The sequence below is a fragment of the Mustelus asterias genome, chromosome 1, assembly GCF_964213995.1.
Source record: "Mustelus asterias chromosome 1, sMusAst1.hap1.1, whole genome shotgun sequence".
Lineage (NCBI taxonomy): Eukaryota > Metazoa > Chordata > Chondrichthyes > Carcharhiniformes > Triakidae > Mustelus > Mustelus asterias.
Window position 1 is genome coordinate 88,028,280 of NC_135801.1, and position 144,179 is coordinate 88,172,458.

The 144,179-nt window shown below is 44.4% G+C and overlaps 1 protein-coding gene across 5 annotated transcripts; it reads right to left on the reverse strand.

The window, feature by feature from the left end:
* Window positions 1–14,045: 14,045 nt before the first annotated feature.
* On the reverse strand, window positions 14,046–85,460 carry bod1l1 (biorientation of chromosomes in cell division 1-like 1). Of its 5 annotated transcripts, none has more exons than XM_078214946.1 (15): window positions 85,265–85,460; window positions 71,672–71,796; window positions 67,614–67,801; window positions 63,748–64,290; window positions 57,453–57,617; window positions 47,400–47,551; window positions 45,642–45,786; window positions 43,138–43,285; window positions 38,272–38,362; window positions 33,333–37,710; window positions 32,151–32,224; window positions 21,710–21,815; window positions 20,947–21,070; window positions 19,731–19,910; window positions 14,046–14,632 (listed from the first exon to the last, which is right to left on the reverse strand). In XM_078214946.1, the coding sequence occupies exons 1-15, from the start codon at window positions 85,379–85,381 to the stop codon at window positions 14,515–14,517; spliced, it is 6,654 nt and encodes a 2,217-aa protein (XP_078071072.1). In that variant the 5' UTR covers window positions 85,382–85,460; the 3' UTR covers window positions 14,046–14,514. The 5 variants fall into 5 exon arrangements, 3 of the variants coding, with proteins under 3 accessions (XP_078071072.1, XP_078071099.1, XP_078071082.1); XM_078214973.1 differs by having other exon boundaries at window positions 66,787–67,801; window positions 85,265–85,449; XR_013498212.1 differs by lacking the exon at window positions 32,151–32,224.
* Window positions 85,461–144,179: the final 58,719 nt, after the last annotated feature.

Below are 144,179 nucleotides of genomic sequence, written 5' to 3' on the forward strand. Positions count from 1 at the left end.
TCCTCCTGTTTCTTCACTCCCTTTCTCTCCAGTTGTGGCCCAAAAGGTAATTGAGAAACCAGTTTCCAGTGTATGCTCTGAAACAGCTACTGCTGTCAAGGGAACCATTGGGATAAATTCTCCTCCATTTTATCCTCCCTTTTACAGGGAAGAAAAAACAAAGATTTGATCAATGTGTGCCTCCAGAGCACATTTTATCAAATATTGTCCTATCAGAATCGTGCATGAATTATCTAAATGATTATTGTGTTTACTTGACCTCAAGAACTTTTGAGTAATAACTCTGATAACACTGTGGGGAATAATTTGAGAGGTCCTTCTCCTGGAATGCACACTTTGCGAGTTACCCTTGTGAATATTAGTTCAATCAATATTTAAAAAATTCTTTCATTACCACTAATCTCCATTTTATAAACGGAGAGACTTAAAATTCTTTATTCAGTTTTCTTTCTTGAGAATTTTAAGAACAAGGAAAAGGTCAGAGTCTTAGCTTCAGTTGTTTTAGCTAAACTAGCTCTTTTAATCAAACAGAAAATACTGGAAATTCTCAGCATGTCTGGTGGATGTGTGAAAAGAGAAACAGAGGTTGTAATTTTCAGGATAGCGAGTGCTCGGTACCTGTCATTCGGAGAGTTGGCAGGGAACCCATTCCCTCCAACTCTGACAGACCCACTGCCGTTTCCCACTCGAATGAGCATTTATTGGCAGGAGGCGGGACTTCCATCTGCACATGGAAGGAAATCCTGTCTTGGAGAGCTGTCAGCCAATCAGATTGGCGGATACCTCTCCAGCTCATCCATGCACAGTGCTGCAGTGGTTGGAAGAGGTACTGCAGTGCCATGCCTGAGACTAAGCACATAGTCCTGGGCTTTGGAATGTGCCAGTCTGCAACACTCGGTCGGAGACAACTCTTTGTACTGGAAGACCAACAAGTTTGGGCAGACCAAAAAGTGTCTTTCACCTAGTAGATGGTCCCCCAACAACAGCGGATGTTTGTCTCGGTGTGCATCCCTGGGAACAGCCCGTAGAGCTCAGAATCCTGCATCACAGAACTGCTCGGAATGAACCTTGACAAAAACCACCTCATCTCTCTCCAGGCCTTCTTTGCAAGGACACATTCCACAAGGAGGTGAACAAAGATCTCTTCCGCACCACAGTCACCTTGAGGGGTGGACTCCAAGCATGTAGGAAGGATCTGATGGGGAGGGCCTTTCTCACCACCAGCCATGCTAGGTCTTGGTGCTTGTTTGAAAGTTCTGGTGATGAGGCATTCTGCCAAATTACTCTGACAGTCTGCTCAGGGAACCATTCGACAGGATCCACCATCTCCTTTTCCAATAGGGCCTCTAGGATGTTATGTGCAGACCACTGCCTTTTGGACGTGTGGTCAAAGGTGTATCTTTGCATAATTTCTTCCATGAGGGACACGTCCAACTACTTGCAGCAGCTTGGCCAGACCCATCCTTCACAACACCGAGGATAGATAAAATCTCAGCACGTAGTGCACTTGGTGTTTGCGTTATGAGGACCTAAGCATAACTTGATACAGCCACACACAAAGGTGGCCATCAGGATTATGTCGGACATGTTTTTCCCTCTTTTTCAAAAGACTTGTACATCGCGTCCCTGTGAACATGTTCCATTTTTGATCTCCAAATGAAGCCAAAAATGGCTTGGGTGATTGCTCAGGAAGGAATGGAAGGAACCTGCACCATGTACATCAAGATTGCCTCACACCTGATGACTAGACTCTTACCTGCAGTGGAGAGGGACCGTCGTTCCCATATACCCGGTGTTTGTTCCATTATAGCTACTTGCTCCTTTCGGTTTCTAATGCGTGTCCTGTTCCCTCTGAACCATATCCACAGCTCCATCAGGTGCCTCCGAGCTATGTGAGAAATGGTGACAACTGACAGGATAACAAAAGACAGGAGATGACTATTGGGCATGAAAGATTAGTGCTGGAGGATGCAGGTTTGTTGTAGGTGACAAAATGATCTGGACATCTATTGCTCGGATCTTCCCCATTCAGGAAATAGGCTGAATAATATAAAGTTTTTCCTTTAGATCCTCAATACTTAACATGTGCTAGTGGCATCTTTGATCTCGTATAAAGGGATACATTCATGTTTGCATATGACTGAGTTGCATGATATCATTACAGGAACCAAAGAATCAATTCTAATCTCAGATCTGATGATGTTTCCTTTGGTTTTACAAACATTGTTCTTTATTTCAACTAATTTGCCAACAGCATCTTCAATTTTTTTAACACTTTATGAAATATGTTAAGTATTGCTTCTGACAAATGTCCACAGTTTCTAACTACACTGGAGATATTCATATACAGTACTCAAGGTTTCAGGTGGTAGCTAAGATGTTCTCTGACCTTAAGATCACATTAATCATTCATCACATTCATCAAAAAGATGAAATGACAAAATCGGAAACCTCGTGGGAGTGTATATACTACAAGTCCTAAGATGTTTTATGATGTCTAACTTATTATAGAAAGACAACAGCCAAGTTCAATTCTCCTACTCAGAGACCAAAGAGATATTGCTGTACAAACCAATGAAGAGGTAAATCCCCACTTTACGCCTTTCAAAAAAATTGTAATGTATTTTATTGAATTGGGTTAAGTAGTGTTGCTATTTGTGTTGCTTTTTTAATCATTTTCCTGCTTTCCTCTTTCCATTCCCTTTCCAAAGGTCGATGATGTAGTCAGCAGCTGTCCAACACCTTGTCCTGTAGACTATTCTTCATGTTCAACTGCTTATGCCTTAAGTTCTAGAGTTTCCTCCCCAAAGGTCTTTGCCTTCCTCTGCTTCTTTAAGATACTCCTTAAAATTTATTCTCACCTATCGTAATACCACTTTTTGTGACTTAGCATAAAATGTTTCTGATAATGCTTCTATGAAGTGCTGTGGGTTTTTTCCCACAATAAAGATAGAACCAGTGAAGAAGGCTATTCAGTCCATCATGCCTATGCTGTGCTATGAAAGAGTAACCATGCTTAGTCCCAGATCCCCACCTTTTCTATAATGAGTAACTGGAGATATTCATATCCTGGACCACAAAGTACCATTACAAAATTCAGAACAAAATAATACTTATCTGGATCTTTCTAGCCTGATTCTGCTCTTTCAACTTCAAGGCTAAAATTGCATCAGCACCCAAATTATGTCTTTGAATCCTGACATTTGTAAAAATTCAGAAGTTAAAATCTGGTTGGGGAGAGGTAAACAGGAAGGGGCTAGCATTGAGAAAACATAGCAGGTTCTGCCTGACCACCATCTTAGTACCTTTCCCAGACCTCGAGTATCTGGCAGATCATTTAATTGTACTGCATCAGTGTCAAGCAAAACCCTGCCCTGACCTGACATCTGAATAATATATACATCTCATCAAGGATAGAAACCAAGAGTGGCAATCCTGGCTGAATTTTCTCCTTATATAGGATTGCATAGGATATATTGCATGGAAACAGGCCATTTGCTGCACTCAAATCTGCTCCCATCTTTCTTCATCTAAATCTGTCATTATAACCCTCTATTCCCTCATATGGGCGACACGGTGGCACAGTGGTTAGCACTGCTGCCTCACAGCACCAGGGACCCATGTTTGATTCCCGGCTTGGGTCACTGTCTGTGTGGAGTTTGCACATTCTGTGTGGGTTTCCTCCGGGTGCTCCGGTTTCCTCCCACATTCTGAAAGACGTGCTGGTTAGGTGCATTGACCCGAACCGGTGCTGGACTGTGGCGACTAGGGGAATTTCACGGTAACTTCATTGCAGTGTTAATGTAAGCCTCACCTGTGACTAAGAAATAAACTTTAACTTTAAAAATACTTTATTCCCTTCTCCCTCATATGCTTGTCTAATATGCACTTCTGCTGTTAACTCCCTGTGGTAACCATAGAATCCCTACAGTGCAGAAAGAGGCCATCCAGTCCATCGAGTCTGCACCGACTCTTGAAAAGAGGATCCCACCCAGCCCCTCCCCTCCACCCTATGCCTGTAACCCTGTGCATTTATCATGGCTAATTCAGCTAACCTACACGTCTTTGGACACTAAAGGGCAATTTAGCATGGTCAATCCACCTAGCCTGCACATCTTTGGACTGTGGGAGGAAATCACAACACCCAGAAGAAACCCACGCAGACATGGGGGGGGGGGGGAGGAGGGGGGGGGGGGGGGGAATGTAACAAGTTCCACGTTATCACCACTCTTTGGGTGAAGAAGTTTCTCCCGAACTCCCTGTTAGTTTTCTTGGTAACTATTTATATTTTAAGATTGTAATACTGTGGTTATGCTCCTGCTTACAAGAGGAAATATTCTCTATCCGCTTATGGGGAGGTAGTGGTATTGTCACTAATCTAGTATTCCAGAGACTCAGGGTAATGGACCCAGGGACCACAGCAGATGGTGAAATTTGAATTCATTAAAAATCTGGAATTAAAAGTCTAATGGTGGCCATGAATCGATTAGGTTCACCAATGTCCTTTAGGGAAGGAAATCTGCCATTCTTACCTGATCTGACTTACACATGACTCCAGATCCACAGCAATGTGGTTGACTCTTAAATACCCTCAGAATTAAATGCTGACCCAACCAGTGATGCCCACATCACATGAATGAATAAAAAAACTATAAAACTCAAAAAAAAACTCTTATTAGGTTAACCCTAAGCCTTCTTTTTCAAGAGGAAAGCAACACATTTCTGGTAGCATCCTTGTAAATCTCTGGGGGATAGGACAGATGAGCTGGCTAGATGGCTAGAGCATGATGCAATATGACACCAAAAATATAATTCAATTTCCATACTGGCTATGGTGGTTCACAGAGAGCTGCCGCCTGCCTTGCCCCATGCTTGCAGAGTGATGCCTCTCGAGAGGGATATTGATGCTTTTTGTAAATGATGGATAATGAGCTAATTACCTTGTAAATCTTTCCTGCAACTTCTTCAGCACCTCCATATCCTTTTTATAAGACCAGAACTACATGCAATACTCCTCCGTGTGTTCTAACCAAGATCTGATACAGGCTTGGTACAGGTTTAGCATAACTTCATTACTTTATAGTTTCATCCCTCTGGAAATAAAGTTTACTGCTTGGCTTTAATTTTGTGGCCTCGCTAGCCTGTGATGTAATTTTTAGTGATTGGTACATTAGTACTCTAAGATCCCTTTGTTTCTCCAGCCCACCTAGATTTGCACCATGTAATAAGTGACCTTCCTGTTCTTCCAACCAAAATGTTACTATTTCATATTGTTAACCTTCATTTACCAATTATTTGTCTATTCTGCTAGTTTATTAATGTTTTCCTGTAATCTGTTGCAGTTCTTCTCAGTATTGACTATCTTCCCCTCTTCCCCAATTTGATGTCATCCACAAATTTAGAAATTGTACTTTGATTCCATATCCAATTCATTAATGTAAATTGTGAATAGCAGTGGTCTCAGCACAGATCCTTGTGGAACACCACCTCCCACTTTGAATAACTACCCTTTATTTCTTTATGCCCACTCTGCTTTCTGTTTGGAAGTCATGATGTGGAGATGCCGGCGTTGGACTGGGGTAAGCACAGTAAGAAGTCTCACAACACCAGGTTAAAGTCCAACAGGTTTATTTGGTAGCAAATACCATAAGCTTTCGGAGCGATGCCCCTTCGTCAGATGGAGTAGTTATCTGTTCTCCAACAGTACACAGACACAGAAATCAAGTTACAGAATACTAATTAGAATGCAAATCTCTACAGCCAGCCAGGTCTTAAAAGGTACAGATAATGTGGGTGGAGGGAACATTAAACACAGGTTAAAGAGATGTGTATTGTCTCCAGACAGAACAGCTAGTGATATTATGCAAGATCAGGGGGAAAGCTGTGGCGAGCTGTGGGGGTTACTGATAATATGACATAAATCCAACATCCCGGTTCAGGCCATCCTCATGTGTGCGGAACTTGGCTATCAGTTTCTGCTCAGCGACTCTGTGATGTCGTGTGTTGTGAAGGCCGCCTTGGAGAACGCTTACCTGAAGATCCAAGGCTGAATGCCCGTGACTGCTGAAGTGCTCCCCCACAGGAAGAGAACAGTCTTGCCTGGTGATTGTCGAGCGGTGTTCATTCATCCGTTGTCGTAGCGTCTGCATGGTTTCCCCAATGTACCATGCTTCGGGACATCCTTTCCTGCAGCGTATCAGGTAGACAACGTTGGCCGAGTTGCAAGAGTATGTACCGTGTACCTGGTAGATGGTGTTCTCATGTGAGATGATGGCATCCGTGTCGATGATCCGGCACGTCTTGCAGAGGTTGCTGTGGTAGGGTTGTGTGGTGTCATGGTCACTGTTCTCCTGAAGGCTGGGTAGTTTGCTGCGGACAATGGTCTGTTTGAGGTTGTGTGGTTGTTTGAAGGCAAGAAGTGGGAGTGTAGGGATGGCCTTGGCGAGATGTTCGTCTTCATCAATGACATGTTGAAGGCTCCGGAGGAGATGCCGTAGCTTCTCCGCTCCGGGGAAGTACTGGACGACAAAGGGTACTCTGTCCACCGTGTCCCGTGTTTGTCTTCTGAGGAGGTCGGTGCGGTTTTTCGCTGTGGCGCGTCGGAACTGTTGATCGATGAGTCGAGCACCATATCCTGTTCTTATGAGGGCATCTTTCAGCGTCTGGAGGTGTCTGTTGCGATCCACCTCATCCGAGCAGATCCTGTGTATTCGGAGGGCTTGTCCGTAGGGGATGGCTTCTTTTACGTGTTTCGGGTGGAAGCTGGAGAAGTGGAGCATCATGAGGTTATCCGTGGGCTTGCGGTACAGTGAGGTGCTGAGGCGACCGCCCTTAATGGAGATGCGTATGTCCAAGAATGCAACCGATTCCGGAGAGTAGTCCATGGTGAGTCTGATGGTGGGATGGAACTTGTTGATGTCATCATATAGTTGTTTCAGTGATTGCTCACCATGACTCCAAAGGAAGAAAATGTCATTAAGGAAGGTCGCCTCAGCACCTCACTGTACCGCAAGCCCACGGATAACCTCATGATGCTCCACTTCTCCAGCTTCCACCCTAAACACGTTAAAGAAGCCATCCCCTACGGACAAGCCCTCCGAATATACAGGATCTGCTCGGATGAGGAGGATCGCAACAGACACCTCCAGACGCTGAAAGATGCCCTCATAAGAACAGGATATGGTGCTCGACTCATCGATCAACAGTTCCGACGCGCCACAGCGAAAAACCGCACCGACCTCCTCAGAAGACAAACACGAGACACGGTGGACAGAGTACCCTTTGTCGTCCAGTACTTCCCCGGAGCGGAGAAGCTACGGCATCTCCTCCGGAGCCTTCAACATGTCATTGATGAAGACGAACATCTCGCCAAGGCCATCCCCACACCCCCACTTCTTGCCTTCAAACAACCACACAACCTCAAACAGACCATTGTCCGCAGCAAACTACCCAGCCTTCAGGAGAACAGTGACCATGACACCACACAACCCTGCCACAGCAACCTCTGCAAGACGTGCCGGATCATCGACACGGATGCCATCATCTCACGTGAGAACACCATCTACCAGGTACACGGTACATACTCTTGCAACTCGGCCAACGTTGTCTACCTGATACGCTGCAGGAAAGGATGTCCTGAGGCATGGTACATTGGGGAAACCATGCAGACGCTACGACAACGGATGAATGAACACCGCTCGACAATCACCAGGCAAGACTGTTCTCTTCCTGTGGGGGAGCACTTCAGCAGTCACGGGCATTCAGCCTTGGATCTTCAGGTAAGCGTTCTCCAAGGCGGCCTTCACAACACACGACAGCGCAGAGTCGCTGAGCAGAAACTGATAGCCAAGTTCCGCACACATGAGGATGGCCTAAACCGGGATGTTGGATTTATGTCACATTATCAGTAACCCCCACAGCTTGCCACAGCTTTCCCCCTGATCTTGCATATCACTAGCTGTTCTGTCTGGAGACAATACACATCTCTTTAACCTGTGTTTAATGTTCCCTCCACCCACATTATCTGTACCTTTTAAGACCTGGCTGGCTGTAGAGATTTGCATTCTAATTAGTATTCTGTAACTTGATTTCTGTGTCTGTGTACTGTTGGAGAACAGATAACTACTCCATCTGACGAAGGGGCATCGCTCCGAAAGCTTATGGTATTTGCTACCAAATAAACCTGTTGGACTTTAACCTGGTGTTGTGAGACTTCTTAGTGTTTGGAAGCCAGCTAGTAATCCATTCAGCCATTTGTCCCCTAACTCCATATTCTCTGATGTGGAGATGCCGGCGTTGGACTGAGATGGGCACAGTAAGAAGTCTCACAACACCAAGTTAAAGTCCAACAGGTTTATTTGGAATCATGAGCTTTCGGAGTGCTACTCCTTCACCACTCACCTGATGAAGGAGCAGTGCTCTGAAAGCTCATGATTCCAAATAATCCTGTTTGAGTTTAACCTGATGTTATGAGACTTCTTACTGGTCCATATTCTCTGACCTTATTCATTTGTCTTTTATGGGGCAGCTTATTAAAGGCTTTTCGAAAATCCAGGTAAATTACATTTACCATTGCCATTGTCTACTCTGTTAACTCCTCAAAAAAGCTGGTCATTATTAAATATTTCATTTCTATGTGTTCCTCTATTCTCTTTTAGAAGGGATTCCATTTTTCTTACTCCGCACATTAAAATAACTGGTGTATAAACTTCTGAGTGTGATTTGTCCCCCTTCATAATATAGGAATTATATTAGCTATTCTCCAGCCTTCTGGCACTATACCCTTTTCAAACAGATTATTCAATTTGTGTAATATCTGACATCCTGATATCATTTTAAAATACATGACTGCAATTCATCTGGACCAGGGTTTTTACTCTCCTTTTATTTATTCAATACAGCCCTCTTTTTTATTTTAAATGCAATTATTTCATTGCTTAACTCACCTTTCAATTGAAAGTCTACCTGTTCCATCTTCATGAAACACTGAAGATAACTATTTATTTTGAAACAAAATAATCATTTAACATGTCTGTCATTTATACCTGTGGTATTAACCTGACTATCCCTTAATGGTCCCTTTCCAATCACCATCATTTTAAATTAATGTGCCTATATCTTATTATATGTTCTTTGATAATTCAATGCTATTGTTCCTTTCTGCCTTCCTTCTCGACAAAGGGATGCAAAGCAGAAGCCAGTTGTTGAGCCCCAGTTGCAATCAGCAGGGAGCAGAATAAAAGCTAAACCTGGGACAGAATTTTCTGTGCAACTTATTACACCATGCAATATAGTGACTCAGTAAGCCATCAAAGGAGTTGTTGGTGACAGGGTGAGGTTTACCAGATATCTTTATCTCCATTTTTATTTATCAGTTGCTTTTTCCCCAATCACAAGCCTGTTTCCTGTAAAGAATGTAGCTGTCAACATGTCATAACTTTTTTGGGGGATTTGAGCTTTTTTTTCTTTTTGCTTCTTTCCAGGTTCTTGACATTGTCAACTTCCGATCTCTGATGGTGTCTGTCTTGGTTGGAGTTAGGAATCATGCCCATCCAATTTTCATTTGAAATCAGATAGTTCCAAGAAATTGTCACTTGTTCTTTCATTATATAGAATGTACACTACAGAAGCAGATCACTAAGCCCACCAGTCCACGTCAGCTCTAATTGAACCTCCACTCATCCTTCCCCTAACGTTCAGCATAACTCTCTGAAATTAATGTATATATTCTCAACTACTCTGTCAGTACGTTCCACTCTCTGGATAAAGACATTTCCTCTAAATCACTATTTGACTTCTTGGTGACTTTCCTCAATTGAGGGCTTCTAGCCACAGGTGGAAGCACATTGGGTGGTATTTAATGGAGGTGATGCGGGGCTCAACTCCACGTTGACTTTGTTCAGGACGCCTGCTGAATTAAGTATCCATCAGACACTAAACTCTACAGTGACGGGCCTGTAGAGTCCACACCTCTTGAGTGTTGCTGGTCAATCAGAAGCCAGCAACTGTGGCTTGCATAACAGCACCACCAGGGGGAAGCAATGGCTGCTGCTGGAAATGCATGCACCCAAGGCCTAGGATCACTGAGATCCAGGCCACAGGTGAGTGATGGTGGGATGGCTTGTCCAGTAGCAAGATCCCCACCCCACCCCAAAATCATCCGATGATTTTGGCAGCAGGCCATTGACCAACAGACACTTTTACCCTCCCAGAAATTTGCAAAAAACCTCAACAGGGTTTGTTTTTGGGTTTCCACATGGCAAGGCCCTTACCTGTATTGGTTGAATATCAGCATTGGCAAGGTATCAGGATAAGACCTTTACCTGGGCATTAATTGCCTTCTTGAGGACCTCAATTGGTATCAGGGTAGAAAGGTTGTCCATAAACTTTCTGGCTCTGAACTTAATCCAGACAATGCAGGGTCCCCTTGCACCTGCTTAAATGCATCCACTCTGTCTATGGTCAAATTTTAAAAATGAATTCAAAGACCTCTATTAGGTCATTCCCCCATTTCAAGAAAAAGGAGACCCTGCCTGATTATGCTTTCCTGATAAGACAGACCTCAGTTCTGCTATCACCCTTGTATATCTGTTTTGCATCCTTCAGTGCCTCTACATCTTGTTTTCTCTTTAACATGGCAGCCAGAATGGCACAGTACTGTAAGCAGGATCTAACCAAAGTTTCATACAAGTTCAACAAAACTTCTCAATTTTATCCCTCTGGAGTCAAATCTGAGTGCTTAGTTTGCATTTGTTAGTTTTATTGACCATGGTCACAACTGTTAAGTAATTTACATATTTGTACTCGCCGCTCCCTTTGCTTCTCTAGTCCATTTAAATTCCTATTTTTCAATATGTGACTTGAACCTTTCCTTACCAAAATGTAATACAGGTTGAAATACATTTGCCAATTACATGTCCATTTTTCAAGTTTATTAATGTAATAAATGATATTTTCACATGTTTTATGCAGTCAATTGGCATGTGACTTGCAAAATACATATATTCATAACATTCTTTTAAATAATTTCCCATTAAATTGCCCCTTTGCTCCTTGTGTAGGATTTGGAATCTAGAGATTTTTGGAAAGAAAATAATGACGTCACTTATGCTACCATTGACCATACTAGACGACTGCCTAGACCACCTGTCAATCCAAGAAACACATCAATACAGTTTACTGAAACTGCCTCAACGATGCATCAACCATATACCAATTTCCATGTAATGTACTGAAGTACAAACTGTGTACTGTGAAGAGCATCAACTACATGGTGCTCAACATCTAAAAACTGTGAAATGAAATGTATTTTAGTGCATTTACTTATCAGACTAAAGATCAAATACTTAACTCAATTGTTCTTCAGTTATCAAAAAACAATATTTGTTCACTTTTATATTACTAACAAAAGCCAAATAAAATGCTTCAAAAACTGACCTAATAAAGTCCTCTCAGTACCAACACCCTTTTCTGGACAAATCACAAGTGTCTTTCAGAAATTTAAGATTTACGAGAGAAAAGATTTACAACTTTTACAGGAAATTCTCAATTTTTTAAAGGTTAAATGGGACCTCAAATAGAACATGGTAGGGTGTTCAGGCTGTGATCTTATGAAGCAACAGTTCTGGTAGAGGAATTTGTTGTGATGGAAACAGTGCAAAGATCCAAGCTATTTAATCATGAATGAAATCTTGCTAATTTTCTGCACAGAAAGACAGGCATCACTAAGCTAAAAATTCCTCACATAGGAGCAGGAGTACCCTATCAAACCTGCTGTCATTCTGGAAACCCGGTCACCCTTACTGTCAAACAGTTTTATGGTGGGGCAGGTAGGGCCAGGGGGCAAACTCACCCTTGCCCCAGTTAAGCCCCTTATGTGGCCACTTTAGGGCCTTTTCCTGCCCAGCCTCATTTTCTAGGTTGTAGGCAGATGACACATTGGGTGGGGAGAATATTAAAAACTTACATCTTGGGCCAGAAATGGCACCTCCATCAGAAACCCTCTTCTGACGGTGACACCCTCCCATGATGGTCCAGAGCCTCTGGGCCTCCCCCGCCCCCTGGCCTATCTTCTGGGATCAAACCGGCCCCAATGCTGTCCACTACGCTCCTCTTATCTGGACCCCCTACCACTTACCTGTCCTTCATGTCCAAGCATGTCACTGCCTGGAGAGCTGCTAGCCAAACTGATTGGGCGGCAGCTCTCCAAGGTATGACATCCTCCCCACAAAGGATGGAAGCCCAGCCTGCTGCCAAACCATGTGTGTTAGAACATAAAGTGACAGGCCTATTGGGAGAGAGCTGGGATGTGTTACCTGCCAACTCTCCTGGTGATGGGGGTTTGGTCCCTGCCATCCAAAAAGGTCAGGCCCTCGTCTCAGTTCTAAGTGGCTTCCCCCTTATTTTGAAAGTGTTCCCTAGTTCTCGACTCCTTAACTGGGGAACAGCTTATCTGCATGTTCCCTGTCTGTCCCTTTAAGTATTTTGTAGGCTTCAATCAGTTTGCCCCTCATTCTTCGAAACTCTAGAAAATACAGGCCCAGTTTCCCCAATCTCTCTTTAAGGGACAGCCCTGCCATCCCAAGATGAGAGAATCTGGTGAACCTTTGTTACACTCCATCTATGACAGTATCCTTCCCAAAGGTAAGGGGACCAAAATTGCACACACTACTTCAGGTACAGTCTACTCAAGGTTCCATGCATTTGAAACAAGACTTGACTATTCCTGTACTCAAGCCCTCATGAAAAGAACTGTTGCTAATTTTCTGCACAGAAGGACATGTTAAACTCCTTGCTAGAAATACCTCATACTGGTATTAACATAGAATAGACCATTCAAGGCCAACATACCATTAGCCTTCCTAATTCCCTGCTGCACTTGCATGTTAACTTTGTGACTTATTGACAAAGGCACCTAGGTCCTCTTGTATATCTACACTTTCTGAATCTCTCTCAATTTAAGAAATCCTCTGCGCATCTGTTCCTACCAAAGTGGATAACCTCACATTCTTCCACTTTATATTCCATCCGCTGTTCCGCCCACTCACTAAGTCTGCCCAAATCCTCTTGAAGCTGCTTTGCATCTTCCTCATAACACATTCCCATCTAACCGTGTCACCCGTGAACACGTAAATATTACATTTGGTCCCCATATCCAAATCATGGATATATATTGTGAACATCTGGTACATAATCAGCTTCCTTTTAAATGCTGACACTGTCAATAAATAAATGATCTTTGTGTTCTTTATACATAAAGGGAATTTCTTAAAACATTTCAAATATATTACAAGCATCAAAGTTCTATTTTGAAATTTGATAGTGTAAAATTCCACTTATTCATGTATTATGTTGTAAATGCAGAATACTATAATCTAAAAAGTGCTATTTCAAGAAGAAATTGAACTTCATGTTTTCCCGCGAGTTCCATCCCTGAGCATTCATTGTCAGTAATTCTATACTGGGCTGACCCTATAACCAACAAATTTTGAATACCATGATGTTCACCCTAACATTTTTGACACTTTCATAACAAGCATGATTAGATGCATGCATTTCGATTTTAATGTTTGGAAAGCACAGAGCTTAATTGCTGTGAACAAGTTTAATTTTGTTTGGCGAGAGAACTGTGGAATTCTGGAAGACTGGTCAGCTGAGACTCTTAGAAGTATTAAGACTGCCCTTTTCTCTTTTAAATGACTATTGCATTCACATCAAAGCCAGAACTTAGTTATCTGATGAGAGAACTATGGAGATTGGAAAATACACATCAGAACTAGACTCTAGATAAGAAGCTCCCAACATTGATGGCTATCTTACTGTCTTTTTATGAAAAAGTTCACATATTTAACAAAGTATGATGTCAGGAACATGATGGACAAAGTGTTCATACAGTACCACATATTACAGAAGTTTTCCAAACATTATACGATGCATTAAAATTAAACTTCAATACAGAGTCTTTGCCTAATTAGCAGTCAATGCACCTTGAAATTATTTCATGGTGTGAAGTGTTTCCAGGTGTCTCTGCATGATAAGGCACGATATAAACAAGTTTTGTTTTATTATAAACCATTTGTACATGCTCAATGAGTTTTACTTGAATACAAAATATTTTGGTCACCCATTCCAAGGATGTAACATATGGAACATTACCAAGAGATGCCTGTTAAATGTACAGTATTATATTGTGAATAGTTGCATCCCTCAGTTGCTTAGTCTCAGCAAACAACTTTGTCAATTAAATAGGATTTGGTAAAAATAAAATACATTCATAGAATGAAAACTTCGTACTTAAAATTGCAAGTTACAACAGGTAAAAGCACGTTAACATTTTCGTTACCATTTCCCATATACAACACAAAATTTTAAGTACAGTAAAGAGACAGATTTAACCTATCAATACTGACTTCACGTTTCCCTTACGTTACTACAACAAATATAACTTAATTTATAATATACAATGTACATGATAGCTTAACAATTTTGAGTCAGAACAACATCTAGCATTCTTAGTTATCGCCTTGTTCTTTTTGGTGGCACTTCAATTTTATGTTGTCCCCTTCTTCGTTCTCCTGGACTTGCTTCACGTTTGCGTCCTTGTTTAGTCACAGGAGATGGCTGACTCCTTGATCTGTGAAACAACAAAATTGTGACACACAGTATAGATATTGTATTTGGATTTAAATGTTCAGTTTAGAATTCCATTCCTGATCGCCATTTCCTCAAAGGGTCATATGGACTCGAAATTTGTTTGTCTCTCCACAGATGCTGCCCAGCCTGCTGGATTTAGAGCATTTTCTGTTTTTATTTCAGATTTTCAGTACCCATAGCATTTTTCTTTTATCACAATTTTCTTTACTCCATTATCACGTGATCCAGATTTTCCTCAGTGGTTTTATAGCCAAATCTTTGATGGGGCACAATTTCATCCTCACTTAATCAAGTTAGCATTCATCCTTTAAATTTCCTAGTGTCAGTCTGATTTACATTTTTCAAGTGAGTACCCACAGAGATTATTACCTTTAGAAAGATGTTACTTACACCAACAAAGTGGGGTCGGCCAGCTATTAAGCTGCGCAAGCTAAGGTGTGGTTTACTCCTTAAATTTCTAAATTGTAGCCAAAAGAAATGAATTGATCAACAAGTTGCTAAAATTCTGAAGGGCTTTCCACTGATGTTAGTAACATGCTTCCAATGCCATAATCCTTAATTGGATGACCACCATCCAATGATGGTGTGAAAATGGGAGGTTGACCATGAGTGTGTATGCTTCAGCAGCAAAGTACATTTCTCCTTGTACATTAATTACATGCAAATTGCATTTTTTGACTGATGCAGGTAATTTAATTCATAACAGATAATCTCAGGAAATCACAGAAATGATCCTGCTGAGCTAAATCCTAATCAGTTTTCAATTCTAAAATTAGGTGATCTGTATCAGTCAAAAATGCAATTAACACCAAGTAATTAATGAACAAAGAGAAATGTACTTGCCACTGAAGCATATACACTCACGGTCAACCTCCCATTTTCTCACACTGTAAAATGGTGGTCATCCAAAATTCTGCTGCTCATGTCTTAACAATTACTTTGTTATAGGTCACCCGGGTACTAGTTAATAGCACTAGCAAAGCACACTACTGATGAAGTCAGTAATCATATCAGCAAGTGGTACAGGAGAAATTAGTTCAAATCCCACCATGGCAGCTGGGGAAAGTTCAATTCATAAAAACATCCCATCACCAATGGTGACCATGAAACTACTGGACCATCATAAAAATCCATCTGGTTCACCTATGTTCTTCAGGGAAGGAAATCTGCCGCTTTACCCAGTCAGGCTGTCGAGCAACTCCAGACCCACAGCAATGTGGTTAACCCTTAACTGTCTTCTGAAATATTCCAGCAAGCCATTCACTTGTATTCAAGGTGATGGCTCATCACTAACTTCTCAAAGTCAATTAGCGATGGCCAATAAATGGCAGCAATGCTCACATCCCATGAATGAAACAAAAAAAAAATCAGGGAACAGGTAGGTCATCTGGCCCAAAAGTATATTATTCCATTTAGTTATCCATCTCAAGTATGTCCATCCGCAGCCATGATTTCTATAGCCTTGCAAATTTGTATAAATAAATATTTTTCCTGAATTTGTTTTCAACAATTACAAGCTAATGCCTCTTTTCTGGATTACTTTACTAGAGAGAACATTAGAACAATAGAAATGCAAGCAGCATTAGATCATACGGCCCCTCAAACCTGCTCCACCATTCAATACAATCATCGATGACCTTTGGCTCAATTCCACTTTCCTGACCTCTCCCCATTTCTCTTCATTCCTTGGGAGATCAAAATCTATTTCAACCTAAAATACACTTGATAATGGAGCGTTAGGTGGGGGGCACTCTTGAGCAACGTGATGGGAAGTCGGGCTTTTTCCAAGTTTGTGTCCAGTTTTTATTTTGTGTATTAAAATATGTTATGTTCATCATACTACTAATCTTTTATATTCTGTTTACTTCCCCTCTGCAGAGGCACCAGACAGGGCCATCTATTAGCCCAATTTATTTTTGATATTGTTATCGAACCACTTTGTGTCCTTTAGATTTAAGAAGGATGTCATTGGAATTAACAGGTCTCCTTTTATGCTGATGACCTTTTGTTGTACATAACTGACCTTTCTGTGTGAATACCCAATGTTTTTGACACTCTGCTCCAGTTTGCTAAGTTTTCAAGCTACAAATCTTGAAAAAGGTTTACTGCTTCCAATTAATTCTTTTGCATTCGGCCTAGCTTTTAACTTACTCCCCTTTAAATTTGGCTTCTGATAGTCTTAGTTACTTGGGAATATCTGAGACATGTGATTTCAAGAATCTTAAGTATAACTTCAGACCTTTGATAGAAAACACAAAGCAGGACTTTGCCCGTAGGCCAGTGCTGTACCTATCATTTGCTGGTCGTATCAAATCTGTCAAAACAATGATTTTACCTAAATTTTCGTATTTATTACAGACCATTCCTATTTTTAAAATATTTTTAAACCGCTTGATTAATTGATTTCCTCTTTCATTTGGAATAAAATAAACACCCCTGAATTCGTAAAATCTTTTTGAAAAGACCAAAATTTCAAGAGGGTTTTGCTTTGCTAATGTTTTGCATTGTTATTGGTCTGCCAGTATTCATAAGCTTATCTAATGAGCTCACTTATTTTTAGGCAATAACAACTCTGTTTGGACAACTATGGAACATTACTCTTGCCTCTCCATCTCTCCTGTTTCCTTATGTTCACATTTAACTGGCTTGTATATAATGCTACGTGCAAAATAGCATAAGTGTTGAATTCCCTTAAAATATGGTTCCAATTCAGAAACCACTTTGGATTTAAGTCTATTCTTCCTTCTATTCCGATTCATCCTAACCAATTTTTTCTGCCTTCTCTAATTGATTCAACCTTCCACCTTTGATCCAGATATGGTTTGAAATCTTTGGAAGACCTTTCCTCTGAGGGTTCGCTTGCTCCTTTGATTATCTAGTAATGGAGCCTTGTGTTCCCAAATTTCATTTTTTTTTTAGGTACCTGCAGGTTCACAGTTTTGCCAGGAAACATTTTATTTCCTTTCCTTCTCTATCTCCTGACAGTCCCATTGATTTTTGTTTAGGTGTTAATCCCATTTTAAAAGACTGTTTCACACATTTATAACATTATTCAAAAATTCTTTGGTCTGTCTTTAGCTAATATTAAGATATCTTGGGAGCAGGACCGGGACACTAAACTTTCTACTGGTCTATGGAAGTCGATTCCTTTCAGAGTGCATTCTTCATCGTCATGTATTAGACATGATCAGCTTCAATTTAATGTTTTTTGTCAGCTCTATATTTCTAGGGCAAGATTTGCCTGAACAGGCGTCGTAGTGTGGCGACTAGGGGATTTTCACAGTAACTTCATTGTAGTATTAATGTAAGCCTACTTGTGACTAATAAATAAACTTTGCTCGGATGAACTCCAGACTGGATCGTGCATGTGTACAGATGTCTTTTAGCTCTTGCAACACTTTTGGGTCACAGCCAAGGCGGCTACTTTCTGGTCCACTGTGTTCTTAGCCTTTTGTACATATATGGCAAATTTATTGAATTTAACTGCATTATTGGTTACTTTGGGGTAATTGCTGGCACATTAGCTGTAGATCACCACCAGTCAGATGCCTTGGCCTTTGCCTCATTACTTGCACATCTACTCATCTTATTCAATTGGATGTCTGCGGCTTTACCCTGCCACTTACATGAGTCAAAAAGATGTTTCTTAAACTTGAAAAGATTAAATTTACCTCACGCAGATCAATTTTAAAAAATTGATTCAGTCTGGCAACCTTTTATTCGTTACTTTGATAACTTTTCTTTTTCCTCTACAAGTGAATACTTCTGTCCATCCCACTTTCTTCCTTTGTCTCGTTTACAGCTTTTTCTTAGCCTGCATTTTATGAATTTTTGTAAAACCCAGTAAAGTTTAAAGTTTTAAAAAAGGAGCATCCACACACGTTGAAGTAGAGAATTCCAAAGACTCTCAATCATTTAGATCAAGAAATTTCTCATCACAGTCCTAAATAATCAACCCCTTCTCCTGAGACTGTACCAGTGTTCTCAATTCCCCAGCCAGAAGAAACAATATCTGCGTCTATCATACCCAGCCTCTTCAGAATCTTGTATATTTCAATGATACTAACTCTCACTTTTCTAACTTCAAGCATACAGGTCCAATTTACACATCCTCTCATTATAGTATAATCCTCTCATCCCAGGAGCCAATCTAGTGAACAGCTTCCAATACAGGTACATCCATCCTTGATCCAAGATATCAGACTGTGCCTAGTACTCCAGTTGTGATCTCACCAAAGTCCTGTACAATTCTAGCAAGACTTCCTTGCTCCTGTACTCCAATTCCCTTGCAATGAAGGCCAACATTATTTGCCTTCCTAATCGTGTGCTGTATTTGCATGCTAGCTTTCTGTTCCTTGTACAAGTACGAATAGGAGTTGAATCCTAGAGGTCCTAACAGTTTTCTTAATTAAGTTACCTGATCAGATCATCCCTTAATCGTCTCAGCTCCTGTCAAAATAATCCAGGTTTATCCAGTCTACCATCAAAGTTTTCTCCAAGGCCAGTACATCCTTAAGATAGGCATCCATACTCAAAAATAGTTTGGCTTCTACTCTGTAAAAATGTAGAGGCACCTCATTGTTTTTACTTCAATTACCTGTTCTGATGAAGTCCAGCATCTCAGTAACATTTCTGCTTACATTTTTGCACCAGCATTACCTCCCTTGCCCCCAAAACGTATTCGGAAAGCTACATATTGAATTTGGCACCTTACAGGATTGACATAAACTGTAACTTTAACTTGCTTTTAAATTGCAAATTTACTCAACAAATATCACTCGAATCAATTTTACACCCCAACCTGTTATGGTATGCAAGCGCATTAGCTAAAATTGGTGACAAAATCAAGATAGCCTATTTAATAGTTGTAACTTGTGATAATAAATTTAACCCAAATGATCCCCCCCACCAAAAAAAAATCTGTGAATGACAAAATTAAACATGTGGTAACTTTGTTGGCAATAGATTGCTGGGTCCAAAAGAAATGTGTCAACAGAAAGTTAATTAACTATGCACTACTTTTCAACAAGAGGGATAAATAGATCGTTATAAAATGAACATTTGCTTTATGGCTTTACCTTGTAATCGTCATTGTTGCTGGAGGATTCCCAGCCTTTGCATCAGAAGTTAGTTTCTCTTTTGCTGAAACTGATGAGCGTCGTTCTCGTTCAGTTACTGGCAAATGCTCAGGGCTGCTTATTCTTTTGGCTGCACGAGTGGTTGGTTTATTCTGAATGCTCAAACCAGATGTCTGGCTTCTACAAAATGGATAAAATATCAGAACTGTATGTACTGAACTTGCGAGTAGTCTGTCCCTTTGTAGTCAAGATTCTAAATGTCAGGTATGATAGAAGGTTATGGTTATAACATTTTTACGTGATGTTACTGCCAAAATTCAAGCAGTAACATGGACAACTAATTCCTTCATTACTATGTGATTATTACAGTTATTTCCAAAAAGATACTCAATGTATTGAAGGTCAATTATGTAACTAAGTCCAAATGGATTAACCTATATATTGATGCAAGAAAAATTAAAACCTTGGATCTCTGGAAAATATTAAAATTGCACCAGGAGTTGGTAGTATTATCTGAAACAGAAAGCTCTAGGCACAAATTTCACTGCGTAGGTGCTGTGTTGCAATGCTGCAGGTGCACATTTCAGTTAATACATAAACCAAGATGTTGACTGTGTTTTTAGCTATGCGTAAAAGGTGCAATTAGAAGACAAACAAGAATTTGCCTGGTGCCCTGATCAACCTTCTGCTCTCATGAAAGACCACTAGATCATACTGTAGCTACTGCACCTGATTACAGAGCATTAGATGAGCTAAGTTTGTTCTTTCTATTGTAAAAGCCAAGTGAAACTTTGCTAACCTATTAAGTCTCTCACAATTCATTAAAGTTTTAGACTTCAAGAGTTAATGGCATCAAGGGGTATGGGAAGAAAGTGGGAATATGACATTGAGATAGAGGACTGGCTGTGATCAGAATTAAATGGTGGAGCAGGCTTGAGGGTTGAATTGCCTACTCCTGTTCCTAATTTCTATGCAAAGTAGCTCTAACCGAAGACTATGAAGTAGTAATATATACCAGTCTTTCCATGTCATTCAGAAGCAACATTTTGAAGCAAATATCGTTGTAATTGTACAAAGTAAGTGTTGCTTTTAGGTTTATCCCTAAATAAAAAATGAATACATTAGAAATGGATGTCAGTAGAAGGGATACATAAACTGAATTTTTCCCTTTGCAAAGTATACATCTTGAAATGATAGCCATACAGCAAAACATTACCTTGTTTTTTCTTCAAGTTTTGTAGTAATTTTGCCTTCAGATTGTGTTGGTTTTTCTTCGTCTTCTAATTGAATTGGTTCAGTTTCTGCATCGACATCTTTTTCCTCTACTGCAGTTATCTCCTCTAAAGGCATTAAAAACACACACAAATCTCTTAACACTGATAATTGCAGGCTTAGATTCTTACACTATGTTTTTGATTAAAATCAGACCCTAGAAGAATCTGGAAGCTATGGAGAGGGTACAGAAAAGATTTACCAGGATGTTGCCTGGTATGAAGGACATTAGCTATGAGGAGAGGTTGGAGAAACTTGGTTTGTTTTCACTCGAATGACAGAGGTTGAGGGCCGACCTGATAGAAGTCTACAAGATTATGAGGAGCATGGACAGAATGGATAGTCAGAAGCTTTTTCCCAGGGTGGAAGAGTCAATTACTGGGGGGTCATAGGTTTAAGGTGCGAGGGCAAAGTTTAAAGGAGATGTACGAAGCAAGTTTTTTTTTAAACAGAGGGTGGTGGGTGCCAGGAACTTGCTGCTGGGGAAGTTGTGGAAGCAGATATGATAGTAACTTTTAAGGGGTGTCTTGATAAATACATGAATAGGATGGGAATAGAAGGATATGGTCCCTGGAAGGGTAGGAGGTTTTAGTTCAGACGGGCAGCATGGTCGGTGTAGGCTTGGAGCGCCGAAGGGCCTGCTCCTGTGCTGTAATTTTCTTGTTCTAAAAAGGAAAAACACATGAAGCTGAGATGATTGTTTATACCTGAATTAAGATGCCTTCGCTTGGGGGGATTTTCTATTGGAGTGTATGGACGCTTGGGTTTTCTTTCTCTTCGAGAGGATGTTTGCTCTTCGGCAGATTGTTTCACCTATATTGGGAGGAAAACCTGCATTAATACATTATATTTAACTCCTTTAAAAAGATATACATCTGAGCAGAAAACTGAGTTGCATAAAACATACATCCAGAGCCCTCAAAAAGTTCATCTGCACAAGACATGTGCGTTCTGTTCATTAGAAAGTGCAATCATTACAATGCATTATTTTGCCTATATAACCATGACACGATTTCAAAAGTAATTGCGCAAAGCACCAATACGATTAGATGCAAGCGCACAAGTATTTTTGATTTCCAGGAACAATTTTAATGAGTTTACACAGTGGCCCATACTAGCAGTGCAAGTGTATGGATATCGGCTGTTCAGAGGATTGGCATCATCTGTTGAATAGCCTGCCAACATTCACCGACGAGGATGCCATGAGGAATGGCTACTTTGGCACAGGGATAGTTGTGAGTGACAATCATATATCTTGGTATGGATCAGAAGGATGAATATTGGAAAAAGATAGGCAAGAGGACTTGGCAATAAGAAATGAGAACAACGGCTGGCAGAAATCCAAAAGATTCATGTGCCATCAAATCATAATTAAAAAAAGCACTTTTAGATCCAGCCTTTTATGTATCTTACAAAAACAAATTGCACATTCCCTTTTACTTTAAAAACCAGAACACTTAACCCATGACAATGCTGATCAGACTGATTTTGTTCAGTTTTCTATGCATCCAACATAATGAGACCAATATTTGAAAATTTGAATAGAAAGCCATTAAGTTTCTCCAAGCCTTTCAGATCATTGTGACAAAATCGTACAAAGCAAGTACCTATGCAGCAAAATAAATGAGGCTCAGCAAAACAGGCTCTCCTACTTGTTGGATTACCTGGGCCTGGTTGCTCCCCACAACTATAACAAATGCCATAAAATATTTAAAAAATAAAAAATTGACCCCCTAATAAAAACAAATATTTTAAACAATAATTAATGGAAAACATTTAATACTAACACCTAGAAAAACAAGCAATTCATATTGCTTGGCAACGCTCAAGATTTGAATTTCTTTGTGGGGAGAGGGACAATGTGCATAAGGTAGGTTCCTTTCTACTTATTGAATACGGAGCCACTTTGGTGAGTGAGGGTGTGCTGGCACGTGTAAGTGGTAATAAAGCGTAGCAGAGAAATGGTTTATTTCCTAATTGGGATTAAGACCATCTTTGTTTGCTGATTATATGTTTACTTCAGAAAGATTTAGGTAAACTAGTTAAAGTAATGCCATAATAATGAACACTTTAATGTAAATAGTCTTTTAAGGATGAAAATAAGCAGAACATAAAAATGAATTGAGAGACATTAACGCAAAAGCTCCATGCAAGATCAGGAAAGAGTGGTCAGCACAGAGCACAAATTGGGAATTTGGTGCAAGGGGAAATTCAGTACTGATAGCAAAGGAGATGCTGCTTTTTGCTTCAAACATTTGTAGAAGTTCCTGTAAGCTCGAGGCAGGACATATTTAGAAGGGCTGTCCAGTATTTTAGTGCTTAATGCAAGTTAGTACACAGAAAAAGAAAACAAACTAAAGTGGATACAAATAATCTAGACTAAGATTTGGCAAAGAAAGATAAATGTCCAGACTGCAATATGCGGGTTTTTGTGGACAGTTAGACTGCCCAGAGTGAACACATTTGCTAGTAGATGTCTCAAATCTTGCTTGGAGTCATTGAGATGTGATGAGTTGGAGGCATTCCAACACAATGGAGGGGGAGCAGCATCTGGACAGTTGCTCCAGACTTCGATCACACCTAGAGGTGCAGGTTCAGAAGGGGTTGATATGGATGTTAGTGTGCAGTTAAGAGGAATCCAAGAACGCAAGGGATAAAATAGAGAACAAAAAGAACGATCGGCATCAACAGGTATGATGCATTTGCTACCGGTGAGGATAAGGATTAAGACTGTTGGAAGAACAGCTAGAATACAGACACCGGCATCATGGAGCAGGAGTTTGCCCAAAAGGAGGGAAGCGTGATGTGGTGGTTGCATGTGATTCAATAACAAGGGAGACTGATAAACATCCTTTCTAAGCAGGATGGTAGGGCCCCACATGATACGTTGCCTATCTGTTGCCAGAGTGAAGAACATCTCAAACAGACTTGAACAGATACTGGAGAAGAAGGGATAAGATCCAGTGAGGTTGGGACCACAACATGGGGAATAGTAGGCAACAGACCGTGCTTGGAGTACACCAAGAAATGGAAGCGAAATTAAAGAACAGGACATCAAAGATTATAATCTCTGGATTATTACCTGAGCCATATGCAAATTGGCATAGAGATAAGATTAGCGAAGTAAACATGTGGCTGAATGAGTGCATTGGGAAGGGGGGAGGTGGGGTTCCATTTAGACTAAGACACTGGAGCAGAAGGCGGCCATTTGGCCCATCGAGTCTGCTTCACGAGTAAATGAAATCATAACTGATCTGATTATGATAATCCTCAACTGCACTTTCCAGTTTTATCTCCATAACCCTTGATTCCCTTACTCATTAAAAATCTACTTAACGATCCAGGCTCGACAGCCTTCTGAAGGAGGAATTCTACAGATTCACTAACTTCAAAGAAGAAGTTCCTCATCCGTCATAAATAGGTGGCCCCTTACTCTGAGATTATGCCCTCTGGTCCAAGACTCTCCCACAAGGGGAAACAACTTCTCAGCATCTATCCTGTCAAGCCTCTTGAGAATCCTATATGGCTCCTATAAGGTTGACTCTCATTCTTCTAAACTCCAATGAGTGCAGCCGTACCTACTCAACCTCTCCTCAAAGGAAAATCCATCCAAACCCAAGATCAATCTAGTAGCCCCCAATGCCAATGTATCTTTCCTTCGATAAGGTGGCCAACACAGTTCACAGCATTCCAGCTGTGGTCTAACTAATGTCTTGTATAATTTAGCACAACTTCCCTTTTTTTAAATACTCCATTGCCTTTGAAATAAAGGCCAACATTCCATTTGCCTTCCCTATTACATGCTGAATTTGCATGCTCGCTTTTTGTGATTTATGCACGAGGACCCCCAAATCTCTTTGTGCTGCAGCTTTCTGCAGTCTTTCTCCATTTTAATGATATTCAATTCATTTATTCTTCTGACCAAGGCGCATAACTTCAGATTTCTCTACATTAGATTCCAGCCTTACCACTTGCCTTCCCACCCTATTTTTGTGTCATCTGCAAACCTGTCAATGTACAGTCACTTCCCTCGTCCATGTCAATATATATTGTAAACAAATGTGGCCCGAGCACTGATCCCTGTTGCAGTCACACAGGGTCATCCTGAAAATGCCCCTCTTATCTGTCCTTCTATCAGTTAGTCAATCCTCTATCCATGCTAATGTACTATACCTAATGCCATGGGTTCTTAATATTACATCTAATTTTAGCTATCCTGCACCTTACATAATGATAAATTTGTCAGGCATGATATCCCCATTTTCATAGGACGCTTACACCAATATTGGGGCAGGAAGGAATTATACTACTGGGATGGGCTCCACCTGAAACAGGCTGGGACCAGGGTCCTAGTAGAAAGGAAAATAGATAAATAGATAACAAGAATTAAGCAGAAAAAATAATAATTTCCCTATAAGAATAAAGTGACTTCAGCATAAGGGAAGCAGCTGTTTGGTGAGAAGCTGGTGAGGGTTTATTTAAGTCTTAAGCTAATTTCTCTCAATTTACAACAAAGAACAAAACAGCACAGGAACAGGCCCTTCGGCCCTCCAAGCCCGTGCCGCTCCCTGGTCCAAACTAGACCATTCTTTTGTATCCCTCCATTCCCACTCCATTCATGTGGCTATCTAGATAAGTCTTAAACGTTCCCAGTGTGTCCGCCTCCACCACCTTGCCCGGCAGTGCATTCCAGGCCCTCACCACCCTCTGTGTAAAATACGTCCTTCTGATATCCGTGTTAAACCTCCCCCCCCCCCTCACCTTGAACCTATGACCCCTCGTGAACGTCACCACCGATCTGGGAAAAAGCTTCCCACCGTTCACCCTATCTATGCCTTTCATAATTTTATACACCTCTATTAGGTCACCCCTCATCCTCCGTCTTTCCAGGGAGAACTACCCCAGTTTACCCAATCTCTCCTCATAACTAAGCCCTTCCATACCAGGCAACATCCTGGTAAACCTCCTCTGCATTCTCTCTAAAGCCTCCACGTCCTTCCGGTAGTGTGGCGACCAGAACTGGGCGCAGTATCCCAAATGCAGCCGAACCAACGTTCTATACAACTGCAATATCAGACCCCAACTTTTATACTCTATGCCCCGTCCTATAAAGGCAAGCATGCCATATGCCTTATTCACTACCTTCTCCACCTGTGACGTCAATGACGTCACCTTCAAGGATCTGTGGACTTGCATACCCAGGTCCCTCTGCGTATCTACACCCTTTATGGTTCTACCATTTATCGTATTGCTCCCCCATACGTTAGTTCTACCAAAATGCATCACTTCGCATTTATCTGGATTGAACTCCATCTGCCATTTCTTTGCCCAAATTTCCAGCCTATCTATATCCTTCTGTAGCCTCTGACAATGTTCCTCACTATCTGCAAGTCCAGCCATTTGTGTCGTCCGCAAACTTACTGATCACCCCAGTTACACCTTCTTCCAGATCGTTTATATAAATCACAAACAGCAGAGGTCCCAATACAGAGCCCTGCGGAACACCACTAGTCACAGGCATCCAGCCGGAAAAAGACCCTTCCACTACCACCCCGTCTTCTGTGACCAAGCCAGTTCTCCACCCATCTAGCCACCTCCCCCTTTATCCCATGAGATCCAACCTTTTGCACCAACCTACCATGAGGGACTTTGTCAAACGTTTTACTAAAGACGACATCCACGGCCCTTCCTTCGTCAACCATTCTAGTCACTTCTTCAAAAAACTCCACCAGGTTAGTGAGGCATGACCTCCCTCTCACAAAGCCATGCTGACTATCGTTAATGAGTTTATTCCTTTCTAAATGCGCATACATCCTATCTCTAAGAACCCTCTCCAACAACTTCCCGACCACGGACGTCAAGCTCACCAGCCTATAATTTCCCGGGTTATCCTTCCTACCCTTCTTAAATAACGGGACATTAGCTATCCTCCAGTCCTCTGGGACCTCACCTGTGTCCAGTGACGAGACAAAGATTTGCGTCAGAGGCCCAGCGATTTCATCTCTCGTCTCCCTGAGCAGCCTGGGATAGATTCCATCGGACCCTGGGGATTTGTCAGTCTTTATATTCCCTAAAAAACCTAACACTTCCTCCCCTGTAATGGAGATTTTCTCTAACGGGTCAACACATCCCTCTCCTTTGTGAATAGCGATGCAAAGTATTCATTTAGGATCTCCCCTACTTCTTTGGGCTCTAAGCATAATTCCCCACTTTTGTCCCTGAGAGGTCCGATATTTTCCCTGACAACCCTTTTGTTCCTAACGTATGAATAAAATGCCTTGGGATTCTCCTTAATCCTGTCTGCCAAGGACATTTCGTGACCCTTTTTTGCCCTTCTAATTCCTCGTTTGAGTTCTTTCCTACTTTCTTTGTATTCCTCCAGAGCTCCCTCCGTTTTTAGCTGCCTGGACCTAATGTACGCCACTCTTTTCTTTTTGACCAATCCCTCAATTTCCCTGGTTATCCACGGTTCTCGAATCCTACCCTTCCTATCCTTCTTTTTTACAGGCACATGCCTGTCCTGCAGCCCTAACAACTGTTCCTTAAAAGACTCCCACATGCCAGATGTGGATTTACCCTCAAACAGCCTCTCCCAATCAACAGCTGCCAATTTCTGCCTAATCCCATTAAAGTTAGCCTTCCCCCAATTTAGTATGTGATTTAATAAATAGAAGCATGACCGGACACCTCAGTCCCATCAAATTCACATCTTATAGCTTTTGTGAACTCGAGGATGCTTCTCCTGAACAACCACATGTGCAGGAACTGTCGTCAGCTGGAAGAGTTCAAGCTCTGAGTTTCAGAGCTTGAGCAGTAGCTGGTGTCACTGGAAAATAATTGGTGAAGCAATGGTGATAGGGCTCCAGTTAAGGGGAGAGGCGGGTTTTTCTGCAGACACAGATGTGATTTGAGGATGATATGTTGCTTCCCAGCATCCAGGTTTTCACTAGGCTGCTGCAGAACATTGAGGCTGGGGTGCAGCGGGAGTGGTGGGGTATTTAACAATCAACGGTTTTAGTCCATAGCAGTACCAACAACATAGGTAGAGAGGGAGACAAGGTCCTGCAAGCCAATTTTAGGAAGCTAGCAAAGAGATTAAGAAGCAAGCTTTCAAAGGAAGCAATTGCTGGATTACTCCTAGTGCTACATACCAGTGAGTACAGAAACAGAAGATAGTGCAGATGAATGCCTGGTTAAAAAGATGACACAGGAAGGAAGACTTTAGATTTCTAGGACACTGTGATCAGTTCTGGGGATGTGTGGACTTGTACAGACCTGATATCGTACATCAACAGGCCCAGAAGCAATGCTCTCACAGGGCGGTTGTCAGTGCTATGGCAGAAAGTTTAAACTAATTAGGCATGATGATGGGAACTACAATGTAGCATTAGAAAAGAGAACAAGGTGCACAAAAGATTGGGAGATATATATAGCTTTAAACAAAGAAATACTTCAATATTACTTTGTGTCAGACTGAAAGCAAAGATGATCAAATTCAGGTTTACTTTGCATGTATGTAAATTCACAAAGCTGGCTGAAGGACCTGAAGGTGGGAATTGTGGAGATACTGGCTGTAATCTTCTAATCCTCTCAGCTATAGGTATAGTGTCAGGTTCGAGAATTGCAAATATTAAATCATTCAAAAAATGGTGCTATGCTAAACGCAGCAACTGTAGGCTAGTTAATTTGATTTTGGTTGTTAGAAAATTTTTAGAAAAGATAATCCTGGACAAAATTAAGTCACTTGGCCAAATGTGGATTAATTGGGAGAAGGCAGCACAGATTTGTTAAAGGCATATTGAGTTTAAACAACTTGAATGAGTTTTTTTTGACAAGGTAATAGAGAGGGTTGATGAGTAGGTAACACAATTGATGTGTCCATATGGACTTCCAAAGGGCATTTGATAAAGTGCCAAATATTAGACTTGCCATCAAAGTTGACATGTAGAGAATAAAAAGTAAGTAGTCTCACAACACCAGGTTAAAGTCCAGCAGGTTTATTTGGTAGCAAAAGCCACTAGCTTTCGAAGCACTGCTTCTTCATCAGGTGAGTGAGATCCCAAGAAGCAGCGCTTCGAAAGCTAGTGGCTTTTGCTACCAAATAAACCTGTTGGACTTTAACCTGGTGTTGTGAGACTTCTTACTGTGTTTACCCCAGTCCAACGCCAGCATCTCCACATCGGAGAATAAAAAGGACAGAGGCAACATTGACACAAAGGTGGCTGAACAACTGAGAACAGATTAGTGGCCGGTTTTTGGAATGGAGGAAGGAATCCAGTGAAGTTCAACAAGGGTCGGCATTAGGATCACTGATTTTGATCTACTTAACGTCCTATACCTGGCATACATAACAATTTTAAAATTTGCAATGACAAGGATTTGGGAATATTATGAACCGAGGAGGAGGATAGTGGTAGACTTCAAGACAGACAGACAGGCTGAATGAATGGGCAGACATTTGGCAGATGAAATTTAATGCAGAGAAGTGTGAAGTGATACATTTTGGTAGGAAAAATGAGGCAATATAAACTAAGAGACACGATTCTGAAGAAACAGAGACACCTGGGGATGTATGTACACAAATCATTGGAAGATGATAGCGCAGGTTGAGAAAGTGGTTAAAAAGACAAACGGAATTCTGAGCTTTATAAATACAGGTATAAGGAAATTATGAACATTTATAAAACACTGATTCAAATGGGATGTTTAATCCAATTCTAGGCACCATTCTATAGGAAAGATACAGAAAAGAGGGACTTCAGTTGAATGGATAGATTGGAGAAGCTGGGATTATTCTCGTCAGCAAAGAGAAATTTGGTAGAGATGTTCAAAATCATGAAAGGTCTATTTAGAACAGAGAGAAATCGTTCTTCAAGGCAGAAGAGTTGAGGACCAGAAAACATAGATTTCACTGGCAAAAGTACAATTGTAAATGAAGAAAAACATTTACTCGGCAAGTGGTTACAATTTACACTACCAGAGAGGCTGATGAAGGCAGATTAAATTGTGGCTTTGAAAGGCAATTGGATAAGCATCTGAAGAGGAATGATTTGAATGGCTATGGGGAAAGATCAAAGGAGTGTGACAAGTTAGATTGCTCCTGCAGAGATCTGGCATATACACAACGGGCTGAATGGCCTACTTCTCTGCTATGCATTTTTTCACAAGGTGAATTTGGGTTGTGCATTCACTGACAGCTTGTTTTCTAATGATATAAATTATCTGACCATGAGGGACAGCCTTCAAATTTACTGACATAAAATTAAATGAGCATGGCAATCAATGAGGAAGAATGTTTCAAAATGTAGAAGTGAAATAAAGTATTCCTTAGAAAGTGACAAAATAAAGCAAATAAGATTCTCGATTATATCTTGAATTTACATTTCAGCCAGGCCCCTGCTGGGAGTAGCATGCAGAGCTTTGGGCCCTCCATAATAGGAGCTTAAATAGGAATGGAAAAGATAGTGAGCGTTTCAGATTAATCCATGAATTAAAGGCTATTTCATCCAAACCTGCCAATTCAAAGTCATTTTTTAAATCAAAGTCTTTAAAGAATATCCAAACATTTGAATTCATTTTAACAAATGAGTACAGAACATGCCAGAAATGCTAAAAAAATATCAAAACATCAAATGTGACCTAAACCTGAGCACTATACAAGCTGCATAATGCATAAGTTCATTTTGCAATATTCTGAGAGATGCTTCCTGCCAACAGCCAGAAGTATCTCGGCCACTTCAGCATGCACATAATTATTAAATTGTAGGTAGGAACAGATGATTAATGGTCATAAAGATTGTTTTGCTGTCCTAAAGAACTTAACTGGTTATTTAATATGCTTCTCAGAACAGGGAACCTGCCATGGTTATCTCATCTGGCCTGCGAGTTGGGTTCACTCTGTGTTTGACTCTCAAAAATCCTCTAATATTCAGTAGTCACTCAGGAGTTCAAACTAGAAATGAGCAATAAATGCAACGCTTTCAGCATTATCCATGCCCTGAGAACAAAAAAAAAATTGGAACCATGCCGGTGATGGAGGCTGGTTCTCCATCATTGCCTGCTCATCAAATGCACTTTGGTCTCTTCCTCAATCTCATTGAGCAGCCAACACTGCCTTCCCCACAGCATCAACAATTATTGGGCAGCAATCCCTCAACAACACTGAAAATGAATTCACACTCCAAGTCTATTAACAGTTGCAAGAGAACTCAGAAACTTCCTGCTTCAGAATTGACTGCTTGTCCTCATGTGGAATTCATGGCAGTAAGATTGAGCTGGAGAGTTGAATTTACCGTGGCAAAAGCCATTTCAAACAGATCTACTTTTAGATGAGGGCACACCTTTCATCATTTCTGTAGTTACATAGGAGCAACAGCATCATGAAAAAATATGTGGGGAGAGGAACTAAACTCCTAATCTGAAAGAGTTTTTTTTCTACCACCCTCTACCCTTCACGGCATGTTTGTGCAAACCATAACAGTTTTGCAGCTCAGACCTTTTACCACCTGAAAATGTTTTATTGAAGTTAACATCCTGCTTCGATGCTGTTTTTGAGATAGCAATTCAGGCATTTTATTTAGCCAGTTGTTGACACTTCCTGTGGAAATATTGTTTACTGCCCCAAAGTGTCAAAATCTTTGGTGAATTCATTCATCTTTTTCCGTAAAGTGGGGTTGGGTAGTCCAACTACTCCACCCTGCTTGAATCAGTCTGAATTAAACTGCAAATTTTGGTGTGGAAAGCAAACTTAAATTCAAATGATTGGCTTATTTAATTTCTAGATAAGCAAAATTTTTCATAAGGAAACATTTTTTCAATTTGAATGAAACAGCTTTGAATCAAAAGTAAACTTGAGTTATAAAGTCTTAAAAAGGGTTCATCCTCCCACAGGAACAGACAAGAGGTGATTAATATAGGTTTTCAAAACCATGCAAAGTTTTGAAAGGATTTTGAAAGATTGCTTTCACAAATGGCCTGTTACTGAATATCTGCAATTCCGTTAGATAAGCAGAATACATGCCAGGTGCTGTGTCAAAGGCAGACAGAGAAGAGCATGGAAGAGGAAGCACACTTAAGTCACCCCTAATAGTTGAACCATTTGGCATTTTATTTTCCACCAACATGTATCCTTGCTATAAAGCTACTTACCACAGCTTCATCTTTCCACTCACAACTGGCACTTGTGATTATTTCTGATACAACATCCTGCTGAACTGGCAACTCTACATGAATGGGTAAAGAAATTTAGTAAGGAAAACTCTTTGCAAGATTGTGTTATTAGTTCTGTCATTGGTATAAATCCATAAAAAGCAAGCTACCTGTAGCAACACTGCAAAGAAAATGTCTCACTCTTGTGCACTCTTATCCAGTTCCATTCAAATACATTTAATCAACATGAAGTTGTTTTGTTAAAACGGAATAAGTGCACGTATATATTTAACTTTCAGTAGGGTCAATAACTTCAGGGGCACATCCAAGACAAAACAACCTGCTTAATTGGCACCCCTTCCAACTTAAACATTTACTCCCTCCACCACGTGTACTGTTTAAGATGCACAGCAACAACTCACCAAGGCTCCTTCGACAGCACCTTCCAAATCCATGACATCTACCACTTAGAAGGACAAGGGCAGTAGGCGCATGAGAACACCACCACCTGCAAGTTCCCCTCCAAGCCACACAACATGTTGACTTGTAACAATATTCCGCTCTTATCATTGTCACGAGATCAAAAACCTGCAATTCTCTAACAGCCCTATGGGTGTACCTGTACTTGATGGACTGTAGCAATTCAAGAAAGTGGCTCACACCATCTTTTCAAGGGCAATTAGGGATGGGGAACAAATGCTTGCCAATGATACCCACATCTCATAGAAGAGTAAAAAAATAATAAACTAATGGTGAAGTCTAAGCAGCTTCTAGCCTACATATAGTTTCAGAATCACATAGCTATCCACTATTTTGAAATATATACTGTGGAGATCATGTGAATGTTTCCCCAACCATCAGGTTTTCAGTTCTTTTCAATGGCAACCTGTAGGTTTGTAATGACAGGGAATAGGGAAATAACACAAATGTTCCTACTTGAACAAGACACTGTACTGAGAAAGCCAAAAGAACTGGTCGAAGGCTTGCCCTCAATAACACGGGATGGGGAGAAAATCAAGTGGCTCTGAAAAGATAACAACACGCAAAATCTCTAAAGCTATACTCCACAGTAAATTCCCAATGTTGGGTCGCTATTTCTGAATGAAAAACTCAATTAAACTATTTTTAAAAAAACAATTCTGTGAACACCCAACAGGTGATCTTTGTACATTTTCTTCTTACCTTGCATCTCCACTTTTGATGGGTCACATTTTGTATCAAGTTCTTCAGCTTCTTGTTCATTACATAAATCCTCTTTAATGTTTTCTGAAGTATGAGATTCTTCCTTTCCGGAACCTTCTACAGAAGGTTCAGCTGCATCTTGGCCAACTGAGGGTGTCTCATAGCTAAAGTTTTCATCAAGTGTTGGAGTAGCCGGTGAAGAAGGATCATAATGAACAAACTGTGCTATACTTGCAATAGGATGTTGAAGACCTGCATCACCCAATGTTGGAGTATCAGGAGAAATGGCCTCATAAGGGGAAAGTAAGGATCCACGCTGCTCCGCACTTAGAGGAATATTTAACTCATTTGGCCTTGCTGCTTGGTCAGCAGTTGCTTCTTCAGTTTGCTCTTTTTCCAACAGAGCTGTGGAATCACCAGTTTTGTTCTGTGCAGCTTCATGTTCTTTTTCACCCATAGGCATATTGTCCATATGCCTGCCCTCACTCTCTTCACTTTCCAAGCTTTCATTTCTCTCCTCTAATTTGTCTTCAGTTTTCAGAATCTTTTTTGCTTCCACCTTTAAGTCTCCTGTGCAATCGTGTGCAAATTGTTTTGAATCCAGTGTGCTTTCTTCTGATTTTAACTGGAAACTTTCCATTTCAGTTCCCTTGTCAGCATTAGTCTGATCAACTTGTACTTCTTCCTTTGACTTTGATTGCAAGCCTTCAGATATTTCCCCTGTATCATTTGCTTTGTCAATGTCTTTCATATGCCATTCCATTAATTTAGTTTCAGTATTTGCAGAATCATTTTTCTTCTCTTTTTCTTTTTCAATAGTTCTATCATCCTGCAGATGAGCTTCAGATTCTGGCTGATCATTCTCAGCTTTATTTCCCTCCCCTGTTCCATTGTCTTTAGCAGCTTCCACATTTCCACAGTTTGACGCTGCATTTTCCAGCTTACACCTCTCACTTGTTTGAACATCTCGATTATCTATTGATATCAGTTTGGACAGAGAATTTTGAGAGTCACTTTCTCTTTCTTTAGATTTTTCATTGCCTTGATTATTTTGCACTGTTTCCACTGATCTCGATTGAATGTTTTCCAAATCATCTTCCTTTTCTATGCTTTTCTCACTGCTTTGTCCTTTTTCTTTGGACTTCTCTTGCACATTTTCCAAGTGCTCTTGGGATTTAGACCGAATATTTCGGGAATCATTTATCTTTTCCTTTTCATTTCCACAATCATGGATGTTTTCCTGGCCTTTTTCTTTTGGTTTTGATTGAGGCTTTTCAGAGAACTCCCTGGATTTTAAACACTGGATGTTTTCTGAATTACATTTTGTGTCGATTCCCTTTTGTGTCTTTTGAATATCTTCCTCCAAATTTTCTTTGTAATTTGATCGAGAGCTTTCAGATTGTTCCATTGATTCTGACCATAACTGTTCGAAGTGCTCCTGGGATTTTGTCTGAGTATTTTCAAAATCATGCGTTTTCTCTATTTTATTAACTTTATCTTCCTGCGAGTCTTCCTCGGACCTCGATCGTGAATTTTCAGAATGAATGTTTTTAGAATCATGCCTCTTTTCGATTCCTTTCTCATTGCCTTGACCACCATCCTGCACGTTCTCCTTGATTCTTGATCGAGAGCTTTCTGAATGATCCTTGAGCTTTGACGCAGTGTTTTCAGAATCGCACTTCTTTTCCATTCCCCTTTCATTGTTTTCAACAACTTCCCACACTTTGTCCCTGGATTCAGAACAGCTGTTTTCAGAATCATGTCTCTTTTGAATGCTCTCACAATGAAGATCGCCCTGCAATTTTTCACTGGATTTTGATCGTGAGTTTGCTGAGAGCTCCTTGGGATTCACCCGAGCATTTCCAGAGTCGTGCCTCTTTTCCATTCCTTTCTGATTACATTCAATATCTTCCTTGGGCTTAGACCGTGAGCTTTCACTGCCTTCCTTGGATTTTGACCATGAGCTTTCAACGCTGTCCCTGGATTTTGACAGCAAGCTTTCACCATTATCCTTAGATTTCGACCGCAAACTTTCACCACCATCCTTGGATTGTGAACGGGAGCTTTCACCACTGTCTCTAGATTTAGACCGTGAGCTTTCACTATTTTCCTTGGATTTTGACCGTGAGCTTTCACCGTTGTCCTTGGATTTAGACCGTGAGCTTTCACCGTTGTCCTTGGATTTAGACCGCGAGCTTTCACCGTTGTCCTTGGATTGCGACCGCGAGCTTTCACCACTGTCTTTAGATTTAGACCGTGAGCTTTCACTATCATCCTTGGATTTAGATCGTGAGCTTGGATTCCCATCCTTGGATTTTGACCGTGAACTATCACCGCTGTCCTTGGATTTTGACCGTGAACTATCACTGCTGTCTTTAGATTTTGTCCGGGTGCTTTCACCACTGCCCTTGGATTGTGACCGCGAGCTTTCACTGCTAGCCTTGGACTTTGACCGTGAGCTTTCACTACTATCCTTGGATTGTGACCGTGCGTTTTCACTACTATCTTTGGATTTTGACCGCGAGCTTTCACCACTGTCCTTGGACTTTGACCGTGAGCTTTCACTACTATCCTTGGATTGTGACCGGGAGCCTTCACTGCTATCCTTGGACTTTGACCGCGAGCTTTCACCACTGTCCTTGGACTTTGACCGCGAGCTTTCACTACTATCCTTGGACTTTGACCGCGAGCTTTCACTACTATCCTTGGATTGTGACCGGGAGTTTTCACTACTATCTTTGGATTTTGACCCAAAGCTTTCACCACTGTCCTTGGACTTTGACCGCGAGCTTTCACTACTATCCTTGGATTGTGACCGGGAGTTTTCACTACTATCTTTGGATTTTGACCCAAAGCTTTCACCACTGTCCTTGGACTTTGACCGCGAGCTTTCACTACTATCCTTGGACTTTGACCGTGGGTTTTCAGTGCTATCCTTGGATTGCGACCGGGAGTTTTCGCTACTATCTTTGGATTTTGACCCAAAGCTTTCACCACTGTCCTTGGACTTTGACCGCGAGCTTTCACTACTATCCTTGGATTTTGTCCGCGTGCTTTCACTACTGTCCTTGGATTTTGTCCGCGTGCTTTCACTGCTGTCCTTGGATTGTGACCGGGAACTTTCAACAACTTCCTTAGATTTTGATCGAGACCTTTCAGAATCGTGTCTCTTTTCTATTCTCTTCTCATGTTTATCTTCCTGCAATTCCTCCTTGGACCTCGACCGTGAATTTTCAAAATTCTTTCTTTTCTCTTTAATTATAACATCTGCCAGTATACTTTCTCTTGATTTTGACCGAGAGCTTTCAGATTCATTTTGTATCTCTTTCACTTTCTCATGACTCCTTGTATCATCCTGCATTTTCTCTCTGGATTTTGACCAAAAGTTTCCAGATTCACCCCACCTCTCTTTGCTTTTCTCCTGGCCTTTCACAGTTTCCTGCAAGCTTTCCTTGAATCTTGACCGTGATCGTTCGGACTCATTCCTCTTTTCATTGCCTTTATCATCTTGTTCATTTTCTTTAAATTTTGTTCGACTATGCTCAACTTCATTTTTCACCTCCTTGCTTCTCTCATGGCCTTTAACATCTTCATGTGTATTTTCCTTGAATTTGGGCCGAGAGTTTTCAGAATCATTCCGTTTCTCTTTCCCCTTTTCAGTGGCCTTTTGATCTTCTTGTGAGTTTTCCTTGAATTTTGGTCGAGTGCTTTCAGCTTCATTTCTCTTTTCTTTGTTTTTTTCATGGCCTTTTGCGCCTTCCTGTGTATTGTCCCTGGATTTTGGCAAAGAGTTTTCAGCATCATATCTTTTTTCTTTCTCTTTCTCATCATATTTTTCTTGCTGCTTTATTTTTGTGTGCTCTCTAGATTTGGCATCTTGGCTCTGTTCTATTAAAGACGAATCTAAAGAATTAGAAGAAACCAGAGCTTTGCTGTCGCTCTTTGAAACAATAACGTAAAGGCAATTGGACATGGCTTTCTCGTCTGAAATATCCTTCATCTTCGGCTCAGCATCTATATGAAAATTGTCTGTTCTTAAGCCACTTTTAGACACCACCACTTCCTCTTCACTTTCTTTTATATGATTGACATCATGTTTCTGCTTAGATGATTCCTTATTTATATTTCCTCCTATTTCAAAATCATTAAATTTATTATCGACAGTCACTTCCAATGCTTCCATAACTGACTCTTGAGGGGACGAATTGCTTCTTAGTTGCTTTCGACAAGGCTCATGATCCATTTTCAATTCATCACTGCTCTCATCATTTGATTGAATAGACTCCGAAAGTCTCCTAACAGGCTTTGATGGCAGATTTGTGGGCACTGTACTCTTGGAATCTTTTGAAGCAAAGGAAGCAACAAGCTTTTCTTTATTCTGAAAAAAACAAGATCAAATTTTAGTGGTTAAACAAGAAACAAAAGTAGTTTCAAAATAATCTCAGCACTAAGTGGAACAGAAATACCTGCCCATCTTTTACAGGATGATAAAGATGAGCACTGAACTGAAAATCTATTTGTTTTAGATGATTGAGCACAATAGTGCAGAAAAACATTTATGCTGTACAATGGCTTACTTTGATTGAGTTACTCTATGCAGATTACATACAAATGGGACAAGAGCAGCATTTTCAAGTGAAATCTTTGGAAAAGTATCAAAAATTAAGATTCAATATTTATCAGTTTATAGAGTGAAATGTATCCCATTTTGAGCACCAGATAAATACTTTGTCCTTGAAACTCGAACAAATAGCAACTTCTACACAGAATGCAACAACTTTTCCCTCAATTTTTGGGTATATATTCTTGAGACAAGAAATTAGTTTTCAAATTTAATTCAAGCTAATACTTCATAATTGCCACTTGCACATTAGAAAAGAACTGGCTATTTCATTTATGCTGTTGCAAAATGCGCAAATTCTAGATAGCTATTATCTACCTCGGTTTTAACATGTGTCTCGCTAAATTCTTCTGGTTGTTCACGCTTCCTTTTTCGATCTTCATGCAAAGCAAGTTCCTCTGCTGGATTTCTGAAAATAACGGATAACAATTTAAGAATGTAAACATGCAATAACTCCCAATACATGTAAAATTTGCATTATTCTGCTTATTTTCCAATATTAATTATATTGACAAAAAAATGGATCCAAAAATCAGTCCATGTTGTCATGGCACAAGTTTGTGGTAGAACATATGTTCACATCTACAATTCCCAATGCCACTGAGTGGTCAATGTTAACTTACACTAATGTGGGAGATTTGCTGCAGGCTACTTTTAAACATCTGGCAACCAGGCCAAGAACCAGATATGGGCTTGGCTATTCTCGCGTCACTGCAGTTGGTCCATTGCTTTAGGTTGATTGGCCATACTAAACTGTCCCTTAGTGTCAGCGGGATTAGCAGGGTAAACACATGGGATTACGGGGATAGGGTCTGGGTGGGATTGCTGTTAGTGCAGACTCAATAGGCCGAATGGTCTTCTTCTGCGCTGTGCAGAATTCTATGATTCTACGCCTTTGGACACCCCAAAAATGTTAACACAGATTGTAATCATCTTTACCAAAAGAACAAATATACTCAGATTATCTATTCATCACAAGATGTAATGTGGCTAAAAAAAATCATGCAAACATGTCTAGTTTTGTCATTTTACTTTTAAAACCACTCCACATATCAAGTAACGGCTGAAGGCATTGGATACTGCAACTGGTATGTGCCCTTATGCTGGTTTTTATACGTATTCAAGAACTTGCCCATCCCTTAGCCAAGCTAAACCAAGCTGTTCCTGATTTGCGTTGGCACAATTAACAAAACCATACCTCAAGAAATCATCTTTATACTGTTTTGTTCCTGGTTTTAGTTTCTTCTTTGTAGGCTGTTCACCAGAGGTCAAATGCTCGGCTCAGCACTCACAGCAGCACCGCTCGGCCCAGTGCTCGTTCATATCGGCCCTGCTTTGCCCAGTGCTCGTTCATAGCAGCACCGCTCTGCCCAGTCATGGATTCTCTGGAACAGCTCTCTCCAGCGGATTCCTATGCGAGATCCTGGCCAGTAGATGCACTACTTATTAGTGTCTCTGGCTGTCTCTTTTTTGTCACGATATGATGCATGTCCACAGTCTGCTTGCCTTGCTCGCAAGTGAAAGAAGCTTGTGTCCAAGTTAATTTGCGCCAAAAGAACATACATCCAGGGCGCTTGGCGCCAAGTGCACACGCAGGGCTCGCTGACCCGCTCACTGTTGCATCTTACATAGAACATAGAAAGCCACAGCACAAACAGGCCCTTCGGCCCACAAGTTGCGCCGATCGCATCCCCACCTCTAGGCCTATCTATAGCCCTCAATCCCATTAAATCCCATGTACTCATCCAGAAGTCTCTTAAAAGACCCCAACGAGTTTGCCTCCACCACCACCGACGTCAGCCGATTCCACTCACCCACCACCCTCTGAGTGAAAAACTTACCCCTGACATCTCCTCTGTACCTACCCCCCAGCACCTTAAACCTGTGTCCTCTCGTAGCAACCATTTCAGCCCTTGGAAATAGCCTCTGAGAGTCTACCCTATCCAGACCTCTCAACATCTTGTAAACCTCTATCAGGTCACCTCTCATCCTTCGTCTCTCCAGGGAGAAGAGACCAAGCTCCCTCAACCTATCCTCATAAGGCATGCCCCCCAATCCAGGCAACATCCTTGTAAATCTCCTCTGCACCCTTTCAATGGCTTCAACATCTTTCCTGTAATGAGGTGACCAGAACTGCGCGCAGTACTCCAAGTGGGGTCTAACAAGGGTCCTATAAAGCTGCAGCATTATCTCCCGACTCCTAAACTCAATCCCTCGATTAATGAAGGCCAGTACGCCGTACGCCTTCTTGACCGCATCCTCCACCTGCGAGGCCGATTTAAGAGTCCTATGGACCCGGACCCCAAGGTCCTTCTGATCCTCTTACGGTCAGAGACTACCATTAATTATTAAGATAAAGGCAAAATACTTGGATGCTGTAATCTGAAAGAAAAACAAAGTGCTGGAGAAACTCAACAAGCCTGACAGCATCTGTGGGAAGAGAACAGAGCAGACGTTTGGAGTCAGGAGTCATCCAGACTTGAAATGTTGGCTCTTTTCTCTATCCACAAATGCTGTCAGACCTGCTGAGTTTCTCTAGCATTTTCTGTTTTTCCTACTATTAATTATGTTTAGTTCCACACTCACTGCACAGAAATTGACTTCTCCAGCCAGCAGATGTTACAAAATTTCTCCTCCTGCTTTAGACACGCACCCACTGGTCTCAGTACATTACTCTATTCATCCCCTCTATGGCTCATAAACAATTTCCAAAGGAGTAAATAATTGAGACAGTGGGGTTTCACTGCAGTTAGAGTGGTGTGCAGTGTTGGCATCTAAGTTAGGTGATCTGTGAGGAACACCACAACCCTTTTTACACCCACCCTCAGGTAAGCTTGACCTACAAGATGCACTGCAGGGCCTCACCAAGGTTCCTTAGGCAGCTCCTTCCAAACCAACAACCGTTACCATTTAGAAGGACAAGAGCAGATATCTGGGAACACCACAACCTGGAGGCTCCCCTCCAAGTCAGTCACCATCCTGACTCGGAAATATATCGCCGATCATATTGTCTCTGGGTCAAAATCCTGGAATTCCCTCCTGTGGGCACTCTGGGTGTAGATACATAAGTTCATAACAACTATGAGGTGTAGGCCATCTGGTCCCTCGAGCCTGCTCCACCATTCTATAATGACTGATCTTTTGTGGACTCAGCTCCACTTACCCGTCTGCTCAGCATAACCCTTAATTCCTTTACTGTTCAAAAATCTATCTTTGCCGTATTAACATTCAGCAAGGTAGCCTCAACTGTACCCAATGGGACAATTTCTATCCAGATGTCTCATTATTTCTTCCTTGATGATAGTCAAGTATTTTCTCCACTACAGAAATTAAACTAACCAGCCTACAGTTACCCGCCTTTTGTCTTACCTCCTTTTTTAAACAGTGGCATCACATTTGCAGTTTTCCAATCTGCGGGAGCCACCCCAGAGTCCAGCGAATTTTGGTACATTACCACTAGTGCATTTGCTATTTCTCCCTCCATCTCTTAGTACCCTGGGATGCATTCCATCAGGACCAGGAGACTTGTCTACTCTTGGCCCCATTAGCTTGCCCAACACTACCTCTTTAGTGATAATGATAGTTTCCAGGTCCTCACCTGCCATAGCTTCCTTGTCATCAATTTTTGGCATGTTATTTGTGTCTTCCACTGTGAAGACCGACACAAAATGCCCATTCAATGCCTCAGCCATTTCCTCATTTCCCATGATTAAATCCTCCTTCTCATCCTCCGAAGGACCAATGTTTACCCTAGCCACTCTTTTTCATTTTATATATTTGTAGAAGCTTTTGCCATCTGTTTTTTATATTCTGAGCGGGTTTACTCTCATTATCCATCTTACTTTTCTTAACAGCTTTTTTGTGGCTTTCTGTTGACCTTTCATGATTTCCCAATCCTTCAGTCTCCCACTCGTCCCACTTTGTAAGCATATCTTTCAATTTGATACCCTTCTTTATTTCCTTAGATATCCATGGCTGACTATCCCCTTTTCTACAATCCTTCCTTTTCACTGGTATATACTTTTGCTGAGCACTGTGAAAAATCGTTTTGAAAGTTGTCCACTGTTCCTCAATTGTCCCACCATAAAATTTTTGCTCCCAGTCTACCTTAGCCAACTCCTCCCTCATCCCATTGTAGTCTCCTTTGCTTAAGCCCAAGACACTGGTATTGGATTTTACCTTCTCACCCTCCACCTGTTTTTAAATTCAACCATACTGTGGTCGCGCCTTCTGAAAGGATCCCTAACTAGAAGATTAATTATTCCTGTCTCATTACACAGGACTAGATCTAGAATAGCTTGCTCCCTCGTAGGTTCAAGGAAACTATCGTGGATATATTCTATAAGCTCCTCCTCAAGACTGCCTTGACCAACCTGGTTTGACTAATCGACATGTAGATTAAAATCCCTCATAATTGCTGTACCAGTTTTACATGCAACAGTTCTTTCATTGTTCACTGCCCATCCCACCGTGATGTAATTATTTGGTGGCCTCTAGACTACGCCTATCAGTGACTTTTTCTCCTTACTAATTCTAATTTCCACCAATGGATTCAACTTTTTTCTCCATAGAACCTATATCATCTCTCACTACTACCCTATCATCCCTAAATATCAGAGCTACACTACCTCCCTTACTTTCCTGTTTGTCCTTCCGAATAGTCTGATACCACTGGATATTTAACTCCCAGTCGTGACCATCCAGCAACCATGTCTGCAATGGCCATTAAATCATACTCGCGATGACTTGTGCTGGCAACTCATTCATCTTGTTTCGAATGCTACCAACATTTAGGTGAAGTGCCCTTATGCTAGTTTTTTTAACCTTTTTGAATCCTAACACCTCCATTAATATCATTTAAACCTCCTCTCCACATGCTAACTTGCTGTTTTGCTTCCCATTAACCATTATATTCCCCGTAGTTATACCTTTCCTTTCCCCGTCACTCTGGTACACCTCAGAAACTGCAGCAGTTCAAGAAGACAGCTCACCACCACCTTCTGAAGGGCAACTAGAGATGGACAATAAATTCTGTTTGAGCCAGTAATGCCCACACCCCACAAAAAATTTAAAAAACACATGCTTTTTGCCAACTGACATAGCTGAAGCACATGGAGTTATTTAATCAGTTACGCACGCAAATATGCTTTATCAAAACCAGCTGTGTTCTAGGAATTATTATACCTTGATTCTCCTTTTCTTTTTCTTCTTAACGCCACTTTTTTTTCTAAGACTTTTTGTTCTTTCAAGGTGGCTTTGTTTACTTTTGGAATGAGGGCTGCTGGTTGCATTTTCCTTGAATTCATTTCAACATCGGAATTACTGCTAATACCTGGAATAAAAATTAAGGTAGAAAGCATAAAAATACTTAAAATTTAATCTTCAGGCACTGTCATTAAATTAGATCATGGCTGATCTTCTAACATAACGTCATTTTTCCACACTATCCCCATATCCATGATGTTTTTACTTTCTAGAAATCTATCAACCTGTCTGGAACATATTCAACGACTGAACCACCACAGGGTAGAGAATTCCAAAAATTTACTACCCTCTGCAGAAATTCCTCCTCATCCCAATCCTAAATGGCCTGAAGTTAAAGTTTATTTATTAGTCACAAGTAAAGCTTACATTAACACTGCAATGAAGTTAGTGTGAAATTCCCCTCATCGCCACATTCTGGCACCCTGTTCGGGTCAATGCACTGAACCAGCATGTCTTTCAGATGCCTATCTCTTATTCTGAGACCATGTACCTTTGTTTTAGACCTACCCTGCCAGGGAAACATACTTTCTGCATTGACCTTGTCGATACCTGCAACAATTTTGTTTGTTTCAATGAGATCACCTCTCATTCTTCTAAACGCTAGAGAACACAGGCCCGGTCTCCTCAATCTATCCTCATAGAACAATCCTGCCATCCCAGAAATCAGTCTGGCAAATCTTATATGTACTCACTCTCTGACAAGTATATCCTTCCTTAGGCAAGGAAATCAAAACTGTACACAATACTCCAGGTCAGTCTCTCCAAGGCACTACACAATTGCAACAAGGCACCTTTACTGCTGTAGTCAAATCATTTTGCAATAAAGGCTAAAATACCATTTGTCTTTCTAATTGCATCTGCAAAGTTATCCTTAGAGAGTGGGGAGGCTCTGAGGTCCCCACATAAGGATTGGCTGGCAATTGCCTGGGAAGTTTAAACTTTCATCGGGCAGTTACCTTGCACCTGGAACCATCTGATACTAGGTTTCAATGGGCAAACTTCGGATGGTTCCAACTGTCTTACAGGAATACCTACTCATGAAAAATTAGAGCAACTAAAACCACTTCTAACTTGTGCATTGGACCTCCCGACTACAGCCCCCACCGTACTGCCCGATTAACACCTCAGCCCCCTAACTATCCCCCACACCTCAAACTACCTGCATTGGATTCCTTGACTACATCCTCCTCCTTCCCCCCAAATCCCTCTGGAACCCCTCACTTCTCCCATTGGACCCCCACTACATCCACTATCATCCACAACCTCATGCTCCCAACTGCCCTTCCCCACCAATCACTCAAATTACCCACTCGCCACACGCCCCCCCCTCCCCCCCAACAATTCCCTCGACTGACCACACCCTGCACTGACCACACGATCCCCGCCCGTCAACCATGCGATCCGCCCCAGTAAACCTTACCTTCTCCCTGGCTTCCCAAGGTGGCTGGGCCTTGAAGCCTATCTGCTTGATGACAGCTAGTGCTGCTAAAATGGGGGTATGGCTTCCTTTCTCTTGCACGTGATTGGAGGCCATGGGAACCTGTTGCACTGCACTATTCTCACCTGGCCCAAATTGGAAGGTGGGGTGAGAAAAACGCGGCTGCATTTCAGTGCAAGTAAATAGTGGAGTATCAATCTGACTGTGGCTGTCACCATGGAAATTCTGGTTCATTTCATTCCACCTGCCACGTCCTGCCCATTTACAGCTTATTCAAATTCCCTTGAAGCCTCTTTGCGTTCTCCTCACAATTAACATTCTTCCAAATTTTATGTCATCATCAAACTTGAAAATATTATGTTTGGTCCCCACATTCAAATCATTGATATTAACATTAAAGGATGACAAACACAAAGGACCAAATCCATGTTCTTAACCTCTACAATCTCACATATTTGATTTTCAGTTATAAGCACATAAATGCCTTGTCTAATTTTGTTTAAAAAGTTCTAACGGTTCTAAAATAGCCTGTTTGCATGGACTAGCAATTGATGGAATCTGAAAAACATCTGCAAGCCTGAAAAGGCACTGCTGAGAAATATCTTGTACGGACTGCATTAAGTAATGCAAATTACAACTGGCAAATCTAGAACAACATGACAGTAAATCGAGATCCATGCCAGTTCTAACTAACCAGTAAGGTCAATGTTTTCAACGCTGTCAAAAGCAATCAAACATATTGCAGAATCTTCAGCCACACTATTAGGACTATTGATTTCAGAGGCTGGTATTTCCCTAATAACGAAACAGGAAAATAGGTGCGTTTTTTGAAGAGAAAATTTAACCCCATAGATTGCAACTTGGCTGAAAGCTTTAGTTTAAATTTAATTAAATTGAACTGTTAGGAAAACACAAAATAACCATTAAAATGCAACCAAGTAAATGCATATCTTGTTTTGCAGCTCGGAACTGAAGAGTTAACTACCTTTTTCCAGCGTTTGGAAATCTTCTTCGTCTCTCCACCTTTCGTCTGGTGGTCTTTCTTTTTCATTTTCCACATGTTTGAATTTGTCCTCACCCCTTTCCCTGTTCCACTGCCGCCTAAGTAATCGCTCTGCCTTCTCTTTCGCCTATGTAAATAGATGGTAAAAGCGTAACTATACCTAGCATAGAGAACGGCCAGCGAAACCTCTGTTCCCTCAACAAATTCTGTTCCTAGCAGTATTTCTTCCATGTCCACTGGTTATCTTCAGTTTGGATATTTGGTGCTTGCTTACACAAACAAAAGATGAATATGATTCATGCCTTGCACAGCAAGTGGACAAAACAGAGATGGATATGGATTTGTATTCCATACTTGTTGAAAGTGAAACCAGCAAGTGGCCTTTGAAGCTCAAGCATAAATTAGTTCAGAATTAAATATGCTTGCTACGAATCAACAGATTCCAGACATCATGAGATTGGTATGAAGCAAACATCTACTTTATTTTTGGTTCCTGTACTCTAATTTACACAATCCCAGATTAGCATCTTGGCATTCCACCCCAAATATTTCTCAGTTATGTAACAAGAAAAGGTCACAGACCATGAGTGAAGTTCATAACTGTCATCCGCATCCAGGAATTAGATGGAGTTCCAAAGCAACATACTGGGAACCAAAGAAGAACAGAAAATGCTGGAAATACTCCGGTCAGGAACATCCATGGAAAGAGACACAGAATTAACTTTTCAAGTTAGAGACCTTTTGTCAAAACTATAAAAGACATTCCAGGTTCTAAGCAAGTTGAAAGACAGGGAAAGTGAACAGGGGTAAGGGAGGAGAACAAAAGGGGAGGGTAGCATGGAAGATGTTCAGTCCACAAGCATAACCACAGGCTTCCAGCCCCATCATTTTAATTCTCCTTCCCATTCTGATCTCTATGCCTTTGACCTCAAGACCTTGTCTTTCAATCAGGCACTTTGCAGCCTTGTGGACTCAACATCAAATTCAACTATATCGGATCATAATCTCTGTCCTTTTTTTTCTGATAGAATCATCTGTTGATGATTTGGTGATTTCCACCAACACCCCCTTCAAACCTATATTTTGTTTCTTGTCCCCTTGTGTTCCATGAGCACTCGCTTTTTGCCTTGCACCGTCATCCCAGTTAATCTCTCTGGCCTTCTGACATTTCCACTCCATCTGACGAAGGAGCAGTGCTCCGAAAGCTTATGGTATTTGCTACCAAATAAACCTGTTGGACTTTAACCTGGTGTTGTGAGACTTCTTACCGTCTTCTGCCACAGCACAGGTGTTCCTTTGTTCTCCCCCAACTTTGCCTCCGTACTTACTTGAAATCTGTTACATCTAACTTTTCCAGTTCTGATGAAAGGTCACCAAACTCAAATGGTATTCCTATTTCTCTCTCAACAGTAACAGTTTTGGTTGTATCTGTGAAGCATTTACAGCATTTTCCGTTTTTATATTAGATTGGAATCCCTGGTATCAAAAGAAACTGGCAGTGCAGGAACTAAACTAGCAAATGGATAAGATTAAATTGGTGAAGTAATTCTGCAACAAATTGCATGCTCTCATTGTCAAAGCCTGCAATTTCACCAAGCCAATTTCCTAATATATCGATACCACAAAAATAAAATAAAAATCTCAATCACTTCTTCTAATTGTTCCATTCACTCCACACTCTCAAATTCAAAGTGCAAACTTTCAATGCAGACACAAGAAAAAGGAACAGCTCTAACTTACGATTGACTGTCGACGCTGAACTACTGTTTCTTCATCATCTGAATCACTGTAATACTTTGAATATAGAAATGGTTTGTGGACATATGGATGACGCCCAAGTTTCACTCTGCCCTCCTTTTGCTCCTCGTTTCTTTCCAATTTGTTATCATTTTCTAAACAAAGATAAATGTTTAATCAAAACCTAGGATTTCCTGTCCAAAATGCTTTATTTTGGCTTCAGCTTTCTGAATCCATTGGTCGCAGTCCAACATACCATATTCATAAAATGGGTGAAACACCAAGCATCGAGAGCTTCCCGCTCAATTTCAGGTACTCCTTAGCTGCTGACAGATGATGTCAAATTATTAAATTGTTTCAACAACTTGAAATAACTTTTCATAAACTGGATTGATTTCTGATAATGGCAGCTTCCTTGTGTGTGATATTACCGAACCTCTCCAAAATGCATGGAGTATGGGGAGGAACAGAAGGGAGACTATGCCGAGTCAGACATAGACTATGAAGTTGGGAGTTTGGTTCACGTGGGAATTCGGTGCAGAGGGGAAAAGAGGTGTTCCTTTTTTATTGTTAAGCCTCCTGTCGCTGTAGAAAACATGTTTCTGATGCGCTGCAGAACGTGGGAGCTGTTGAGACACCAGTGTGATCCATGGCAACCACGTCTGTAGTGTCTGAGTTTATGAGCTGAAAACGAAACTTTGAATACTGCCATGGATCAGGGAGGGGGGAAATTACACTTTGAACCCGGAGGATAGGGTTGTCTGATTTGGTCAGGAATTGGAGAGTCTAATTGTTAGTGAGGCAGGTAAGGGGATTGAGAAGGTAGAAGCGGAGGAACCTCAGCCCTTGCAATTGTTCAACAAGTTCAAGCTTGTATGGGTGAGATAGGATGCTTTTTGAAAAAAGATAATTTAAGGGATGTGGTCTTCGCTTTATTGTCAGTGCGCAGGAAGCCATTCAAGTGAGGGGAGTAACTAAAAATGCAGAGGTAATAGGGCACAGCATAATCAGAGGTGGAGACAGTTCTCTGCAATTGAGAGTCCAGAAGGTTGTGTTGTCTTCCTGGTGACAGGATTCGGCACATTTACTCAGGACTGGAAAAGAACCTGCAATGGAAGGGAAAGGATCCAGTTGTTGTGGTCCACATGGGATGTTGTCTACCTGGATGTCAGCAAGGCCTTTGACAAGGTCCCTCATGGGAGGTTAGTTAGGAAGGTTCAGTCGCTGGGTATACATGGGGAGGTAGTAAATTGGATAAGACACTGGCTCAATGGAAGAAGCCAGAGAGTGGTTGTGGAGGATTGTTTCTCTGAGTGGAGGCCTGTGACTAGTGGTGTGCCGCAGGGATCGGTGTTGGGTCCGTTGTTGTTTGTCATCTATATCAATGATCTGGATGATAATGTGGTAAATTGGATCAGCAAGTTTGCTGATGATACAAAGATTGGAGGTGTAGTGGACAGTGAGGAAGGTTTTCAAAGCTTGCAGAGGGATTTGGACCAACTAGAAAAATGGGCTGAAAAATGGCAAATGGAATTTAACGCAGACAAGTGAGAGATATTGCACTTTGGAAGGACAAACCAAAGAAGAACGTACAGGGTAAATGGTAGGACTCTGAAGAGTGCAGTTGAACAGAGGGATCTGGGAATACAGGTACAGAGTTCCCTAAAAGTGACGTCACAGGTGGATAGGGTCGTAAAGAGTGCCTTTGGTACATTGGCCTTTATAAATCGGAGTATCGAGTATAAAAGTTGGAGTGTTATGGTAAGGTTATATAAGGCATTAGTGAGGCCGAATTTGGAGTATTGTGTACAGTTTTGGTCACCTAGTTACAGGAAGGATGTAAATAAGATTGAAAGAGTGCAGAGAAGGTTCACAAGAATGTTGCCGGGACTTGAGAAGCTGAGTTACAGAGAGAGATTGAATAGGTTGGGACTTTATTCCCTGGAGCGTAGAAGATTGAGGGGAGATTTGATAGAGGTGTATAAGATTTTGATGGGTATAGATAGAGTGAATGCAAGCAGGCTTTTTCCGCTGAGGCTAGGGGAGAAAAAAACCAGAGGGCATGGGTTAAGGGTGAAAGGAGAAAAGTTTAAAGGGAATATTAGGGGGGGCTTCTTCACGCAGACAGTGGTGGGAGTGTAGAATGAGCTGCCGGATAAAGTGGTAAATGCGGGGTCACTTTTAACATTTAAGAAAAACTTGGACGGGTTCATGGATGAGAGGGGTGTGGAGGGATATGGTCCAAGTGCAGGTCAGTGGGACTAGGCATAAAATGGTTCGGCACAGACAAGAAGGGCCAAAAGGCCTGTTTCTGAGCTGTAATTTTCTATGCTTCTATGCTAACAGATCGGACCAGGAAAGAGGTTCTAAATAGGGATTATGAGCAGCTAGCTAAATTTAAAAGCAGAATTACAAAGATAATAATCTCTGGAATACTACTTGAGCCAGGAGTAAATTGGCATAGAGTAAACAAGATTAGAGATGAATGCCTGTCTCAAAGATTGGTGTGGGAGAAATGGGTTTTGACACATGGGGCACTGGCAGCAGTGCTAGAGAAAGTAGGAGATATACTGTTGACACAAAAACAGAAAAATGCTGGGAAATCTCAGCAGGTCTGACAGCATCTGTGGAGAGAGAATAGAGCCAACATTTTGAGTCTAGATGAACCCTAGTCAGAGCTGAGGGGAGAGAATTGGCAGAGATTTATACTATGGGGGTAGGGAGGGGTGATGTAATTGGACAAAGGGAATGTAAATGCTATCAAATTGAAAGCAAAAGCTTGCAATACTATGCAAATTAGTCATAGGTGTGTAGATTGTAGACTTTAGAAGTCAGCAAAGAATGACTAAAAAATGAGCAAGGAATTAGAGCTCAGAGCAAGCCAGCCAGAAATATAAGTTTCTACAAGTACTTAAGCAGCAAGACATTTAGAAGGGAAATCGAGTTTAACTAATTTATTAGAGTTCTTTGAGAAAGTAACAAGCAAGGTGGATTCAGGGAAACCTGTCGATGTGGTGTACATGGATTTCCAAAAGGCATTTGATAAGGTGCCACATCAAGTTACGATGCAAAATAAGAGCTCATGGTGTCGAGGTACCAACCATATCAACATGAATCGAGGTTAAGTTAACTAACTGGAAGCAGAGTGCAGAGATAAATGCGTCATTTTTAGGTTGGCCACTGCTACTCACGGATTGCCACAGGGGTCAGTTTTAACTACCTATTATCTACATCAAAGATTTGGATAAAGGAAACAAATGTATGGCAACTAAATTTGCCGATGACACAAAGGTAGAAAAATAGGTTATCAAGAGGACATGAAAGTTCTAGAAGATTGAATAGGTTAAGTGAGCGGGCAAAATGTTTGCAGATGGACTGTTATGTTGGAAAATGTGATTTTGGCAGGAACATTAGAAAAACAGTATATTATTTAAATGGAGAGAGACTGTTTATAGTACAGAGGGGGTCTGTGTCCTGGTAAATGGAATGATGGCATTTATTGCAAGGTAAATCAAGGAGAGGGGTCTTGCTGTAGCTATACATAGCTCTAGTTATTACATCTGTGCACTGTCCTCCTTACTTAAAAAAGATACAACTGCACCAGAAGCAGTCCAGAGAAGGTTCACTTAACAGATTCATGGGATGAATAGGATGAAGGGAGTATCTTATAAAGAAAGGTTGAGCAGGTTGGCCTATCCCCTTTTAAGTTTAAAGGAATGAAACATAAGATCCTGAGAGGACTTGATAGAGTGGATCCTGAAAGCATGACCCCCTGTAAGGGAATCTAGAACTGGGACATACAGTTTAAAAAATAGGAGTCACCCATTTAAGATTAAGATAAGGAATTATCGCCCTTAGAGGGTCATTTGTCTGTTAAATTTTCTGCCCACGATGGGCTCAACGTTTCCTTATGGACTGTTAACATTCCATGAGTAGCATGGTGATGGTCTAATGTATAGCCAAAGTAAACACTGATGCCTAAGAAGTAGAGACAGGACACTATCAGGGGGAATGGTGAAATGGCAGAGATGTTGGACAAATAGTGTGTCTATCTTCATAGAAGTATAGCATATCCAAATTTGCTGATGACACAAAGCTAGGTGGAATGTAAGCTAAGAGGAACAAGATCTGCTATGAAGAGATCTAAACTAGCTGAGAAAACGCGCAACAAAGTGGCAGGTGGAGCATAATGTGCGGAACTGTCATTCACTTTGATCACAAGAATAGAAATGCAGAATATTTTTTTTAAGAAGCATGAAACTTGTCAATGTTGGTGTTCAGAATGACTTGGGTGTACTCGTACAAGGAACCAGCGCTCTGCAGTGCAGCACGTGAAAAATCACCTAAAATGTCTTCGATGGAGTTTTAGCAACTTGCATTTATGAAGCAGCTTTAAAAATAGCCTAACACTCTTAGCAAAAGAAATAAGAAAACAAAATTTGAGAGGGGCACAGAAGCAGCAGCACAGATGACAAAAAGCTTGATTAATGAGGTAGGCTTAATGGAGTTTCTTAAGAGATAAGCTGAGGTACAAAGGCGGAGATATTTAAGAAGGGAATTCTAGAGGCTAGGGAAAAGGCTTAGATCTGAATGGCACCTTTCATAACCTCAGCACAACTCAAATTCCTTTACAGCCAATTAATTGTATTTAATAGTATTTTTCAAATGTAGTCACTGTTGCAATATAGAAAACTTGGCAGCCAATTTCCAGACAGCAAGCTCTCACAACAAAGTGATATTAATCAGATAATGCTTCCTTTGTGATATTGATTGAGGAATTAAAATTGGTCAGGACACTGGGATTATGCCCTTGCCCTTCTTCAAAATTTTGCCATGGAATCTTTTTACACCAATCTGACATGGCATACAGGGCCTTAAATTAATTTCTCATCTGAAAGATGGCACCTCCAACAATGCAGCGCTCCTTCAGTACTGCATAGAGTCAACACAGCACAGAAACAGGCCCTTCAGCCCACCAAGTCTATGCTGACCAAATACCAATCTATACAAATTCCATTTACCAGCACTTGGACCATTGTCTACTATGCCATGACAACTTAAGTGCTCGTCCTGATGCTTAAGTGCTGCGAGAGTATCTGCTTCCACTACCCCCTCAAGCAGCATGTCCCATATTTCAACCACCCTCTGGGTGAAAACGTTTTTCCTCAGATCCCCTCTACTCACCTTAAAATTAGACACTCTGCTCCAGGGAAAACAAACCCAGCCTATCCAGTTTCTCCTCATAGCTCAAACTTTCCATTCCAGGCAACATCCTGGTGAATCTCCTCTGTACCCTCTTCAGTGCAATCACACCCTTCCGATAGTGTGGCAACCAGAACTGCACACAATGCTCCAATGTCTTATAAAACTGTACCAAGTTCTCCCTGCTCCCATATTCTATACCATGGCTAATGAAGGCAAGCATTTGGTATTCTGTGCTGCCACCTTCTGGGATCTATGGACTTGTACACCAAGCTTCCACAATACTCCCCAGGGTCCTACCGTTGGTTGTGTATATACAACCCTTATTTTCCTTCCAAAAGGCATTACCTCACACTTATCAGGATTAAGTTCCATCTGTCATTTCTCTGTCCAATTTACCAGCTGATCAATATCAGTCTGTAGCCTAAGACTATCCTCCACTAATTTTTGTGTCATCTACAAACTTACTAATTATACCGTCTACATTCACATCAATGCATACAACAAACAGCAAGGGTCCTAGCACCGATCCTGTGGTACACCGCTGGTCACAGGCTACCAAGCACAAAAACAGCCCTCTACCATCACCCTTTACCTCCGATTGACATGCCAATTTTGGTTCCAATTTGCCAACTTACCTTGGATCTGATGGGCTCTAACCTTTTGGACCAGCCTTCCATTTGGGACCTTGTCAACGCCTTACTGAAGTCCATGTAAACACATCAACTGCTCTACCCTCTTCAATATATTTAGTTACCTTTTCAAAAAAACTCAGTTAAATTAGTTAGACAGGATCTCCCACCAACAAATCTGTGCCGACTATCCCTCCCTGATCAATCCCTGCCTTTCCAAGTGCTGATTAATCCTGACCCTCAGAATTTTTTCCAATAATTTCCTGACCACTGACGTTAGACTAACTGGCCTGTAATTACCTGGCTTATACGTGCTGCCCTTCCTGAAGGTACCACATTAGCTATCCTCCAGTCATCTGGCACTTCCATCAGTGGCCAGCGAAGATTTAAGTATCTCCATCAGGGGCCCTGCAATCACCACTGCAGTGACACTCTAGATTTTTGTGCTCAAGTCCTGAAATGGACTTGAAGCCATTTGAACCTTTTGGCATAGAGATGTAAGCAACCACTGAGTGAGCAACTGAATCACAGCTGACACTGTAGGTCACTGATACTGACCTTGGCCAATGCAGCTGAAATCAAGGCCACCAGTGGTAGAGCAATTAAAATTGGGAATATGTAACAGACCAGAATCAGAATAGCGCAGAGGCCTGAAAAACCTGTAAGGCTGGAGGTGCTTACAGAGGTGGGGAGGGGCAAGACCATTGAAGGATTTGAAAAACGAACATGAAAATCTTCAGACTGAATCATTGTCAGAGTGGGACCCAGTGTAGCTCAGAAAATGCAGGAATGATGGATGAATGAGACTCACAGCTAGTCAAGATCAAGACAGCAGGGTTTTAGATGATCACAAGTTTATATAGCATGGAACATGGGAGACCAGCCAGGACAACATTGGAATTCTCAAAACAAAGGCATGAATGAACAAAGAACAGTACAGCACAGGAAACAGGCCATTTGACCCTCCAAGCCTGTGCCGCTCCTTGGTCCAACTAGACCAATCGTTTGTATCCCTCCATTCCCAGGCTGCTCATGTGACTATCTAGGTAAGTCTTAAACAATGTCAGCGTGTCTGCCTCCACCACCCTACTTAGCAGCGCATTCCAGGCCCCCACCACCTGTGTAAAAAACATCCCTCTAATATCTGAGTTATACTTCGCCCCTCTCACCTTGAGCCCGTGACCCCTCGTGATCGTCACTTCTGATCTGGGAAAAAGCTTCCCACCGTTCACCCTATCTATCCCCTTCATAATCTTGTACACCTCTATTAGATCTCCCCTCATTCTCCGTCTTTCCAGAGAGAACAAGCCCAGTTTACCCAATCTCTCCTCATAGCTAAGACCCTCCATACCAGGCAACATCCTGGTAAACCTTCTCTGCACTCTCTCCAATGCCACCACGTCCTTCTGGTAGTGCGGCGACCAGAACTGGATGCAGTACTCCAAATGTGGCCTAACCAGCGTTCTATACAGCTGCATCATCAGACTCCAGCTTTTATACTCTATACCCCATCCTACAAAGGCAAGCATACCATATGCCTTCTTCACCACCTTCTCCACCTGTGTTGCCACCTTCAAGGATTTGTGGACTTGCACACCTAGGTCCCTCTGTGTTTCTATACTCTTGATGGCTCTGCCATTTATTGTATAACTCCTCCCTACATTATTTCTTCCAAAATGCATCACTTCGCATTTATCTGGATTAAATTCCATCTGCCACCTATCCGCCCAACTTTTCAGCCTATCTATATTTTGCTGTATTGCCCGACAATGCTCATTGCTATCCGCAAGTCCAGCCATCTCCGTGTCATCCGCAAACTTGCTGATTACACCAGTTACACCTTCTTCCAAATCATTTATATATATCACAAATAGCAGAGGTCCCAGTACAGAGCCCTGCGGAACACCACTGGTCACAGACCTCCAGCCGGAAAAAGACCCTTCGACCGCTACCCTCTGTCTCCTATGGCCAAGCCAGTTCTCCACCCATCTAGCCACTTCTCCTTGTATCCCATGAGCCTTAACCTTCTTAACCAACCTGCCATGAGGGACTTTGTCAAATGCCTTACTGAAATCCATATAGGCAACATCCATGGCCCTTCCTTCATCAACTGTTTTTGTCACTTCCTCAAAAAACTCCACCAAATTTGTAAGGCACGACCTCCCTCTTACAAAACCATGCTGTCTGTCACTAATGAGATTGTTCCGTTCTAAATGCACATACATCCTGTCTCTAAGAATCCTCGCCAACAACTTCCCTACCACGGACATCAAGCTCACCGGCCTATAATTTCCCGGGTTATCCCTGCTACCCTTCTTAAACAACGGGACCACATTCGCTATCCTCCAATCCTCAGGGACCTCACCTGTGTCCAAAGAAGGGACAAAGATTTCCGTCAGAGGCCCAGCAATTTCAACTCTCGTCTCCCTGAGCAGTCGAGGATAGATGCCATCAGGCCCTGGGACTTTGTCAGTTTTAATGTTCCCTAAAAAACCAAACACTTCCTCCCTTGTAATGGAGATTTTCTCAAACGGGTCAACACCTCCCCCGAGACACTCTCGGTTTACACGTCCCTCTCCTTCGTGAATACCGATGCAAAGCATTCATTTAGGATCTCCCCTATTCCCTTGGGTTCTAAGCATAATTCCCCTCCTTTGTCCCGGAGAGGTCCGATTTTCTCCCTGACAACTCTTTTGTTCCTAATGTATGAATAGAATGCCTTAGGATTCTCCTTAATCCTGCCTGCCAAGAACATCTCGTGACCTCTTTTTGCCCTTCTAACTCCCCGTTTGAGTTCTTTCCTACTCTCTCTGTATTCCTCCAGAGCTCCATCTGTTTTCAGTTGCCTGGACTTAACGTACGCCTCCCTTTTCATTTTAATCAGATCCTCAATTTCCCTGGTTATCCATGGCTCTTGAATCCTACCTTTCCTATCTTTCCTTTTTACAGGCACATGCCTATCCTGCAGCCTTATCAATTGTTCCTTAAAAGACTCCCACATGCCAGGCGTGGACTTACCCTCGAACATCCTCTCCCAATCAACGTCCACCAATTCCTGCCTAATCTGGCTATAGTTAGCCTTCCCCCAATTTAGCACCCTGCCCGTAGGACAGCACTCATCCTTGTCCATTACTATCCTAAAGTTAACAGAGTTGTGGTCACTATTTGCCACCTGTTCCCCTACTGAAACTTTGACGAATTGACCGGGCTCATTTCCCAGAACTAGGTCCAGTATAGCCCCCTCTAAGCTCTGGAACGCAATCTCCAAACTTCTCTACCTCAAAGCTCATTTTCTCCTTTAAGACACTCCTTAAAACATACAACTTTGACCAAGCTTTTGGTCATCTGCCATAGTGCCTCGGACCCCACTCACCCCTCCCCTCTCCCCCACACAGGCTCAATAGCGCTCCATTCCATCCCATTGCAAAAGGTGGCCATTCGGTCCATCAAGTCCACAGTTTAGCAATCTTTGCATTAAGGACTTCTAAATATAAATTGTCTGTGATATAAAATTTCCTTAAAGACTTTCATTTGGTATTAGCAAGCCTTTTTGCTATTAACACCCAAATGGTGAATTTAAGCAATAAATATTTTGGCACAAAGTCTGCTAGGCATTATGTGGCTCCAGCAATCAGTGAGGTCATAGAAAGATATATCAAGAAATAATGCAATAAAGTTAAGGGGAGCAAGAAAAAAAATTAACACTAAAATAGCAATGAAGGTGGTAGCTACACATGAAAAACTCCTTTCAGATCATCAGCAGCTCTTCTTTCTGAATTTGCAGGATCCAACATGTTTTAAAAGTATTCCATGAGGCAGCTTTCAAACCAGTATTACAACCTCACTTTAAATTTATAGTTAGATGAAGCAACATTGAAATATTAAAAGCAGAAAATGCTCGGAAAATACAGCTGTTCCAGGAGTAAAGACAGATTAAATTTTATGTAGTCCCTGAAACACAATCATAAAAGAACAAGTTGTGATTAAAGTAAGTATTATTTTAACTCCTTCCTTACACTCAATATTCAGTTTTGAAGCACGATCCACACCTAAAAAATTAACTTTTGGAGACGGGCTATTGTGAACCTGACAATGAATGAGGAGTAAATTATCTTTTGGCACTTATGTTCTTACTATATAGCCTAACGTTCGGTTCATCTTGGTAAACTGGCTCATGTTAAGTCCTGCAAATGTTTCTGGTTATTGAAGACAGATGTAGTACCTTCTGAACTTTGCCTCTGGTCTTCTTCATTGCTGTCAGACTCGGGAACCTCACCCTCCTCCTCTTCATCATCATCCACATCAAAAGAAGAGAGATCGCTGGTATGGACGGAACTAACAGTGATGTCGCTGAGGCCTTCAAAATCCGAATCCTCCAAAGAATATTCTGAAGAATCACAATTTAGATTGAGTTAGATCAAGTTAAAAATCCAACAATATAAAATTTACTTCGAAATTAACTTTCAATAAAGTTAACTCGACAGCATTATATTACATTGCCCCATGCTTTACAATTTTCTCATTCAGGCTTATTATAAAAACCCCTGCAATCAAATAAAACACCTCCCAGAGAGAGAGAGATTGCAGAGAATATATTGAACTGGTATTTAACCAGTTAGCCCATACCCCAGAGCTGGAAGATGGCACAAAAAAGAGCGAGACCGAGAGCGGGACAGAGCGGAGCCATTGCCAGTCCTGCTGGGTCGCAGTGGATGACTGAATTTGGAGAAAATCAAGTGTGATGCCACAGGGAACAAGGCAAGTTTTATTGTTTTGCTAATTAATTAATCTTTTAATACTGGTACATATTATTGGCAATTGCAAGGTTTTCTTCACAACAGGGTTTTCGTAATAACAGTAGCAAAGCTTATTCGGAGCAGTAGGAATTACTGAATAAAGATAAATATAAATAAAAAATACATTAAATACATATGTATAATTAAGAAATGTATAACTTTTAGCTGTAGCTTTAATAAGAACAGTAAGTGTTATTATATGCAAGAATTATTCAAAGTTAATTAGGAAAGTAATTAAGCTAAAGGAACTAAATAACATAAGCAACATTAGTTAGACAGGTGTTGAGTTGCAATTATGGAATGCAAGAGTTTCTGGACATCAAGGCGATATAGGATAAACGCTACTGCAGAACGTGAAAGCAGCTAGGGGAATTCTGGATCAGGATTATTGATCTGGAAGCCAAGCTACAAACACTGCACAATGCAAGAGAGGGGGAGAAACACCCGGACACTTTGTTCCAGAAGACCGCCACACCATTCAGAATAGGATCTTAAGTTTTGGACAGCAAGAGGATGTGACCATGAGTGAGGCAGGTAAAGGGACCAAGCAGACAGGAGTGGAGGAGCTCCAGACTTTGCAATTGTCAAACAGGTTTGAGAGGCCCACAACTTGCGTGGACGAAGGTGACGTCTGCAAGGTGGATGAGCTGGCTGACCATGACACCATGGTACTGGAAGCCCCCGGGGATGGGATGGGGGGCAAAAAAGGATGTAGTGCTAATAGGGGAGAACATAGTGAGGGCGTTGACTCTGTTCTCTGCAGCAAAGAGAGAGAATCCAGATGGCCACGTTGCTTGTCCGGTGCCAGGGTTTGGAACATTTGCTGAGGCCTGGAGACTAACCTACAGGGAGGGACAGGATCCAGTTGCTGTGGTACATATAGATATCAACGACATAGGCAGGACAAGGGAAGAGGTTCTGCATTGTCGTCATGAAGAGCTAGACATCAAATTAAAGAAAACCTGAAAGGATTGGGCACGGTAGCCCAGTGGTTAGCACTGCTGCTTCACAGCTCCAGGGACCTGGGTTTGAATCCCGGCTCAGTTCACTGTCTGTGTGGAGTTTGCACATTCTCCTTGCGTCTGTGTGGGTTTCCTCCGGGTGCTCCGGTTTCCTCCCACAGTCCAAAGATGTCCAGGCTAGGTTAATTGGCCATTCTAAATTGCCCCTTAGTGTCCCGGGATGCATAGGTTAGAGGGATTAGTGGGTAAATATGTAGGGATATGGGATAAGGCCTGGGTGGGATTGTGGTCGACAGACTCGATAGGCCGAATGGCCTCTTTCTGCACTGTAGGATTCTATGGAACAAACTCTGAATTATCACCCAGAACACATGCAAATAGCATTAGAGAAATGAAATGCATGGCCCAAAGACTCATGTGGGAGAAGTGGATTCTGGTTCATAAGTCGTAGGAGCAGAAGTAGGCCATTTGGCCCATCAAGTCTGCTCTGCCATTCAGTGACATCATGACTGATCTGATAATCCCCAACTCCACTTCCCACCTTATCCCCATACCCCTTGATTCCCTGACTGCTCAAGGGGCCAAATGGTCTATTTCAGTTCCTATTTTGTATGCCTCTATAATATAGTACATTATTTATTCTACAAGGAACTGAGTTACTCAAGAGGATATCCAACATGGGGTAGGCCAGTTAAAAGGCAGTGGAGACAAACTGAGTTTAGTATGAGGGAATGGCAAATACTGTGGAATTGTCAGAGGTAGGTGTACAGCACTTATTGGATGTTATTGTTCATAGAGAAATAGTACTAAAACTGGACAAATCATAGGAATTTGAATGTAATTTCAGGAATTCCAAGGGAAGAAACAAAGGGGGCTCTAATTTTGCAAATTTTTATGGAAAAGAAAATTGTGCTTGGGAACTGCACAGTGGCTTACGTGACTCCTCTTAATGAGACAGGTACGAATAAGCCAGTAATTTCTAAGGCAATTAATTATTCAGGGTCAGTCAGCATAGATTTCAAAAATGCAGGTCATGTTTGACTAGCTTTATAGAATTATTTGAAGTACCTGTTAGAAGAAATGCAATGAATATAGTTTGTGAGGATATTCAAAGAATATTTGATAAGATATCACAAAAGACGTGTGGCAAATGTAACAATACTTGGAATTAAGATGAACATTATCACGTGGATCAACATGGTTGGAGGTCAAAAAGAGACAAGAGTAGGAAGACCTCTCTCAGGCTAGAAAGATGTGAGCAGTGTTCTTTAAGAGATCCACAGTGAGGCACTCTTATTTACTGCATATACTGAAGAAGTAAATTTAAGAGGGAACAAAACTATATTCAAATATGGATCAATAGCATAATCTAACTGAAATAACAATAACTTGCAAATTTAAAACATGCATTGATGGTTAGATGGAGCACATTTAAAGCTTCTTCACAGTTAGATGTTAATTGCAAATGTAACAGTTTATAAATATTTTAACAGTCTATTCAGTGTAAAGTTGCTCAATTTGCTCTGAAGTTATGCAAAAACTTTGTTACATTATGTTGCATTGCCAAGTCAGTAGAATTTCCAGTACAAGTGCCATTCAGCCCATCATGCCAGTATTGGCTTTCCGAAATAGCAATTTACTTAGTCCCATTTTCTTTGGTCAAATGTTTATCCATTTACTTTTAAAAGTTTCTGGATTCTCCTTCTATCAGCTTTTGCTTGGACATTACGTGACCAACGACTCTTTATTTAAATAAAAACATTCTGACATCATACTTCATTTCTTCAATTATATGAATTATTTCTGACCAATGGAGATTCTTCTCTTTCGCATCATTAAGCACCATGCCCCCCCACCATTTTGGAACACTCAAGATCATCTTTGCTCAGAGAAGAGCCCAAGTTTATCTTCCTCAATAATATCGGATCCCTGGTAGGATTTTAGTGAATTTCTTCTGTAGCTTCTAATGGATTTCATTTTCAAAAACATGCACCTTAATTGGTCCTCATCCTCTACCATAGGCTAATTTGTCTGTAAAGCCACTTTATAGTTAACCACACTCTTGTGGAAAATTCTAAGTTTGAGCTGCTGTGGACAGAAAAACGGAACTGGACTTGTAAATTTTAATTTTGTGCCCCCATAACCAAGTCTAGATCTTTTATATACAAGAAACATATACTCAATATATTCAAACACTTATTTATGGCTATGGTTCATCACCGTTACATCTCCTCTGTCTGAAAAATATCCATCAATCACGAGTCTGGTTTCCATCTCATAACCAATCTCCTGTCTAGGTTGCCTCATGCTGCCTCACAGGTTAATCTTTAACCAGCAAGCTTTGTACTTAGTACGTCATCAAAATCCTTTAAATATTCATATACTTGACATCCAGTACATTTCCTTTGCCACTAGATTGATAACTCCTAAAGAACTCCATAAAGTTTGTCACAACTTGCCTTTCACAAATCCATGTCTGCTGTCCTGAGCTAAATCAAGAGCAGAGGTATTACATTGGCAACTCTCTAGTCACCTGCATCAAATGTTATTTGAATGATTACATTAAAACCTACTCCCACTATAACATCTGTGTTCTATGATGATACCATAGAGTTCTGATTTTTTTAAATTCAGTACCTAAACACATGTACATCAATACAGTCCCTCAGCATTTTGTCTCGATCTCAAATTTTGTTCACAATCTTTGTGTAATTACGTATATAACCAAAATTCCCATTTGGAAATGTTATTTTCCTGCAAAAATGAACTTGCTAAAAATAATCAGTGTAGCTCCATCACCAATTTGTCAATAATTAAAAATTTTACTGGCAGCATTGAGCAAAGCTATACTATGCTACAGGGGAAAAGGAAATTTGAGACATATTTTAACACTGCAGGATGATAAATAGGAATCTTTCCTTTTTAGATGCAAGCATGCAAAGGATACTACAAAATTAGTGAATTTTGATTATTCATTTATTTTTGCACACATCCACTCAAATATTTAGAATTTTCCACTTATTAGAGAAAATACTACTGATGAAAAACAACCTCATGTTTATCAGCATGCATTAGATTCTAGACATTACATAGAAACATAGAAAACTACAGCACAAAACAGGCCCTTCGGCCCCACAGGTTGTGCCGAACACATCCCTACCTTTTAGGCCTACCTATAACCCTCCATCCTATTAAGTCCCATGTACTCATCCAGGAGTCTCTTAAAAGACCCCTATTGAGTTTGCCTCCACCACCACCGACGGCAGCCGATTCCACTCACCCACCACCCTGTGTGTGAAAAACTTCCCCCTAACATTTCCCCTGTACCTACCCCCCAGCACCTTAAACCTGTGTCCTCTCGTAGCAGCCATTTCCACCCTGGGAAAAAGCCTCAGAGTCCACCCGATCTATGCCTCTCAACATCTTATATACCTCTATTAGGTCTCCTCTCATCCTACGTCTCTCCAAGGAGAAAAGACCTAGCTCCCTCAGCCTATCCTCATAAGGCATGCCACTCAATCCAGGCAACATCCTTGTAAATCTCCTCTGCACCCTTTCAATCTTTTCCACACCCTTCCTGTAATGAGGCGACCAGAACTGAGCACAGTACTCCAAGTGGGGTCTGACAAGGGTCTTATATAGCTGCATCATTATCCCCAGACTCCTAAACTCAATCCATCGATTGATAAAGGCCAGCACACCATACGCCTTCTTAACCACCTCCTCCACCTGCGGGGCCGATTTTAGAGTCCTATGGACCCGGACCCCAAGGTCCTTTTGATCCTCTACCGTACTAAGAGTCTTTCCCTTTATATTGTACTCCTTCATCCCGTTTGACGTGCCAAAATGGACCACTACGCATTTATCTGGGCTGAAGTCCATCTGCCACTTCTCCACCCAGTCTTGCATCCTATCTATGTCCCTCTGTAACTTCTGACATCCCTCCAGACTATCCACAACCCCACCAACCTTCATGTCGTCAGCAAACTTACCAACCCATCCCTCCACTTCCTCATCCAGGTCATTTATGAAAATGACAAACAGCAAGGGTCCCAGAACAGATCCCTGGGGCACACCACTGGTGACCGACCTCCATTTAGAAAAAGACCCATCTATACACACTCTCTGCCTCCTTTGGGCAAGCCAGTTCTGGATCCACAGGGCAGCAGCCCCTTGGATCCCATGCCCTCTCACTTCTAGAAGCCTTGCATGGGGGACCTTATCGAACGCCTTGCTAAAATCCATATAAACCACATCTACCACTTTCCCTTCGTCAATGTGTTTAGTCACATTTTCGAAGAACTCCACCAGGCTCATAAGGCACGATCTGCCCTTGACAAAGCCATGCTGAGTATTCTTGAGAATACTAAACCTCTCTAAAAGCTCATAAATCTTGTTCCTCAGGATCTTCTACATTGATTAGTATTTTACTGATTATCTAGCAAGCCACTCAATACAAAGACAACTAGGGATGGGCAATAAATGCTGATGTGGAGATGCCGGCGTTGGACTGGGGTAAACACAGTAAGAAGTTTAACAACACCAGGTTAAAGTCCACCAGGTTTATTTGGTAGCAAAAGCTACCAAATAAACCTGTTGGACTTTAACCTGGTGTTGTTAAACTTCTTACAATAAATGCTGGCCAGCCAACAATGCCCATGTCCGACAAATGAATTAAAAAACTTGCTGCTGCTTTATGCACATGTATCACAAAGTAAAGCTCTGCTTAGTGAAAACTGGAATAAAGCATTCTCATTACCTTTCTTTAAGTTTTCCTTCGCCGTCTGCTTAATAGTCAGAATAGCAGTAACAGGTTTCACAGTTTCACATTCTTTCCCATGTCCTCTTTCCTCTTTTGAAAGTCCAGAATGTTCATCCTTTCTTAAAAGTACATCTTTCTTATCCACCTTATCAACGTTGTCCTTTGTTGCAGTCATATCTTCAACATGCTCCTCGACATTCTCCATCTTTTCATCTTTTTCCTCGAAATCCTTCATAGGTATCAAAAGATTAACTGTTCCTTCTATTTTAGAGTAAAATTTTCCATCATCCGTTTTGGTTTCTAACACATGCCTTTCTGTTTCTTCAGTAGTACGGTCTTTCTCCATTCCCAAATCAAAACTTTGCTGACACTTGATTTCTGAAATAAGATTTTTCTTGGAGCTTTTTTCACCATTTTTACTAGATGAATTTTCTACTGTAGATCTGGCAGCACTAGCTTCCTGATTAAGTGAGGTTATTGTGTCCAGGATAGAAAGAGCATCATTAGCTTTGCTTGTACTTGGACCACTAGATGAAAGACCTGCAAGTTGAAAACACCAAGTGTAATCTGATGATATTGAAAATGAAATACCATTTTAATGTGCCATGTAGATCATTTTAACACTTCAGAACATAGTGCATTGGATACAAAGCAGTAACTGGAAATACAGCAACTGGATATGCACATTGCAAAAACTTGATTTAAGTATGGGGAGACACTATTACACTCTTTGAAAAACAATCATTTGCTACCATGGTATAAGCAAACATTCTGAAAGCTTCAAAAACAAAGCGGATCGAACAGTCTGGTGAGTAGCACTAACACTTGTTGGGTGGGTCATAGCAGACTGACCAAAGGACATAGTCAGTATGGCTGTTGACCATTTAAAACGTTGTCAAAAATATTTAACTATTCACTGACTGGAAACTGTTAGGAAAACAAAGGTAGTTTTAAAGGATTTATAAATGTATGGGGAAACATTAGAAATAAAGTTTCATTTTAGATGGGTATAATTTAGTGTGCGCGCCTGGAGAGACCTATAGTTAGATTCGTGCTGGATAAAAATGTTTTTACGTGTGGGGGGGGGTTGGTTAAGTTCCATCTGTGATTTTATTGTGCTTAGAGTTATGGCATGAAAATAAATACAGTAGCAAGGACATTGCTTAGCAACAGGAGGCTCACTTCCCAGAGGAGAGAGCTTTCCTTTGTTCTTTAGTTTTAGCTGGAAGCCAGAGCAGTTGGAGACATATCACTGAGGAATGAGCAGTTCTCAACTCTACCAAAATAGGTACAGAATAAGGAAATTGCAAAGATGCAGGCTTCATAAGAATCAAGATACAATCCAGACAACTAGGGAACTGGGATAGAAAAAAGGACGACTGAAGTGAACAGGGACGAAGGTATTGTTCAGAAGAATGCAATGGAGAGTAAACGAACTACTCTGAGTTAGAGAGACAATTGCATTAATAAGTTTGAAGTGCGGAGCAGACCCCAGAGGTAACTAAAATGCTTGATTTTATAAGAATTTTAGTAAGTAATTTTAATAAGAATCTGGGAATTGAGAGTTAAAGCAATTGTGACCGTTTGGACAGCAGTCAAGGCAAAGAAATCCTTTGGTGTAAATTCCTGGACTGGATTCACTGTTAAGCGGAGCAGAAGCTTTGTTTAAAAGTGTCATTTGAAAATCCTGGATTTCAAATGCAAACTGCTAAATTCAAGTATTACTATGAAAGAAGGTTTTAAAGCGTGTTTTTGGGAGTGGAGTTTGGAAACTCTCACATGACAATCATATGGGGGCATTCTGAGGAGAAATTCAGACACTAACTTGGGTTTAGAATGGATTGTTTGATCACAGCCAATCTGTGTTTTATAGAAAGGACATTGTGTGGTAATGAGACCATTATAGCTTCAAATGTACTTGTCATCTGTGCTGATTTAAAACCTGAGAGTATTTGTTAAGCTAAGAGGGAGTAAGTATTATAATCCATTTTTTTCATGTTTAATAAATGTTCTTTTCCCTTGTTGTTAAACTTGACACTGTTCCTCCATGTTTGACAAAAAAGTAAAAATTATGGTCTTTTGAGCCAGGCTTCCATTCTGAGTTTCCCGTCCATTTATAACATCAACTGGGATTGTAACAAAGGTAGCTGAGTATCTTAGATTTTACAATCACAGGCAAATGAATGGTGCTAGTAATTCATTACACTGTTTCCACAGACCTTCTACCGGCTTTTGCACTGAAAACTTTGCAATTATCAAAAATTCAAGTAGCAAGGTGCCCTCGCATGGGAAATGGAATCTATGTGAATATGGCAAGAAAATTATTATTTCCACCACTAGATTGAGGAACCTTTACTCAGGGCAAAATATTTTCACAGTCTGGAATATGGATTGGGACATGGTAGGATGGCAAAATGACAAAGGACCATGCCAGTATGGGTCAGAGAACATGCTTGTATGGAAGTCCAACATGCTCATACCACTGGTGAATTTGCCAGTGGTGGCTGGGTTGCCAAGTGGAGGGGGTGTTTCTTCACAGTGCGCAGGCAATTGGGCCTATTAAGGAGCCATTTGCCAGGTATTTCCATGGGATTTGAAATTCTACTAGTGGCACAAGTGAAGATTGGAGCTTCAGATCCTCATTCTATAAGGAGTCAAGAACTCAGTGGCAAGAGTGTTGGCTGGAGTTGGAAACCATTAAAAGCAGTAGTGTTTCAGTGCAGGGAGGACAAGAGTGAATAAGTCATGGAAGTGACAAGTTGGAAGCTGAACAAACACAATGAGCACATCAGGGGATTGTACTATTTTCAAGGTGCAACTTGCATATGCAGAGTAAGGGGAGTGAGAGACTCAAAGTGAGGGCTGCAAATGACAATGGGTCTCATGCACTGTGGTTTTAAGACCCCCAATGAAGGGCACGAGAGGGAGAGAGAATAAGATGCAAGCATCTACAGAAGGGCTGCAACACCCAGAGGGGTAGACAGATGGAAGGATGTGTGGACACGGACATGCAGACAGACATGCAACCAGCCTTACATGTTCAGAAGATGGTATCCAGAGAGAGCTTATGGATAGAGGCTCTGCTTCTTGCAAATATCGGAGCAGCAGTGTCACCAATGACTGCACCACTGAGGGAGATGCGCGCTATGATGGAGGAGGATCTGAGGCCAATGTGAAGAGGTTGGCACCACTGCCTGTGGCAGTGAAGACCACAGTAGCATCAAACTTTTACCCTTCATAATTATTCCAGGCATCTTCAAAGATTTTCCACATCTGCAGCTCATTGCTGCATCGATCAGGTCTGAATGTCACCTTCAAGAAGGCAATTTCACACCAATTTGACCAGTCAGGAAAGATAGGGTTGCTGGATTCAGATCACTGTGCAAGCGGCCATCAGGTCTCCTGTAGAACAAGCAGCAGCCTTCATCAACGTCCACTTGTTCAATGTACAAGTGGTTTCTGACCATCACAAATAGCTTCTTCTGAAAGGTTCTCTGGATTCCTCCAATTGGACGATGCAATAATAGTAAAATAATGCAAAAGAGGCAGGATTCTTTGTACACAAACATTAAAACTATTGGAGATGCAAACTAATCACTAAGGCAACACACTGCTCAAAAGTTGGTTTACATTTACATGGTACCATTTCTGACATCAGAAATATGGATGTTATATTTCCCACCATAATTTGCAGTTTTTAGTTCATTTTTAATTTTCTTGCAATAGCTTACACTAAATGCATACATCTCAAGACAATTGCTAACATTCATCCAAATGACAGACAATAGTAAAGTGCTTGCTACTTAGAGATTTTTGAAACTGAATGAAGAGAACCAATCAGGTTATGGTATTTCAGGTAGTACCTGGGGTTGTTGGCTCTGATTTCTCAGAGTTTGGTACAAAACTCACAGCAGCAGGCTCTTCTTTGTGATCCAGAGTTGCTAGAAACTCATGAACGGCTTTCTCAACCTGAGGCCGGAATATGTGATTAATTTTTGGATCCACAACTTGAGAAATGATCCTGTCAACACCGACCTCCAGCATACCTGATCTGCAAATGCACCAAAGATAACTTCCTGCAGTATGTGTTATACACCGTATTAATATCCACTGTGTCTTATTTTTAATTTTAACACATTGAATACTTGAATTTTCAATCTACATTTCTTAACTATGAAACAAAATTATCTACATCAGTCCTCATCAAACATGCATGTCACCAGCAATCCATGCTGCTTAGATGTGTTTTGTTATGGATTACAATTGTTCCCGGGTTGCAGTCTGAAGTTTTAATTACAAGCAACTAGCAGCGATATTATAACAAAATGTATTTCGACAAACATAAAGCCTCACTGAACATTAGGGTATGGAAAGGTAGGAGTGATGTGGTTTAACAATAAAGGATGAGAAGTGGAGAAACAAGAGGTTTCGGGAGGGTAGCTGAAGGCTCTGTCACCCAGAAAGTGTAGGTTAGAATAGTTATATCAATATCAAATTATGTACACAAAGAAAAATAAAGAGATAAAGAATTAGCAGAGAGTTGAAAGAGACAAATGAAAAACTAAGAAATCGTTAAGTTTTTTAAAATTCACAAATGAGGTTTGAAGGAATGAGATTCCACCCTTCTAGAAGTTAACTTGGCCAAAGACAGAGCAGCAGCTATTCATGGAAATGTAACTGGAGAATATTGCAGAGATAGCGTGGTGCAAGTAGATTTACAAATTATTCATTCACAGCATATGGGTCTCCACACTGTCTGTCTGGAGTTGGCACATTCTCCTCGTGTCTGCGTGAGTTTCCTCCGGGTGCTCCGGTTTCCTCCCACAGTCCAAAGATGTGCGGGTTAGGTTGATTAGCCATGCTAAAATTGCCCCTTAGTGTCCTGAGGTTAGAGGGATTAGCAGGTAACTATGAAGAGATATGGGGGTGGGGCCTGGGTGGGATTGTGGTCAGTGCAGACTCGATGGGCCAAATGGCCTCTTTCTGCACTGTAGGGTTTCTATGGGTGTCACTGACTGGGTCAGCATTTGTTACGCACCCTTGAACTGAGTGGTTTGCGAGGCTATTTCAGGATCACAGTACTATGGATCTGGAAATCCTGGCTAGGCCAGTCCAGGTCGGGAGATTTCTTTCCCAAAAGGACATTAGCAAACCAGATGGGCTTTTGTGACAATCAACAATGGTTTCACAGTCATCATTAGACTTTTAATTCCAGATTTTCACTGAATTCAAATTTCACCATTTGCTATGGTGGAATTCGAAATCAGTTCCTCACAGCATTACTCCCAGTGGATTACTAATCCACTGACTACGCCATCATCTTCCCTAGAAATGGCAAGAACAAATTAAAGTTTAGTGTAATAAAAACGCAGGAAATAATCAGTCAGGCAGTGGTTGTGGAGGCAGAAAAGTTTTCATGTCTTTCATCGGAGTTCATACAAAAAAAAGATCACAGATGCTGCCAGACCTGCTGAGTATTTCCAGCATTTTCTGTTTTAATTTCAGATTTCCAGCATCTGCAGCATTTTGCTTTGCATTAAAGTTTAATGGGTTGGGGGCAGAGAGCCAATGGCTCTCACATCACTGAAGACAGATGATGGACAAGTAAAATTTTGTTGGGAGGAAAGGTGCAGCAAACATTCGTATATATTAAAGTTTGTGAATAATGGAGGACTACAAGGCATGGTTGTGTATGAATGCAACAAAGGCAACAGCAAGGATGACAGCTGTGAATTGAGAATCTGGTGAACTAGTGCAACGACAATAATCTCTCCCTCAATGTTGACAAGATGAAGAAGTTGGTCATCGACTTCAGGAAGCGCAGTGGAGGACATGCCCCTCTCCACATCAATGGGACGAAGTAGAAATGGTCGAGAGCTTCAAGTTTTTAGGTGTCCAGATCACCAACAACCTGTCCTGGTCCCTCCATGCCGACGCTATAGTTAAGGAAGAGCACGAATGCCAGAAGACCAAGGAAATTTGGCATGTCCGCTATGACTTCCACCAACTTTTACAGATGCACCACAGAAAGCATTCTTTCTGGTTGCATCACAGCTTGGTATGGCTCCTGCTTTGTCCAAGACCACAAGAAACTACAAAGCATCGTGAAGGAAGCCCAGTCCATCACTCAAACCAGCTTCCCATCCATTGACTCAGTTTACACTTTATGCTGCCTCGCAAAATCAGCCAGCATAATTAAGAACCCCTAGCACCCCGGACATACTCTCTTCTACCTTCTTCCGTCGGGAAGATACAAAAATCTGAGGACACGTACCAACTGACTCAAGACCAGCTGCTACCATCAGACTTTTGAATGGACCTACCTTGCATCAAGTTGATCTTTCTCTACACCCTAGCTATGACTGTAACACTACATTCTGCACTCTCTTCTTTCTTCCTCTATGTACGGTACGCTTTGTCTGTGTAGTATACAAGAAACAATACTTTTCACTGTATCCCAATACATGTGACAATAATAATAAATGTTATTGGCAGGAATTAGGGCAGAGGCAGCAGTAAACAATCTTTATGATGGATAGAATTACAGGACCCAAAGTCTTGCCCTGAACCGAAAAAGAAGCCACATTTTTGTCTGTGAGAATGACTAGAAAACAGATGGTGTGGGTGGGGATTGGAAGGCGTAGAAAATGTTTCAGTCTTTCCAAGTGTTGAGTAGAAGTTATAGTTCACGCAAGGCTAGATCTTATATTTAATCTGTCAGCGGAGAGAGATGCCGAAGACATTGAGAGAGCAAGCGTTGAGGGGTTTAGATAGAAGAGCAGCATTTCAAGATTTAAAGTAAAATTTAATACTTGCATCTGAAATCAAAATTTAACTCATCCAAAGTTTCTGCATACAAATCCTATCTTGTTACTTTCTGGTCATATATCAATCCATTCCCTAACCTCCATTGCTCCTGTTTCTTAATTCCAAAGACTTGCTTATAAAACACATATATACTCAACTTGTCGCTGAAACCTCTTCTAGACTTAACTGCCAGCTTGCATCATGTAGTCCTCCAGCTCTAACCTGTTGTGCATATCCCCATCTACATTCCTGTAGTCGAACTTTCAGTGTATGGCTTCTACCATATTGAAAACTGCCTCCTTACATTTCTCCGTCTTACTGCTTCCCTCCCATCTTAAAAGCATCTTTAAAAGCCAAATCTTTTGCAACCTCTCATACTTCTAAAGGAAGAAATGCATGAATGCCACATTATTATATCCTCAGGAAGTGCCAATGTGTTTCACAATAAATGAATTAATTTTGAAGCACAGTCATTGTTATGCAGCCAATTTTTGTACAAGATCGAACAAACAGCAAAAGGACACAAATAAACATTGAGTAGCATAGAATGAGAGGGGAATGTTCACCAGAAAAACCAGGAACACACTTTGCTCTTTTGAGTAGTGCATATACTGTCGCATATCACATCCACTTGATAATATATATAGGCCCTATTTTAACATCTTGTCTGAAAGATCTGTTCTATGGTATTACTAAGTCAGCCGATTTTATGGGCTCGAGGTTCTTAAGTATTATTACTCTACGTGAAGCAGTTTGAAATATTTTATTACATTAAAAGAACTAAACAAACAAGTATTTTGTGTGCAAAAATATCAAATTTGAATCAGTGGGAAAGAAAAGTGCATTCTAAAAATTAACATTCTAAATAACAGGTTAGCACCTCACTAAACAAAGTCATAAATTGAAGCTTTTCTGCCCAACACAAAGTCACACTGAGAACTATCTTGGGATTGGCATTTTTCTTGGTGTTGCAACAACCTATCAGCAAGTTCATGATGGCAACATTTTCAACAAAAAGCGGCATTTTAACAGAACCTTGTTAAACAAACCAAATTTTTAAACAATAATTATTCTTATCAGAAATAAAGGATCTTTGTGGTTTTCTCAAACCTACTGTAGGACCATCTGTCTAAGACTGTTCCTTAGCTGATTCTTGTTGAGATGAGGGCTCCACGTGTGACTTGCAAGATGGTTCGACACAAAGTTATCCACTCGCTGCCGTAAATTCTGATATGCAGGCTATAAACAAAAACGAACACAATTTACTACTTTGCATACGTCAGTATTTAACTTGGAGCAAGAGTGAGGCAGACTTCAATACTAGCATGGTAAAATTTTAAAATAAATCAAATAAGTTGAAGTTATACTACAGGTACTGGTTTGATATCCAAAGTCTACTTTCAGAGCAATACAGGCATGTAAAACTGCTTCGAATTTACTGGTGTGTGGAGTGTAAATGTGTATTGCCCAACTTTTCGACATTACACTTAAAGCAATCAGGTCAAACTGCTTCAACATCGTCAAATGTTGCTATAAAGTTTTCACAGCAATATTAAAAGATGCTGCCTTGGCTACACATTAGGAACTAGTATGAGACATGAATTGGCCATGATGGACTGGGAAACATTACTGAAAGGACAGACAATGGAAGGCATTTAAAGAACGAATAGGTGAACTCCAGAAGTTGTTTATTCACGTTTGGCGCAAGAGTGGTAAGGGAATTGTAACCAAACCATGGCTCACAAGGGAAATTAGAGATAGTATCAGATTCAAGGAAGAAGCATACAAATTGGCAAGAAAAAGCAATAGGCCTGAGAATTGGGAGCAGTTTAAAATTCAAAGGAGGACCAAGGGATTGATTAAGAAGGGAAAAATAGAGTATGAAAGTAAGCCAGCAGGGAACATAAAAACTGACTAAAAGTTTCTATAGATATGTAAAGAGAAAAAGATTGACAAAAACAAATGTAGGCCCCTTACAGTAAGAAACGGGAGAATTCATAAAGGGGAAGCAAAAAATGGCTGAATTAAATTTGTACTTTGCTTTAGTCTTCACAGATGAAGACATGAAAAATGTGCCAAAAGTGCTGAGAGAAACATGTTTTAGTGAGTTGAAGGAAATCAGCATTGGTTGAGAAATGGTTTTGGGGAAATTGATGGGATTGAAGGTGGATTAATCTCCAGGTTCTGATAATCTTCATCCCAGAGTACTTAAGGAAATGGCCCTGGAAACTGATCCATTGATGGTTATTTTCCAAAATTCTTTGGACTCCAGAATAGTTCCTACAGATTGGAGGGTAGCTAATATAAGCCTGTTATTCAAAAAGGGAGGTAGAGAGAAAACAGGAACTATAAATCGGTGAGCCCAATATTGGTGCTGGGGAAGTCGCTGGTGTGTATTATCAAGGATTTCATAACTCAGCATTTGAAAGGCAGTGGTATAATCAGCCAATGTCAGCATGGATTTACAAAAGGGACATCATGCTTGACGAATCTATTGGAATTTTCTGAGGCTGTAACTAGTAGAATTGACTGAGAACCAGTGGATGTGTTTTTTTTTAAACTTTCAGAAGGCTTTCGACAAGGTCTCACATGACAGACTACCATGTAAAGTTAAAGCACATGGGATAGCAGGTAATGTGTTGAGATGGATAGAAAGCCAAGAGTTAACATAAATGGGTCTTTAAACTTTTTTTCTGATTGGCAGTCAGTGACTAGGGGGGGTTCCGCAGGGATCTGTGCTAGGACCCCAACTGTTCACATTATAATGATCTGGAAGGAGGAACTGAATGTATGATCTCCAAATTTGCAGATAATATAAAGTTGGGTGGGAGGGTGAGCTGTGAGGAGAATGCAGAGATGGTTTAGCGTAATTTGTACAAGCTGAGCGTGTGGGCATCTGCATGGCAGATGCAGTATAATGTGGACAAATGTGAGGTTATCCACTTTGGTAGCAATAATAGGAAGACAAATTATTATTTGAATGGGTGTAAATTGAGAGAGGTGGATACTCACTGAGACCTTGGAGGCCTTGCGCATCAGTAAGCGCGAAAGTATAGCAGGCAGTAAAGGCGGCAAATGGTATGTTGGCCTTCATAGCGAAATGTTTTGAGTATAGGAATAAAGAGGTTTAACTGCAATTATATAGAGTGTTGGTGAGGCCAAACCTGGAGTAGTGTGTGCAGTTTTGGCGTCCTTTTCTAAGGAAGGATGTCCTTACTATACAGGGAATACAGCGAAGGTTTACCAGGCTGATCCTGGGATGGCAGGTAGGTCATATGAGGAGAGATTAAGTCAGTTTGGATTATATTCGTTGGAGTTTAGAACAAGAGAGGGAATCTCATAGAAACTTATAAAATCCTAACAGGGTTAGACAGGGTAGATTCCCAATGGTGGGGGAGTCCAGAACTAGGGGTCATAGCTTGAGGATAAAAACGAACACAATTTACTACTTTGCGTACATGTCAGTATTTAGCTTTTAGAATTGAGGTGAGGAGAAATTTCTTCACCCAGAGGGTGGTGAGTGTGTGCAATTCACTACCACAGAATTTAATTGAGGCCAAAGTGGTGTCTGATTTCAAGAAGAAATTAGATATAGCTCTTGGGGCTAAAGGGATCAAAGGATATGGGGGAAGGGGGTATCAGGTTATTGAACTCGATCAGCCATGATTAAGATGAATGGCAGAGCAGGCTCAAAGAGCCGAAAGGCCTATTCCTGCTTCTAGTTTCTATGTTTAACCATAATCACATTATTTTTAATAGGAAAAAGAGAATGAACAAACCCAAACATTTATCATAACCGAGGCAAAATTAATAGATACTATCTCATGGATAATTCGAAGAGCTGGGAGAATTCAATAAATGGAGTGGCTAGCTAAACAAACCGTGGCCGCAAGAATTTAGAGCAAGGAAGATAAAGAGGCACCAGGTGCTTTAAACCAAGGGGCAGTAAACAATTACACTGGCAAAAATTAAAAAATGATATACTCAATTCAAGAGGGGGGTCTGGTTGAACTCAAAGAAATTTAAGTATATCCCTAAGTATCTATTTCCTTGAGCGCTTAGACTTGAGCTTGACTTTATAATGCCAAGTGCAAGCAACTGCAAGTTGAAAGAAAAAAACACAAGTAATTAATATTTTTGAATAGAACTAGAATTTAATTACTGAACTAAGTAATTATTGGTAACTAATTTATTTAACATCGAGCAAGATCCACCTATTTAATAAATCTAGAACTCAAGTTGCCAATTAGTTCAATGAATTAAATAAAGATAACCAACAAATAAATGAATTTATCACTAAAGAAATTGAAGTATAGGCAGTGTCAGGGTTGGAGCATGAGAGTGTTTGTGGACAAAACTCCCACATCCACAAGGAATTTGCCTGCCTTGAGACATTTCAGTTCAGAGTCACGCCGACACAAAAAGAATGAATTACTGAATAATTTATTCCGGAGTACAGTCACAAATCAGAGGAAAGCACAGGTTACAGGAAGGGAAGAGCAACTTTTAGTCAGCAGTATAAATGGAACATTGGATGGGTAGTGAAGAAAAACCTGCAGCCAGTGCCAATACCTGCGAGGATAAGGAAAAAGATTGTCCATGCACCACAGAGCAGGAGACTGTCCAAGAGGTGCAGTTTCATAGCAAGTAGCATGGTTATCGTAACAGAGGTTTCAATGACTAGAGAGATATAGTATTTTTGAAATCAGCATCGAGTCCCGAGAGTCTGTTGCCTGCTTGGTGCCAGGATAAAAATAGCCAAATTAAAACTGGAAAGGGAGTATGCAGTTGTTGTGCTCCATGTCAGAACAAATGACATACGAAAGGTTTGGGAAAAGGTCCTGTAAAGGGAGTATCAGGAATTGAGAGGTAAATTGAATAAAATAATCTCATGGGCTGATATTATGATCTACAGATTGACACAGGGTCAAATAGTGACCCTACAGAATGAATGGAAAAGAGGGTACCAGTGCTGGACGAGGCTGCAACAAACCAGATGGTGACCAAGGTCCTTGCCAATAGTATAACAGGGACTATAAAGAAGACCGCTAGGAATGACATAAATCAAACCATAAAAGAACCACAAAGAGACAATGAAGAACAAACTAAAAAAATAAAGAAAACACAAATGACTAGGGATCAGATGAAGTCAGAGCGAAAAGGTAAAGTAACAGCTAAAACAGGGAGAATTACTAATTAAAAAACAAGTTATGACGATACAGCATACAGTAACTACAACAAAATGAATGAACTAGGGGCAATTTGTAGAGGGGATCTGAATACAGTAGTTTACAGAAACATGGCTATGTGGAGAACATGTTTGCCAATTAAATACTGCCAGATATAACACATTTGGGAAGGGTAGAGATGGAGCAGCTGCAGTTATAAAACATAAAAATGGTGGCAGGAAAAAGAGGCGATAACTAGAAATAAGATAGATCTATATGGATCGAGTTAGGAGATAGATTACCTTAATAGGAATGCACTACAGACAAGTGAAAAGGAACAAAAGAAAGAAACATCGAAGCAAATCCAGGTGAGTAGCAGACATTGAATAATAGTCATGGACATTTTAATTATCCACAAATCATGTCAGGAAGAAGTAGCGAAGGAAGAAATGTGGATCAAGTTTTGAATGTCTCCAAAGCTCCTTTCTCACTCAAGATGCAAGAGGGCCAACAAGAAAAGAATCATCACTGGATCTTGTAATGGGTAATAAACCAGAATGGAATCAATAGTCGGAGTAGTAAGAGTGGCCACAACATAGGACGGGTTCAAGGTTAGGAAGATAAATAGGTTGAAAAAGATTTAAGTATGAGGAAATAAGGATGATAAGGCTGTAAAAGATGATAACTGGAGAAAATGTTGCAAATGACAAAAAAACATTAGCATTTAAAAAGGCAATCAGTAAAGTTAAAGAAAAATGCATTCTACTAAACATCAAAAACCAATATGCGGCACAGTGGATGAATAAAAAAAACTGAATCAAAAGGAAAAAACGATATAAGGACTACGAGGACAGAAGGAAATATAAACTTAGGATGGAAGCTTAAAAAAAATCAAAACTCAAATTTACAAAATTCCAAACTTTTACTGAAGATAAAAGAACCTTCTAATAGGGGATCAGCTTTAAAAGGGTAATATAATTGGGATAAAAGGCAGAAAATAATTGACAAAGTACCAAAACTGAAAGAGGATTAAAACCTATGTATAGTTGATATGCACCCGTACATACCCAAAGAAATAAGGAAGGGGACAGCAGAAGCACTGGTTTATTTAAGAGAGTGGGCTGTGCCAGAACATAGAACATAGAACATAGAACATTACAGCGCAGAACAGGCCCTTCGGCCCACGATGTTGCACCGACCAGTTAAAAGAAGGTGTAAGTATGAGAGAGGCCACCTCAACGGAGAGTCAACAGGATAGTGAAATCAGGAACTTGGCAGTAAGAGAATTCTAAGTGTTTTAAGGGTTGATCTATTTCTTTAAATGTCATAAGGACCGCTTGTCATAGCGTGAACATTGCAAAGTTGAGTTACGACAAATTTAACTTCAACCTTAAGTTGTATTTTCTTTTGCAGTGTTAGTGATAAACAAGCTGTGTGCCAGTGGCAGCTGCACAGTTTATTGAGTGACGAGTTGAACTGGTTACCTGGTCATTTGGAACTGACAGGTTTAAGGATATTTCCTTAAGGCTGAAGAGGGGAAGGATTCAGTTGTCGTGGTTCACTTGGGTACCATGTGGCGAGGATCAGGAAGAGTTTCTTCTCAGGGAGCACAAGAAGCTCGGGCCTAAATTTAAAAAGCAGAACCACAAAGGCTGAGTCTCTGGATTTCGACCTGAGCCACAACAGAATTGGCATGGGTTATTAAGATCAAAGTTGAGTGCGTGACTCCAAGACTGGTGTTAGATAAATGGGTTTTAATTCATGGGGCATTGGTACCAGTAGTGGGAAAAGAGAGAGCTATTTCATTGGGAACAAGTTTCACTTGAATGTGCCTTGACAAATTGAATTAAGACTATAAAAAGGGTTTTAGTCAAAATAGTGATTCCTGCACTCCTATATGTTTCAGAGACATGGATGACCCACAGCAGGCACCACAAAACACTGGAGAAGTACCACCGGCAGTGCCTTCGCAAGATCTTCCAAATTTAGTGGCTGACTCTCAAAGCAACTATCACACCCAGAACTCAGTCTTGACAGGAGATTCCCAGGACGACAGCAGAAATTTACGGATATCCTTAAAGAGGAGATCAAACATCCCCACCAGCACATGGAAGACCCTGGCTTATGACTGGCCAAAATGGAGAAGATTTGTTCCGGAAGGCACCAAACACATTGTGAGATGTTGTCAGGAACATACATGAAATTGAGATATCAGAGGGAAAGCACAAACCTCCGAACAACTCATCTACACAACTCTTCAAGCACCATCTGCCTAGCATGTAGCAGACTCTGCATATTGAGCATTTGGTTCTGAGATGGCCGATAAGTTCAATTAATCAACAAGAAATGACTAAACAATGGTGCAGGGTAGTGATCTGGGTAATAGTAACCAGACTGACAGGAAATCACAAAGCTTAAGAGTGCACCACCAATGGTCAGAGTTTGGAAAAATGTTAAAGACAGAATTGAGGCATTCACAAGAAAATCTATGAATTGACAGGAAAAAATAGAAATAAATGGATATATGACCTGTATTAATTACTAAGGCATGGCTGCAACTTAACCAGAGCTGACAACTGAATATTCATGGTTATCTGACATTTTGGAAGGACAGGAGGAAAGGATAAGGAGGTGGGGAAAGCTATTTCAGTGAAGAATAAGAACTGTGCGATAGTGAGAAATAATCTTGGCTGGAAAGATAAAGATGTGGAATCAGTTTAGATAGAGATAATAAATAGCAAGGTAAAGAAGTCCCTGGTGGGACTGGTTTATAGATCACCTTCACAGGAACTACACTGCAAGACAACACATCAAGAAATAACAGGGTCTTATAAAAAATCTACAATAATCATAGAAAATCTACAATAATCATAGACAATCAAATTGGAACATGTAGCTTGGAGGATGTGTTGATAGAGTTTACTTGGGATAGATTCGTAGAAGGATCCATTTTGAAAAAAAAAAACAAGGCTACTTTTAGACCTCAGTGCGTATGAGACAGGATTAATTAATGGTTTCATCGTAAAGGATCCTTTCAGCAAGAGTGATCGTAACATGAAAGAATCTCACGTTCAGTTTGACGGTGGTAAACCCAAATCTGAAACTAAAAGTAAAAACAGTGGATAAGGAGTGGTAGGCATTTAAGGAGATATTTCATAACTCTCAGCAAAGATATATTCCATTGAGAAAGAAATACACTACTAGATGGATGCACTACATTAAAAACAAGTATTACTGTTGATTATTTTTAATTATGACCCATCTCTAACACTGAAAAATAATTGCAAGCATGGACGTATATTCTTTCAGCTATTAACTGTTGCAGATTTCAATGTAAATATTTTACTTTAATTTTTCTTTTGGATTGAGACAGTCTCATCATCTTATTTCTCCTTCTGTACTTGGTTCAACATTGTATTCATACACCCGGATTCACATCCCTCATTCTTTCTGAAGTTTATTTCTCAATCCTTCAATCTGATTGGTTAAGATGTGCATGTTTGATTGCCTATTTTTCATATACGTGCTGCCCCTCAGTGATATCGTCTTTAAAAGATCATCCACTTCTACATGTATGCATTTGACCACACCAATTTACACATGCACGCAAACAACAATACCCAGTACTATCCCATCACGACCACTCCACTATCTGACATCCAGTACAGGATGAGTAGAAATGCATCCAATTACATACTGGGAAGACCAAACCCATTTGCTTCATCCTTCACAAACTCTTCTCCAGCCACCAATTCCATTCCCACTCTCTGCCAACCACCTGAGACAGAACCTGAGCATTCACAACCCCTGTTGTCATGTTTGACCAAGATGAGCTTCATATCTGTGACATCACAGACTGTTTACATTCATCTTTGCAGCATCACCTGACTCATCCATGCTTTCATCCTCCAAATTTGTCATTCCAACACACTCCTGATCAGCCTTGGATCTCCATAAACTTAAACTCATCAAGAATTCTGCTGCCCATATCTTAACTCATTCTAAGTCCTGCCTCGCCAGCCAAGGTTCCTGGTTGCGCAGTGCCTCTATTTTCAAATTTTGACCTGTATTTTCAAATTCCTCCATGTCCTCATCTCCATATCTCCAGCAGCCCTACAACAAAGAAAGATCCATTCCTATAAATTGTACATTCACCATGCCAACCATACTTTAGCTGCTGAAGGCCTAAATTCTGAAATTTACGATCTGAACTTCTCCACATCTTTCTTTAAAATACTTCTTAAAATCTATCTCTGTAACCAATCTCTTGGCCAGACACCCTCTCATCTCCTAATGTGGTTCAGTATCAAACTTTGACACTCGTGTGAATTGCCTTGGGACATTTCGTCACATTAATATCACTCCATGAATGCAAATTATTGTACTTTTATTAAATTGTATTTTCAGCAACTTAGTGGGCAAAATAATTTGAATTAAATGGTGCAGAGGCAAATTGAATTAACAGATGTCTACAGAGTAACCTGTCCGCGATCAAAATATATTTATGAGCATACAGACTCCATCTAGTGGCAGTTGTACCCATTTCTGCTATATCATAGATTTGGTTACATGGAACCAATAACATTTGAGTGTCTTAATATGACTTAGGGAAAAACATTGCAGCTAACTATGTATCGGATCTTTCAATATATCTCAAAGCCATACCTTGTTCAGTATCACATCACTATTCTGGATCACAGCTCAGATTCAGCTTTTTTACAGTTCCAATGCTTCATAAATGTTATCAACTGTACACATTTTAAAATATTTTTTAGCTTTGGTGAGGTCCAATTAACGCTCTGGGGACACTGCTTCAACTGGCACCACTGCAGCTGTCAATTTAAATGTGAAATAACATTTGCCAGGCAATCACCATCTCCAACGAAAGAGAAACCAACCATCATCACCTTCACATTCAATGGCATTACAATTGACCAGAAATTGAACTGGGTAAACCATATAAATATTCTGGCTGCAAGAATGGATCAGAGACTGCCCCAAGCCTGTCCCTGATATACAAGGCTCAAGGAATGTGACGGAATATCATCCATTACAAACCAAACCACTCAGGAAGCTTGATATCATCCAGGGCAAAGCAGACTATCTGATTGATATCCCACCCACTGCCTTAAACACTCAATTCCTCCACTACTGTTGCAGAATGGCAGTACCTTTCAAATCCACAACCTCTGCCCCATGGGATAGGGGCAGCAAATGCATGGGAACTATACCACCTGCAAATCCCTCTCCAAACCACATAAAATCCGGATTTGGAAATATATCGCTGCAGCCGAGTTAAAATCCTGGAACAGCACTGTGGGTATACCTGCACCACATGGGCTGCAGCAGTTCAAGAAGGCAGCTCACCACCACCTTCTCAAGGATAATTAGGGAGAGGCAAAAATTTCTTCCCTTGCCAGTGACACACACACGCCATTAAAGAGTATATCTAAACTCCATGGTATCATCTCCTTGAACATGTTCAAGCTTACTGGAGAAAATCTGATTTACACTATTCTTATTTCATGGTTAAGAATTTCCTACATCACCATTTGTTTTTGTCCCTCCCCCACCATTTTAATGCAATATAATCTTTTTCTCTTCAAGTTTCATAGAATCATAGAAACCCTACAGCGCAGAAAGAGGCCATTTGGCCCATCGAGTCTGCACCGACCACAATCCCACCCAGGCCCCACCTCCGTATCCCCGCATATTTACCTGCTAATCCCTCTAACCTACGCATCTCAGGACACTAATGGGCAATTTTAGCACGGCCAATCAACCTAACATCTTTGAACTGTGGGAGGAAACTGGAGCACCCGGAGGAAACCCACGCAGACACGAGCAGAATGTGCAAACTCCACACAGACAGCGACCCAAGCCGGGAATCAAACCCAGGTCCCTGGAGCTGTGAAGCAACAGTTGCTAACCACTGTGCTGCCGTGCCGTTTCCTTAGCTGTTTACTTTGTTTTTATCTTCCTGTCCTTTCACTATACTCATCTTTCTTCTGCTCCATTGTGTCAAATTGCCATATTATACTACGTGCGATACTATTCTATGATGTTCTGAAGCAGCTCAGCCATTCTGGAGGTATATTTTCCTCCAGTCTGAAAAACAACATTCCCCACAGCTTTCTCCTTACTGACACTTCTTTCCCACCTTCAGTCTGGTTTTGTTCCCTGCAGCACTCAAACAATCTATATTGTAATCACAAATGACATCTGACAGTAACTACAGTGAATTACCTCTTCCTAACCCTCTCAACCAGTCAGCAGCATTTGAAATATCACCCCCCTCTAATGCCTCTCCTTAGTGGGACTGGTTTTGTCTTGTTCAATTCCAATCAATCAAGTTATAACCAGAGAATCATTTGCAGTGACTTTGCTTTGAGCTTCCAAACCAATTCCTCGCTTGTTCCCAAAATCCATCCTTACACTTGCCCTCCTCCTATTTCTTATCTTGATGCTACCCTCGACAACATGTGATGAAACCTAAATTTATCTTAATGCTGAGAGTGAGGAACTCCAAATTCTGACAAACCTTGGACCTTGTGTGTCAGCGCAGCTCTATATTTTCATGTTGAGTTTCTCAGGCCTGTGAAAGTGGGAAAAAGGCATGAAAACCCAGGTCTGGGGACTGAGTGTGGGGCCCCAATGCTAGACAAGTGTCCCAGACAGGTGGTGGGAGAGGTTCCAGTTAAGGAAAAAAAGCGCAGAGAAAGAGGCTTCGATTAGAGAGAGGGTTGCAACTAGCCTTTAAGTGAAGTAAGTTTCGGAGCAGCCTGAATAACTGAAGAGGGCTCACGTGAAGCCCTGAAGTTCCAAGAAGGCTGATGACTCTATGCTGGGGGGGCAAAGGTACCCCTTTGGAGCAGATGTGCCTGTAATTTGGTGCTGGGTGTGTATATGGGAATCCAGAGGAACAGAATGTCAGAGGATGAGATTGAAACCCTGCGTTGTTGATGCCATCTGAGTTTGGTAACTGAACCTAAAGACCATAAATACAAGTTACTATTAAATCTGATTTAAAAAATTCAAGTGCAATTTCTTTTTTCAGAATGGTGAGAATGAGGAATGTGTTACCTTGGAGAGGTAAGTTTAAAAAGATGCATTTGAGAAAGGAATAGGGCAATATCATGACAGGGAGAAATTAAGTAATTTGTTCACATGGATGCTAGTTACAGCACCATTCAGGTAAAGACTTCTGTTTCTGCACCTCACCGAGGTAGAAATCTGAACTTCTTTCTATTCTATGGCCCAAATCTCTCAATCTAAATAGCAGCGAATACTGCAATGGCATTGGAAATTTAGGGGAACCGATTTACATCAGAACATACATGAGCTGCGCAGGCATCAGATGGATGGTGGCACAGTGGTTAGCACTGCTGCCTCACAGCTCCAGGGACCTGGGTTCAACTCCTGGGTTGGGTCACTGTGTGGAGATTTGCACATTCGCCCCCATGTCTGCATGGGTTTCTTCCGGGTGCTCCGGTTTCCTCCCACATTCCAAAGATGTGCGGGCTAGGTGGGTTGGCCATGCTAAACTGCCCCTTAGTGTTAGGGGGACTCGCTAGGGTAAACGCATCGGTTATGGGGATCGCGCCTGGGTGGGATTGTGGTCGGTGCAGACTCAATGGACCAAATGTTCACCTTCTGCACTGTAAGATTTTATGATTCTAACCCTGAACTCATGCTAGTCTCCCGGGATCTGTTGCTTTTTTTTTACACTTAAGTTACTTAGAGCTGGTCCGAGCTTGTGTAATGGTTGTGCAGCTCTAAGTACATCAGGTAGAGCATTAAAGCACTCCAACACCCATAGCAATCCCAACACTGCTCACCATCCATCCCTACCATATCCCCAACATCTCTCACCAGGGCTGCAGTAGGGTGGCAATTGTTTGTGTGGATGGCAGAGGTATAAAGCTGTTGTTGCAGGTGTGCTGAGCATTGCCAAAGTGTGGGTAAGGGTGGCATGCCAAGCTTATAGGTTCAATCATTACCAGAGACAGGGGTGTGTGAACATAGGGGTGCATGGGGGTATAGGGCAGACATTGCTGCAGTGTTTTGGCTTTAACACAGCCAGAAAATGCAGGGTTAAGCATTGTCAGGAGTTATCATATAATCATGGAATCCCAAGTGCAGGAAGCCATTCGGCCCACCAAGCCTGCACCAACAACAATCCCACCTAGGCCTATCCTAGTAACCCTTTTAATCCCCTCGACACTAAGGGGCAATTTAGTGTGACTAGTCCAACTAATCTGCACATTTTTGGACTGGGGTGATGACCAATTTCAGGAAGGAGCCTGACCAATGCTGGAGTGAGAGATTGATGGAGAACTTAACAAAGGCAGTATTACTCAAAAACAATGGATGGAAGGCAGACTTCAAGAACAGTGTCTTCAGTTCATGATGAAAGATTGCATGGCTTCACTGGAACTGTGCTTTGTCACAAACGCTTCTCACTCAGCTGGTAGAAAGAATAAAACTGGAGCTGGGGCAGGGAAATGGTAAAGCTGCAGCTGTTGAGGTGCAGTTTTAAATGGGGTGAGTGTCACACCACAGATCAAAAAATCTGGGCTGTTATCCTGAATACATGTATTTTTCTAACCTTACTCATGATAACAATCCTGCAATTCCTCCCATTATTTTAAAAAAGTTTTAGTGTCACAAGTAGACTTACATTAACACAAGGAAGTTACTGTGAAAATCCCTAGTCGCCACACTCCGGCACCTGTTTGGGTACACAGAGGGAATTTAGCATAGCCAATGCACCTAACCAAGCACACCTTTCGATCTGTGGGAGGAAACAGAGTACGCAGAGGAAACTGAGTATGTGGAGGAAACCCACGCAGACACGGGGAGAACATGCAGACTCCACACAGACAGCGACCCAAACCGGGAATCAAACTCAGGTTCCTGGCGCTGTGAGGCAGCAGTGCTAACCACTGTGCCACCCACAATATGTCATATATATCCCACCCCCTAAAACACTGTAGGACCAACATCCCCCTCTTGGTCCCAGCCATGACTTCTGGCTGTTACCCTTCCCCCTTTCATAGAGATTCTTCACCAGGTATGTCCTTTTAACAGAAGGATGGAAAGATCATGACAGACATCATGGGCAATTTTACCCCGGAATCAGCCCCACCATTCAATTAGATCACGGGCTGATCTGTATGTCAATTCTATGGAGTTACCTTGGCTCCGATACCAGAATAACTAGTATGTGTGCAGCACCTTGAACAGAGCGGATAAAGACAGCAACCAGACGTGGGAGCGACACAAAGAGACACCGGGACAGCGGAGTTGCTGAAAGAGGCAGCTTTCCAGCAGCATTGCTGCGGCATCTCGGTTCTCCAGCCCTCGGGACTCTTACCGCCTCCACAGAGCGGGAATGCGGCGAAGGGCCAGCCAAGACTGGGCCGGGAGTGGGGGTGAAGCCGGCCCGGGAAGCCGGTTCCCTCTATCGCCACCCCCTGAATGGGAGCGGAGCAAGCCCGCGGCTCCAGGCCGCAAGCCCCCGGCTCCTTCACGCTTACCTTGGTGTCCACGTCGGCCAGGCAGTCGCGGCGGAACTGGTCGAAGAGGCCCTGGTTCTTCAGGTGATTGACGATCATGGAGACGAGTTTGGGGTCTCCCGGCGCCAGAGCCGCCATCCCGAGTGAGCTCCGTCACCAACCGCGGCCTCGCGCCCCGCCGCCGCCCGCAGGATCATGGGAGCTACACCTCACTTCCGGCACCCTGACCTCACTTCCCGGCCCCGGCGCCCTCGATAGTCAATTGGGCGCATGCTCAAACAGCGCCAGAGGATTGACGGTCGAACACCTGAGCACAGTGACTGGAAACACTCAGTCCCCATCTGGAAACACAAACACTGTCCCAGCTGGAATCAGACTCACTGACCCAGCTGGAAACACAGTCACTTGCCCTGCTGGAAACACAGTCACTTGCCCTGCTGGAAACACAGTCACTTGCCCTGCTGGAAACACAGTCACTTGCCCTGCTGGAAACACAGTCACTTGCCCTGCTGGAAACACAGTCACGGACCCAGCTGGAAACACAGACACCGACCCAGCTGGAAACACAGACACCGACCCAGCTGGAAACACAGACACCGACCCAGCTGGAAACACACTCACTGACCCAGCTGGAAACACACTCACTGACCCAGCTGGAAACACAGTCACTGACCCAGCTGGAAACACAGCCACTGACCCAGCTGGAAACACAGGCACTGACCCAGCTGGAAAAAAAGGCACTGACCCAGCTGGAAACACTGTCACTGACCCAGCTAAAAACAGTCACTGACCGAGCTGAAAACACATTCACTGACCCAGCTGGAAACACAGTCCCTGACCCAGCTGGAAACACAGTCACTGACCCAGCTAAAAACACAGTCACTGACCTAGCTGAAAACACATTCACTGACCCAGCTGGAAACACAGTCCCTGACCCAGCTGGAAACACAGTCACTGACCCAGCTGGAAACACAGTCACTGACCCAGCTGGAAACATAGTCACTGACCAAGATGGAAACAAAGACACTGACCCAGCTGGAAACACAGTCACTGACCCAGCTGGAAACACAGGCACTGACCAACTGGAAACTCAGGCATTGACCCAGCAGGAAACACAGGCACTGACCCAGATGGAAACAAACTCACTGACCGAGCTGGAATCACAGTTACTTCCTCATCAGGAAACACATTCAGTGACCCAGCTGGAAACACACTCACTGACCCAGCTGGAAGCACTGTCACTTACCCAGCTGGAAAAAAAGGCACTGACCCAGCTGGAAACACTGTCACTGACCCAGCTAAAAACAGTCACTGACCGAGCTGAAAACACATTCACTGACCCAGCTGGAAACACAGTCCCTGACCCAGCTGGAAACACAGTCACTGACCCAGCTAAAAACACAGTCACTGACCTAGCTGAAAACACATTCACTGACCCAGCTGGAAACACAGTCCCTGACCCAGCTGGAAACACAGTCACTGACCCAGCTGGAAACACAGTCACTGACCCAGCTGGAAACATAGTCACTGACCAAGATGGAAACAAAGACACTGACCCAGCTGGAAACACAGTCACTGACCCAGCTGGAAACACAGGCACTGACCAACTGGAAACTCAGGCATTGACCCAGCAGGAAACACAGGCACTGACCCAGATGGAAACAAACTCACTGACCGAGCTGGAATCACAGTTACTTCCTCATCAGGAAACACATTCAGTGACCCAGCTGGAAACACACTCACTGACCCAGCTGGAAGCACTGTCACTTACCCAGCTGGAAACACAGGCACTGACCCAGCTGGAAACACAGTCACTTGCCCTGCTGGAAACACAGTCACTAACCTACCTGGAAACACAGACACCGACCCAGCTGGAAACACAGACACCGACCCAGCTGGAAACACACTCACTGACCCAGCTGGAAACACAATCACTGACCCAGCTGGAAACACAGACACTGACCCAGCTGGAAACACAGGCACTGACCCAGCTGGAAAAAAAGGCACTGACCCAGCTGGAAACACAGGCACTGACCCAGCTAAAAACACAGTCACTGACCCAGCTGGAAACACTGTCACTGACCCAGCTAAAAACACAGTCACTGACCCAGCTGGAAACACTGTCACTGACCCAGCTAAAAACACAGTCACTGACCTAGCTGGAAACACAGTCCCTGACCCAGCTGGAAACACAGTCCCTGACCCAGCTGGAAACACAGTCACTGACCCAGCTGGAAGCATATTCACTGACCAAGATGGAAACACAGACACTGACCCAGCAGGAAACACAGTCACTGACCCAGCTGGAAACACAGTCAGCGACCCAGCTGGAAACACAGCCACTGACCCAGCTGGAAACACAGTCACTGACCCAGCTGGAAACATAGTCACTGACCAAGATGGAAACAAAGACACTGACCCAGCTGGAAACATAGTCACTGACCCAGCTGGAAACACAGGCACTGACCAACTGGAAACTCAGGCATTGACCTAGCAGGAAACACAGGCACTGACCCAGCTGGAAACAAAGTCACTGACCAACTGGAAACAGAGGCACTGACCCTGCTGGATACACAGACACTGACCCAGCTGGAAACACAGGTACTGACCCAGCTGGAAACAAAGGCACTGACCCAGATGGAAACACACTCACTGACCCAGCTGGAAAATAAGGCACTGACCCAGCTGGAAACACTGTCACTGACCCAGCTAAAAACACACTCACTGACCTAGCTGAAAACACATTCACTGACCCAGCAGCAAACACAGTGCCTGACCCAGCTGGAAACACAGTCCCTGACCCTGCTGGAAACACAGTCCCTGACCCAGCTGGAAACACAGTCACTGACCCAGCTGGAAACACAGTCACTGACCCAGCTGGAAACATAGTCACTGACCAAGATGGAAACACAGACACTAACCCAGCAGGAAACACAGTCACTGACCCAGCTGGAAATACACTCACTGACCCAGCTGGAAACACAGTCAGTGACCCAGCTGGAAACACAGGCACTGGCCCAGCTGGAAACATAGTCACTGACCAAGATGGAAACAAAGACACTGACCCAGCTGGAAACACAGTCACTGACCCAGCTGGAAACACAGGCACTGACCAACTGGAAACTCAGGCATTGACCCAGCAGGAAACACAGGCACTGACCCAGATGGAAACAAACTCACTGACCGAGCTGGAATCACAGTTACTTACTCATCAGGAAACACATTCAGTGACCCAGCTGGAAACACACTCACTGACCCAGCTGGAAGCACTGTCACTTACCCAGCTGGAAACACAGGCACTGACCCAGCTGGAAACACAGTCACTTGCCCTGCTGGAAACACAGTCACTAACCCAGCTGGAAACACAGTCACTTGCCCTGCTGGAAACACAGTCACTAACCTAGCTGGAAACACAGACACCGACCCAGCTGGAAACACAGACACCGACCCAGCTGGAAACACACTCACTGACCCAGCTGGAAACACAATCACTGACCCAGCTGGAAACACAGACACTGACCCAGCTGGAAACACAGGCACTGACCCAGCTGGAAAAAAAGGCACTGACCCAGCTGGAAACACAGGCACTGACCCAGCTAAAAACACAGTCACTGACCCAGCTGGAAACACTGTCACTGACCCAGCTAAAAACACAGTCACTGACCTAGCTGAAAACACATTCACTGACCCAGCAGCAAACACAGTGCCTGACCCAGCTGGAAACACAGTCCCTGACCCAGCTGGAAACACAGTCCCTGACCCAGCTGGAAACACAGTCACTGACCCAGCTGGAAACATAGTCACTGACCAAGATGGAAACACAGACACTGACCCAGCAGGAAACACAGTCACTGACCCAGCTGGAAACACAGTCAGCGACCCAGCTGGAAACACAGCCACTGACCCAGCTGGAAACACAGTCACTGACCCAGCTGGAAACATAGTCACTGACCAAGATGGAAACAAAGACACTGACCCAGCTGGAAACACAGTCACTGACCCAGCTGGAAACACAGGCACTGACCAACTGGAAACTCAGGCATTGACCTAGCAGGAAACACAGGCACTGACCCAGCTGGAAACAAAGTCACTGACCAACTGGAAACAGAGGCACTGACCCTGCTGGATACACAGACACTGACCCAGCTGGAAACACAGGTACTGACCCAGCTGGAAACAAAGGCACTGACCCAGATGGAAACACACTCACTGACCCACTGGAAACACTGTCACTGACCCAGCTAAAAACACAGTCACTGACCTAGCTGAAAACACATTCACTGACCCAGCAGCAAACACAGTGCCTGACCCAGCTGGAAACACAGTCCCTGACCCTGCTGGAAACACAGTCCCTGACCCAGCTGGAAACACAGTCACTGACCCAGCTGGAAACACAGTCAGTGACCCAGCTGGAAACACAGGCACTGGCCCAGCTGGAAAAAAAGGCACTGACGTAGCTGCAAACACAGTCACTGACCCTGCTGGAAACACAGTCACTGACCCAGTTGGAAACGCAGACACTGACCCAGCTGGAAACGCAGGCACTGATCCAGCTGGAAACACAGGCACTGAACCAGCTGGAGCACAGACACTGACCCAGCTGGAAACACTGTCACTGACCCAGCTGGAAACACAGACACTTGCCCCGCTGGAAACACAGTCACTTGCCCTACGGGAAACACAGTCACTAACCCAGCTGGAAACACAGACACCGACCCAGCTGGAAACACAGTCACTGACCCAGCTGGAAACACAGCCACTGACCCAGCTGGAAACACAGGCACTGACACAGCTGGAAAAAAAGGCACTGACCCAGCTGGAAACACAGTCACTGACCCAGCTGGAAACACAGCCACTGATCCAGCTGAAAACACATTCACTGACCCAGCTAGAAACACAGTCCCTGACCCAGCTGGAAACACAGTCACTGACCCAGCTAAAAACACAGTCACTGACCTAGCTGAAAACACATTCACTGACCCAGCTGGAAACACAGTCCCTGACCCAGCTGGAAACACAGTCCCTGACCCAGCTGGAAACACAGTCACTGACCCAGCTGGAAACACAGTCACTAACCCAGCTGGAAACATAGTCACTGACCAAGATGGAAACACAGACACTGACCCAGCTGGAAACACAGTCACTGACCCAGCTGGAAACACAGGCACTGACCAACTGGAAACTTAGGCAATGACCGAGCAGGAAACACAGGCACTGACCCAGCTGGAAACACAGTCACTGACCAACTGGAAACACAGGCACTGACCCTGCTGGAAATACAGAAACTGACCCAGCTGGAAACACAGGTACTGACCCAGCTGGAAACAAAGGCACTGACCCAGATGGAAACACACTCACTGACCCAGCTGGAATCACAGTTACTTACTCATCAGGAAACACATTAGGTGACCCAGCTGGAAACACACTCACTAACACAGCTGGAAACACAGTCACTTGACCTGCTGGAAACACAGTCACTAACCTAGCTGGAAACACAGACACCGACCCAGCTGGAAACACAGACACCGACCCAGCTGGAAACACACTCACTGACCCAGCTGGAAACACAGTCACTGACCCAGCTGGAAACACTGTCACTGACCCAGCTAAAAACACAGTCACTGACCCAGCTGAAAACACAGTCCCTGACCCAGCTGGAAACACAGTCACTGACCCAGCTGGAAACGCAGACACTGACCCAGCTGGAAACGCAGGCACTGATCCAGCTGGAAACACAGGCACTGAACGAGCTGAAGCACAGTCACTGAGCTAGCTGGAAACACAGTCACTGACCCAGCTGGAAACATAGTCACTGACCCAGCTGGAAACATAGTCACTGACCAAGATGGAAACAAAGACACTGATCCAGCTGGAAACACAGTCACTGACCCAGCTGGAAACACAGGCACTGACCAACTGGAAACTCAGGCATTGACCCAGCAGGAAACACAGGCACTGACCCGGCTGGAAACAAAGTCACTGACCAACTGGAAACACAGGCACTGACCCTGCTGGAAACACAGACACTGACCCAGCTGGAAACACAGGTACTGACCCAGCTGGAAACAAAGGCACTGACCCAGATGGAAACACACTCACTGACCCAGCTGGATTCACAGTTACTTACTCATCAGGAAACACATTCAGTGACCCAGCTGGAAACACACTCACTAATCCAGCTGGAAGCACTGTCACTTACCCAGCTAAAAGCACAGTCACTGACCTAGCTGAAAACACATTCACTGACCCAGCTGAAAACATAGTCCCTGACCCAGCTGGAAGCGCAGTCACTGACCCAGCTGGAAACACAGTAACTGACCCAGCTGGAAACACAGTATCTGACCCAGCTGGAAACACAGGCACTGACCAACTGGAAACTCAGGCATTGACCCAGCAGGAAACACGGGCACTGACCCAGCTGGAAACAAAGTCACTGACCAACTGGAAACAGAGGCACTGACCCTGCTGGAAACACAGACACTGACCCAGCTGGAAACACAGGTACTGACCCAGCTGGAAACAAAGGCACTGACCCAGATGGAAACACACTCACTGACCCAGCTGGAATCACAGTTACTTACTCATCAGGAAACACATTCAGTGACCCAGCTGGAAACACACTCACTGACCCAGCTGGAAGCACTGTCACTTACCCAGCTGGAAACACAGTCACTGACCCAGCTAGAAACACAGTCACTAACCTAGCTGGAAACACAGACACCGACCTAGCTGGAAACACAGACACCGACCCAGCTGGAAATACACTCACTGACCCAGCTGGAAACACAATCACTGACCCAGCTGGAAACACAGTCACTGACCCAGCTGGAAACACAGTCACTGACCCAGCTGGAAACACAGTCACTGACCCAGCTGGAAACATAGTCACTGACCAAGATGGAAACACAGACACTGACCCAGCTGGAAACACAGTCACTGACCCAGCTGGAAACACAGGCACTGACCAACTGGAAACTTAGGCAATGACCGAGCAGGAAACACAGGCACTGACCCAGCTGGAAACAAAGTCACTGACCAACTGGAAACACAGGCACTGACCCTGCTGGAAACACAGAAACTGACCCAGCTGGAAACACAGGTACTGACCCAGCTGGAAACAAAGGCACTGACCCAGATGGAAACACACTCACTGACCGAGCTGGAATCACAGTTACTTACTCATCAGGAAACACATTCAGTGACCCAGCTGGAAACACACTCACAGACCCAGCTGGAAGCACTGTCACTTACCCAGCTGGAAACACAGGCACTGACCCAGCTGGAAACACAGTCACTTGCCCTGCTGGAAACACAGTCACTAACCCTGCTGGAAACATAGTCACTTGCCCTGCTGGAAACACAGTCACTAACCCAGCTGGAAACACAGACACCGACTCAGCTGGAAACACACTCACTGACCCAGCTGGAAACACAATCACTGACCCAGCTGGAAACACAGCCACTGACCCAGCTGGAAACACAGGCACTGACCCAGCTGGAAAAAAAGGCACTGACCCAGCTGGAAACACAGTCACTGACCCAGCTAAAAACACAGTCACTGACCCAGCTGGAAACACTGTCACTGACCCAGCTAAAAACACAGTCACTGACCTAGCTGAAAACACATTCACTGACCCAGCAGCAAACACAGTGCCTGACCCAGCTGGAAACACAGTCCCTGACCCAGCTGGAAACACAGTCCCTGACCCAGCTGGAAACACAGTCACTGACCCAGCTGGAAACATAGTCACTGACCCAGCTGGAAACATAGACACTGACCCAGCAGGAAACACAGCCACTGACCCAGCTGGAAACACAGTCACTGACCCAGCTGGAAACATAGTCACTGACCAAGATGGAAACAAAGACACTGACCCAGCTGGAAACACAGGCACTGACCAACTGGAAACTCAGGCATTGACCTAGCAGGAAACACAGGCACTGACCCAGCTGGAAACAAAGTCACTGACCAACTGGAAACACAGGCACTGACCCTGCTGGAAACACAGACACTGACCCAGCTGGAAACACAGGTACTGACCCAGCTGGAAACAAAGGCACTGACCCAGATGGAAACACACTCACTGACCCAGCTGGAATCACAGTTACTTACTCATCAGGAAACACATTCAGTGACCCAGCTGGAAACACACTCACTGACCCAGCTGGAAGCACTGTCACTTACCCAGCTGGAAACACAGGCATTGACCCAGCTGGAAACACAGTCACTTGCCCTGCTGGAAACACAGTCACTAACCCAGCTGGAAACACAGCCACTTGCCCTGCTGGAAACACAGCCACTGACCCAGCTGGAAACACAGGCACTGACCCAGCTGGAAAAAAAGGCACTGACCCAGCTGGAAACACTGTCACTGACCCAGCTAAAAACACAGTCACTGACCTAGCTGAAAACACATTCACTGACCCAGCAGCAAACACAGTGCCTGACCAAGCTGGAAACCCAGTCCCTGACCCTGCTGGAAACACAGTCACTGACCCAGCTGGAAACATAGTCACTGACCAAGATGGAAACACAGACACTGACACAGCAGGAAAGACAGTCACTGACCCAGCTGGAAACACAGTCAGTGACCCAGCTGGAAACACAGCTACTGACCCAGCTGGAAACACAGGCACTGGCCCAGCTGGAAAAAAAGGCACTGACGTAGCTGCAAACACAGTCACTGACCCTGCTGGAAACAAAGTCACTGACCCAGCTGAAAACACAGTCACTGACCCAGCTGGAAACACAGTCACTGACCCAGTTGGAAACGCAGACACTGACCCAGCTGGAAACGCAGGCACTGATCCAGCTGGAAACACAGGCACTGAACCAGCTGGAGCACAGTCACTGAGCCAGCTGGAAACACAGTCACTGACCCAGCTGGAAACATAGTCACTGACCAAGATGGAAACACAGACACTGACCCAGCTGGAAACACTGTCACTGACCCAGCTGGAAACACAGACACTTGCCCTGCTGGAAACACAGTCACTTGCCCTGCGGGAAACACAGTCACTAACCCAGCTGGAAACACAGACACCGACCCAGCTGGAAACACAGTCACTGACCCAGCTGGAAACACAGCCACTGACCCAGCTGGAAACACAGGCACTGACAGAGCTGGAAAAAAAGGCACTGATCCAGCTGGAAACACTGTCACTTACCCAGCTAAAAACACAGTCACTGACCTAGCTGAAAACACATTCACTGACCCAGCTGGAAACACAGTCACTGACCCAGCTGGAAACACTGCCACTTACCCAGCTAAAAACACAGTCACTGACCTAGCTGAAAACACATTCACTGACCCAGCTGGAAACACAGTCACTGACCCAGCTGGAAACACAGTCACTGACCCAGCTGGAAACATAGTCACTGACCAAGATGGAAACACAGACACTGACCCAGCTGGAAACACAGTCACTGACCCAGCTGGAAACACAGGCACTGACCAACTGGAAACTTAGGCAATGACCGAGCAGGAAACACAGGCACTGACCCAGCTGGAAACAAAGTCACTGACCAACTGGAAACACAGGCACTGACCCTGCTGGAAACACAGAAACTGACCCAGCTGGAAACACAGGTACTGACCCAGCTGGAAACAAAGGCACTGACCCAGATGGAAACACACTCACTGACCGAGCTGGAATCACAGTTACTTACTCATCAGGAAACACATTCAGTGACCCAGCTGGAAACACACTCACAGACCCAGCTGGAAGCACTGTCACTTACCCAGCTGGAAACACAGGCACTGACCCAGCTGGAAACACAGTCACTTGCCCTGCTGGAAACACAGTCACTAACCCTGCTGGAAACATAGTCACTTGCCCTGCTGGAAACACAGTCACTAACCCAGCTGGAAACACAGACACCGACTCAGCTGGAAACACACTCACTGACCCAGCTGGAAACACAATCACTGACCCAGCTGGAAACACAGCCACTGACCCAGCTGGAAACACAGGCACTGACCCAGCTGGAAAAAAAGGCACTGACCCAGCTGGAAACACAGTCACTGACCCAGCTAAAAACACAGTCACTGACCCAGCTGGAAACACTGTCACTGACCCAGCTAAAAACACAGTCACTGACCTAGCTGAAAACACATTCACTGACCCAGCAGCAAACACAGTGCCTGACCCAGCTGGAAACACAGTCCCTGACCCAGCTGGAAACACAGTCCCTGACCCAGCTGGAAACACAGTCACTGACCCAGCTGGAAACATAGTCACTGACCCAGCTGGAAACATAGACACTGACCCAGCAGGAAACACAGCCACTGACCCAGCTGGAAACACAGTCACTGACCCAGCTGGAAACATAGTCACTGACCAAGATGGAAACAAAGACACTGACCCAGCTGGAAACACAGGCACTGACCAACTGGAAACTCAGGCATTGACCTAGCAGGAAACACAGGCACTGACCCAGCTGGAAACAAAGTCACTGACCAACTGGAAACACAGGCACTGACCCTGCTGGAAACACAGACACTGACCCAGCTGGAAACACAGGTACTGACCCAGCTGGAAACAAAGGCACTGACCCAGATGGAAACACACTCACTGACCCAGCTGGAATCACAGTTACTTACTCATCAGGAAACACATTCAGTGACCCAGCTGGAAACACACTCACTGACCCAGCTGGAAGCACTGTCACTTACCCAGCTGGAAACACAGGCATTGACCCAGCTGGAAACACAGTCACTTGCCCTGCTGGAAACACAGTCACTAACCCAGCTGGAAACACAGCCACTTGCCCTGCTGGAAACACAGCCACTGACCCAGCTGGAAACACAGGCACTGACCCAGCTGGAAAAAAAGGCACTGACCCAGCTGGAAACACTGTCACTGACCCAGCTAAAAACACAGTCACTGACCTAGCTGAAAACACATTCACTGACCCAGCAGCAAACACAGTGCCTGACCAAGCTGGAAACCCAGTCCCTGACCCTGCTGGAAACACAGTCACTGACCCAGCTGGAAACATAGTCACTGACCAAGATGGAAACACAGACACTGACACAGCAGGAAAGACAGTCACTGACCCAGCTGGAAACACAGTCAGTGACCCAGCTGGAAACACAGCTACTGACCCAGCTGGAAACACAGGCACTGGCCCAGCTGGAAAAAAAGGCACTGACGTAGCTGCAAACACAGTCACTGACCCTGCTGGAAACAAAGTCACTGACCCAGCTGAAAACACAGTCACTGACCCAGCTGGAAACACAGTCACTGACCCAGTTGGAAACGCAGACACTGACCCAGCTGGAAACGCAGGCACTGATCCAGCTGGAAACACAGGCACTGAACCAGCTGGAGCACAGTCACTGAGCCAGCTGGAAACACAGTCACTGACCCAGCTGGAAACATAGTCACTGACCAAGATGGAAACACAGACACTGACCCAGCTGGAAACACTGTCACTGACCCAGCTGGAAACACAGACACTTGCCCTGCTGGAAACACAGTCACTTGCCCTGCGGGAAACACAGTCACTAACCCAGCTGGAAACACAGACACCGACCCAGCTGGAAACACAGTCACTGACCCAGCTGGAAACACAGCCACTGACCCAGCTGGAAACACAGGCACTGACAGAGCTGGAAAAAAAGGCACTGATCCAGCTGGAAACACTGTCACTTACCCAGCTAAAAACACAGTCACTGACCTAGCTGAAAACACATTCACTGACCCAGCTGGAAACACAGTCACTGACCCAGCTGGAAACACTGCCACTTACCCAGCTAAAAACACAGTCACTGACCTAGCTGAAAACACATTCACTGACCCAGCTGGAAACACAGTCCCTGACCCAGCTGGAAGCGCAGTCACTGACCCAGCTGGAAACACAGTCACTGACCCAGCTGGAAACACAGTCAATGACCCAGCTGGAAACGCAGTCACTGACCCAGCTGGAAACATAGTCACTGATCAAGATGGAAACACAGACACTGACCCAGCTGGAAACACAGTCACTGACCCAGCTGGAAACACAGGCACTGACCAACTGGAAACTTAGGCAATGACCGAGCAGGAAACACAGGCACTGACCGAGCTGGAAACAAAGTCACTGACCAACTGGAAACACAGGCACTGACCCTGCTGGAAACACAGAAACTGACCCAGCTGAAAACACAGGTACTGACCCAGCTGGAAACAAAGGCACTGACCCAGATGGAAACACACTCACTGACCCAGCTGGAATCACAGTTACTTACTCATCAGGAAACACATTCAGTTACCCAGCTGGAAACACAGACACTGACCCAGCTGCAAACATAGGCACTGACCCAGCTGAAAAAACAGACACTGACGCAGCTGGAAACACAGTCACTAACCCACTGGAAACACAGTCACTGACCCAGCTGAAAAAACAGACACTGACCCAGCTGGAAACACAGACACTTGCCCTGCTGGAAACACAGTCACTTGCCCTGCGGGAAACACAGTCACTAACCCAGCTGGAAACACAGACACCGACCCAGCTGGAAACACAGTCACTGACCCAGCTGGAAACACAGTCACTAACCCACTGGAAACACAGGCACTGACCCAGCTGGAAACACAGTCATTGACCCAGCTGGAATCACAGGCACTGACCCAGCTGGAAATACAGTCACTGACCCAGCTGGAAACACAGTCACTGACCCAGCTGGAAACACAGTCACTGACCCAGCTGGAAACACAGGCACTGACCCAGCTGGAAACACGGGCACTGACCCAGCTGGAAACACAGGCACTGACCCAGCTGGAAACACAGGCATTGATCCAGCTGGAAACACAGTCACTGACCCAGCTGGAAACACAGGCACTGATCCAGCTGGAAACACAGGCACTGGCCGAGCTGGAAACACAGGCACTGACCGAGCTGGAAACACAGGCACTGACCCAGGTAGAAACACAGGGTCTGACCCAGCTGGAAACACAGTCACGAACCCAGCTGCTTAACACAGGCAATGACCTAGCTGGAAACACAAACTCTGACACAGTTGGAAAAACAGTCACTGACCCAGCTGGAAACACAGACACTGATCCAGCTGGAAACACAGTCACTGACCCACTGGAAACACACTCACTGACCCAGCTGGAAACACAGTCAGTGCTCCAGCTGCAAACACAGTCACTGACACAGCTGGAAATACAGACCCTTACACAGCTGGAAACACAGGCACTGACCGAGCTGAACAAACGGACACTGACCCAGCTGGAAACACAGACACTGACCCAGCTGCAAACACAGTCACTGACCCAGCTGGAAACAGAGGCACTGACACAGTTGGAAACACAGGCACTGACCCAGCTGGAAACACAGGCACTGACCCAGCTGGAAACACAGTCACTGACCCAGCTGGAATCACAGGCACTTACCCAGCTGGAAACACAGGCACTGACCCAGCTGGAAATACAGTCACTGACCCAGCTGGAAACACAGGCACTGACCCAGCTGGAAACACAGGCACTGACCCATTTGGAAACACAGGCACTGACCCAGCTGGAAACACAGGCACTGACCCAGCTGGAAACACAGGCACTGACCCAGCTAGAAACACATTCACTGACCCAGCTGGAAACACAGGCACTGACGCAGTGGAAACAGAGGCACTGACCCAGCTGGAAACACAGGCACTGACCCAGCTGGAAACACAGTCACTGACCCAGCTGGAAACGCAGGCACTGACCCAGCTGGAAATACAGGCACAGACCCAGCTGGAAACACAGTCACTAACCCACTGGAAACACAGACACTGACCCAGATGGAAACACAAGCACTGACCCAGCTGGAAACACAGTCACTGACCCAGCTGAAAACACAGTCAGTGCTCCAGCTGCAAACACAGTCACTGACCCAACTGAAAACACAGGCATTGATCCAGCTGGAAACACAGGCACTGACTGAGCTGGAAACACAGGCACTGACCGAGCTGGAAACACAGGCACTGACCCAGCTAGAAACATAGGGACTGACCCAGCTGGAAACACAGTCACGGACCCAGCTGCAAACACAGGCAATGACCCAGCTGGAAACACAAACACTGACACAGTTGGAAACACAGTCACTGACCCAGCTGGAAACACAGACACTGACCCAGTTGGAAACACAGTCACTGACCCAGCTGGAAACATAGTCACTGACCAAGCTGGAAACACAGTCACTGACCCAGCTGGAAACACAGTCACTGACCCAGCTGGAAACACAGACACTGACCCAGCTGGAAATACAGACATTGACCCAGATGGAAACACACTCAGTGACCCAGCTGGAAATATTCATCATGGAGTGCGGTTACAAGTGGTGTACCTCAGGGATCTGTTTTGGGGCCACTGCTGTTTGTAATATTTATTAACGATCTGGATGAGGGTATAGTTGGGTGGATTAGCAAATTTGCTGATGACACCAAAGTCGGTGGTGTGGTAGACAGTGAGGAAGGGTGTCGTAGTTTGCAGGAAGACTTAGACAGGTTGCAAAGTTGGGCCGAGAGGTGGCGGATGGAGTTTAATGCGGAGAAGTGTGAGGTAATTCACTTTGGTAGGAATAACAGATGTGTTGAGTATAGGGCTAACGGGAGGACTTTGAATAGTGTGGAGGAGCAGAGGGATCTAGGTGTATGTGTGCATAGATCCCTGAAAGTTGGGAATCAAGTAGATAAGGTTGTTAAGAAGGCATATGGTGTCTTGGCGTTTATTGGTAGGGGGATTGAATTTAGGAGTCGTAGCGTTATGTTGCAACTGTACACAACTCTGGTGCGGCCGCACTTGGAGTACTGTGTGCAGTTCTGGTCCCCACATTACAGGAAGGATGTGGAGGCTTTGGAGAGGGTGCAGAGGAGGTTTACCAGGATGTTGCCTGGTATGGAGGGGAGATCCTATGAGGAGAGGCTGAGGGATTTGGGATTGTTTTCGCTGGAAAGGCGGCGGCTAAGAGGGGATCTTATTGAAACATATAAGATGATTAGAGGTTTAGATAGGGTGGATAGTGATAGCCTTTTTCCTCTGATGGAGAAATCCAGCACGAGGGGGCATGGCTTTAAATTGAGGGGGGGTAGTTATAGAACCGATGTCAGGGGTAGGTTCTTTACCCAGAGGGTGGTGAGGGATTGGAATGCCCTGCCAGCATCAGTAGTAAATGCGCCTAGTTTGGGGGCGTTTAAGAGATCCGTAGATAGGTTCATGGACGAAAAGAAATTGGTTTAGGTTGGAGGGTCACAGTTTTTTTTTAACTGGTCGGTGCAACATCGTGGGCCGAAGGGCCTGTTCTGCGCTGTAATGTTCTATGTTCTATGTTCTATGAAACACAGACACTGACCCAGCTGCAAACATAGGCACTCACCCAGCTGAAAAAACAGACACTGACGCAGCTGGAAACACAGTCACTAACCCACTGGAAACACAGGCACTGACCCAGCTGGAAACACAGTCACTGACCCAGCTGGAATCACAGTCACTGACCCACTGGAAACACAGTCACTGACCCAGCTGAAAAAACAGACACTGACGCAGCTGGAAACACAGTCACTAACCCACTGGAAACCCAGGCATTGACCCAGCTGGAAACACAGTCACTGACCCAGCTGAAAAAACAGACACTGACGCAGCTGGAAACACAGTCACTAACCCACTGGAAACACAGTCACTGACCCAGCTGGAAACACAGTCACTGACCCAGCTGGAATCACAGTCACTGACCCAGCTGGAAACACAGTCACTGACCCAGCTGGAAACACAGACACTGACCCAGCTGGAAATACAGACATTGACCCAGATGGAAACACACTCAGTGACCCAGCTGGAAACACAGACACTGTCCCAGCTGCAAACATAGGCACTCACCCAGCTGAAAAAACAGAAACTGACGCAGCTGGAAACACAGTCACTAACCCACTGGAAACACAAGCACTGACCCAGCTGGAAACACAGGCACTGACACACTGGAAACACAGGCACTGACCAAGCTGGAAACACAGGCACTGACCCAGCTGGAAACACAGACACTGACCCAGCTGGAAACACAGTCACTGACCCACTGGAAACACAGGCACTGACCGAGCTGGAAACACAGGCACTGACCCAGCTGGAAACACAGACACTGACCCAGCTGCAAACATAGGCACTGACCCAGCTGAAAAAACAGACACTGACGCAGCTGGAAACACAGTCACTGACCCACTGGAAACACAGTCACTGACCCAGCTGAAAAAACAGACACTGACGCAGCTGGAAACACAGTCACTAACCCACTGGAAACCCAGGCATTGACCCAGCTGGAAACACAGTCACTGACCCAGCTGAAAAAACAGACACTGACGCAGCTGGAAAAACAGTCACTAACCCACTGGAAACACAGGCACTGACCCAGCTGGAAACACAGTCACTGACCCAGCTGGAAACACAGTCACTGACCCAGCTGGAAACACAGACACTGACCCAGCTGGAAATACAGACATTGACCCAGATGGAAACACACTCAGTGACCCAGCTGGCAACACAGACACTGTCCCAGCTGGAAACACAGTCACTGACCCGGCTGGAAACACACTCACTGACCCAGCTGGAAACACAGTTTCTGACCCACTGGAAACACAGGCACAGACCCAGCTAGAAACACAGGCACTGACCCAACTGGAAACACAGACACTGACCCAGCTGCAAACATAGGCACTCACCCAGCTGAAAAAACAGACACTGACGCAGCTGGAAACACAGTCACTAACCCACTGGAAACACAAGCACTGACCCAGCTGGAAACACAGGCACTGACCCACTGGAAACACAGGCACTGACCAAGCTGGAAACACAGGCACTGACCCACTGGAAACACAGACACTGACCCAGCTGGAAACACAGTCACTGACCCACTGGAAACACAGGCACTGACCGAGCTGGAAACACAGGCACTGACCCAGCTGGAAACACAGCCACTTGCCCTGCTGGAAACACAGCCACTGACCCAGCTGGAAACACAGGCACTGACCCAGCTGGAAAAAAAGGCACTGACCCAGCTGGAAACACTGTCACTGACCCAGCTGGAAACACAGGCACTGACCCAGCTGGAAACACACTCACTGACCCAGCTGGAAACACAGGCACTGACGCAGTGGAAACAGAGGCACTGACCCAGCTGGAAACACAGGCACTGACCCAGCTGGAAACACAGTCACTGACCCAGCTGGAAACGCAGGCACTGACCCAGCTGGAAATACAGGCACAGACCCAGCTGGAAACACAGTCACTAACCCACTGGAAACACAGACACTGACCCAGATGGAAACACAAGCACTGACCCAGCTGGAAACACAGTCACTGACCCAGCTGAAAACACAGTCAGTGCTCCAGCTGCAAACACAGTCACTGACCCAACTGAAAACACAGGCATTGATCCAGCTGGAAACACAGGCACTGACTGAGCTGGAAACACAGGCACTGACCGAGCTGGAAACACAGGCACTGACCCAGCTAGAAACATAGGGACTGACCCAGCTGGAAACACAGTCACGGACCCAGCTGCAAACACAGGCAATGACCCAGCTGGAAACACAAACACTGACACAGTTGGAAACACAGTCACTGACCCAGCTGGAAACACAGACACTGACCCAGTTGGAAACACAGTCACTGACCCAGCTGGAAACATAGTCACTGACCAAGCTGGAAACACAGTCACTGACCCAGCTGGAAACACAGTCACTGACCCAGCTGGAAACACAGACACTGACCCAGCTGGAAATACAGACATTGACCCAGATGGAAACACACTCAGTGACCCAGCTGGAAACACAGACACTGTCCCAGCTGGAAACACAGTCACTGACCCGGCTGGAAACACACTCACTGACCCAGCTGGAAACACAGTTTCTGACCCACTGGAAACACAGGCACTGACCCAGCTAGAAACACAGGCACTGACCCAACTGGAAACACAGACACTGACCCAGCTGCAAACATAGGCACTCACCCAGCTGAAAAAACAGACACTGACGCGGCTGGAAACACAGTCACTAACCCACTGGAAACACAGGCACTGACCCAGCTGGAAACACAGGCACTGACCCACTGGAAACACAGGCACTGACTGAGCTGGAAACACAGGCACTGACCCAGCTGGAAACACAGACACTGACCCAGCTGGAAACACAGTCACTGACCCACTGGAAACACAGGCACTGACCGAGCTGGAAACACAGGCACTGACCCAGCTGGAAACACAGACACTGACCCAGCTGCAAACATAGGCACTGACCCAGCTGAAAAAACAGACACTGACGCAGCTGGAAACACAGTCACTGACCCACTGGAAACACAGTCACTGACCCAGCTGAAAAAACAGACACTGACGCAGCTGGAAACACAGTCACGAACCCACTGGAAACCCAGGCATTGACCCAGCTGGAAACACAGTCACTGACCCAGCTGAAAAAACAGACACTGACGCAGCTGGAAACACAGTCACTAACCCACTGGAAACACAGGCACTGACCCAGCTGGAAACACAGTCACTGACCCAGCTGGAATCACAGTCACTGACCCAGCTGGAAACACAGTCACTGACCCAGCTGGAAACACAGACACTGACCCAGCTGGAAATACAGACATTGACCCAGATGGAAACACACTCAGTGACCCAGCTGGAAACACAGACACTGTCCCAGCTGGAAACACAGTCACTGACCCGGCTGGAAACACACTCACTGACCCAGCTGGAAACACAGTTACTGACCCACTGGAAACACAGGCACTGACCCAGCTAGAAACACAGGCACTGACCCAACTGGAAACACAGACACTGACCCAGCTGCAAACATAGGCACTCACCCAGCTGAAAAAACAGACACTGACGCAGCTGGAAACACAGTCACTAACCCACTGGAAACACAAGCACTGACCCAGCTGGAAACACAGGCACTGACCCACTGGAAACACAGGCACTGACCAAGCTGGAAACACAGGCACTGACCCAGCTGGAAACACAGACACTGACCCAGCTGGAAACACAGTCACTGACCCACTGGAAACACAGGCACTGACCGAGCTGGAAACACAGGCACTGACCCAGCTGGAAACACAGACACTGACCCAGCTGCAAACATAGGCACTGACCCAGCTGAAAAAACAGACACTGACGCAGCTGGAAACACAGTCACTGACCCACTGGAAACACAGTCACTGACCCAGCTGAAAAAACAGACACTGACGCAGCTGGAAAAACAGTCACTAACCCACTGGAAACACAGGCACTGACCCAGCTGGAAACACAGTCACTGACCCAGCTGGAAACACAGTCACTGACCCAGCTGGAAACACAGACACTGACCCAGCTGGAAATACAGACATTGACCCAGATGGAAACACACTCAGTGACCCAGCTGGCAACACAGACACTGTCCCAGCTGGAAACACAGTCACTGACCCGGCTGGAAACACACTCACTGACCCAGCTGGAAACACAGTTTCTGACCCACTGGAAACACAGGCACTGACCCAGCTAGAAACACAGGCACTGACCCAACTGGAAACACAGACACTGACCCAGCTGCAAACATAGGCACTCACCCAGCTGAAAAAACAGACACTGACGCAGCTGGAAACACAGTCACTAACCCACTGGAAACACAGGCACTGACCCAGCTGGAAACACAGGCACTGACCCACTGGAAACACAAGCACTGACCCAGCTGGAAACACAGGCACTGACCCACTGGAAACACAGGCACTGACCAAGCTGGAAACACAGGCACTGACCCAGCTGGAAACACAGACACTGACCCAGCTGGAAACACAGTCACTGACCCACTGGAAACACAGGCACTGACCGAGCTGGAAACACAGGCACTGACCCAGCTGGAAACACAGCCACTTGCCCTGCTGGAAACACAGCCACTGACCCAGCTGGAAACACAGGCACTGACCCAGCTGGAAAAAAAGGCACTGACCCAGCTGGAAACACTGTCACTGACCCAGCTAAAAACACAGTCACTGACCTAGCTGAAAACACATTCACTGACCCAGCAGCAAACACAGTGCCTGACCAAGCTGGAAACCCAGTCCCTGACCCTGCTGGAAACACAGTCACTGACCCAGCTGGAAACATAGTCACTGACCAAGATGGAAACACAGACACTGACACAGCAGGAAAGACAGTCACTGACCCAGCTGGAAACACAGTCAGTGACCCAGCTGGAAACACAGCTACTGACCCAGCTGGAAACACAGGCACTGGCCCAGCTGGAAAAAAAGGCACTGACGTAGCTGCAAACACAGTCACTGACCCTGCTGGAAACAAAGTCACTGACCCAGCTGGAAACACAGTCACTGACCCAGTTGGAAACACAGACACTGACCCAGCTGGAAACACAGTCACTGACCCAGCTGGAAACACAGTCACTGACCCAGTTGGAAACGCAGACACTGACCCAGTTGGAAACACAGGCACTGACCCAGCTGGAAACACAGTCACTGACCCAGTTGGAAACGCAGACACTTACCCAGCTGGAAACGCAGGCACTGATCCAGCTGGAAACACAGTCACTGACCCAGCTGGAAACACAGTCACTGACCCACTGGAAACACAGTCACTGACCCAGTTGGAAACGCAGACACTGACCCAGCTGGAAACGCAGGCACTGATCCAGCTGGAAACACAGGCACTGAACCAGCTGGAGCACAGTCACTGAGCCAGCTGGAAACACAGTCACTGACCCAGCTGGAAACATAGTCACTGACCAAGATGGAAACACAGACACTGACCCAGCTGGAAACACTGTCACTGACCCAGCTGGAAACACAGACACTTGCCCTGCTGGAAACACAGTCACTTGCCCTGCGGGAAACACAGTCACTAACCCAGCTGGAAACACAGACACCGACCCAGCTGGAAACACAGTCACTGACCCAGCTGGAAACACAGACACTGACCCAGCTGGAAATACAGACATTGACCCAGATGGAAACACACTCAGTGACCCAGCTGGAAACACAGACACTGTCCCAGCTGCAAACATAGGCACTCACCCAGCTGAAAAAACAGAAACTGACGCAGCTGGAAACACAGTCACTAACCCACTGGAAACACAAGCACTGACCCAGCTGGAAACACAGGCACTGACACACTGGAAACACAGGCACTGACCAAGCTGGAAACACAGGCACTGACCCAGCTGGAAACACAGACACTGACCCAGCTGGAAACACAGTCACTGACCCACTGGAAACACAGGCACTGACCGAGCTGGAAACACAGGCACTGACCCAGCTGGAAACACAGACACTGACCCAGCTGCAAACATAGGCACTGACCCAGCTGAAAAAACAGACACTGACGCAGCTGGAAACACAGTCACTGACCCACTGGAAACACAGTCACTGACCCAGCTGAAAAAACAGACACTGACGCAGCTGGAAACACAGTCACTAACCCACTGGAAACCCAGGCATTGACCCAGCTGGAAACACAGTCACTGACCCAGCTGAAAAAACAGACACTGACGCAGCTGGAAAAACAGTCACTAACCCACTGGAAACACAGGCACTGACCCAGCTGGAAACACAGTCACTGACCCAGCTGGAAACACAGTCACTGACCCAGCTGGAAACACAGACACTGACCCAGCTGGAAATACAGACATTGACCCAGATGGAAACACACTCAGTGACCCAGCTGGCAACACAGACACTGTCCCAGCTGGAAACACAGTCACTGACCCGGCTGGAAACACACTCACTGACCCAGCTGGAAACACAGTTTCTGACCCACTGGAAACACAGGCACAGACCCAGCTAGAAACACAGGCACTGACCCAACTGGAAACACAGACACTGACCCAGCTGCAAACATAGGCACTCACCCAGCTGAAAAAACAGACACTGACGCAGCTGGAAACACAGTCACTAACCCACTGGAAACACAGTCACTGACCCAGCTGAAAAAACAGGCACTGACCCACTGGAAACACAGGCACTGACCCAGCTGGAAACACAGTCACTGACCCAGCTGGAAACGCAGGCACTGACCCAGCTGGAAATACAGGCACAGACCCAGCTGGAAACACAGTCACTAACCCACTGGAAACACAGACACTGACCCAGATGGAAACACAAGCACTGACCCAGCTGGAAACACAGTCACTGACCCAGCTGAAAACACAGTCAGTGCTCCAGCTGCAAACACAGTCACTGACCCAACTGAAAACACAGGCATTGATCCAGCTGGAAACACAGGCACTGACTGAGCTGGAAACACAGGCACTGACCGAGCTGGAAACACAGGCACTGACCCAGCTAGAAACATAGGGACTGACCCAGCTGGAAACACAGTCACGGACCCAGCTGCAAACACAGGCAATGACCCAGCTGGAAACACAAACACTGACACAGTTGGAAACACAGTCACTGACCCAGCTGGAAACACAGACACTGACCCAGTTGGAAACACAGTCACTGACCCAGCTGGAAACATAGTCACTGACCAAGCTGGAAACACAGTCACTGACCCAGCTGGAAACACAGTCACTGACCCAGCTGGAAACACAGACACTGACCCAGCTGGAAATACAGACATTGACCCAGATGGAAACACACTCAGTGACCCAGCTGGAAATATTCATCATGGAGTGCGGTTACAAGTGGTGTACCTCAGGGATCTGTTTTGGGGCCACTGCTGTTTGTAATATTTATTAACGATCTGGATGAGGGTATAGTTGGGTGGATTAGCAAATTTGCTGATGACACCAAAGTCGGTGGTGTGGTAGACAGTGAGGAAGGGTGTCGTAGTTTGCAGGAAGACTTAGACAGGTTGCAAAGTTGGGCCGAGAGGTGGCGGATGGAGTTTAATGCGGAGAAGTGTGAGGTAATTCACTTTGGTAGGAATAACAGATGTGTTGAGTATAGGGCTAACGGGAGGACTTTGAATAGTGTGGAGGAGCAGAGGGATCTAGGTGTATGTGTGCATAGATCCCTGAAAGTTGGGAATCAAGTAGATAAGGTTGTTAAGAAGGCATATGGTGTCTTGGCGTTTATTGGTAGGGGGATTGAATTTAGGAGTCGTAGCGTTATGTTGCAACTGTACACAACTCTGGTGCGGCCGCACTTGGAGTACTGTGTGCAGTTCTGGTCCCCACATTACAGGAAGGATGTGGAGGCTTTGGAGAGGGTGCAGAGGAGGTTTACCAGGATGTTGCCTGGTATGGAGGGGAGATCCTATGAGGAGAGGCTGAGGGATTTGGGATTGTTTTCGCTGGAAAGGCGGCGGCTAAGAGGGGATCTTATTGAAACATATAAGATGATTAGAGGTTTAGATAGGGTGGATAGTGATAGCCTTTTTCCTCTGATGGAGAAATCCAGCACGAGGGGGCATGGCTTTAAATTGAGGGGGGGTAGTTATAGAACCGATGTCAGGGGTAGGTTCTTTACCCAGAGGGTGGTGAGGGATTGGAATGCCCTGCCAGCATCAGTAGTAAATGCGCCTAGTTTGGGGGCGTTTAAGAGATCCGTAGATAGGTTCATGGACGAAAAGAAATTGGTTTAGGTTGGAGGGTCACAGTTTTTTTTTAACTGGTCGGTGCAACATCGTGGGCCGAAGGGCCTGTTCTGCGCTGTAATGTTCTATGTTCTATGTTCTATGAAACACAGACACTGACCCAGCTGCAAACATAGGCACTCACCCAGCTGAAAAAACAGACACTGACGCAGCTGGAAACACAGTCACTAACCCACTGGAAACACAGGCACTGACCCAGCTGGAAACACAGTCACTGACCCAGCTGGAATCACAGTCACTGACCCACTGGAAACACAGTCACTGACCCAGCTGAAAAAACAGACACTGACGCAGCTGGAAACACAGTCACTAACCCACTGGAAACCCAGGCATTGACCCAGCTGGAAACACAGTCACTGACCCAGCTGAAAAAACAGACACTGACGCAGCTGGAAACACAGTCACTAACCCACTGGAAACACAGTCACTGACCCAGCTGGAAACACAGTCACTGACCCAGCTGGAATCACAGTCACTGACCCAGCTGGAAACACAGTCACTGACCCAGCTGGAAACACAGACACTGACCCAGCTGGAAATACAGACATTGACCCAGATGGAAACACACTCAGTGACCCAGCTGGAAACACAGACACTGTCCCAGCTGCAAACATAGGCACTCACCCAGCTGAAAAAACAGAAACTGACGCAGCTGGAAACACAGTCACTAACCCACTGGAAACACAAGCACTGACCCAGCTGGAAACACAGGCACTGACACACTGGAAACACAGGCACTGACCAAGCTGGAAACACAGGCACTGACCCAGCTGGAAACACAGACACTGACCCAGCTGGAAACACAGTCACTGACCCACTGGAAACACAGGCACTGACCGAGCTGGAAACACAGGCACTGACCCAGCTGGAAACACAGCCACGTGCCCTGCTGGAAACACAGCCACTGACCCAGCTGGAAACACAGGCACTGACCCAGCTGGAAAAAAAGGCACTGACCCAGCTGGAAACACTGTCACTGACCCAGCTAAAAACACAGTCACTGACCCAGCTGGAAACACAGGCACTGACCCAGCTGGAAACACACTCACTGACCCAGCTGGAAACACAGGCACTGACGCAGTGGAAACAGAGGCACTGACCCAGCTGGAAACACAGGCACTGACCCAGCTGGAAACACAGTCACTGACCCAGCTGGAAACGCAGGCACTGACCCAGCTGGAAATACAGGCACAGACCCAGCTGGAAACACAGTCACTAACCCACTGGAAACACAGACACTGACCCAGATGGAAACACAAGCACTGACCCAGCTGGAAACACAGTCACTGACCCAGCTGAAAACACAGTCAGTGCTCCAGCTGCAAACACAGTCACTGACCCAACTGAAAACACAGGCATTGATCCAGCTGGAAACACAGGCACTGACTGAGCTGGAAACACAGGCACTGACCGAGCTGGAAACACAGGCACTGACCCAGCTAGAAACATAGGGACTGACCCAGCTGGAAACACAGTCACGGACCCAGCTGCAAACACAGGCAATGACCCAGCTGGAAACACAAACACTGACACAGTTGGAAACACAGTCACTGACCCAGCTGGAAACACAGACACTGACCCAGTTGGAAACACAGTCACTGACCCAGCTGGAAACATAGTCACTGACCAAGCTGGAAACACAGTCACTGACCCAGCTGGAAACACAGTCACTGACCCAGCTGGAAACACAGACACTGACCCAGCTGGAAATACAGACATTGACCCAGATGGAAACACACTCAGTGACCCAGCTGGAAACACAGACACTGTCCCAGCTGGAAACACAGTCACTGACCCGGCTGGAAACACACTCACTGACCCAGCTGGAAACACAGTTTCTGACCCACTGGAAACACAGGCACTGACCCAGCTAGAAACACAGGCACTGACCCAACTGGAAACACAGACACTGACCCAGCTGCAAACATAGGCACTCACCCAGCTGAAAAAACAGACACTGACGCGGCTGGAAACACAGTCACTAACCCACTGGAAACACAGGCACTGACCCAGCTGGAAACACAGGCACTGACCCACTGGAAACACAGGCACTGACTGAGCTGGAAACACAGGCACTGACCCAGCTGGAAACACAGACACTGACCCAGCTGGAAACACAGTCACTGACCCACTGGAAACACAGGCACTGACCGAGCTGGAAACACAGGCACTGACCCAGCTGGAAACACAGACACTGACCCAGCTGCAAACATAGGCACTGACCCAGCTGAAAAAACAGACACTGACGCAGCTGGAAACACAGTCACTGACCCACTGGAAACACAGTCACTGACCCAGCTGAACAAACAGACACTGACGCAGCTGGAAACACAGTCACGAACCCACTGGAAACCCAGGCATTGACCCAGCTGGAAACACAGTCACTGACCCAGCTGAAAAAACAGACACTGACGCAGCTGGAAACACAGTCACTAACCCACTGGAAACACAGGCACTGACCCAGCTGGAAACACAGTCACTGACCCAGCTGGAATCACAGTCGCTGACCCAGCTGGAAACACAGTCACTGACCCAGCTGGAAACACAGACACTGACCCAGCTGGAAATACAGACATTGACCCAGATGGAAACACACTCAGTGACCCAGCTGGAAACACAGACACTGTCCCAGCTGGAAACACAGTCACTGACCCGGCTGGAAACACACTCACTGACCCAGCTGGAAACACAGTTACTGACCCACTGGAAACACAGGCACTGACCCAGCTAGAAACACAGGCACTGACCCAACTGGAAACACAGACACTGACCCAGCTGCAAACATAGGCACTCACCCAGCTGAAAAAACAGACACTGACGCAGCTGGAAACACAGTCACTAACCCACTGGAAACACAAGCACTGACCCAGCTGGAAACACAGGCACTGACCCACTGGAAACACAGGCACTGACCAAGCTGGAAACACAGGCACTGACCCAGCTGGAAACACAGACACTGACCCAGCTGGAAACACAGTCACTGACCCACTGGAAACACAGGCACTGACCGAGCTGGAAACACAGGCACTGACCCAGCTGGAAACACAGACACTGACCCAGCTGCAAACATAGGCACTGACCCAGCTGAAAAAACAGACACTGACGCAGCTGGAAACACAGTCACTGACCCACTGGAAACACAGTCACTGACCCAGCTGAAAAAACAGACACTGACGCAGCTGGAAAAACAGTCACTAACCCACTGGAAACACAGGCACTGACCCAGCTGGAAACACAGTCACTGACCCAGCTGGAAACACAGTCACTGACCCAGCTGGAAACACAGACACTGACCCAGCTGGAAATACAGACATTGACCCAGATGGAAACACACTCAGTGACCCAGCTGGCAACACAGACACTGTCCCAGCTGGAAACACAGTCACTGACCCGGCTGGAAACACACTCACTGATCCAGCTGGAAACACAGTTTCTGACCCACTGGAAACACAGGCACTGACCCAGCTAGAAACACAGGCACTGACCCAACTGGAAACACAGACACTGACCCAGCTGCAAACATAGGCACTCACCCAGCTGAAAAAACAGACACTGACGCAGCTGGAAACACAGTCACTAACCCACTGGAAACACAGGCACTGACCCAGCTGGAAACACAGGCACTGACCCACTGGAAACACAAGCACTGACCCAGCTGGAAACACAGGCACTGACCCACTGGAAACACAGGCACTGACCAAGCTGGAAACACAGGCACTGACCCAGCTGGAAACACAGACACTGACCCAGCTGGAAACACAGTCACTGACCCACTGGAAACACAGGCACTGACCGAGCTGGAAACACAGGCACTGACCCAGCTGGAAACACAGCCACTTGCCCTGCTGGAAACACAGCCACTGACCCAGCTGGAAACACAGGCACTGACCCAGCTGGAAAAAAAGGCACTGACCCAGCTGGAAACACTGTCACTGACCCAGCTAAAAACACAGTCACTGACCTAGCTGAAAACACATTCACTGACCCAGCAGCAAACACAGTGCCTGACCAAGCTGGAAACCCAGTCCCTGACCCTGCTGGAAACACAGTCACTGACCCAGCTGGAAACATAGTCACTGACCAAGATGGAAACACAGACACTGACACAGCAGGAAAGACAGTCACTGACCCAGCTGGAAACACAGTCAGTGACCCAGCTGGAAACACAGCTACTGACCCAGCTGGAAACACAGGCACTGGCCCAGCTGGAAAAAAAGGCACTGACGTAGCTGCAAACACAGTCACTGACCCTGCTGGAAACAAAGTCACTGACCCAGCTGGAAACACAGTCACTGACCCAGTTGGAAACACAGACACTGACCCAGCTGGAAACACAGTCACTGACCCAGCTGGAAACACAGTCACTGACCCAGTTGGAAACGCAGACACTGACCCAGTTGGAAACACAGGCACTGACCCAGCTGGAAACACAGTCACTGACCCAGTTGGAAACGCAGACACTGACCCAGCTGGAAACGCAGGCACTGATCCAGCTGGAAACACAGTCACTGACCCAGCTGGAAACACAGTCACTGACCCACTGGAAACACAGTCACTGACCCAGTTGGAAACGCAGACACTGACCCAGCTGGAAACGCAGGCACTGATCCAGCTGGAAACACAGGCACTGAACCAGCTGGAGCACAGTCACTGAGCCAGCTGGAAACACAGTCACTGACCCAGCTGGAAACATAGTCACTGACCAAGATGGAAACACAGACACTGACCCAGCTGGAAACACTGTCACTGACCCAGCTGGAAACACAGACACTTGCCCTGCTGGAAACACAGTCACTTGCCCTGCGGGAAACACAGTCACTAACCCAGCTGGAAACACAGACACCGACCCAGCTGGAAACACAGTCACTGACCCAGCTGGAAACACAGCCACTGACCCAGCTGGAAACACAGGCACTGACAGAGCTGGAAAAAAAGGCACTGATCCAGCTGGAAACACTGTCACTTACCCAGCTAAAAACACAGTCACTGACCTAGCTGAAAACACATTCACTGACCCAGCTGGAAACACAGTCACTGACCCAGCTGGAAACACTGCCACTTACCCAGCTAAAAACACAGTCACTGACCTAGCTGAAAACACATTCACTGACCCAGCTGGAAACACAGTCCCTGACCCAGCTGGAAGCGCAGTCACTGACCCAGCTGGAAACACAGTCACTGACCCAGCTGGAAACACAGTCACTGACCCAGCTGGAAACGCAGTCACTGACCCAGCTGGAAACATAGTCACTGATCAAGATGGAAACACAGACACTGACCCAGCTGGAAACACAGTCACTGACCCAGCTGGAAACACAGGCACTGACCAACTGGAAACTTAGGCAATGACCGAGCAGGAAACACAGGCACTGACCCAGCTGGAAACAAAGTCACTGACCAACTGGAAACACAGGCACTGACCCTGCTGGAAACACAGAAACTGACCCAGCTGGAAACACAGGTACTGACCCAGCTGGAAACAAAGGCACTGACCCAGATGGAAACACACTCACTGACCCAGCTGGAATCACAGTTACTTACTCATCAGGAAACACATTCAGTGACCCAGCTGGAAACACAGACACTGACCTAGCTGCAAACATAGGCACTGACCCAGCTGAAAAAACAGACACTGACGCAGCTGGAAACACAGTCACTAACCCACTGGAAACACAGTCACTGACCCAGCTGAAAAAACAGACACTGACGCAGCTGGAAACACAGTCACTAACCCACTGGAAACACAGGCACTGACCCAGCTGGAAACACAGTCACTGACCCAGCTGGAAACACAGGCACTGACCCACTGGAAACACAGGCACTGACCGAGCTGGAAACACAGGCACTGACCCAGGTGGAAACACAGGCATTGACCCAGCTGGAAACACAGTCACTGACCCAGCTGGAAACACAGGCACTGATCCAGCTGGAAACACAGGCACTGGCCGAGCTGGAAACACAGGCACTGACCGAGCTGGAAACACAGGCACTGACCCAGGTAGAAACACAGGGTCTGACCCAGCTGGAAACACAGTCACGAACCCAGCTGCTTAACACAGGCAATGACCTAGCTGGAAACACAAACTCTGACACAGTTGGAAAAACAGTCACTGACCCAGCTGGAAACACAGACACTGATCCAGCTGGAAACACAGTCACTGACCCACTGGAAACACACTCACTGACCCAGCTGGAAACACAGTCAGTGCTCCAGCTGCAAACACAGTCACTGACACAGCTGGAAATACAGACCCTTACCCAGCTGGAAACACAGGCACTGACCGAGCTGAACAAACAGACACTGACCCAGCTGGAAACACAGACACTGACCCAGCTGCAAACACAGTCACTGACCCAGCTGGAAACAGAGGCACTGACACAGTTGGAAACACAGGCACTGACCCAGCTGGAAACACAGGCACTGACCCAGCTGGAAACACAGTCACTGACCCAGCTGGAATCACAGGCACTTACCCAGCTGGAAACACAGGCACTGACCCAGCTGGAAATACAGTCACTGACCCAGCTGGAAACACAGTCACTGACCCATTTGGAAACACAGGCACTGGCCCAGCTGGAAAACAGTCACTGACCCAGCTGGAAACACAGGCACTGACCCAGCTAGAAACACACTCACTGACCCAGCTGGAAACACAGGCATTGACGCAGTGGAAACAGAGGCACTGACCCAGCTGGAAACACAGGCACTGACCCAGCTGGAAACACAGTCACTGACCCAGCTGGAAACGCAGGCACTGACCGAGCTGGAAATACAGGCACAGACCCAGCTGGAAACACAGTCACTAACCCACTGGTAACACAGACACTGACCCAGATGGAAACACAAGCACTGACCCAGCTGGAAACACAGTCACTGACCCAGCTGAAAACACAGTCAGTGCTCCAGCTGCAAACACAGTCACTGACCCAACTGAAAACACAGGCATTGATCCAGCTGGAAACACAGGCACTGACTGAGCTGGAAACACAGGCACTGACCGAGCTGGAAACACAGGCACTGACCCAGCTAGAAACATAGGGACTGACCCAGCTGGAAACACAGTCACGGACCCAGCTGCAAACACAGGCAATGACCCAGCTGGAAACACAAACACTGACACAGTTGGAAACACAGTCACTGACCCAGCTGGAAACACAGACACTGACCCAGTTGGAAACACAGTCACTGACCCAGCTGGAAACATAGTCACTGACCCAGCTGGAAACACAGTCACTGACCCAGCTGGAAACACAGACACTGACCCAGCTGGAAATACAGACATTGACCCAGATGGAAACACACTCAGTGACCCAGCTGGAAACACAGACACTGTCCCAGCTGGAAACACAGTCACTGACCCGGCTGGAAATACACTCACTTACCCAGCTGGAAACACAGTTACTGACCCACTGGAAACACAGGCACTGACCCAGCTAGAAACACAGGCACTGACCCAACTGGAAACACAGACACTGACCCAGCTGCAAACATAGGCACTCACCCAGCTGAAAAAACAGACACTGACGCGGCTGGAAACACAGTCACTAACCCACTGGAAACACAGGCACTGACCCAGCTGGAAACACAGGCACTGACCCACTGGAAACACAGGCACTGACTGAGCTGGAAACACAGGCACTGACCCAGCTGGAAACACAGACACTGACCCAGCTGGAAACACAGTCACTGACCCACTGGAAACACAGGCACTGACCGAGCTGGAAACACAGGCACTGACCCAGCTGGAATACAGACACTGACCCAGCTGCAAACATAGGCACTGACCCAGCTGAAAAAACAGACACTGACGCAGCTGGAAACACAGTCACTAACCCACTGGAAACACAGTCACTGACCCAGCTGAAAAAACAGGCACTGACGCAGCTGGAAACACAGTCACTAACCCACTGGAAACCCAGGCATTGACCCAGCTGGAAACACAGTCACTGACCCAGCTGAAAAAACAGACACTGACGCAGCTGGAAACACAGTCACTAACCCACTGGAAACACAGGCACTGACCCAGCTGGAAACACAGTCACTGACCCAGCTGGAATCACAGTCACTGACCCAGCTGGAAACACAGTCACTGACCCAGCTGGAAACACAGACACTGACCCAGCTGGAAATACAGACATTGACCCAGATGGAAACACACTCAGTGACCCAGCTGGAAACACAGACACTGTCCCAGCTGGAAACACAGTCACTGACCCGGCTGGAAACACACTCACTGACCCAGCTGGAAACACAGTTACTGACCCACTGGAAACACAGGCACTGACCCAGCTAGAAACACAGGCACTGACCCAACTGGAAACACAGACACTGACCCAGCTGCAAACATAGGCACTCACCCAGCTGAAAAAACAGACACTGACGCAGCTGGAAACACAGTCACTGACCCGGCTGGAAACACACTCACTGACCCAGCTGGAAACACAGTTACTGACCCACTGGAAACACAGGCACTGACCCAGCTGGAAACACAGGCACTGACCCACTGGAAACACAGGCACTGACCAAGCTGGAAACACAGGCACTGACCCAGCTGGAAACACAGACACTGACCCAGCTGGAAACACAGTCACTGACCCACTGGAAACACAGGCACTGACCGAGCTGGAAACACAGGCACTGACCCAGCTGGAAACACAGACACTGACCCAGCTGCAAACATAGGCACTGACCCAGCTGAAAAAACAGACACTGACGCAGCTGGAAACACAGTCACTAACCCACTGGAAACCCAGGCATTGACCCAGCTGGAAACACAGTCACTGACCCAGCTGAAAAAACAGACACTGACGCAGCTGGAAACACAGTCACTAACCCACTGGAAACACAGGCACTGACCCAGCTGGAAACACAGTCACTGACCCAGCTGGAATCACAGTCACTGACCCAGCTGGAAACACAGTCACTGACCCAGCTGGAAACACAGACACTGACCCAGCTGGAAATACAGACATTGACCCAGATGGAAACACACTCAGTGACCCAGCTGGAAACACAGACACTGTCCCAGCTGGAAACACAGTCACTGACCCGGCTGGAAACACACTCACTGACCCAGCTGGAAACACAGTTACTGACCCACTGGAAACACAGGCACTGACCCAGCTAGAAACACAGGCACTGACCCAACTGGAAACACAGACACTGACCCAGCTAGAAACACAGGCACTGACCCAACTGGAAACACAGACACTGACCCAGCTGCAAACATAGGCACTCACCCAGCTGAAAAAACAGACACTGACGCAGCTGGAAACACAGTCACTAACCCACTGGAAACACAGGCACTGACCCAGCTGGAAACACAGGCACTGACCCACTGGAAACACAGGCACTGACCAAGCTGGAAACACAGGCACTGACCAAGCTGGAAACACAGACACTGACCCAGCTGGAAACACAGTCACTGACCCACTGGAAACACAGGCACTGACCGAGCTGGAAACACAGGCACTGACCCAGCTGGAAACACAGACACTGACCCAGCTGCAAACATAGGCACTGACCCAGCTGAAAAAACAGACACTGACGCAGCTGGAAACACAGTCACTGACCCAGCTGAAAAAACAGACACTGACGCAGCTGGAAACACAGTCACTAACCCACTGGAAACACAGGCACTGACCCAGCTGGAAACACAGTCACTGACCCAGCTGAAAAAACAGACACTGACGCAGCTGGAAAAACAGTCACTAACCCACTGGAAACACAGGCACTGACCCAGCTGGAAACACAGTCACTGACCCAGCTGGAAACACAGTCACTGACCCAGCTGGAAACACAGACACTGACCCAGCTGGAAATACAGACATTGACCCAGATGGAAACACACTCAGTGACCCAGCTGGAAACACAGACACTGTCCCAGCTGGAAACACAGTCACTGACCCGGCTGGAAACACACTCACTGACCCAGCTGGAAACACAGTTTCTGACCCACTGGAAACACAGGCACTGACCCAGCTAGAAACACAGGCACTGACCCAACTGGAAACACAGACACTGACCCAGCTGCAAACATAGGCACTCACCCAGCTGAAAAAACAGACACTGACGCAGCTGGAAACACAGTCACTAACCCACTGGAAACACAAGCACTGACCCAGCTGAAAAAACAGACACTGACGCAGCTGGAAACACAGTCACTAACCCACTGGAAACCCAGGCATTGACCCAGCTGGAAACACAGTCACTGACCCAGCTGAAAAAACAGACACTGACGCAGCTGGAAACACAGTCACTAACCCACTGGAAACACAAGCACTGACCCAGCTGAAAAAACAGACACTGACGCAGCTGGAAACACAGTCACTAACCCACTGGAAACCCAGGCATTGACCCAGCTGGAAACACAGTCACTGACCCAGCTGAAAAAACAGACACTGACGCAGCTGGAAACACAGTCACTAACCCACTGGAAACACAGGCACTGACCCAGCTGGAAACACAGTCACTGACCCAGCTGGAATCACAGTCACTGACCCAGCTGGAAACACAGGCACCGACCCAGCTGGAAACACAGTCACTGACCCAGCTGGAAACACAGTCACTGACCCAGCTGCAAACACAGTCACTGACCCAGCTGGAAACAGAGGCACTGACACAGTTGGAAACACAGGCACTGACCCAGCTGGAAACACAGGCACTGACCCAGCTGGAAACACAGTCACTGACCCAGCTGGAATCACAGGCACTTACCCAGCTGGAAACACAGGCACTGACCCAGCTGGAAACACAGTCACTGACCCAGCTGGAAACACAGTCACTGACCCAGCTAGAAACACAGGCACTGACCCAGCTGGAAACACCGGCACTGACCGAGCTGGAAACACAGGCACTGACCGAGCTGGAAACACAGGCACTGACCCAGCTGGAAACACAGGCACTGACCCAGCTGGAAACACAGGCACTGACCCAGCTTGAAACACAGTCACTGACCCAGCTGGAATTGGACTTCTCCTGACTGCCTTTATTCCTGTGAATGATTCTGTCTCCTACGTCAGTTCACATGTTTCCACTCCCAACATCATTTCTAAACACTATCCTTTTAAAAATCCAGAAACCAGAGGACAGTCACTGATTTCGGGCAAATGGCAAAAGTAGCGCCATTGCTACGTCGCTATAATCTAGAATATGCTACTGGCACTATGCTGGAGGTAGATTCAACCATAGCTTTCAAAAGAGAATTGGATCATTAACTGGAAAAAAAAGTTGGGAAAAGAGGAGGAGAGTGAAGTTTTTTTTAAGTTTGAAGTTTCTTTCTCAGTGTCACCATTCGCCTTATATTAACACTGCAATGAAGTTACTGTGAAAATCCCCTAGTCGCCACACTCTGGTGCTTGTTCGGGTCCTCTGAGGGAGTTTGCAGCTTTTAGGAATTCTACACTCAGATCCATCCTGCATCTGCATCTTTTTAGTCATTCATGGGACGTGGAATTCCCTGGCAAAACAGGCATTTATTATCCATCCCTTATTGCCCTTGAGAAGGTGGCAGAGAGCTGCCCCTTGAATACAACTGAGTGGCTTACTTGGCCATTTATTAGCTAACTACATTACTGTGAGTCTGAAATCACATAGGTCAGACTAGGTAAGAATGGAAAATATCCTTCCCGAAAAGGTACGAGTGAACCAAGTGTGTTTTATGACTGACAATCCAATTAAAGTTTCTTTAATAGTCACAAGTAAGGCTTACATTAACATTGCAATGAAGTTACTGTGAAAACCCCCTAGTCGCCACACTCCAGTGCCTGTTCGGGTACACTGAGGGAGAATTTAGCATGGCCAATCCACCTAACCAGCACGTCTTTCGGACTGTGGGAGGAAACGGAGCACCCGGAGGAAACCCACACAGACACGGGGAGAATGTGAAGACTCCACACAGACAGTGACCCAAACTGGGAATCAAACCTGGGTCCCTGGCGCTGTGAGCAGCAGTGCTAACCACTGTGCCACTGTGCCGCCATATTCATAATAACCATTACTGACAATAGCTTTTCATTCCACATATATGTATTCAATTGAATTCTCAGTTGCCTAGTTGTTAAGGGATTTGAACTCACTGCCAGATTATCAGTCCAAACCTCTAGATTAGTAGTGCAGTAGCATCACCACTATGTAGCCACGATGGAGATTTAAGTTTAAACCACATTTTTCTTTTGCATTCTATGAATGCCTTTTTCCATTGTGCTCCCTGAAGTTTTGCAGTGATAGTTAACTCAATGGTAGCATGTCCATTCTTTATGCTAACAGCTCGCATTGACTGTTTTCAGTGAGTAGAGGTTTGCTAGGATAATTCTCATTGGTACAACTTGCATTTGTGTAGCACCTTTTACATAGTAAAACATCCCAAGGTGCTTCGCAGAAGCATTATCAAGCAAATTTTGAACTGAGCCACACAAGGAGATATTCGGACAAGCTATCACTGAAAAGTGTATGCGGTACTCCAGATGTGGCCTTGCTAAAATTCAGGACAGTTGTATAGGGATAGGGATGTTTTGCTGCAATTGTATAGGGTGTTGGTGAGGCCACACCTGGAGTATGGTGTGCAGTTTTGGTGTCTTTATCTGAGGAAGAATGTCCTTGCTATAGAGGTAGTGCAGCAAAGGTTTACAAGGCTGATTCCTAGGCTGACAGGTCTGTCATATGAGGAGAGATTAAGTGGGTTAGGATTATATTCATTGGAGTTTAGAAGAGTGAGAGGGGATCTCATAGAAACTTATAACATTCTAACAGAGTTAGACAGGGTAGATTCAGAAAGAATGTTTCCAATGATGGGGTAGTCCAGAACTAGGGGTCATAGCTTGAGGATAATGGGTAAACCTTTTAGGACTGAGGTGAGGAGAAATTTATTCATGCAGAGAGTGGTGAATGTGTAGAATTCACTACCACAGAAAGTAATTGAGTCCAAATCGTTGTGTGATTTCAAGAAGAAATTAGATGTAGCTCTTGGGGCTAAAGGGATCAGGATATGGGGGGGTGGGGGAAGGGGCAATCAGGATATTGAATTTGATTATCAGCCATGATCATGATGAATGGCAGAGCAGGCCCAAAAGGCCGAATGGTCTACTCCTGCTTCTAGTTTCTATGTTTCTCCATTACATTAGTGGTTTTCCAATGGCCAGGATATTTCCAGAATCCAGGGAATTTTGTAAGTTTACAATCAATTCATCCACTATCTCTACAGCAAATGTCCTCCTGTAATTTATTGTAGTCCTCTTCAGTATCGAATATTACTTTAACATGACTGCAAACGGATCTTGATTGAGAGTTAAATATTGCAGGATATAAAGTCTTTGGAAGCAATAGGGAAACTGGAAAGGGAGGAATGGTAGTCTTATTTACGAAAAATACTATTACGACTTTCATAAGAGAGCATATAGGTAAGGGATAGTAATTCATAGTGACTATGGTGTGCAATCAGACTTAAAATTACAATGGGAGTTGTTCACAGGCCTTCTAGAAGCAGCAATGTATTAGCAATTAGAGAGACTATTGTAAATGGAAGAGAAAGGTAGTGAATTTATTGAGTGGAATCAAGATAGTTTTCTGGAGCAATATTTTCTAGAACCAATGAGGGAACGCCATACTAGATTAGTAATGAACCAGATTTGGTTGATAATCAAATGGCAAGGGAACATTTATCCAACAGCAACTAAAAAATGGTTGAATTCAATATTAGATTTGAAAAGGAGAAACATAGCAATGACTAAGAATCCAGCTTTTGGTAAGGCTACTTTTAATGGGGAGAGACAGAGATTTACGACGACAGTCTGGTTAAAACCATTATCGGTAAAGGTACAGATGAACAATGGGAGGAGTCTCGGCTTTTTGGCTAAGATCAAGTGTAGTTTTGCTGTCCTGCACTTAATAAAAGTCAATGAGGTTACACTGTGGTTTCATTTGAAGCAATTTTTTAAAATGGCATCTAGACCTTTTGGCTAAGATGCAAATGAGATCATGCAAATAAGATCAATTTGGAATTAGATAATCAATCAAATCAGGACCGTGATTTTCCAGGGACTTGAATCCTGAAAAAATGTCTATACAGGGGTCCAGCCCCCAACCCTTAGCTATATCCTTAGGGGTCTAGAACCCCCACCTCATGCTTACCCTGGTAATGTCCACACAGGACAGCGTGTGCATTCCCCTGCCAAGTTGGCTCAATGCCCAAAAGTCAGGCAGCCGCGGTCTCCGAGCCCCTGGTCAGCGAGGCACATGCTTCCTTCCCGTGTAGACACTCCAGGGGTTTGCAATCTTGGTGGGATCTCCAAAAACTGTTAGCGTTTTCTTGGGTATCAGCAATCTAAAGGCACACTCAGTCGACTCTTAACACAAACAGCGCTGGACGCCATGCATCCAATGCAAGGTCTTTAATTACTTGTGCACAAGGAGAACTCTCAATGGCCAACACCGGATGACCGGAGCAGTTCTGAAGTGACAGAGAGCTCAGCAGTTATAGTCAATTGCAGCAAATCAGGAACAAGAGATTTTTCACATCTTTCCTTGACATAGATATCCACCAATCAGAGCATAGTCCTTTTGCCCTTTCTTATCTAATAGAAAACCAATCCTTCATTAGCATAATATGTCCCCATATCTTGCTATTTGGTAATTGCCATGGTAACTTGTTCTTTGTTTTCATCCTGCTGTCCTGATCTAGAATGCAGTGTTTATGGAACAAGGTTTTAGATACACTCATTTATCCTGTGTACGTTAGTGTTGGCCTTACTAAAGGCCTGACTGAAGGCCGTGTTTGGCTAATAATCATTTTCCATTACTTGACAGGTTTTTTTGACAATTATGGAACTTTAATTTTCACAATTGTTGTGACCTAACTTCCACACTTCCCCCGTTTTTGTCCTTCAAGGACAACCTTTTGGGCCTCCATGAGCTCTATGCACATTAGTTTTCTAAATTCTTCCTCGGCTGATTCGTAGGCCAGGAGGAGACGGGGAACTGGGCTGTGGATAGGATCACGAGGGCGGCAAATAAAACGGATGTAGCAAGAGACACGTTGGATAACTATATACAGGACCATGAGCAAGACCAGGCCCATAACAAGGTATTTGAGAAGAGTCTTGAGAAAGCCTTCAAACCACCAACAATGTTAGGGGGCCAACCCCACCAGTCAAAAGGTTTGTCCCGAGCAACTGAGTGCAAAAGACGCACCTGCTCCTGAATGGTATGCACATCTGTCTCAATCCTATGATCCTCATTAACGTAAAAACAGCATGTTTCATTGACTGCCACACACACCCTCCCTGCGTTGCTAGCAGAAAATCAAGGGCCATGCGGTTCTGTCGCACCACTTTAGAAAAGGACTGAATCTCCGACTGCAGGCCCTGAATGGCATCCATGGTGCTGTTTTCAATGATTTCCATTGTAGCTGAAATATTAATAATGGCTTTTTCTAATTCTGAGACCCCAAGACCTGGGAGGAGGGCCCGGGCAAACTGGTGAAAGCCGGTTTGGAACTGACCACTTCACAAACCCCACATGGTTGTGAAGGAAGTGGATGAATAGGTGCTTGACCCCAAAGGCCTCGGGGATCATGTGACCTATGGTGTAGGTACTGACCCAATTGATGAGGAGGGTCTTGTAGGCTCCATCCCCACAAAGCCAGAACGAGCCATTGCGAACAAAGGTCGGGTACCAGAATGTGGAGATTTGGCAAAAGGTGAGCCAATATTCGGTATGGGGAGATTTCCCCTGGGCATACCAATGGATATGACAAGTCTGACTGAGGCATAGAACCCTTAGGGCTACTTGGTCTGCACACCTGAACCGATCCACATGGTTGCAAGGCCCTGATCCCTTGGGATAGATGCCGTCAGAAGGCCAGACGGCAGCGAGACCATTGAGGGTGAGGCTGTATGACCGCTGACAATCACATTCACCCTTGGTATAGTGGAATTTGGCTTCGGATGTGGGGGCCTGAGTGATACATGAGGGGTTGTTAGTCGTGCAATCCCAAAAGGATGTCATGGGACCAGACAGATTGTGGAAGCAAAACCGGGCTTCCCGGTAGTCATAATCAGCAAGGTAAGTACAGGAGCTCAATGGAAGATCACCCACCCGACTGTCCCCACGGGTATAATTCCTCCTAACACACAGCCATGCTGGTGTCTTAATGGCCACAGGGGTAGGCTGTTGCCTCCACATAGGCGTCCATTGGATGAGGATCACCATGGCTTCCGCAGACCACTCAAGGTTTGAAGGGGGAGCACAAAAATGCATTTCTGATGAGGCGGGGGTGGCAGGGAGGTGAGTACAGATCCAACATTGGGTCTGGTTGCCCTGTGAAGTGACAGCCTGCATCCTTCGAATCGCGGAATTGCTAATCCATGCCTCTACAAAGGGTAGTACAATCAACGACAAAAAAAATTCACATTTCAAACAGTATCAAGTCCTTGTTTAAGTTTCTTCTTCTGAGGGTGCCTGCTTGTTGTGGGTCGCGTATATCCACAAAGGTTCCCCTTCCACCTCCATGGCTGTGTGAGGACGCGGTGAGGTCCCTCCCACTGAAGTTCCAGGCAATGCTTTCTTTAGAAGGTCTTAACGAAGACTAAGTCTCTTGTTTGGTAGGTATGGCAGCCCTCAGTGGTGACTTGCTTCTGAGCTTTGACGACCTGGGAATGCAAATCTTTAAGAGAGTTGGTTAGAGCTATGCAATAGTCCATCATTCCTTTGTCCATGGAGTGGATATTCATTTGTTTAATAGCAAGGAGTGCGGAGATAGGTAAGCGCATGGGACGTCCCATTACAATCTCATAAGGTGTCAAAGAGGTGGTACAATTGGGATGGGAGCGCATGACCATGAGGGCCAGGGGTAGGGCTTCAGGACATGCAGCTGCATCAAGCTGTGCTTAGATCCTCAGTACGCAAACACCAAGTGCCAGTATGTACTGTGGTTCCATCTATCCCCGGTGTTGCAAAGGATGGGTCTGACCATGCTACCATGGTAGCCATGATGTGGCGATGCCGGCGTTGGATGCCGGCGTTCCATGCTGCCATGGAACATTCCAAGTGGTTGGACTGTGCTGTATTACCTGTCCCTTGTGAATATGTTTGATCAGAAAAACACCTTTGACCACAAGTCCATCAAGCAGTGTTTTACGTGTAACACCATCAAGGCCCTGAGGGAGAAGGAGATGATGGATCAAGATCAATTGTTGCCCGAGCAGACTGTCAAAGTAATTTGGCAGAATCCGTTATCGCCAGAACTTTCAAACAAGCACCAAGACCTAGCTTGGCTGGTGGTGAGTAGGATATACCGGGGATAGATGGAACCACAGTACATACTGGCACTTGGTGTTTGCGTACTGAGGATCTAAGCACAGCTTGATGCAGCTGCACACAAAGGTGGCCTTCAGGACGAGTGTGATGTTGGGTACGTTTCTCCACCCTTAATCTGGAGATTTTTACATGCTGTTCCTGTGGAAATGATCCATCATTGATCTACAGATGAAATGGAAGATGTCTCGGGTGACCGTTGCAGTGCAGGATTGGGATATGGATCATGCGCTGCAACACTCAGAGTACCTCACACCTGATGACCATGTTCTTACCCGCAATGGAGAGGGAGCTTCACTCCCCCATGTCCAGTTTCTGCCGCACCTTAGTTTCACTGGCTGTCTTGTCTGGAGACAATACACATCTTTTTAGCCTGTCTTGACGCTCTCTCCATTCACATTGTTTTGTTTCTTAAAGACTTGATTAGTTGTAAGTATTCGCATTCCAACCATTATTCATGTAAATTGAGTCTGTGTCTTTATAAACTCTGTTTGTGAACAGAATTCCCACTCACCTGAAGAAGGGGCTTGGAGCTCCGAAAGCTTGTGTGGCTTTTGCTACCAAATAAACCTGTTGGACTTTAACCTGGTGTTGTTAAAGTTCTTACTGTGAAGTCTCTGCACCATCGTATGCTGCCCTTGAAGTGGCTGTGGGGGGGAAAGAGACAGTCGCATACCTCCTTGTAGAATGTGCCATTGCAAAGAAAGTCTGGAGAGGGAGATGCAATAGTATTTGTCGGGGTTCATCCCGAGCAGTTCTGTAATGCAGGACTCTGTGCCCTTCGGGATGTTCCCAGGGACGCACACCGAGACAAACAGCAACTGCTGCTGGAGGATCAACCACTCGGTGAAAGAAGCCCTTTGGTCTGCCTGAAACTTGTTGATTTTCCACTACAAAGAATTGTCCCCGGCCGAGTGTTGCAGACTGGCACATTCCAAGATCCAGGACTACATGCTGACGGATGCACTCAAGCTTGGAGCAGACACGCTGCAGAGGTGCAATGGGGAAAGGTCACTGTGTAAGGCCTTCAGGGGCTGGTAACCATGTAAAATCCCCTCAGACTGTAAGCTTAATCCTGACTGTACACAGTAAATGTAACTGTGTTAAAGCAGCTCAGAGTGCAACATGACTGATGTATATAACTTGGTTAGAGTTTTAACAACACCAGGTTAAAGTCCAACAGGACTTTAACCTGGTGTTGTTAAAACTCTTACTGTGTTCACCCCAGTCCAACGCCGGCATCTCCACATCATGTATATAATTTGAACAGCATTGGACTCCAACAAACATATTGGAATGTTTGTAACGTTCTCATGACTGTATTGAAGCACCTCAGAGTGCATCTTGATCTCTGTAGAGAATGTGAATACCATTGCACTATGCTGTTGTGACAAATTGAAATGTTTTGTAATGTTTCTTTCAGATATTTTATGAATAAAGTATATTTTTGGAAAAGAAGTTGAGTTTAATATACGCCTATTTGTAAAAATTCTACTTAACAAATAAAACAGTTATGATAAACAATTAATCTTTCTGGAACCCAGTTACGTTTCAACAGGGTGTAACTTTGTCAAGGGTATTTACATTGAGACTAAATTTCAAAGTTGTGCTCTGTACTGCCAAGTCCAAAACATTAATGTATATCAAAAATTGCAGAATATGAAAGGAAACTTTAAAGAGATATCAAAATTAACACAAAAAGATTTAGAAGTACATCAGGAGAAAGGGTAATGTGAATGTTTTAAAACTGATTCAGGTAATATAGCAAATGAAAAGAAGGAAATAAGAAGCTTGCTAAATAATTCCTTTGTGTCTGTTCACAGGAGGGGAAGAGGATAATATACCTGACATTCCAAGGAAACTAATAATGAATCAAGGACAGGAACCAATTAGAGCTAATGCAAGCAGGAAAACAGTATTCAAAAAATATTGTCACTATGGGCCATCAAATTCCCCAGACCTGAAGATTTTAACCCTATAGATTTAAAGGAAGAAGGCAAAGAAATTGTAAATGTTTCAGCCATAATTTTCAAAAGCTTTTTGAATTCAGGAATTGTCACTTTAGATTGGAAAATTATTATTTAAGAAAAAAAGAACTGTGAAATTATAATGCTAATTTTGAGCAAGTTATTGAAATCTATAATTAAGGACAGAGTGACTAAACACTTGGAAATATTTTAGCTGATTTTTAAAGATGATGTGGATTTGTAAAGGGCAGGTCATGTCTAATGAGCCTAATTGAATTTTGTAAGGAAATATCTTAACTGATACATAGGGAAATGTCTATGGATATGGTTTTTATGGACTTCCAGAAGGCATTTGATAAGGTTCGACATAAGAGTCTGTTGGCTGAAACTAAAGCTGATGGAATTGAAGGCAAATTATTGACTTGATTAGGAGATTGGTTAAGGCAGGAGACAGAGGGCGGAATTTTACCGGCACCTCTGCCCGAGGTTCATATGATCCCACCCGAGGCCAACGGAGAATGCCATTCTCCGAGCCTCACCTGCCCCCAGAATCGGAGCAGGCATACCAGTAAAATTCCAGCCAGAGTGTGGATAATGGGTTTGTACTCAAATAAGAAGGAAGGGATTAGTTGCATCCCACAGTATTTTGTGCTAGGGCTTCAATTTATTTGGTAGTGAAATACACACATCGACAAGCCTTTATAACTAAAATAAAGTTACACTAAAGGGAAGGAAATTTTCTTACAGCCATAGAAATCCCTAATTAGATCATTTCTGCGGTAATATGTAGAGTTCTGGGTAATGTGCCTTACAAAGAATAGAGTGACCATGGAAGGTATGCACCATCAGGATGTTCACAGTAAGAAGTCTAACAACACCAGGTTAAAGACTTTAACCTGGTGTTGTTAGACTTCTTACTGTGTTTACCCCAGTCCAACGCCGGCATCTCCACACCATCAGGATGTTACCAGGGCTCCAAGGGTTAAACTGTGAGAGAACGTTTTTAAATACCTCCATGTTCTCACTCCTCTCTATCCTTTATGAGCGGCACGGTAGTACAGTGGTTAGCACTGCTGCCTCACAGTGCCAGGGACCTGAGTTCAATTCTGGCCTCAGGTGACTATCTCTTTGGAGTTTGCATGTTCTCCCTGTGTCTGCGTGGGTTTCCTCCGGGTGTTCCAGTTTCCTCCCACAGTCCAAAGATGTGTGGGTCAGGTTGATTGTCCATGCTAAATTGCCGCTTAGTGTCAGGGGCACTAGCAGGGTAAATACGTGGAGTTACGGTGATAGGGCCTTGGTTGGTGCAGCCTTGATGGGCTGAATGGCCTCCTTCTGCACTGTAGTGATTTTATCTCTAATCTCCTCCAGCCCCATGACCCTCCAAGATTTCTGCGATTCTCTAATTCTGGCTCCATGACTTGAATTGCCCCTCCACTGGCTGCCATGCTTTGTTACCTGGTCCTAAGCTCTGGAATTCCCTCCTTACACTTCTCCACCTCTTGACCGCATCTTCCTCCTTTAAGACATTCATTAAGACCTGCATCTTTGACTCAGCTTTTTGTCATCTGACCGAAGATCTCCTTTATGGCTCAGTGTTGTTTTACTTTATGATATTCCTTTGAAGTGCTTTGAGTGTTTTATTACATTAAATGTGGTTGATAAATATAAATTGTTGTAGGTTCTGATGGGAATTAAATAAAAAGGGTATGCTTTGCTCAATGATGAACACAATGAAAAGAAAGACGGCACGGTAGCACAGTGGTTAGCACTGCTGCTTCACAACTCCAGCGACCTGGGTTCGATTCCCGGCTTGGGTCACTGTCTGTGTGGAGTTTGCACATTCTCCTCGTGTCTGCGTGGGTTTCCTCCCACAGTCCAAAGATGTGCGGGTTAGGTTGATTGGCCAGGTTAAAAATTGCCCCTTAGAGTGCTGAGATGCGTAGGTTAGAGGGATTAGCAGGTAAATATGTGGGGGTAGGGCCTGGGTGGGATTGTGGTCGGTGCAGACTCGATGGGCCGAATGGCCTCCTTCTGCATTGTAGAGTTTCTATGATTCTATATTTCCTTGCACTTCTGCTGCTCACTTACGTGCTCAAATGACTCCAAAAAGAGCACAGGCAAACTATCTGAAATAAGCAGAATGGAACAAGATGTTTAATAAAACACAGGGAAAAGGGTGCTTTAGAAATAACTAGGACAGTGGGCTCTTTAATATGAGGGGGAACGGAGAATCAGGAAGTATCATGTGCAGTTTCTCCCTTGCTAATTTGTTCTCCAGAGAGTGTGAATAAAAATAACTAATTATCATTCTAAAAAAGCCATATGAGCTGAGTGTGTGGAACCTCTATTGGTGGGATTTTACGGATTCACTCAACGTGAGACCAGAAAATCCCGCTTGAGGTCAATGAACATTTCCACTGTCTGCCCCTCGCCTGCTCCGGTTCCGTGGCGGGCGGGGCGGCAGAATTCTGGCGTTATAAATTGTTGGATTAGCTTATCCTGTAGATTCAATCATTGCATTGCTTTCATTTGAAATAGTGTTGTGGAACAGCCAGCAGAGGGAAGCCTTTCGCATCAGCTGATCCTCTACATAAGATATTGCCAATGAATGTCTGAGAAATTTCTCTCTTAAAATGAAATAACCCAATGGTTCAAGTCCCATCTGATTCCAGTTAGTGCTTTACACTTGCCTGTTTTTCAGACACCGAGAACCCAGTGGCAGCCAGAGCAAAATGTGTCAGCACGCTGTTGGGTGAAAGTGATACCTTGCTTTACTTCCTCTCCAAACAACAGAAAACTGCAATATTACTTCAGCAAATTGGTCGGGCATTAAAATCTGCCTGATAAATGTGCCCTCGATTCCCCATGTCAGAGCAACACTGGAGGTTTTCAAAAAGGAAAAATATGAAAGCTATTACCTTGCAGTTAATATTCCTCTTTCCCGCAACATTCCTAGAAAATAGTTTTTATTTTCACATCTTCATGAAGAAAATTGGCTTTGACTATCTCAGCAGCTACACTGGAAAGAGACATTGGACTGAATTTTAATCTGCAGGGGTTTAGATTTGGGTGAGATTAAAACTGGCTATATTAACAACACATCAACAAACTAGCTCCAATTTGTATGTTTTAGTTTAGTACGGCTAGGCTGTGTGCACGCATATCCAATCAGAAGAAGCAGGTCATCGATTACCACACATTAATCACTCAATTAGAGCAATATGTCAACCATTGTATTTCCTGCTAATGCCACAACTAACACTGGGCATACGGTAAAAGCAAAATACTGCGGATGCTGGAATCTGAAACAGAAAATGCTGGAAAATCTCAACAGGTCTGACAGCAACTGCGGAGAGAGAATAGAGCCAACATTTCAAGTCAGGATAACCCTTCAACAGAGCTGAAGCATACAGATTTGATTCTGTGTTCCCTTATGTCAGTGGTTCCCAAAGGGTGCAGCGCGCCACACTGGCGCGGCGAGAGAGGATGGCAAGTGTGGTGGGAAGATTCAAGGACAATCAAAGAAACATTTAAACATGGTTTAAACAAGCATTGTTTTATACTTTCTGGATGCCCCATGATCATATTATAAAGTAGCTGTGTTCTATGTTATGAATCAAGCACTGCTAGGAGTTGTTTTGTTTTGTTTTTCAATGTATTTCTTATCAATAAAAAATTCGGTGTGGCGCGAGCAAATTTTTATTCCGAAAGTGCGGGCCAGTGAAAAAAGTTTGGGAACCACTGCCTTATGTCATAGTGGGCATCGGCAGCTGTCAAGATTAAACATGGTGATGCTCAAAATATCACATCTGTGTTTTCTCCCCCGTTTCGGCAAGTCATAGCCATCCTCTTTTTAACGATGTTACAGTTCTCAGTTCAGAACTTGAGTTATTGCCTTTGTGAAGAATTACTTCTTTTTAAAAATCTTAATTCTCTTAATTTTAAACCTAGCGTCAATATTAAATGTACTGTACAAGCACACACAATGCACCATGGTTTGCATAGATAACTTAAAATGCTGTTTTTAATCTCTTTGAATTCCAGCCTACAGTGTCTGAATCCGGGGTTCTATCAGACATGTAGATACTCAAACTTAAAAATACCAGCTGTAATTTGCATAACCACAGCCCATGCAAGCTGCAGCTGACTATCACCACAGCCAGTACAGCATTGTGTTACTGTTTTCCAAACTCACTTATTAAAGTGGTCTGATAACACAGCATTCCATTGAGCTTTAGGGGCAGAAGATTTCTGTTCAATTGCTACCATGTCAAAGACTTTAACTCTGGAAAGGCCAGAATTTTACCGGCATGCCCGCCTTGATTTCGGGTGCGGGCGAGGCTCGCAGAACGGCATTCTCCGGTGGCCTCAGGCGGGATCGTACGAGCCTCAGGCAGCCGTGCCGGTAGAATTCCACCCACCAAGCCATCAGACTTACTATGTGTCTGCAATATTTTGGTTTTATTTCAGATTGCTTGTATTTGTAATTTTTCATATTTGAGTTAGCGGCAGATTAGTAAAGTGGTCAGTAAAAGAACTAGATGCTTTTGTTTTAGTATTTTATTTTTATATTAGGCATATAATTTCATGGAAATGTAAATTAAGCACAACATTTAATAGCTGGCTTGAAGTCCAATCTGAAATAAGCGCTGCTTCTCGCAAAGTATTTTAATGGTTCTTAATCTTCAAAGTTCTCTCTGTGTCATTATTGCTTGATTTGGGTTCTTGTCATTTCATGTAACTTCCTTGTAAGTAGGGTTTTAACAAGGAGAGATTGGAGTTCAGCCTGTCTTCTCTGGCAGACTCAATAATTTGACACATGAGCTAGAGATGTGAACTGTATGCCAAGGCACTAACTTGCCATTTCAACACACCATCCTGATCTCGTGTCCCAGATGTCCATCCTTGGCTTGTTGCAATGTTCCAGTGAAGCCCACTGCAAACTGGAGGAACAGCATCTCATCTTTCGATTAGCCCCCTTACAACCTTCTGGACTGAACATTGAGTGCAACAACTTAAGAGCATGAACTCTCTTTTCCACTAGGCAGCAGCCTAGTGGTACTATCGCTAGATTATTCATCCAGAAACTCAGCTAATGTTCTGGGGACCCGGGTTCGAATCCACCATGGCAGGTGGTGGAATTTGAATTCAGTAAAAAATATCTGGAATTAGGAATCTACTGATGACCATGAAACCATTGTCGATTGTTGGAAAAACCCATCTAGTTCACTAATGTCCTTCAGGGAAGGAAATCTGCCATCCTTACCTGGTCTGACCTACATGTGACTCCAGAACCACAGCAATGTGGTTGACTCTTAACAGCCCTCAGGCAGATAGGGATGGGCAATAAATGCTGGCCAACCAGCGATGCCCATGTCCCATGAATGAATAATAAAAAACATCAATTTCCATTTATTTTATTTTATTGCATTTATTTTTATTTTATTTATCAATTTTTATTACTTTATATTCCTTTGTCCATATTTTAATTTCACTTTGCGCCTTGTTTATGCCCTCCCCACCCCACTAGGGCCATCTGCCACATTCCTCAGGTTGCCCTTTGATACCCTGCATCTTTGTTCTGCCACTTACTCATTCTGATCTCTTAATGGATGCTATTAGCACCATTCTCAGCTTTTATAACCACCATTTACATTCCCTTCTTCCTTTGTCTATGACATCATGATCAATTACACAACCCCCCCACCCTACAGTATAAATTTTGTCTGATTTTCCTTGTCTTCAGCTCTGACGAAGGGTCATCCTGACTCAAAACATCAGCTCTATTCTCTCTCCACAGATGCTATCAGGCCTGCTGAGATTTTCCAGCATTTTCTGATTTTGTTATGCCAGGGCACTCTATTGTTACTGAGTTTGACTGACTCAGCATTGGAATTTGGAAGGATACGTGTCCCTGTCCCTAATTAATTAATAGATAGCTTTGTTTTTCTTCAGGCTAAACCTAAACATCCATCCATACTAATTGCAGGCAGTGTATCCATACTGATATAAAAGCTTTTCACACATGCATAGGAATACACCGGCAGGCTGGGCACAGTGGAATGATTTTATTGGCATTCTGCATGGGCCAGTGTCTATGCACACTTGTGGCCATCTTGTGTTGAGGAGTTACGATGTATTTCAATACACTTTGGATTTTAAGATTGGATTCAACGGTTTCTCGGGCTTCCCGAATTTCACAAGTGAAAGCAAGGTAAGTTCAAAGTGGCAAATGAGGGGGCTGAATCAATCTCAGGGAAATACGCTAATAACTATTCAGTACCCACAGCTATTTTCTGTGAGAGAGAAGGAGTTTCTTCACAGTCGTTTTGCTGAGAGGTTATATTCTGGAAGCACCGTTCTACACTTTGGATGCCACTTATACTTCCTTAGACTGAGGATTAACATGACCCACAACCGCACTTGGAGTTAGAGAGAAGACCAGTAGAGAGAAATCAGTGACGAGGGGCCCAGTGGAAAGGGGGGCAACAGAGAGAGATCAGTGAAGAGGGGACCAGTGGAGAGGGGGGGGGCAACAGAGAGAGATCAGTGAAGAGGGGACCAGTGGAGAGGGGGGGGCAACAGAGAGAGATCAGTGGAGAGGAGCCAGCAGACAGCCTTCAGTGGAGAGGGGGCCTGCAGAGAGGAATCAGTGGGGAGGAACGAGCAGAGAGGGATCAGTGAAGAGGAGCCAACAGAGCAGGATCAGTGGAGAAGAGCCAGCAGAGAGGGTTCAGTGGAGAGGAGCCAACAGAGAGGAATCAATGGAGAGGGGGCCAACAGAGACATGACCGAACAAGAATGTGTCAGGAAGCTTAGGATACCACATCAGGTGGTGGGAGATGACTGTAGCCTCCAAGAAGAAGTCTTTTGAGAGATAGGATCTACAGGCATTTAGAGAGGCAAGGACTGATTAGGGACAGTCAGCATGGCTTTGTGAGTGGAAAATCATGTATCACGAATTTGATTGAGTTTTTTGAAGGGGTAACCAAGAAGGTAGATGAGGGCAGTGCAGTCAATGTTGTCTACATGGACTTTAGCAAGGTCTTTGACAAGGTACCGCATGGTAGGTTATTGCATATTAAATCTCATGGGATCCAGGGTATGGTAGCCAATTGGATACAAAATTAGCTTGATGACAGAAGACAGAGGATGGTTGTGGAGGGTCGTTTTTCAAACTGGAGACCTGTGACCAGCAGTGTGCCTCAGGGACCGGTGCTGGGTCCACTGCTATTTGTCATTTATGAGAATTTAGGAGGCATGGTTAGTAAGTTTGCAGATGACACCAAGATTGGTGGCATAGTGGGCAGTGAAGAAGGTTATCTCTGATTGCAACGGGATCTTGATCAATTGGACCAGTGGGCTGACGAATGGCAGATGGAGTTAATTTAGATAAATGCGAGGTGATGCATTTTGGTAGATTGAATTGGGGCAGGACCTACTCAGTTAATGGTAGGGCGTTGGGGAGAGCTATAGAACAAAGGGATCTAGGGGTACATGTTCATAGCTCCTTGAAAGTGGAGTCACAGGTGGACAGGGTGATAAAGAAGGCATTCAGCATGCTTGGTTTCATTGGTCAGAACATTGAATACAGGAGTTGGGACGTCTTGTTGAAGTTGTACAAGACATTGGTAAGGCCACACTTGGAATACTGTGTACAGTTCTAGTCACCCTATTATAGTAAGGATATTATTAAACTAGAAAGAGTGCAGAAAAGATTTACTAAGATGTTACCAGGAATTGATGGTTTGAGTTAAAAGGAGAGGCTGGATAGACTGGGACTTTTTTCCCTGCAGTGTAGGAGGCTAAGGGGTGATCTTATAGAAGTTTATAAAATAATGAGGGGCATAGATGATGGAGAAAGTCAACATCTTTTCCCAAAGGGGAGTCTAAAATTAGAGGGCATTGGTTTAAGGTGAGGGGGCGAGATACAAAAGGGTGCAGAGAGGCAATTTTTCACACAGAGGGTGGTGAGTGTCTGGAATCAGCTGCCAGAGGTAGTAGTAGAGGCAGGTGCAATTTTGTCTTTTAAAAAACATTTAGATGGTTACATGGGTAAGATGGGTATAAAGGAATAAGGGCTAAATGTGGGCAATTGGGCTAGCCTGATGGTAAAAACTGGGCGGCATGGACAAGTTGGGCCAAAGGGCTGTTTCCATGCTGAAAACCTCTATGACTCTATGATTATGACTTGCTGCATGCTGGACCTGGTGAACAAATCAATGTAAGAAGTTTAACAACACCAGGTTAAAGTCCAACAGGTTTATTTGGTAGCAAATGCCACCAGCTTTCGGAACAGGCTGTCCCTTCGTCAGGTGGAGTGGAGAAATGCTCACAAACAGGGCATACAGAGACACAAACTCAATTTACAGAATAATGTTTGGAATGCAGTCTTTACAGATAATCAAATCTTAAAGGTACAAGCAATGTGAATGGAGGGAGCATTAAGCACAGGTTAAAGAGATGTGTATTGTCACCAGACAGGACAGCCAGTGAGATTCTGCAAACCCCGACAAGCTGTGGGGATTACAGATAGCGTGACATGAACCCAAGATCCCGGTTGAGGCTGTCCTCATGTGTGCGGAACTTGGCTATCAGTTTCTGCTCAGCGACTCTGCGCTGTCGTGTGTTGTGAAGGCCGCCTTGGAGAACACTTACGTGAAGATCAGAGGCCGAATGTCCGTGACCGCTGATGTGCTCCCCAACAGGAAGAGAACAGTCTTGCCTGATGATTGTCGAGCGGTGTTCATTCATCCGTTGTCGTAGCATCTGCATGGTTTCCCCAATGTACCATGCCTCGGGACATCCTTTCCTGCAGCGTATCAGGTAGACAACTTTGGCCGAGTTGTAAGAGTATGTACCGTGTACCTGGTGGATGGTGTTCTCACGTGAGATGATGGCATCTGTGTCGATGATCCGGCAAGTCTTGCAGAGATTGCTGTGGCAGGGTTGTGTGGTGTCGTGGTCACTGTACTCCTGAAGGCTGGGTAGTTTGCTGCGGACAATGGTCTGTTTGAGGTTGTGCGGTTGTTTGAAGGCAAGTGGGGGTGTGGGGATGGCCTTGGCGAGATGTTTGTCTTCATCAATGACATGATGAAGGCTCCTGAGGGGATGCCGTAGCTTCTCCGCTCCGGGGAAGTACTGTACAACGAAGGGTACTCTGTCCACCGTGTCCCGTGTTTGTCTTCTGAGGAGGTCAGTGTGGTTTTTCGCTGTAGTGCGTCGGAACTGTCGATCGATGAGTCAAGCGCCATATCCTGCTCTCAGAAGACACCCTGGGAAAAAGCTTCTGACTATCCACTCTATCCATGCCCCTCATAATCTTGTAGACTACTATCAGGTCGCCCCTCAACCTCCGTCATTCCAATGAGAACAAACCAAGTTTCTCCAACCTCTCCTCATAGCTAAAGCCTTCCATACCAGACAACTTCCTGGTAAATCTTTTCTGTATCCTCTCCAAAGTCTCCACATCCTTCTAGTAGTGTGGCGACCAGAATTGAACACTATATTCCAAGTACGACCTAACTAAGGTTCTATAAAGCTGCAACATGACTTGCCAATTTTTAAACTCAATGCCCCAGCCAATGAAGGCAAGCATGCCGTATGCCTTCTTGACTACCTTCTCCACCTGCATTGCCACTTTCAAAGACCTGTGTACCTGTACACCCAGATCCCTTTGGCTATCAATAATCCTAAGGGTTCTGCCATTTACTGTATATTTCCTATCTGTATTAGACCTTCCAAAATGCATTACCTTACATTTGTCCGGATTAAACTCCATCTGCCATCTCGCTGCCCAAGTCTCCAACTGATCTATATCCTGCTGTATCCTCTGATGGTCCTCATCGCTATCTGCAAATCCACCAACCTTTGTGTCGTCCGCAAACTTACTAATCAAACCAATTACATTTTCCTCCAAATCATTTATATATGTTACAAACAGCAAAGGTCCCAGCACTGATCCCTGAGGAACGCCACTTGTCACAGCCCTCCATTCAGAAACGCACCCTTCCACTGCTACCCTCTGTCTTCTTTGACCGAGCCAGTTTTGTATCCACCTTGCCAGCTCACCTCTGATCCCATGCGACTTCACCTTCTGCACCAGTCTGCCATGAGGGACCTTGTCAAAGGCCTTACTGAAGTCCATGTAGACAACATCCACTGCCCTACCCTCATCAATCACCTTCGTCACTTCCTCGAAAAACTCGATCAAGTTCGTGAGACACGACCTCCCCTTCACAAAACCATGTTGCCTCTCATTAATGCGTCCACTTATTTCCAAGTGGGAATAAATCCTGTCTTGAAGAATCCTCTCTAATAATTTCCCTACCATTGATGTAAGGCTCACCGGCCTGTAATTACCTGGATTATTCTTGCTACCCTTCTTAAACAAAGGAACAACATTGGCTATTTTCCAATCCTCTGGGACCTCCCCTGAACACAGTAAGAGTTTTAACAACACCAGGTTAAAGTCCAACAGGTTTATTTGGTAGCAAATACCATTAGCTTTCAGAGCGCTGCTCCTTCGAAGGAGCAGCGCTCCGAAAGCTAATGGTATTTGCTACCAAATAAACTTGTTGGACTTTAACTTGGTGTTGTTAAAACTCTTACTGTGTTCACCCCAGTCCAACGCCGGCATCTCTACATCATGACCTCCCCTGAAGCCAGTGAGGATACAAAGATTTCTCTCAAGGCCCCAGCAATTTCCTCCCTTGCCTCTCTCAGTATTCTGGGGTATATCTCATCAGGCCCTGGGGATTTGTCTACCTTCATATTTCTCAAGAACCCCAATACCTCCTCCTTTTTGATCTCAACATGACTCAAACTATCTACACATCCTTTCCCATACTCATCATCCACAAAGTCCTTCTCTTTGGTGAATACTGACGCAAAATACTCATTTAATACCTCGCCCATTTCCTCTGGCTCCACGTATAGATTCCCTCTCTTGTCCTTGAGTGGGCCAACCCTTTCCCTGGCTACCTCTCGCTCTTTATATATGTATAAAAAGCCTTGGGATTTTCCTTAATCCTGCTGGCCAATGCTTTTTCGTGACTACACTTATCTTTATCCATCAGTACCTTGAAGCTTACTGAATTGTGGTCACTGTTCCCGAACTGCTCCCCTACTGAAACACCAACCACCTGGGCTCATTCCCCAATACCAGGTCCAGTATGACCCCTTCCCTAATTGGACTATCTACATACTGTTTCAAGAAGCCCTCCTGGTTGCTCCTTACAAACTCTGCCCCATCCATACCCCCAGCACTAAGGGAACCCAGTCAATATAGGGGAAGTTAAAATTCCCCACCACAACAGCCCTGTTACTTTTAACACTTTGCCAAAATCTGCCTACATATCTGTTCCTCTATCTCCCGCTGGCAGTTGAGTCGCCTGTAGTAATCCCCCAACATTGTGACTACACCCTTCCTATTCCTGAACTCTACCCATATTGCCTCGCTGTATGAGCCCTCCGTGGTGTTCTCCCGGAGTACAGCTGTGATATTCTCCTTAACCAGTAGTGCAACTCCCCCATTCCTTTTACATCCCCCTCTATCCCGCCTGAAACATCTGTATCCTGGAATGTTAAGCTGCCAATCCTATCCTTCCCTTAACCAAGTCTCTGTAATGGCAACAACATCATAGTTCCTAGTACTAATCCAAGCTCTAAGTTCATCTGCCTTACCTGTTACACTTCTCGCATTGAAACAAATGCACTTCAGTCCACCAGACCCTCTTTGATTAGCAACCCCCCCCCTTCCTGCTGTTTCTCTGAGTCTTACTGGCCCTACTCTCTGGTTCCCCTTCAGCGAATTCACCTTTGCTTTGGTTCCCACCCCCTGCCAAACTAGTTTAAATCCTCCCCGTGTGACACTAGTAAATCTCCCGGCCAGAATATTTATGCCCTTCTAGTTTAGATGCAACCCGTCCTTCTTGTACAGGTGCCATCTGCCCCGGAAGAGACCCCAATGGCCCAGATATCTGAAACCCTCCTTCTTACACCAGCTGTTTAGCCACGTGTTGAGCTGCACTATCTTCCTATTCCTAGCCTCACTAGCACGTGGCACAGGAAGTAATCCTGAGATTACAACCCTCGAGGTCCTGCTTTTTAACTTTCTACCTAACTCCCTAAACTGCTGCTGCAGGACCTCATCACTCTTCCTACCAATGTTGTTAGTACCAATATGTACCACACCCTCCGGCTGTTCACCTCTCCCTTCAGAATGCTTTCTGTCCATTCGGAGACATCCTGGACTCTGGCACCAGGGAGGCAACAGACCATTCTGGAGTCTCTTTCACATCCACAGAAACGCCTGTCTGCACCCCTGACTATAGAGTCCCCTATAACTATTGCTCTAGTCCTCTTTGTTCCTCCCTGCTTAACAACAGAGCCAGCTGTGGTGCTACTGCTTTGGCTGCTGCTGCTGGTTAGTAACTAATTGGTTAGTTTTTGGTGAAGATGTGGATCTGGATCCTGAAATTATTTTAATGATCCATTAATGCTGGGACTTAGGATGAATTGACCTTTTTTTTAAAGAAGGCTGTGGCTTATTCTCTTCAAAACGTTACTGATTTTTTCAGAATGTTGTAGAATGCCTCAGCTGCTACGTTGGAATCTATCACAGTTATCAGAATGTGAGCAGAGTTTTCACAGCAGGTTGCTGAATGTGGGTTGGAAGCTGATGAAATGGAAGCTCTCAATAGAAATATTTATTTTTCCAGCTTTGTCATTGCAGAGCATCAACCAGACAGAGAAAAGCCGCAAGAGCTGTGTAAATGTAATAATTTTGAGTTAATATAGTGTAGCATATGCACTCTACTTAATTCCCTCATTCAACTGGTTTGTATCTAGTAAGAAATCTCACAACACCAGGTTAAAGTCCAACAGGTTTATTTGGAATCACAAGCTTTCGGAGCACTGCTCCTTCATCAGGTGAGTGGAGAGGTAGGTTTCACAAACGCAGCATATATAGACAAAGACACAATTACACGATAATGGTTGGAATGCGAGTCTTTACAGGTAATCAAGTCTTTACAGGTACAGACAGTATGAGTGGAGAGAGAGTTAAGCACAGGTTAAAAAGGTGTGAATTGTCTCAAGGCAGGACAGTTAGTAGGATTTTGAAAGCTCAGGCCAAATGGTGGGGGTTACACGTATTGTGACATGAACCCAAGATCCCAGTTGAGGCCATCCTCATGCGTGTGGAATTTGGCTATCAGTTTCTGCTCGATGATTCTGCAATGTTGTGTGTCTTGAAGGCCGCCTTGGAGAACGCTTACCCGAAGATCAGAGGCTGAATGCCCTTGACTGCTGAAGTGTTCCCCGACTGGAAGGGGAACTCTCCTGCCTGGTGATTGACACGCGGTGTCTGTTCATCTGTCGTTGTAGCATCTGCATGGCCTCGCCGATGTACCAGGCCTTGGGACATCCTTTCCTGCAGCATATCAGGGAGACAACATTGGCCGAGTCGCAAGAGTATGTATCGTGTACCTGGTGACTGGTGTTCCCACGTGTGATGGTGGCATCCATGTCGATGATCTGGCACATCTTACAGAGATTGCCGTGGCAGGGTTGTGTGGTGTCGTGGTCGCTGTTCTCCTGAAGGCTGGGTACTTTGCTGTGAACAATGGTCTGTTTGAGGTTGTGCGGTTGTTTGAAGGCAAGTAGTGGGGGTGTGGGGATGGCCTTGGCGAGATGTTCATCTTCATCAATGACATGTTGAAGGCTCCGGAGAAGAAGTCGTAGCTTCTCTGCTCCAGGGAAGTACTGGACGACGAAGGGTACTCTGTCCACCATGTCCCGTGTTTGTCTTCTGAGGAGGTTGGTGCAGTTTTTTGCTGTGGCACATCGGAACTGTCAATCGATGAGTCAAGTGCCATATCTCATTCTTACGAGGGCATCTTTCAGCATCTGTAGATGTCTGTTGCATTCCTCCTTGTCTGAACGGATCCTGTGTATACAGAGGGCTTGTCCGTAGGGGATGGCTTCTTTAACATGTTTAGGGTGGAAGCTGGAGAAGTGGAGCATCGTGAAGTTATCCATGGGCTTGCGGTACAGTGAGGTGCTGACGTGGCTGCCCTTGATGGAAATGCGTGTGTCCAAGAATGCAACCGACTCCGGAGAGTAGTCCATGGTGAGTCTGATGGTGGGATGGAACTTGTTGATGTCACCGTGTAGTCGTTTCAGTGATTCCTCGCCATGAGTCCAAAGGAAGAAAATGTCATCGATGTATCTAGTGTATAGCATCGGTTGAAGATCCTGTGCAGTGAAGAGGTCTTGTTTGAACTTGAGCATGAAGATGTTGGCATATTGAAGTGTGAATGTGGTCCCCATGGTTGTTCCATGTGTGTGGATGGAGAACTGATTGTTGAAGGTGAAGACGTTGTAGTCCAGGATGAAGCAGATGAGTTGTAGAATTGCATCTGGAGACTGGCAGCTGTCAGTGTTGAGTACTGAGGCTGTTGCAGCAATGCCGTCGTCATGTGGAATGCTGGTGTAGAGTGCTGAGACGTTCATTGTGATGAAGAGTGTTCCTGGTTCAACTGGTCCAACATCTCCACATCATGGGTTGTATCTAAATAGTTGCTTGGTATTTCAGAACTTGATTATTACTGAAAAAATACATGTTGTTGAAGCTTTTCATCATGCATTCATCAGCACAATTCGCAAGAATACCAATTGTAAAGGAAACAACAATTTATAATTAATGAGAAAAGAGTGCTGAATGGTTGGCAAGTGAACTCCGATTTGTAGAGGCATTACCATGGAGAATACACAGTTAGTTAGTTAATTTATTAGTGTCACAAGTAGGCTTACAGTAACACTGCAATGACGGTTACTGTGAAGATCACCTAGTTGCCACATTCCGGCACCTGTTCGGGTACACTGAGGGAGAATTTAGCATGGCCAATGCACCTAACCAGCACTTCTTTTGGACTGTGGGAAGAAACCGGAGCACCCGGAGGAAACCCACGTAGGATGTGCACATATTTCCATTTTTTCACACTCAGTGAGTCAGGATCTTCACTTTGAGCACCTAACCCAAAAACATATCCACATAAAATATACTTTAGTACAAAATGTTCATTAAGATAAATGTTATTTTATTTAGACATACCTATTTACATTATCTACACTACCCAGCAGTGAATTAATGTGTTTTCAAAGTAAAATTTAATTAAGTTTTTTTACTTTAAGTCTCATGTTGATGCTGGGGAATCTGCTGGAGCTAATAGTTCAGGACAAAATTAATTACAATTTGGATAAGCATGGGCGAGCAAATGCAAGTCAGCAGGGATTTGTTAAAAGTGAACCATGTTCTGGTGAAAAGATATCGACCTGAAACGTTGCCTGGAATTTAATGATGATGATAGGGTCCTACAGGAGCTGGGGCTGCATCTTGTCAGCAGCAGCCCATTAAATGGTTGCTGTTGGGACTGCCGCCCTATGCAGGGTGATTCGTCCTCAAGATCTGTCAGTTAATCAGAAGGCTGGTCACTAATCAGTGCCACTGGGAGTGGTGGCGTCTGCTGGCGCGGCATCTGGAGGATGGATGTGTGCCTTCACAACCAGTTAACTGGGGTGTTGGAGTAAGTCAGGCAGGCCTTGGAAAGGGTGAGGAGTATGTTACCGTAAGGGGCTCTGCTGCAGGTCAAAAAGCAGCTGAAAAGGAGCCCCCCCCCTCCCTCCCAGATGGGATGCGGTGAAGAGCCATCCCTATCAGTGGCTAAAAGCCAGTCGAGATGGGCAGAGGACCTTAATTGGTCACCAAAGTGATTCAATTTTCCTCCACCTTCCCTTACACAGGCAAGATGGCATGGCAACGAATAAATAATGGCACACCCTCCATCACCTTCCTGCAATATATTATAGCCTCCAAGCCTATTCCCAGAAGGCTGGTAAAATCCAAGCCATTACTCTGTTTATCTCTCCACAGGTGCTGACATAACTGATGATTTAATTTTATAATGACCAACTTGATTGTGTTCTTCAATGAAGTAACAGGCTGTAGGGGGTAGTGTGGTAGATATTGTGTGTATGGACTTTCAAAATATGCTTGGTGTTTGATAAAGTACCACGTAAGGTTAGCTAAATTGAAGCTTATAGGATTAAAGG

What these genes read in the sequence shown, in the direction of transcription:
- bod1l1 (XM_078214946.1), bottom strand. Translation starts at nt 85,381, where the DNA reads ATGGCGGCTCTGGCGCCGGGAGACCCCAAACTCGTCTCCATGATCGTC. An exon ending in AAAAGAAAAGGAGAATCAAG is followed by an intron (nt 38,363 to 43,137) that starts GTATAATAATTC and finishes CGTTATTTTCAG; the next exon opens with AAATCCAGCAGAGGAACTTG. An exon ending in AAACTTGAAGAAAAAACAAG is followed by an intron (nt 19,911 to 20,946) that starts GTAATGTTTTGC and finishes TCCATTTTGTAG; the next exon opens with AAGCCAGACATCTGGTTTGA.